Source organism: Siphateles boraxobius, unplaced genomic scaffold (assembly GCF_051911475.1).
Source record: "Siphateles boraxobius isolate OS27281-9 unplaced genomic scaffold, OSU_SipBor_1 6, whole genome shotgun sequence".
In the NCBI taxonomy this organism is placed as follows: Eukaryota; Metazoa; Chordata; class Actinopteri; order Cypriniformes; family Leuciscidae; genus Siphateles; species Siphateles boraxobius.
The window spans coordinates 13,656,539-13,800,717 of NW_027509186.1; the positions used below are offsets into that span (position 1 = coordinate 13,656,539).

Here is a 144,179-nt window from a genome sequence, read left to right on the forward strand (position 1 = left end):
AGTAATAATACTTAACCCTTTCACACGTAAATTTAAAATATTCTAACTGACCCCCCAGCGTGAGTTTTTCAAGGTGACCGTTATTTAGAACTTGTCACTTTAATGTTTCCATGGTGACGCGTCATTGCTTGTCACGTGGCACAGCGCAACTACAACACAGCGCTTAATGAATGATGATCTGCTTTTACATCATTTTTCCTTTTTTATTAAAAATATACACAACTGTATTAGCTATAGCATGAAACACTGATATTCCGATTGTCAAATATGTGCAAGTGGATGTGTTTTGTTGTTTAAACACCTTTATAACGATCGCGTTAGTTGAGCTGTATGCGCGATGGGCGGCGCCATGTTAGTTTGTTTCACAGTTCAGAGAATAGGATCTGTTGGATTTACAACACGTCAATTCCTCCACTTCTCACGAAATACATGAAAGTAAGTGGCCGGTGAACTGGGAGAAGAATAGGGTAAAATGTAAAGCTACTTACACAATGTTTATATGAATAAAAGTGTAATAAAAGTATAATGAAAAGGATTATTATTGCCGCTTCCATAGACATCAGTGTGTTTTTTACAAACTCAAAATCATTGTTTTGCTAGTAATTATGTGTATTTAAGTGTCTGAAACCTAAAATAAACATTATGTGTTTGAAAACCCTCAATAGCTGTGATATATGACAGCACTGAGTGCGTCTGTCTCTGGCTCAGCGCCAGTCAACGCGCGAAAGCACGTTTGAATTTAGCAGTTCAAACGTGATGCACGTGATGCACTGTGATGCACTGACCGTTCTAATCACACCGGTGTGATCGTACGCTCCAGGGACCAGCCAAGACTGATCACACCGGTGTGATCGTACGTGTGAAAGGGTTAACTACATGTACTTACTAAAGGGTTAGGGAAGTTTTAGATTTTGGTAGAGGGTTAGTTGCATGTAATTAAGCATAATTTACTCTTTTACATGTAACATATGTAACAAGGACACTGTAAGATAAAGTGTTACCACCTTTTTTCATAAGTTTATCTTGAAATGTTCCACTTGTGTTAATATCTAAAATAAATAAAAATACATTTCCAGAGTAGAAAAAACACACTCATATTCAACATGCAATTTATAAAAAGTCTTAATATCTTTTGCAATATTGCATCTTGAGTAAATGTATTAGTTTTTCAGTAAAAACATCTGAAGATCCTTAAAATAAGTTCAAAATTACTAATTAGTATGGTAAACTACTACTTCCCACTGCTATTTCTTGTTTGTTTACTTGATATTTTCTCTGTTTATCTCCTGTAGTTTTGATCATATCGAGTTTTCAAATCCCTCCCTAATACAAACCAAATCGCTTTCACACAAGCACAAACACACACATTTGAATTTTAAACAGCAGAGGTTACGCATGCAGCCAGACACATGCGGCTTGACAGATTAGAAAAATGTAAGAAGAGAACAGAAACGAGGGTGGATAAACAGACTGAAAGACCAAGACAGAGGTGTTGACTGAGGAAATCGGCTGTATGAGTTGAGAGGGGAGATAGTAAGCAATCCAGCAGTCCATCATCAGCCCAAGAGAATGATTTATCTGCAGGGCAAGTGTGTGTGTGTGTGTGTGTGTGTGTGTGTGTGTGTGTGTGTGTGTGTGTGTGTGTGTGTGTGTGTGTGTGTGTGTGTGTGTGTGTGTGTGTGTGTGTGTGTGTAATTAGTCAGATGTTCAGTCACGTCCGTCCACAGCACACTGCCTCGGCACCCTGTCAATCACTAACTGCAGGTACACGTGCACTTCATACAAGTGTGCAAGGGTGCGGAAGGCAATTCGTACGCATTTTACAAGATGGTTAATTTGAACGAATTCATAAGATTTTTGCTAAAACATACATATTTTACGAGTTGGCCAATTTGTATGAATTTGTACGAATTGCCTACCTCTGACCCCGCCCCTAAACCTACCTGGCACTGTGGTTTGGACAAATCGTACAAATTCGTACAAATTGGTCATGAGATAGCGTTGGAAACACACATGAGCTCACCTTCGGTTGTCATTTGCAGTGTCAGACAGTGTTCAGTACCAACCTGATCTCACGGCAATTCGTACGAATTTTACGAGTTGCCCAATTCGTATGAATTGAGACTGACAAAAGTACAATTGACTGTGGCGAGCAGGATGAGGTCGAGGCCATGGGAAAACGGCGCGAGGCCGGTGCCGTAATTTCTGATGAGCGACACCTGCACGATGCAATGGTCTCGTATCTCTCACGGAGGAGCGGAAGCACAAAAGGCAAGCTTTTTAAAAATCTGATGTAGTCACTGACAGGCACGTAGGACATATGGCAAGGTGACACAGCGTCTCGTTCCCTCTTCAGGGAACCAAGGTTACAGTCGAAACCGAGGCGTTCCCTTTCAAGGGAACTCGTGATGCGTCGATTGACACTAAGGGAACATTATACCATTGACACTATACCAATGCCACCATAGTGACAAGTCTCTGTCCAGTGTGAAATCGCGAGGAGCAGCATTAGGACCCTGGTGTAGAGTCCAAGTTCAAAGAGTAGAACCTTACAAATGTGTGCGGTGAGGACCAACCTGCCGCATCACAAACATCTTGTAGAGCAACTCATCTTATAAGGGCCTTGGAGGTCGCCATACACATAATAGAATGGGAACGGACAGCCATAGGTGAAGGCTGTCTGACCGATTCAAAAGCAAGTGAGAGAGCCTCAACCACCCACTTGCTCATTCTTTGCTTAGATGCAGAGGACCCTTTGTTAGGGGGCCCAAAACATACGAACAACTGTTCAGATTTACGCCACAGGGCAGCTCTCTGGACATAGGCATCTAGCGCCCTGACTGGGCATAGCAGATCATTTATTTCCTGGTCCAAGTACTGGAAGGGAGGAGGACAAAAGGCCTGCAGCATTATAGATTTGGCCACATTAGTGGGGACCTTTGGAACTTAACCTGGTCTAGGTTGAAGTAACACTTTAACTATGCCAGGTGCAAATTCCAAGCTCGAGGGTGCAACCGGCAGTGCTTGCAAATCTCCTATCCTTTTAAGAGAAGTGATAGTGAGGAGGAACAAAGCTTTTAGGGTCAGGAACTTAGCCGGAACCTCCTCCAATGGCTCGAAGGGAGCCAGAGAAAGGCCTTGAAGAACAATGGCCAGATCCCACGTCGGCACCCTGGTACGGAGCTGCAGGCCTCAGCCTTGCAGTATTACGGAGGAAACAAGATACCAACGGATCTTTACCCAAAGACATTCCACCCAAAGGAATGTGGTAAGCACCTACTGCCGTCACATAAACCTTTAAAGTGGACGGGGATAGACCTGCCGTGAACCGCTCTTGCAGGAACTCCAGCACTTTACCAACCGGGCAGTTGGGTCCAACTGACGTCACTACACCATGAAGTGAAAACTCTCCACTTCAAGGCATAAAGTTTCCTCGTGGAGGGAGCTCTGGAATGTAGAATGGTCTCTACAACCTCAGTTGAGAGACCTGCCCCTATGAGTTGGGCCCCCTAAGAGGCCAAGCCCACAGGTTTCACAGTTCTGGACAGGGGTGAACAATCGAGCCCCCTGCTTGGGACAGAAGGTCCCATCTGACGGGTAACTCCAGTGGAGGCCCGTCAAGCAGAGACACTAGATTGGGGAACCATACTCGGCCCGGCCACCGCGGGGCTATAAGAGGTAGGCGAACCTGGTCCCTGTGAACTCTTTCCAGAACTCCCGGGAGCAGAGCGATCAGGGGAAATGCATACAAATGTAGCCTCGGCCACGTTTGTACCATAGCATCCAGTCCGAGAGGAGCTGATTACGTGAGGGAGAACCAAAGTGGACAGTGGACCTCTCTCTCCAGATGAAAAAAGATCCACTTGTGCCTGGCCAAACACCCTCCATATCTGCTCCACCACCTCGGGGTGGAGCCTCCATTCCCTGGGTCTCAGCCCCTGTCTCGATAGGATGTCTGCTCCTATGTTCTGGGCCCCAGGGATGTAAGCCACTCGGAGTGACAGTAGCTTCCCCTGGGACCACAGGAGGATTTGGTGCACCAGTTTGCAGAGTAGACATGAGCAAAAACCCCCTTGGTGATTCATATAGGCGACCACCGATGTGTTGTCTGTGCAGACAAGCACATGATGGCCCCTGAGGTCTGCGAGGAAATTCTTTAGAGCAAGAAATAATGCAATTACCCCACCCTCATCCTTGTCTCCTAACAATTCAGCATGGTAGGCCTGCAGTCGCATTGTGTGAAGGCATGCTGCAGCCTGAACAGCGGCTGAATAAGCTTTACCCACTAGTGATGATGTGGTTCTGACTGGCTTAGTGGGTAATGCCGGGGTCTTTAGGAAAGATGCTGCCTCGGGGGAGAGAAAGCTCGCAAGTGTCTCTTCCACTTTTGGCATCTCTCCATGACTGTGCTCTTTATAGTTAGATATAGAGGAATAAACTGATGTTTGTGCACTCTACACTCTATATGAAAAAGTGACTACACTTTTTTGGCCTTCCTAGGGCAGACAAACTTTAGAAACAATGGTTAACATCCAGTTCAAGTCATGCATGCAAAAGTGGTTTTAGTTGATCTGCTTGTTCTTCAATATTTTGATACTCTGACTCGGGCTTGAACTGATAAGACACCACTGTTAGTGTTTACACAAGAGAAACTGAAACTCACCGTTATTGTAAGGGGCATGACATTCTAAAACACGCTCAAAGCAACTGACCAATCAGAATACACTGGTCCAGCTGAACAATCAGATCACATTGTGCTTTTCAGAAGGAGGGGCTTCATAGAGACAGGAACTAAACAGAGTGTTACTGACAGACTAGGAAGAGAGGTGCTGCAACAATGTCAAATTTGTGAAAAATAATGTGTTTTTTGAACATTCAACCATGAAAACCTACTCTAGAAAAGCCCAAAAACAAACTCTAAACTTTGGGCATAATCTGGCCTCTTTAAATCTTGTTTTCTTAAAAACTTATCAAAATTAAGCTTAACCTTATTTTTAAAAGATAAAAAAGAAAAAATATATTGTTGTTTTAAGCATAAAGTCACTTTGATTTTTTTAAAGATATTTTTCTTATTTTTCAAGATTAAGCAAGATTTAAGATTTTTTATTTAAGAATGTTTAGATATTTTACACAAAAAAAGACAGGAATACTGAGTAAATTTTTTTGTTTGTTTTGTTTTTTGCAGTGTCCAGAAAGTGTGTCTGGAAATCCTTGATGACTGTAGGATAGAGCTGTATTTAAAAACTATCAGAAACAAAAATAAATCTATTCAAGGAACACACTACACTATGATAATCGCTATGATATAATAAGCGATTAGTGAAACAGAACTTTTTATTCAAATTGCAAATAAATTGACATTCTCTTCAGGCACAGATCCCGTAGAGCACTAAATTACTGCAGAAGACTTTCAGAGCAGTTGGCTAATAGGAAATGAATCGTCTAATGTCTGGTGCAAATGTTTTAAAAGCAAAACAATCTGTTCTTAATATCTTGTGTTGGACAACTGTCTCATTTTAGCACAATTTTTTTACATAGAATCCAGATAAGGGCTATATATTTTGCTAGGCAAGGTCAAACATTTACAGCGCATACATACACACACACACACACAACTGTCATTTTCATTCTAAATTCATCTAGTGAGGGAGAGTGCATTCTGTCCAACAACACTTTAGTCTCAGCCTCAGACGGCAGTGCATTCACAGACTGCCTGATGCATACAGTATTGCACACAAAATGGGCACTTTCTCAGCCTTGCAAGCTCTAATCTGGTTGGCTGGCAAAACAGGATTTTACCAGACATGTTTACAAGCTACCAGGCTGGTACTCTAAGAACTAAATCACCAGCTTCGCCAAAGTTAGAAAGTTTAAAGACATAACAAATAGGCACTTTTTGAGTGATAATCAATAAAATTAGGTAAACATAGTTAATCTCGTAACATATTAATGAATAAAGTGAGTGAGTAAATTTACAGAAACATAAAATCTTTCAGTTTATAAGATATCTTATCTTCCAAATCTGAATAATTAAAATATCATACAGAAGTAAAATTTCAATGAACAATGTACACGTTTTCAGCTGTCATACAAGGTATAAATAGTTTTAAGATGCTCAAACAGTCAAAAATGAGGAGAGCTGAATGCATTTAGGGTTTTATTTGAAACAACATAATATTAATAATTACTTTTATTTATATTATACTTTTCACAAACACAAAGCTCTACAACACAGAGTAATAATAACAAAAACTATAATGCAATTAAAAAACAAGATAACAAAGAATACAAACAAGCATAAGAAAAAAAAACACTAAAATACCTCAATGTACGATTAGGAAACAAGAGCCCCAGATGCAAACACAGAGCACAACACTGTTTTTTGTGCACAAACTAATCATTCTGCGTAATTCAAGTAATTGTAAAACAAGTTATCAAACTTGACAACAAAGTTAACAAATACAACAGTGCAAATAATACTAGCAAACAGTAAAAAAAAAAATGCAATTATCCTTATTAAGGGGCATTCGGCAACTATTTCAACTTAATAAAACCGTTTAGAAATCATTTGGATGGTTTAATAACCTGTTCTGGTGAGAATGGTGACTTTCCCCTCTCCCCCCAGCGTTCCCAGGTGGAAAACTAACCTTGCAACATGGGGACTAACGTCCCGGTAAGTTGGAAATAGGAAGTCTTGTGAGAAGCGAGAACGAGCGAGAAACACAAACTGCTTTACAGCAATTCGACATAAACACACACGCTGCCCTCAATGTGTATGATATACAGTATTACCTCGGTAGACATAGCTCCACATGATAAAGTTGGCCGGCTCCGATAATAACAAATGCACATGAGCAGCGGTAGAAAGGGGGAGGACTGTGCCGCAAGTGAGTTTTTTTACGACATTGTTGTGAAATATACACCTCACAGCTGTAGGGGGAGCTCGCAGACAAAACATGCGACAACAAAAGTGAAAATCAGCGAAGAAATAGCTAGAGTTGCCGAATGCCCCTTTAATTGTTTATACCCCAGTGCATGATGCAACTTTAAGTAGATTTTAGGCCTACTTAATTCTACACTGTTAAAAAATACTCAAATTTGTGAATAAGTTGTAAAGGTTTCTACTTTAGAAACAATAACTGAGAATTCAGTATAAATTTAACAATCCTAAATAATATATACTTAAAGGGGTGGTAAAACACGATTTCACTTTTCTAACTTTTGATAGTGTGTAATCTTACTGTTTGAGCATAAACAACAACTGCAAAGTTACAGCGCTCAAAGTTCAAAGCAAACGGAGAAATTTGCTTTTAAAGAAATAAATTTCTAAGGACTACAGCAAACAGCCGGTTTTGGACTACACAACATTCCTCCAGGGTTGCTGACGTCATTAGACCCAATAAACCCCTCCTCCGAGAATACGAAATAAGGGGGGCGGGGCCATCTTATATTGCGTTGGAGAAGAGTTGTTGTGGTATAGGAGTGTTGTTGCCGCCGCAATGTCGTCGAAACGCTGTTATTTTCATCAGTGCCCGGATTGCAGGTCCACTTTGTTCAGCCTTCCTAGGGTTGCGGAAGATAGGGATCAATGGTTAATTATTACCCAAATCTCGTTCTCTATGCTGCACATTTTACGGAGGAAAGCTTCCACAATCTGGGTGAGTTCAATGCAGGATTCGCACATCGGCTTGTGCTGAAAGATGGAGCAGTTCCAACTTTAAGAACAGAAGCTGTTGTTTACGGGCCACAATCTGTAAGTATGATTTATTTTTCGTTGATGTGTTTTCCTGTAATAGTTTGTATTGTTAATTGTACGTTGTAGTAAGGAAGTAAACAAATGACAAATCTGTTTGGCTCTGCAGTTCTCTATAATAATTAGTACAATTAAATAACAGCGTATCTAAAAGGTAATGAGAGAACAAAAAACAAACCTTTCTGAAACGTCGTTTACCCCGTTCCTTTACCCCGTTCTTGAACAGGTTCTGCTCGATCATCTTCACTAACATTCTCTGGGTCTGATTCGGGCTCAAATTGGTATGGTTTTATTGACGCCATCGTTTATAATACACCAAAGCACAAACTGGCTACCGGTAAAGGTAGGGGGCTTGACGTTATATATATAGGCTATATATATATATACTAAAAAAAGTATATATGCTTGATTTAGAATTGTCAATTTTACCGAGGTCAACAACTGATAATTTGGTGCAATGACAAGTTAATTTATCCACGAGTTATCCATTAGGACATTGTATATTCCATTTGCCAGTGAAATAATCCATACATATTACTTTCAGATAAACAGAAAGACTGCACACATTTTCCAATGACATCGTCACAGAGTTTTCTGTATAGGTCACGAAGATGCTCCATTACTTCAATGAGTTTCCAGGTCGGTCTATTATTCTGCTCAGTGATTAGAAGCGACTTAAGAAATGAAAACCAAAAATTAATGATTTGTTGTGCAGAATGTATTAGAAAAGTGGGGGGAAATCCCATTCAGTTGTTATAGAGTGAAAAAGGTTATTTCTAAATGCTGGTAATCAGTTAATTGTGTTACTAATGTGTTCCCAAAAAATTCAAACAATTCTTCACAGTTAACTTTTTAAAGCCAATAACTTTGCAGCAGACTTTACAATCTTTTATTTGGAGTGAGTGAGTGAGTGAGTGAGTGAGTGAGTGAGTGAGTGTGTGTGTGTGTGTGTGTGTGTGTGTGTGTGTGTGTGTGTGTGTGTGTGTGTGTGTGTGTGTGTGTGTGTGTGTGTGTGTGTGTGTGTGTGTGTGTGTGTGTGTGTGTGTGTGTGTGTGTGTTGTGTCTCTTCTCTCTCATCTATGCTCAGGTATCTGACCTCATCAGTCAGCACTGAGATGACAAAACCTGCCCCATAAACCTATCTGTTGTATGTGTGATAGAAAGACAGGGAAAGGCTGATTATGTCTTTCTGTACATGTCCTTCAACTCAAACTGATATCCACACACACACACACACACACACACACACACACACACACACACACACACACACACACACACACACACACACACACACAAAGTATACCAGCAAATGTAGGCCTACTACCTCTCATGGTTCAGAATATGTTGCCATCCAAAGTTGCAATTTTAACTTATGTTCAAAATTACAATATTGCATAAAGCATTTGCGAATAAAGCACAGTTTCCATCCCATGTGTTCAAGAGAACAAAATCATCACAATTGATTTAATTTTTTGTACATCAAAATAGACAAAACACAATAAACACTGTCATATTATGAGATGCCTGATGTTTGGGAACATAATTGTGTGAGACAGGTTTGGTAGGTCGTTATGCCCAACCATTTCAGAACCAGGTATTTCAGAACTACAAAACCAATGTTTAAGATATCCCCAAATTCGCATTGAAATAGCTGAATGGAAAAATATCTACAGATAATCACTGTGTGCGTTTGCATTTGTCTATAAACTATAGTGGCACTGGTGATGGAAGAAACACACACATACAGCTTTCAGTCGAGTCAAGAGTTATACAACTCAAATAAATTACCGTGTTGCAATGCATTAGAAAAGCAGGTGTACATGGATGAGTAGAGCTCATGAAAACACTCACAAATACACGACTACATAAGTCATTACTTGCTTATTAAATATTTAACCAAACAGAGGTTTTGTCAGATTTCACTAACTTCCAGGACAATTTTGTATCTCAGGGCATTTACATTTGTAGTTTGATTCTCTGAAATGAAAACGATTTATGCCGGGCGTACACCAAAGGATTTTCACAGTCCCAGACTAAAGACCGTCAGTCTTTAGGAATCTTACTGGAGTCTCGGCGCGCTCCCGTCGTCTCGATCGTTAAATGTGAGGTGATAATCTGCAGTCGGCGACCCGATTTATGCCAGTCTTTCTCTAGTCTTTCATATCAAACATGTTTGATATTATCGCAAGTCTTTAGTCTGAGACTAAAAACTGTGAACCCAAGTCTTTAGATGTGAGCTAATAATCTTATAAAGTCTTTTTCTAAATCTTTTCAAAGTCTTTAGGTGTACAGAAAGCATTAGTCGGGGTTCGCTTAGCATTCACACATATTTTTCAACACCAAACCTGAAGATACAAATGGAAAAAACAGTTTTTATGGCGTAAATTTTGCGACGGAACATCCAAAACAATGCTGTGTGCTGGGCTAAATGTGCTTGCTGTGCATATACACACACATATATACACACACACATATATATATTACACAGGTGCTGATCACATAATTAGAATATCCTCAAAAAGTTGATTTATTTCAGTAATTCCATTCAAAGAGGGAAATTTGGATATTATATTCATTCAATATACACAGACTGATATATTTCAAGTGTTCATTCCTTTTAATTTTGATGATTATAACTGACAACTAATGAAAACCCCAAAATCAGTATCTCAGAAAATTAGAATATTGTGAAAAGTTACAATATTGAAGACACCTGGTGCCACACTCCAATCAGCTAATTAACTCAAAACACATGCAAAGGCCTGTAAATGGTCTCTCAGTCTAGTTCTGTAGACTACACAATCATGGGGAAGACTGCTGACTTGACAGCTGTCCAAAAGACGACCATTGACATCTTGCACAAGGAGGGCAAGACACAAAAGTTCATTGCTAGAGAGGCTGGCTGTTCACCTGCACACAGTGCCAAAGCTACCAGTACCTGGTTTAAGGACCATTGTATCCCCGTTCTTAATTGGCCAGCAAACTCGCCTGACCTTAACCCTATAGAAAATCTATGGGATATTGTGAAGAGGAAGATGCGATACGCCAGAACCAACAATGCAGAAGAGCTGAAGGCCACTATCAGAGCAACCTGGGCTCTCATAACACCTGAGCAGTGCCACAGACTGATCGACTCCATGCCACGCCGCATTGCTGCAGTAATTCAGGCAAAAGGAGCCCCAACTAACTATTGAGTGCTGTACATGCTCATGCTTTTCATGCTCATACTTTTCGGTTGGTATTGGTCTTAAGTAATATTCAAATTTTCGGAGCTACTGAATTTGGGATTTTCATTAGTTGTCAGTTTTAATCATCACAATTGAATGAAATAAACATTTGAAATCAGTCTGTGTCAAGATGAATGAATTAATATCCAAGTTTCACTTTTTGAATGGAATTACTGAAATAAATCAACTTTTTGATGATATTCTAATTATATGACCAGCACCTGTGTATGTATATATATATATATATATATATAGGCTCAGGGCTTGACATTAAAACCCGCCAACCCACCAAATACGGGTGGATTTCAGTAGTGGCTTGTAGCGCAGTCACTCCTACAAGCCACTTTGGCAGGTTGAATTTCATATAATATAATTTTTTTTTAAAAAGGCATCTGAAATAATAAATTAAGTGCAAATTTAGAGTTGTCAAAAATATAGATTTTTCAATACATATCGATACTGAAATATCTGAAACTCTTCCACATGATACACAATACCAGCTGTGCGTTCCCGCTCCATCTCTCCAACAGCGAGTTCACACGAACCCTTTCCTCACTCGTTACAGGGCTGGAATTTTGCTGAGGGATTGCGCATATTGAGCATAAGTTTACTCATTCCCGCAGATTTTGTGTTTAAAGTGCGTGCACATAATGACAAGTATTGGCTATATAAAACAGTATAATGGGTTGGTGTGCCAGGTCTTAAAACGACAGCAGCCTAATATACCTACATTTATATTTATACCTGTTTTTCCCTATGGTACCGATGTCAAAATTGTGGCCAGTGAAAATGCTGAGTGGCTACTAACTTTGGAAAACCACTAGCCACAGTAGCTGGTGAGCAAAAAAGTTAATGTCAAGCTAATAGTCTATGCAATATAGATCATTATATATATAATGATATTTTTACCAGCTGAAAACTCACAAAGAGCTTATAAAACGTGTAAAGGTGTCAAAACAGCGGCAGGAATAACTCTGTCACACACACAAACAAAGATCTGCTGCAAGGAAACGGCGGTTCTGACGCCTGTACCGAACTGTGAAACATCGCAACTATGACGAGAAAAAAACAGGTGTGCTTGTCTGTCCTTTTTAGGGTTGCATCTTGTGAAATCACATCCTGTTTTTGGTTGGTTTAGATGTCTTTGGTCTGTGTTACGTTCATATTTAAGTCCGCACCAGATTTCGTTTGGAAGCAGATCTAGACCTGGAAAGGCTGGTCTCGGTCTGGTTGGTGTGCGCCAAGTTTCGGATGGCAGCATTCATACTTATTCAAATGAACCGCACTAACAGAGTAATCGCACCGGAGTTCATTTTAATTGAACTAAATCTGTAAAGTGTGAACACACCCTAAAGTATCACCACACACTTGCTGCTGCTTCATTAGTAGGCTACCGTACAAGCAGATGCTTTATCAAGAATCACACCTGTAATCAATAACCTCTCATTTCCAGCTTTCTCTCTTTGCCCCATTCACTCACTGTCTGCATGTGTATGCTGGGCCTGCTGGCCGACTGCCACATTTGGTAACGTATTGGAAGACTGAACTGATGTTCTGTTTGTCCTCGGAATGATCCAGGCAGCGGTCCAACTTGTGCGCGTTCACATACATTAAAGGAAATGTGACTCACTTTCAAATAGGCAAGCCCTATATAGCGCCAACACTTTTTATATCAGTAACTGAGCTGTGCTGCTTTACTAAGCGGTTTGTGTGCACATGCATGTTTGTTTTTGAATGCATGCATGAACACGTAGTAGGCTATGTGCCGTGTGTCAGAGATGTGTAGCCTATGTGTGTGTTCCTGGTGGCCAAATCCTCCAGATGGGTCCAGATGGCAGTTTGAGTCTGTGAAGGTGTGGAACAGACTCTGTGTGAGCATTTTGTAATGCCTGAATGCAACACCATCCCCTGAGAGGTGTGGGTGTGTGCGCGTGTGCACGTGTGTGTGTGTGTGTGTGTGCGCGTGTGCACGTGTGTGTGTGTGTGTGTGTGTGTGTGTGTGTGTGTGTGTGTGTGTGTGTGTGTGTGTGTGTGAGGGAAAAGTTGCATTTGTTGGGCTGAACATACCAATAAATAAAAAATGAACTGTTTCCAGTCCACCTGTCTCACATTGCACACATCCTGGTGCAATACACTTCCTAGGCAGTATATATAGTTTACAAAGACTTTTATATTTTTTATATGTACAAATATAAACATTCAAAACAGTAGTAGGTCGATGCATGTTGTCCAGTTATCATATCAAAAAAGCATTATATTTTGCATATCATACAGTTAATTATACACAACTGTTTGAAAGAAAGTAATACTTTTATTCAATATGTTTTCAACATTGATAATAATCAGAAATGTTTCTTGAGCATCAAATCAGCACATTAGAATGATTTCTGATGGATCATGTGACACTGAAGACTGGAATAATTATGAAAAAATCAGTTTCGATAACAGGAATAAACTACATTTTAAAATATATTCACATAGAAAAGAGTTTTTGTATTTTAATAGTTGTACATTTTGTAATAAATGATTGCTGTCTTGGTGACCAGAAGAAACTTACTAAAAAACATAAAAAAAGATCTTAATGACCCCAAAACTTCAGTATTGTATTTATCAAAAATAATAATGGTAATAACTAAAATAAAAAAATAAAAAAATAGTGTAAAACCATAGTATACTGAGAGTCTAGACTTAATTGTTGGGTTTGTCTCATTTTCTTAGTTTGAAAATATCAGCATGTTATCAGTGTGTGGGTGTGTGTGGACGCATGTCTAAGCATGTTTGCGTGGGTTGTGATATTGTATTTATGGGCGATGAGATATATGTTGCTTTGTAAGTGTGTGAAGTTGATTATTCTCGTTCACGTTGAGCCTGTGATGCACTACCATCTTGGCTTTGATAAATTAATAATCCTTTTGAAGTGCTAATCCCAAACACACAGCATGATTCATGCGATCCATACAACAAGTGTCTCTCTCAAAGACTTACACACTCACTCAGCATGTAGCTCTATGAATATGGAGATGCACTGATGGAAACAGAAAGATTGATGTGCGTGCACATGCATGAAGAGTAGGCATTAGCCTATCTGTGGTGAAAGATTATTCAGCTACAAAGATATAATCAGTCAGCAAAAACACCTGTATATGCATTTATTCATGTTAATTGTTAAAATAATGAGAAATGTAAATAAAAGGTACAGATATAGGTGTAAGGCATTATAAATGCATGGATAACATAATATAAATGGAGTGTACAGGAATAAACTGTGGCTTCATCCACAGCTCCACCTAGTGTTGAGAACATGACCTACTTCCAGATTTCCATATAATAATGCTGAAAATTCAGCTTTGCGTCACAGGAATAAATTGCATAGTCAAATATACTGATATAGAAAATGGTTATTTTAAATTGCAATAATGTTTCACAATATTGCTGTTTTTAGTATTTTTTAAATTAAATAAATGCAGCCTTGGCGAGTATTTTTTTACTTTTTAGTTTTTTCAAAAACATTTAAAAACCCCAAACTTTTGAATGGTTTGACATATGACTGAAACATTTGCAAGCACACGCAAACATGTCCCCTTCAAGAGGAATGTGAACATCAGTATTCAGAAGGAATAGCAAGAACAGCTGCAGTGCTGGTTGCTTTTATTTTCCCGAAACTCTAGAGGAAGACAAACTGCCTGCCTGACTAACACCTTCCTGCTCTATCAGCAGTCACACATGACAGTTCACCGAAGAGACTCTGTGTGCGCGCGCGTGTGTGTGTGTGTGTGTGCTGCCTGCAGAGATACTGGCCTCCTAAGCAAGTCCCAGTCGTATGACAGCATCATGATGTGTGAAAACAGTGCACACAGTCATCATGTCATCAGAGCACATCGGCTCCGGACTTTAATTGAAAAGGACCATTCCGTTATTGATCAACCCTAATCAATTAAGCAATTATCACGACCTCACAGTGCTTTAATTGTGGCATTCAAGCAATTATTGTGAAGATAACACAAGTCAGGATCAATTCATACGGTGACATTTAGCACAGGCTAACAGTCACCAACACAACACAGAAACACAAATCACATATACCTGCAAACCAGAATGTCACTAAACTATGGAAGCTAAAAAAATTAATAAATAAAGGTAATTGCACCATTTTACCTCACGATTCTGGGAAAAAAAAGTCAGTTTTGTGAGACAAAAAGTCACAATTATCTTTTTAATGTTTATTGTTTTAATTTCCCTTATAAACTCACACAGCTCTTGAAAACGTTCCTGTTCTAAAGTCAAATAAGCCTAGAATTCCTGGAGAAAGCTTAGCTTTACCGTTCATTCCAATAAAATGTTTTAAATATATTTACAAAAAATACATTTTCAGTTACTTCTATTTTTCTATATTGTTTTTTTTTTTAGATAGTTTTAATTTACTGTACCATTCTTTTGGGTTAGTAAGATATATCTTAGAAATTGCAGCAAGGATGCATAACATGTTTAAAAGTGACAGTAAATGAATGTGTTACAAAAGATTTTTCTTCAAATAAATGCTGTTCTTTTGAACTTTCTATTTATCAAAGAATCCTGGGGGGGGAGGGGGGTATCTTAAATTATATGAAAAAATGTATTATTGTTTTGATCAAATAAATGCAGTCTTGATAAGCATAAGGGACTTCTTTTAAAAACATTTTAAAAAATCTTACTGGCCTCAAACTTTTCAACAGTATATTGTCAAAATTATATTTTAAACATTATTTTAAGGCTGGAAATGGACCATCTTGCCCTTTAAAGTAGGCCTACATTTTGGCATTTGAAGGTTTAAAAAAAATATTATTTTTCCATTTGAAACAAATATTTCCCTTAAGCCATGCAGTTTACATTACATATTTGGCATATTTAAAAAAAAAAAATATCTTGGGCAGAATTAAATATTTAAAAAATCTACTGTAATACAATGTAACATTTGCAATTTATAGCAGTACCATCAATTTTATTCCAACACCAGACAACACAGCTACTTGTGAACGGCTGTCCATGGAGAAAGATGTTTTTGTATCCAGATGGTGCAGTTACGACATCTACTAGCAGGTGCAAACTGGGCCATGCTAACCAGTCAAACTCTGACCCCTCCGGTTCCCCCCTGTGAACGGCCCTGCCGGCTGATCCTCAAATGCTGGTGAGGCTCTTAAAATAATCATATGGCAGAGCCAGAGTGCTAACAAAGGGCCACAGTCTTGAGAACTCACAAAACTACATTAACCTGGCCTTCACCTGCCTCGGGGTCTCATTACTTACAGTAGAGTCTTGTTCTAGGTCTCGGTTCTTTTGTCTAAGACAAGACCGCAGTCTTTTTACAGCACACATTAAAAGGGTCATGATCTTGTTCTTCTGCTGGTCTGAATCTGACAGCAATTTGCAGAGACATAGTGAACTGAAATGATCTCTCTGAGATCAATAGATTCAATATATCATATTTATATTTGCAAATATAGAGGAAAGAGCAGATCAGATTTGTATCCATTCATCAAGTCATTTATGTGGTCAAATATAAATCGATAGAATGTGCAAGATGCTGCAAATGAAGTTGTTTACAGTGTATGAAAATAAAATCTCTTAATACCTGTATCAGTCGACAGAGGGCCTCTCATCAGACTCTCTAAAGATGCATTGCTTCAGTCACAGCGCATCTTGTCTACATTTTCCAGTAATTAAAGACCAGTTAAAGGAGAACTCTGACGCAAAATGAACATGGGGTGTAATAACACATTGATACTGAGTCGACTGTTCTCTGGGATTTGTTTTCATGATAATCGAGTGTAAAGAGTTTTATCTCTAAAAACTGTTTAGCTTATAACGCTAGTATATGGGGGCATATAATACGTAAAAAGAAATCACTAGTTAATACCACTAACAAGGCTCAAAATAGCCCCACACTAACACCGTAGCTTAATGAGGGTCTCTACATACAAACCGAAGCACTGAGAACTTTGTAATTGTACATACAGTTTAATAATAATATACTTTATAAAGACAGTGCCATCGCGTATACAGGCAGGAGCCATCTTTGGGAAACAGCCTCGACCAGTCGAACCACTAACAGATTCCAAGTCACAGTTCAGCTCGTAGCACGGCGTTCGTGGTTCGACTGGTCGAAACTGTTTTCCAAAGATGGCTCTGCGATGGTACTGTCTTTATAAAGTATATTATTATTAAACTGTCTGTACACTTACAAAGTTCTCAGTGCTTCGGTTTGTATGTAGAGACCCTCATTAAGCTACCGTGTTAGTGTGGGGCTATTTTCAGCCTTGTTAGTGGTATTAACTAGCGATCTCTTTTTACTTATTATATGTCCCATATACTTGCGTTATAAGCTAAACAGTTTTTAGAGATAAAACTCTTTACACTCGATTATCATGGAAACAAATCCCAGAGAACAGTCGACTCAGTACCAATGTGTTATTACACCGCAGGTTCATTTTGCGCCGGAGTTCTCCTTTAAATACTACTTTTGTTCTGTGGTACAGTACCAGAGGTGGAAGTAACGAATTACAACTACTCACGTTACTGTAATCAAGTAGTTTTTTCATGTACTTGTACTTTTATGAGTATATTTTTAAGTCTGTAATTTTCCTTGTACTTAAGTACAAATTATGTGAAGTAATGTACTTCGCTACTTTAAAAATCACATTCGTTACTAAGTACTTGTACAATTTGAATTAAATTAATATTCAAATCTTTGACCAGCATTTGGGTATCCAATAGAAATAAGTGATCTCGGGCGGGCCAATAAAAACCCATGTATTTGGACCGGGAAAAAAGCCCGGTTTCTGGAGAGCTATTCGTCCTCGCACGTCCTTCACTGTAAAGGTGTATAGTGTTATCAAAGAACTTTGGCGTTATAGACATGGAGATTCGAGACGCTGAATTCATTGAAAATTCCGAAGAAATACCGGATGACGAGTGCCCATGGCCGCACCTGGAAGAGTTGTTCACATACAGAGGAAGGAAAGGAGACAGCGTGCAAATGCAATGCAAACTTTGTTTGCCATCTGCAGTGATTTCGGCTTACAAGACTTCAGCCTCTAATCTCAAAAAACACATTACGGTAAGAAGACGTATAACTATATTTATGTGATAGTTGTTTTCGTTTTTAATGTTGGGTAGACCTCACGGATAATTTGACTAAAAACATCACTTGAAACATGAGCTTCAGCGTTACCCAGGTGACTAGCACGTAGACCGTAAAAAATGATTTAGCATTGTAAAGTGGCGCTCAAAGTTAAATTGTATGTCATTGTCAACAGCAACACATTGTTTTATTCATATTGAATCCGTGTTTTAAGCTTATAATGAAGGGTTTAATAATTACTCTTTCATAAATACAGTCTCTTGCCGCGACCCACTGCTTCAGCGTTACCTAGGTGACGAGCACATAGACCGTAAAAAAAAAAGATTTAGCATTGTAAAGTGGCGCTCAAAGTAAAATTTTATGTCATTGTCAACAAATTGTTTTTTCATATTGAAACTGTATTTTAAGCTTATAATAAACTCTCTAATAATGACTCTTTTATAAAAACAGTCTCTTGCCACGACCCACTGGCGTAACAGTGTAACTGCACTGATTGACAGCCTGTCTAGATTGCGCATGTGTCAGTGCTAAATGCTGATCACTTTTGAAATATTAGTAGGGTGCTTTTGGAAAGCTTTCTTGTTAAGTCAGTTTTTTTGTAAAAAACAAAACAAAAACTGTTTATAAATAAAATAACCCAACAAGCTTATTTATGTTGCATTATAATTCATTAATAATAGACCTTTTTTCTAACTTGATTCCCATAAAAAATTATATGAATAAATTAAATAATATTAAATATATATAATTTCCTTTGTATACTTCCTGTTATATTTTCAGAGGAAACATCCATCAAAGATTGATCAGTACGATGACATTGTGACAGCAGCAGCACGTAGTCAACGTAAGACCACAGCCACACCAAACAAGCTCTCATCAAGTAAGCAATCCAAGTTACCAGATGTGATGTTAGCAGCTGCAAGCAAACGTGTCCCTCAAACAACTGTTGACAAGCTTATCATCAATTTTATATGTGAAAGTGTACAGCCATTTACAGTGGTAGAACAGCCAGCTTTCAAAGAATTAATTACCACACTGCAACCTCAAGCCAAAGTCATCTCCAGATCCACCGTCCGTACCAGAATCTGTGATGCTGCTGATGACATGAAGAAGATTTTGATTGCAGAATTGGGTAAAGCCAAATTTGTTGCAACCACCACAGATTGTTGGTCAGCTCATCAGAAAAGTTACCTTGGTGTAACTTGCCACTGGATTGATGAGGAGACCTTAGAAAGAAGATCTGCAGCACTAGCATGCAAAAGATTAAGGGGGTCTCACACATTTGACGTGATTGCTGGTGCTCTTGATGATGTCCATTGTCAATATAAGATTAGAGACAAAGTTGTAAGGACCACAACCGATAGTGGATCCAACTTCCTCAAAGCTTTCCATGTGTTTGGAATGCAGAAAGATGCAGAGTTAGATGACGATGAAGAAGACATGGATGCTCTTGACGTAAGTGACCATATTGAGTATCATGATGCAAGTACAATCCTTGATGAAGACTCTGGTATGGAATATCAACTACCCCCTCATCAACGATGTGCATGTCACTTGCTAAATCTTGTGGCAACAACTGATGCTTCCCTTGCAGAGGCCATGAATGACACCTACAAGAGGCTTTTCCGTGCAACATTTGCAAAATGCCAGGCCATTTGGAACAAAACTGGGCGATCTCATTTGGCTAGTGAAGTGGTAGAGGACAAGTGTGGGCTACAGATCATTCGCCCCAATGCAACACGGTGGAATTCCACCTGTCTTGCCACTGAAAGAATTATACGCATCATTGATGAGAAAGGTGAAGATTCCATTAGGGGTGTATGTGACGAGCTCAAGGTGAAAATGTGAGTAATATTAGTTACCATGTATGCGGTCTTTCCCTATAATCATGATGTGGCTTAGTTGTTTGCCATAAACATGTATTATCTTCCAGGTTGAGTCCTGCAGAAGTTGCATTCCTCCGGGAGTATAGCATCACCATGAAGCCACTGATGAAAGCGTCAAAAATCCTCCAGTCAGAGTCCAGTGTTTACATGGGATGGCTGCTGCCAGTAATTCACCAGCTTCTATCCAAACTCAACAGGCTAGAGACATCAAGCAAGACCTGCACAACACTCATCAGAGCCCTGCAAAATGGCCTGCATAAGCGTTTTGGACAGATGATGGAGGATCCAGAATTGGCTGCTGCTGCAGTCCTCTTACCCAAGTTCAAGACCTCCTGGACTGACAGAGCAGATGTTATAGAAGCTGGTAATTTCAAATTTATATTATCTCATTTGTGTCTATAACTGCACGCCTGTATAAGCATGTAAAAGGTTGTTATTAAAGTATCATTTGTTTTGATTTAGATAATTTAAGTGTGGGTTTACAAAAATACTCCCATAAATTGAAGTAGTTGTTTTCAAATTACAGCCTTGACATACTTGAAACAACATCTTGAAACTTCAGAGAATGAGGGTGAACTTCAAAGAGAGTCATCTGATGACGACGATTTCTTCTCCAGACCACTCTCCAAAATGACAAAAAGTCCATTTGAGCTTGATGGTGACCTTGCATGTGCCTCGGACAACATGGAGCTGCTTCACTCCTTCCCAGCCATCAAGAAGCTGTCTCTGAAGTTAAACACAGCTCTGCCTGCCTCTGCTGCATGTGAACGGCTTTTTAGCTGTGCTGGTCTACTTTTTACATCCAAACGAAGCCGGATAGACTCTGTGAACTTTGAAAATCAGCTTCTGCTGAAACTGAACAAAAGGTTCAGAAAGTGAAATATCCTAGAGTTTAAGGCCTTTGCCCAGTTGTTGGTTTGCAGTGAAAAGTTTATGCTGTTTATACATGTTTAAAAATCATTAATTCCTGTACTATGTGTTTATTCGTATAAAACACAAATTGCCTGTGTTTGATACATTCATATTTCTGATTTGATTCAATGGATTTGATGTTTATTCAATAAATATCACAGGCTAAAAAGTAATTAGTACTTGAGTAGTTTTTGAGAGGGGTACTTTGTACTTTTACTTAAGTACATTTTTTAACACCAGTACTTTTACTTGTAATTGAGTATTATTTTAGCAACTACTTGTACTTGTACTTGAGTACAAATTTTCAGTACTCTTTCCACCTCTGTACAGTACATAATTCACTTCGGTTTAAATTTACTCTTCTTTGTGTTATGTACTAAGCATGTTGTTCTTGGATTATATGGGTTATATTAATAGCTTGGCTTAAGGAAATCTGGACTGTTTTTGACAACCACAGTGGCCTATTACTGGGGTTTTTAAACTTTTAGACACCATGGACCACAAATATGATCATCCTCATATAAGGGACCCTCATCCTAAAATATAAAAGGCATCTATTCTTTGTAAACACCCAATTTATACACTGACATTTTTTTTTTAAATATATAATTGAATCTATTTAAACTATTTAATAGATTAATAACAACTAATATTTTGTTTTATTCTAATCACATTTTTTATAATGTATTAAGTAGGTTTATAAACGGTCATTTTTAAATATTGTGTTCACTTGTGTCTTGTATTGTGTACATATATATTCATATACTATGCGTCTAACTACTATCTATGCATACTCTCATACTAGTTCCCTATCAGTCAGTCACGATTCTCGTTATGTCAGAACTGAACTGACAAATTAGGATCTCGTCTGAGAGCCCAATCACCTTTGAGTGATAACAAAACAAGCCAATGCACATTGGCGAGTGAGAATTGCATCGCACATTGAATTGAAGACTCACATTAAGCTTTCGCTTCGCAGCCAAGCGGACATTGATTCACTCTGCTCTTCATTCATCGCTCCTGTGTATCAGAACAAGAGGGTTCCTGTACCTGTTCTTGTGTAGGTGTGGTGGTGCGTTCCAGCGGAGTTCGTGGTTGCTGAGTGTGCACAGTCTGGTTCAGCGGCTATTCCCCTGGAAGGCGTTCGTTGATGAGTCATGTTCCCACTGCAGGAAGATGACCATTGCGATGTTGAGATTGAGACAATGGGCCCTATTTTAACAATCTAAGTGCATGGTCTAAAGAGCACAGAGCTTTAGTTTAACGACGGGAAAAATGGTTGGTGCGCCTGGCATATGATCTAAAAGGGTTGTCCCTATTCTCTTAATAAGTAATGGGTGTGTTTTGGGCTTTACATGCAATAAACCAATCTGAGTTTCATCTCCCATTCCCTTTAAAACCCAGTTGTGCTCACACCATGGCGCCAGAGAGGAAACAGATCAGCTCGTGCACGAGGTTAAAGCGCGCAAGCAGATCATCTACGAGACAAGCCAGATTGCACCATATCTTCATATACACAATAATAATCTTTTACATTGTAATACTTTTATTGGATGCACATATGCACATTGTGGATGCACATATAACTAACGCGCTCTTTAAATAACAATAAAAATATTGCGCCATTGACTTTAGACCAGATTTCAGTTGGTCAATGGCGCAGTCTATTTCAGTTGCCTCAAAATAGCAACACGCCAACAATGCGCCTGAACACACCTCGTTTTCAGACCAGGGCACAGATGGGCGCATGCATTGGCTATTGAAACAACGTGGCGCAGGACATGAAAATGATAACTGCGTCAGGCTGAAACTAGCAAAAAACACTTGCGTCACGCCTCACGTGTCTTCACAGCCAGATTGGTTTGCAGTGATAGAACTGAAAGACGCGTACTTCCATGTCTCGATCCTACCTCGAAACAGACCGGGCATATGGCATAGTTACGCAACTTAGATTGTTTCATATGTGACCGTTTCTGAGTCCCACGATGGGCATGGCACCAAGGCACACATCGAGTGGAAATCACTCCGTTCTGTCGCCGTACTTACAGCCCATGGTCGGACCTTGTTTTAGGCAGGAGTTTCCTTAGTACAAGAATCCGGGCTCCTGGACAGGACCTCACGTGCAGTTGCATATCAATTGCCGAATCAAAAAAAAAAGAGTTGCTAGCAGTACATCTTACCCTGCGAACATGTGCTGGTCCGGATGGACAACACATCGACCGCTTCGTATATAAACCGCCAAGGTGGTCTACGTTCCCATCGTATGTCACAACTCGCCCGACATCTCCTCCTGTGGGGTCAGAAGCGACTCAGGTGTCTTCGTGCCATTTACATCCCGGGAAAGCTCAATCATGCAGCCCCGGACAGTCTAGCAGATTTGGGAATGCTTCGGGGTCGCTCAGGTTGACCAGATGCCCTATCAATGTTGTGCTTTCTTTCCTGCAAGATGGGTTGGTGCGAAGGCTGCCTCCCTCCACTCAGAAAGTGTATGTTGCCGCTATTGCCGCACACAAAGATGCAGTAGACGCAAGTCTCTGGGAAAACCCAACTTGATCATCAGGTTCCTGAGAGGCGCCAGGAGGTTGAATCCCTCCTGTTGAAGGCCTCGCCCCTTCTTGGGACCTCTCCTTGGTCTTGACAGCCCAACAGAGAGCACCCTTTGAGCCCTTGACGTTCTATAGTATGTAGTATATATACTGTGTACAGTATGCAAAATGTCTGCTAATTAAATTACTAAAATGCACACCATACAATAAAGCACAATGTGCTGGATAATATACAGTGCAATGTGTTCAACCTTTCATGTGCAATACTCTGAAAGAAACATAAAATCACATTTTTCTTAATATTATTTGATCGAAGACATTTCTACTCACAATTTTAAGAAAAATGATGCACTACATGTAAACATCAGTAAATATCAAATAAAGAATGGCGTTCATAACTGCTTTGTGAACTGCATGAATCTGTCACATGCCTGTCCTGTCTTGTGTTGCACATGGGTGTTTTGTTATTGTGGGCCATGTGCTCTTGTCCTTGTCTGATCCCTCCCCCTCGTTACCTGATTATTGTTTGAGTTCTTCCACCTGTCCCCTCTTGATTTGTTCCCTTCTTAAGTCTCCTCTTGTTTGCAGTCTTTGTCGGATTGTTGTCTAATGTTTCCTGTTCCCTGTTATCCTCCTGTAAGTTTCATGTTCTGTTTTTGTTTTATATGTATTAGTTATGTTTTCCCCCTCGTGGGTTTTGTTTTGTGTTTATGTTTTCTTTTGTAAATAAATATAATTTCTCCTGCACTTGAGTCCTCACACTTTTTTCCTTACCTGTTCCGTGACAGAATCAATACAGCATCACCAATTGTGAGGAGGATGTATTTCCTTTCTTAATATATATTTTTAAATCCTGTCAGGCTCATATTTGATTTGAAAGCTACAGCTTAGGCGAATAATAAGCTGTAAATGATAATAAGCTTCAGAAATATAACACACAGGTCAAATTGACAAATGGAATTTATGGTGCTTTTTCTGCTCACTATAATAATGTACATGTTTGATGTATTATTTATGTATTTGTTTATTAATTATTATATTTATTTAATAGATTAAAATAATTAGAAAATGTGTTTTTAATAACTTTTTTATTTATTGTTTATTTATGTTTTTCTCTCCAGTTTTTCTCTAGACTTTTCCACAGACCCGTCACCCCTTTACCGTTTGAAAACCCCTATAGTGATTTTATGTGATGGCAGAATTTTAAGTTTTGGGTGAACTATGGCACTGGGTTATAACTTTGCACGGATTCCATCATCACTAATGCTTAACTATTATGATTATGCTTTCGGAAAAATGTTGCTGTGAATAGAAACTTGTGGATTGTTTCGTGGCTGGATTGTCAGTTAGAATAATGTGAACGCATATGCTTTTCAGGTCTCATGATTCACGCTGAAACTCTGACACTAATGACTGTATTACTGCGGATCGTGTGGGTGTTTCATAACAGCTGCTGCTTTCAGTCCATGTCTGTTGCTGTTGGAGGGTGAAACTTTTAATTATGACAAATAAAAGAAAATAAATCTCAGTACGTTTTCAAATACGTCTCTTAAACCCCTTCCTACTTTAAATTATTTTCTTCTTCTTCTCAATATTTCATTTCTTTCTCCAAGCACACCAGATTCCATCACGACAAATCTCCAATGCAAAAAAAGTCAAAAATTACATCAGGCAAGATTCCTACAAATGCAACACCTCAAAGGATCAAGATTTCCAACACCTGTCTGTCAAATTAGAAAGCAATTTACGTTCCACAACATCCTGCAGCATTATGATCATTACATCAGCTTCACGCTTTTTTTTTAAATATGCATATCAGTTCTGTCCTTCTCTAGCAAATGTGGAATGATCAAAAGCAGAAACATGAAAGAATTTCACATTTTATAAAGTAACTGAAAGTTTAAACATGAGGCTTGTAAAAAATGCTGTCTGAAATAGGCCTAGACATAATACATTATAAATATAAAAACAAACAAAACAACTTTTTATTATTATTTTTACCACAGTTTCCAACATATACATTTTCTACTATCATTAACATTACAATACAATAATTTAGGTAATTTGGTGTTGTCCATGATCACTGTCATCATAAAAAATGGAGGTAGCAAAATGACAACATTTTTTGAAAGATTACGTTTTTGGAGGATTGTCAATTACCTCATTCATTTTAAATGACTTGGCAGGATCCGTGATTTTGTTTTATATTACTTATTTTTACACATGGTCACATAACGTTTTACACTATTTTCCTAATCAAACTAAAATATTAAGAAGCCGAATCAATAAATTATTGTTAAAGCAGGTAAAAACGACATAGTAAATTCTGTTTAGACCTTAATTTGCCTGAATGTCCGGTGTTCATCATGGTAAGTTTTGTGGTAACTAGCCTACTTTTTGCACAGTAAATTTCACTTTGTGCTGAGCAGCCATGTAACATGGTACTCACCAACACTAGTCCGACTGATTCATCTCCCCTGGACCTGCAGATGCAAACCTGAAAAGATAACCACAGCTGTTGTGTTGTTCGGAGAGAAGCAGTGTCTTCAGCTCCAGTTCATCGCGGTAAAGTAGCCTACCTTCAAATGTCTCCACAAGAGGGCGACAATCGCCACGAAAAACAAATACAAAATAAAAGTAGTTTCACCATCATTTTGATGCAGTTATTGAACAGATGGAATACAGTTTTTTATCATGTATACAGTAAAATAATAATAATAACAATAAGTTAGTGAAGGCCTATATAAAATGTATTAGATATATTATAATTATTAGCTACTATTATTATTGTTGTTGTTGTAAATTTGTAGCTGTGTGTTTTTATTATATAAAGATATTTGCAAGTTGTGTCTAAAGTGCATGGATTAATTGATGATTAAATATTTAAATATTTCTTTACCTTTTTATCATGTATATAATAACAATATTTGTAGATAACATTATTATTTGTAAATTTGTATTTGTTTTAAATTTAATTCGATTTGTAAGCTGTGTGGACAGTCTGGACAGTGTGATTCCCAATCACATGGACTAATTAATGATTCATATTAACTATTGTTCATTATTAATGTATTTAATATTAAAATATTTCATAGTAATGCACTTCTACGCATGCACATAATAATACAGATAAGACACTCATAAGCAAGAAGTGTGAAGCATGACAAGTGAACTTAAATTTGGTGATTTTGTTACTTCTGGAAACAGCTGCCTGCACGATCTCTGGTTTTTATGTAGCAGATTTTTGAGATTGTTTTTACTTGTTCTGTTGAGACATTTGGCCACATGCTGACATGTGTTTCATTACAGGTGAAACTCAGATCTACTGTATACTAAAATCCAGGGTCATTATTGAAAAGTCTTTCATGTCTATCCAAATACAACCTTTGGACAATGTTGATGAAAAACATCTTAGTGACAGTTTATCTTCAAACACAACAGTTATTTTGCTCTTTGGCGTATAGTCAAGTGACAAATCCACTGTTACACAAGGCTGCAGGTGTGATTCTTACTTACGCCACAAAACCCATTCCTCTATAAAATATGTGACCACAGGGCAAAAAGCTGAGTTTATACTTGTTTTGTATTAGATGAAACCATATAGGCTAGATAATATACAAAGACAACCATCATCAGTGAATCATCTTTTATTAATAAATAACAAATAGTTGCAAATATAGCTTTCAGATATTTGAAATAAGTTGCTGTACATTTAAAGTATATTGCTCCCAAACATTAAAGCAGGCTTTGAGATTAAAGCTCTGAGACTTTGGTTCGAATGATCTTTCATGAAGGCATCAGTCTGCTTTCTTCATTCAAATTGGCCTCAATGATGTATTAGGTTTTTAGGCTGGTCTTGTAGATGGCTATTCCTACATCATAATACAGAACATTTACATTAGGGTTCCACTTGTGAGGAACAGATGCTCCGTTAAATACAGTATTTGGACATTTACAACACACTTAGAGTCATTGTGTTACAAAATAAAATGCTTAACCAAAACATAGTCTATTTTAAAGAAATAAAGCCAACGTTCACTTTTTGAGCAAAACAACGACATTTGTTAAATTGATAGTTCCCCCCAAAAAAATGCTGTCATCATTTACTAGCCCTCAAGTTCTTCCAAACCTGTATGAGTTTGATGGCACCTGTTGATTTCCATAGTATTTTTTTCCTATGGAAGTCAATGGCTACCGTCAACCGTCTGGTTACTGACATTCTTCCAAATATCTTCTGTTCTACATAACAAAGACATTCATGCAGGTTCGGAACAATTTGAGGGTGAGTAATTTATGACTTTTATGAAGAATTGTTTGGTGAACTATCCCTTTAAGGCCCGTTCACACCAAGAACGATAACTAGCGCCCAATATCGTCCTGTTTATTCTAAATGCGTGCTGCAGTTTTGTCGTTTTCCGCTTGAAATGGTTGAGCTCTTAGAGCAGGATGGATTTTGATTAGCTGTCAATGTTTTATCCTTCATCTTCTGGGGTGAAAAAAAGTCTTTTTGAAAAATGATTCCAACGACATCGTTTCTCTGTGCCATTATCGTTAAATGTGTTTTGGACTCTGCTTTTTATTTAAATTTTTTGAACGATATCTTTGTCGTCATCTTTATAGTTATTGTTCAAGGTGTATATGGGCCTATAGACTTTTAATGAAAAAAAACAATACATTGAGACAAAATAAAAACAAATATTTGGACTTTTAGACTTGGATCATGTATAGTTAATGTGATGAATTACATGTGGTCACATAATACAGAATCTATGGTTCAACAAAGAACATTTAACATCCATGGAACCTTTCCATTGCTATTAAAAAAGTTCTTCACACTAAGAAAAAAAAATAACAACCCATTTTATGTAAACTGACTTCATAAAAATTACATTAACACCAATTAATTCTGAAAAAAGTTCTAATTTCTTTGCAGACTTGATAGTTTAACTAATACAATAAAGTTTATACATTTTGCTTATTTGTGGGCTTTTTGTCTTCATTTATAGGACAATAAAATGCAGACTGGAAAGTGAGAGACAGGGAATATAGGATCAGGACATGACAGGTCAGACTCAAACCTGAGCCAACATCATGTGCACAATATGCCACAGCACTGACAAACTCGTGCATTTTTAAGTTTGTGTTCTCAGTGTCGAAATACTTTGAGACAGTTCAGAAAGTCACTGGAAATAGCACCAAAAAAAGAGAGATTATTTCTATGTATTTTGCATTAGGCTCTGATTAATGCGTCTGAAATTGTCAGAGACGCATTTCCATATTTAACAACAAATCAATTTGAAAAGCCACATGGTACAAAAATAAATAACTGGATTTAGAAAGATTTATGCATATATTCTAAGTTATTTACAACATTGCTGTCACAGTTCAATTTCCAATTAGTGCTGTAAAAAACAAAAACCTAGTTCAACTGGATTTATACTTTTGCAAAATGCCAAACACGTACTTTATCCATCTTATATAATCTTCTGACTCACTGAAAACCTTCATATTTAGCCAGTGAGGTACAGAAAGTTTTGAATCTTCCAAAACACATAAAACAGCTGAAAAGGCTTGATAAACCAGTCTAAAATGGAAAGTAATTGATGGAAAGTTGATTCTTATCAGAACAGAAAGTGCAATCAAGTGAAACAAGACTTACTTTGTCATCTAAGACAGTGAACCACACTTGATTATTATTGTCTCGCAGCATATAACCATATCCTGTAATATTTCAAGAACCAAAATGATCAAGTATCAGGTATGGTTTTGCTGGAGGACAGAGCATAAATACATTGATGGATGTAATTCATATGCAGAAACAATATTTTAATAAATACATCGATATTTCATATTTTTAATTTATTGAAAAAGACATTGTCATGGGGACAATCAGTCATTAATGATACTAACGCAGACCTTGCTTGATTTCAATACGGACCTCACTGAAAGTAATGATAACTTGAAATGTAGTATGTGATTCAGATGTTGATTCAAAGTCAATAAACAAAAATTTTTCAAACTTGTCTTTTTGATCAATTTGTCAAAAGAACTGGATCTTTTGCTTAAAGCCCTGGACTAAACTGATCTGTTTGTAAAGTGTGGCCACATTACTGTTACCATGACCGTCCGTAGGGTTGAGTAACCAGTGCGATTGCACCGGGCCCCATGCTTTAGGGCCCCCTTGTGAACGCCAACGAACCCCGCTTCCTCGCACTGGGCTTCCTCTATCTCACACTAGGCCGCGCCCTATGTTTGGGACAGCACTGACCGTTACTCTGAGACATTTCGCGTTATTTAAATCCAGTCATTTCAACTAGAATCTGTGATCAGGACTGGAATCTGTGATCAGGAGTGAAATCTGTGATCAGGAGTGGAATCTGTGATCAGGAGTGGAATCTGTGATCAGGAGTGAAATCTGTGATCAGGACTGGAATCAGTGAGGCCGAAAAACAGAATTCTTCCACGTTGACAGACAGAAAGCTGCTCGGTTTAAAAGAGACCTCTGTGTGAGCTGTGCTCCATAGACAATAGACTTTTTTTGCCTGCAAAATCTCCGTTAATATCTTAATTTCTGACTGCTCCTTTGAGTTAACTAATTCTGTTCTTAATTCTCATCAAGTAATTCATCTCAACAAAGCAGATTATTGTGGTTCCTTATGTATATTTGAGTTCATCACAGGTTTTTGAGCGGTATGTTTATCGGAGTCTCCTTTTATTTCTTTATTCTTATGTTTGGTTCCATTGTGTGCTTCAAAACTGTCTTGTCTCAACCTATGAACAACAGTGCCATTGACCAAAACCTGTAAGCTATGTTCATCCGCAATGGCTGAATTTGTATTGTTATGTATGGAATTGTTGGTCACTGCTATGTGCACATTTGTCACAATATTGCGTTTAACAGCTCTGTGCGTTGCAATATTTCTGGAGGCCTCAATCTTTTTTAAGGCAACGGCACGCGCGTCCGCCAGCTGAGGGAACTGTTTGGTGTACAAGGCTGATGTGTACTGCAGTTCAGGTGTAATCAACCTCTGACAAAGCCGAAAAGTGTCATTATTTAACCCCAGGCGGAGGTTATAACCTTGAATAACTGCTGCACCATATTGAAACGGCTTTAATGATGAATCTTTGATGTCCGCAGGATCAACAGCCCCTCCTCCCTGTAAACACATTTGCTCAAGCTTCATCCTCTTTCCCCTCAGAAGCTCTACTTCCCGTTGGAGCTTCGTCCGTCCGATTGTGGAGTCTATGCGTTTCCAGAAAGTGGCATTAAAGTGCTGGTACACTCGCCAGTCTAGTGAATTCCACTGTTTTACCCGCTCTGCGGTCTCTGCACTTAAGGGTCGACGAGAGTGTTCACTGCGACTGTTGAGGCGGAAAGACGAAATATCATCCAGTGACCAGCAGAGGGCGTGTTTTAGAAGCACCAGGGATTCATCAAAATACTCCGAGATGAGGATCAGCGGAAAGTCGCGTTCCACGGCAGAGATGACCTCGGCGCTACGCTTGTCCAGATCGTTGTCGTTCTCGGGCGCTGTATTATCCAGACCGAAGTCAAAGGTCAATATGTTACGTGCATAGTGGTTATTAGGCACAGATGTGTTGTAGCTCCGCCCACCCTGGATCAGGAACTCCTCAAGGCTTTTGACAACACGGAATGCCGGGATCGCTTTGTAGTAAACAAACAGGGATTCCATCATCGCCACCGGATTCCGAAGAATGGAGAAGTAGAATGTGTCCTTGGGCATCAACTTCCTCACCTGAATGTCAGAAAGATATAAAGACAATATGAGCTTATGTCAATCTAATCTTTTTTTAGATTTCCAACACTGTTTATGACTAACTTACAAATAAAAAATGTACAATTTAAAGAAATATTGACCTCTTGCTCTTTGTCAAAGACAGATAAACACATCCAGCATAACTGAAGTTCCATCACAGAATGCAATCTCCATGCAATCAGTGCAAATGTCCTCTTAAGTCATTCGGATCTGCACCTGCTTACATCAATCTAGCACTGGGTGATTTGTCTTCCTCTTGAAAATTAAAATGATTTATGTGCTTGCCAAGTTGTCTACGCACACTCAGGATTGCATTCACAACACAGAGAGTCTTGACAAAATCGCAAACAATTATTCACCTCAAATGTGCTTAATGGTAAATCCTTAACACTCTGGTGATATAAAATTATTTATTTAATTATTATTTTTTACTTCATCTGAGTGGTACGCAACTTCGTAAAGGTTTTGGCAGTTGCTGTGTGAACACAAAAATCATGGACATGACTTGAAAAGGTTAAATGGTCCTGAAAAAACAGTCACTCTTGTATTGTTCACAGTCAAAAATGACCGCATTGGAAAAGAATGGGAGATTAATTTAATTTATTGGAAACGTTTCGTACCGCGCCCAAACAAATTCTTACTGAAAGCTATATCAACATCACCCTCAATTTTGGAACACAGCTTGTAAAGATTTATGGCTTTGATTTTCTCAGTTTTAGAATAAACGTGTTTTGTGAAATATGAATGTCATATAAAAATTGAAAATGGTATTTTTGTGCATTTTTCATAATAAATGTAAAATTGAATAACTTTTTTCAAGTTCACTTCTTTAAAAGAATAATCTGCAATAATAACAAGCAATAATCGTCCAAGTGTCATCTTTAAAAAGAGACCAAACTTAAGTCTGTGCTCCAAAGCATTTAGGATTTATGACAGTTTAAGTTGGACATTTCATTTTCAGGTCCATGCTCAAAAAGCGAATAAATGGATTATAACTACAGCATAAATATCATTTTTGACCGAAATGTGAACAGTAACAGATGGCTAACCAATTAAATATAAGGCCAAATCAATATAACATTATAAATACAGAATAATAAATAAAAAAGGCATTAATTTTTATTTGGAGTCTGCTCCATCTGCTCTCTTGCATCTGTCGCTTAAAATCTCACATAATGCTATTTATTTAATCAAAAACACTGTCCATATGCACTGCATGTTTTTTGCCTTGTGCTGCACAATCCAGACTCTAATAAAAAGTAATGATTACATTCTCCTTATTTATTATTCCATGTTTATATTATATTATGAAATATTTATTTTATTTATTTTTTTACAATCCACAGCATTTCAGTGCTTCTATTCAAACCCTTCGTTCTTTTATTAATCTAATTCTGCAACAACTTTAGGGTGCATGCTTTGGTACATCTCTCTCTTGGAAGTAATGTGCTCTCAGACTGACCTCTTGTGAGCTGAATCTCATATGATTGCACAGGATGTGGAACTCTTTCACGCTGCGAGTCCTGACACCCTCCACAAAGTGTGCTGCAAAGAATGTTGGGTAAAATAACTGGCTGTGCATGTTCAGCGGCAAGGCAAACGTCAAGTTATGGCTGTCCCCGTAACGATAGAGAATGTTCAATATGGTGCTGCTGGCAGTCTTGTGCGTCTTGAGGAAGACAATGTGGTTTTTGGGTTGACACGTGACAGCTTCTGATTTTAATGTATATTTATCAGTATCGTTATCAGAGCGTGGTGGTTTTTGAATTTCAGGGTCATTTTCGTCGATAACTGGCTGGTGCTGAAATTGTTTAGCCACTTCTTGGTCCAGCAAGAATTTGTTCGGCTCTATTGGTGGAACTGCTTTGGTAATGCTGGTAAGCTTTTTTCTTTCAATCTCCAAGACTTGGTCCCTTTCCCCTTCTAAATTAGGGTTTACGCTCTCGCCTCTTCTCTGTGTGAAAGAATGCTGGTCGACTGGTTCCTCAACGATGGCTGCTGAGACAGACCAAAGGTTTCCTAGATTGTCTATGCGTTTCAGGGGTCTATGGATCTCTGGAGGCATCCTGACCAGCTGTTCACTCACAAGTTTCAAAACCTTGGAACTCCTAAACGAGAGAGAAAGAGACATTTTAGATATTGATCCTAATGGAACCTACACAATTCAGCAATATTTCATGTCCTTTACATTATCTTTAAAGGAAATATCATCCATGAAAGCTGTTAAATCTGAGCTAAAAAGTCTACCCCTATGTTTATAATTTGATATACATAAGGCTACATATATGTATCTATCTTGCATATATCTACATAAATGCATATTTTTCTATATATTTTGACCTTCCATTCACATTGACACACCGTTTTTGTCCTACTTAATGGAGCTTTTTGAAATTGTTAAATACAGTATGAAAATTATATTTTCGCATTATAGTTTGGACAGTGACAATTTGAAACCGAAAACATATTAGAAAACGTAGACGCATGTTTAATCATGTAACGCATATTGAAGCCATAGATATCTATGGTTATAACAGCATTGTGTGCCTGCTATCCATTTTCATTGTTATTTAGTACAATCTTCATATTACATTCCTGAAAAATGTCAGAAAATTGCTGTGTTCTGCAGCAAAACATGAGGGTAATTGCATATTAGGATTAATACAACAATTGCGATTATGAACTCGAGTGATATGCCGTGTTGCGTTGTTGCGTCGGAATATAGTGAAATTGTGTTTGAGTTGAAGCAACTTGAAAATCAAATTCACGAGGTGTTAAAGAGGCAGTTCAATCTGCTAGAAAGAAAGAAACTGCCTGAGTAGATGTTTGAGTCTATTAATACCGTTTTTAAATTTTTCCTCTTTATATAATGACTCTACTAGCCCCAGAACCCATTTTGATTATTGGAGACTCAATGGTGAGACAGCTGAATGTTTTTATGGCTTCTTAATTATTTATCTTCTTCAATATTGGACTAATTCGCTAGAGAGAAAGAAACTGCCTGAGGCTTGTCGGAGAAATGCCGGTGGATTCAGTAGATCCTAAAGATGGTGTGTTCAATCAACGGATACATTTGAATACAGCGTCACCACAGCGAACCAATGTTAGAACAAAGAAAGATAGAAGGAATTCTCCATCACCGGCACAACCGGTTTCTTCCAGCGGTAATCGTCCTAGAGTAGATGTTTGAGTTTATCAATGCCTCTTTTAAATTCTTCCTCTTCAAATAATGATTCTACCAGGGACATTATGATTATGTGAGACTCAATAGTGAATGTGAATGTTTCTATGTCTTCTTATTTATGTTCTTCTATATTAGACTCAATTGCTCCAGTCAAATTAGGGACAAGGTCAGTAGGAAATCAAGTACCTTGGATGAATGATGATATTCGTAATCTAAGGAGATAGTGCAGTAAGTCATAACGTGCATGGAAATCATTTTAAGCATTTACGAGTATTTTAGTACATTTTAACTACTAACTGCCATAAAGCAGGGTTTCTATTCAAAACCATCAATAATTTGCTTAACCCGCTGCCTAGTGCTGCTTATTGTCCGATAGACTTACTCGTTTTTGAATAAAATTATATTCTCAGTGAGCTTTTATTATATTTTACGCATGTGCACTAAGGTGATTAAAGCGGTTTTCTATGTTTCAGTGTGGACGAGGAGAGTGTTTGGGGAAAAAAAAGCAGTTTGTCTCCGGATTCATATAGACGCATGAATTTTAAAACTTTCTTAACCTGGTCTGTCGGACCACTCCCAGCATCTGCAGCGCCACACAGAGGACAGTCAGGACCATCAGAGTGAACCACATAAAACGCAGGCGACTGCAACACGCGACTCTCACACACCTGTAAACCACAGTGCAGAAAGAACCACAGGTTAATAAACAACAACAAAATACAACAAAGCAAAACAAAGTGAATGCAAGTTCAATACATGCATATACAGCTTAGCTCAACAGTCGACATTGTGGTCAGTGACGCAAACATTGTAAAGGCATCGCAGTAATATTAATATAATATAACAATTGTGCTTTTGGATATGCCCTTTATCTCAAGAGATAGTGACAAAGGAGTGTATAAGTGTTTAGTGTACCATTACACTTTGGGTAAAGAGCATGTAAATGGTAAGTTAATAAAGAGTCAGCGTCGGTTTACAGTAAAACAATTATACTATACACTCTTTGTCAGGTTTAAATTATAATTCTGTTCTATGGACTTTTAGTTTGCATTACCCTGTTTTCCTGTGTTTCTGTTACTGTTTCTTTTATTACTATATTCCCGTTCATCATCGTTTTTGATTAGTTATACACCCGCTTCATTTTAGTTCATTAACTGGTGTGTGTATATATATATATACATTAGAGGTTAGCGTTACAGGTTAGCGTTACATTAGATATATGATCACCCTCTTGTTCATGCATATGCTTTTAAACCATTCAAGCGCGGCAAGACAAAAAAGACCGCGCTGTCTGCGAATGCCCTGACGCACTTTCGCGCTTGAACGAACAATAACACTATGCATTTTATGACAAAATGTCCGTTTTGTCGAGTACCCTATGACATAAGAGCAGTATTAAATTAGTTATATAAAGTCTTAAATGAACAAAGAGTTGTGAGAAAATGAGACGCGTGTGAGATCCACGTCTCTGTCAGCAGCGTCAGATCTTAAAGGGACAGCAGCCACTAATTCTGTCTGTCAGTAAAGTTAATCAAGGAACAAAGGCAAAAGAAAATTACTCACTGCTATTGACTAAAGAACTTGTGTAGCTTTAATAAGGATTAATCTATATTCAATTTATAATTAATTCAGTGCAGATTGTTTGATAACTTTATTCAATGTCCTACCTGTTAGACAGGAAGGGCACAGGTAAATAAGACATTAATTATGGCTTTATGTGAGGATTGTTTGAAGTTCACTTAAATGAAAATTTTGAAGCCTAATAGAATGAAAAAAAAACTTTCAATACACTAATGTTGAATGGCTATAATTACAGTTTAAAACTGGGGGGAGAAATCAATTTAATTGAGACATCAGTAGCTGTATTAAAAATGAATAAGTGTATGTTAAAAAAACAAGTGTTTTAATTGCGATTAATAACAGAAAAATGGGTGATTAATCTAGTTAATTTTTTTAATCGATCGACAGCACTAATATATACAGGTCCTTCTCAAAAAATTAGCATATTGTGATAAAGTTCATTATTTTCCATAATGTAATGATAAAAATTAAACTTTCATATATTTTAGAATCATTGCACACCAACTGAAATATTTCAGGTCTTTTATTGTTTTAATACTGATGATTTTGGCATACAGCTCATGAAAACCCAAAATTCCTATCTCAAAAAATTAGCATATTTCATCCGACCAATAAAATGTGTTTTCTTAAGCTCATCCAGAGTGTTGGGTCTTGCGTCTCTCAACTTTCTCTTCACAATATCCAACAGATTCTCTATGGGGTTCAAGTCAGGAGAGTTGGTAGGCCAATTGAGCACAGTAATACCATGGTCATTAAACCATTTTCCAGTGGTTTTGGCACTGTGAGCAGGTGCCAGGTCGTGCTGAAAAATTATATCAGATGGAAGCATTAAGTGCTCCAAAATCTCCTGATAGCTAGCTGCATTGACCCTGCCCTTGATAAAACAGTGGACCAACACCAGCAGCTGACATGGCACCCAAGACCATCACTGACTGTGGGTACTTGACACTGGACTTCAGGCATCTTGGCATTTCCTTCTCCCCAGTCTTCCTCCAGACTCTGGCACCTTGATTTCCGAATGACATGCAAAATTTGCTTTCATCCGAAAAAAGTACTTTGGACCACTGAGCAACAGTCCAGTGCTGCTTCTCTGTAGCCCAGGTCAGGCGCTTCTTCCGTTGTTTCTGGCTCAAAAGTGGCTTGACCTGGGGAATGCGGCACCTGTAGCCCATTTCCTGCACACGCCTGTGCACGGTGGCTCTGGATGTTTCTACTCCAGACTCAGTCCACTGCTTCCGCAGGTCCCCCAAGGTCTGGAATCGGTCCTTCTCCACAATCTTCCTCAGGGTCCGGTCACCTCTTCTCGTTGTGCAGCGTTTTTTGCCACACTTTTTCCTTCCCACAGACTTCCCACAGAGGTGCCTTGATACAGCACTCTGGAAACAGCCTATTTGTTCAGAAATTTCTTTCTGTGTCTTACCCTCTTGCTTGAGGGTGTCAATGATGGCCTTCTGGACAGCAGTCAGGTCGGGAGTCTTACCCATGATTGCGGTTTTGAGTAATGAAACAGGCTGGGAGTTTTTAAAAGCCTCAGGAATCTTTTGCAGGTGTTTAGAGTTAATTAGTTGATTCAGATGATTAGGTTAATAGCTCGTTTAGAGACCCTTTTCATGATTTGCTAATTTTTTGAGATAGGAATTTTGGGTTTTCATGAGCTGTATGCCAAAATCATCAGGATTAAAACAATAAAAGACTTGAAATATTTCAGTTGGTGTGCAATGAATCTAAAATATATGAAAGTTTAATTTTTATCATTACATTATGGAAAATAATGAACTTTATCACAATATGCTAATTTTTTGAGAAGGACCTGTATATATGAGAGAGAGAGAGAGAGAGAGCGAGAGAGAGAGAGAGAGACTGATATGAGCAATGTCGCTTGTTTGATATGAGCAATGTCACTTGTTATTCCACTACATTGTGTACGCGCTGTGGGTATCTGGCTAACAGTGACCATAACACTGGAGGAGGTCCAGGAAGATGGCCACTCCTCACCATCATTGCCGTTCCAGCCCTACCTGCCCTTAATCCTCCAGTGGACCTCACAAAACCATAGCTAGAACACACACTCGCCACAGATCTTGAACCCCCCGCAGACACAGAGCAAGCCTATTCCCGCAACAGACCCCCTGCCAGAGACCACGTCCATTCTGGAGCCCAAGCCTGGCACCAAGTCTGACCAGGGGCCTCATTTATAAAACTTTGCGTAGGTTTTGCGTCAGAAGTGGCGTACGGATGAAACATAGGACGTGCGTACGCACAGAAATATTCGGATTTATAAAACCGTGCGCACGCACATCCTACGCATTTTTTCCTTAATAAATCCCAATCAATTCTAAATGTAGCGCAGCTTTTGCGGCTTCATGTCACGCCCATAGTTGCCCATAAATAGTCCGTGAAACGCCCACAAGTTAATATTCATTGATTGTGAAATTATGGCAAACATAGAGAGGAAATCAAAAAAACGTAACTTCACTCAATGTGAGGTAGAAGTTATCGTTGGCGAGGTGGAAAAGAGGGCAACAAAGAGGGGAAAAATGTTGTTTGGAGGGCACAGTGTGGGCATTACTAATGCCAAAAAGGCACTTGAGTGGCAAAAGGTTGCAGACGCTGTAAATGCTGTAGCCTCACAACCTCGGACTGTGGCCGAAATAAAAAAGAAATGGTCAGACATCAAAGTCGAGGCAAAAAAGCGTCTAGCGCTCCATCGCCAGAGTGTGTCTGCCACGGGTGGGGGAAAGGGGACACCGGAGCTGACCCCTCTTGATGAGAGACTGTCGGCAATTATTGGGGAATCCCTATTAAGTGGAGTGGTGACTGAGGCGGAGGGGGACACTGACGCGCCAGATGCACCGGATGACACAGGTAAGTGAAATAAGTCAAATGAATGCAGTCAAGTCACATGTATGTAGGCTACACGATTACAATTTATTCATATAGAACAATCTTTATTTCAGTCGCTGGGTGTTCTAGCTGGGCCAGTGCCAGTGGTTCAGAGGCTGCAGCTGAGCAGCCGTCTGTGCCCAGCGTCTCCACGGCACGCGGCTCTCAACCCTCCAGCAGCAGGCGTGTCCTCACCGATGCTGTCCTTGAAATGCAGAGGGAAGTCATTAACTCAGTCAGAGAGGTGGCAAAGGAGTTGGGTGAAATCAAGACTGTCCTAACTGAAATAAACAGCACAATGAGGGAATTCTTGAATAAATAATATATTTTTTCCACACCTTTTGTTGTTCTTTACAAGCGACGCATCACTTCCAAACGCTGGCGCACAGCAGCAGCATTTGGCTCAAACGCCTGGGGATGGGGGTCAGGGTCGGGGCCACCACAGCAATCGGCGTCAGGGGGTAGAGGCACGTTTTTAAGCTGTGCCACATTGTGTAGCACAGCACATGCCAGCACGATTTTGGACACCTTTTCAGGAGTGTACAATAACCTCCCTCCAGTGCAGTCGAGGCAGCGCCATCTGCCCTTAAACAGGCCGATGGTGCGCTCCACTATAGCGCGAGCTCGGCTGTGGCACATGTTGTAGTGCCATTCCTCTGCATTATGTGGATTGAGGAAAGGTGTAAGCAGCGACTGTTTGAGGGGATATCCACTGTCCCCTGCAAGGATAGTGAAAGGGTTAAAACTTTGAAGTACAGTAAAATGTCTAGTAATCAAACGTAGCCTACCTAGAAGCCAGCCATCACGCACAGCACCAGCCTCGAGTCTGTGCCCAACACTGCTGTGTCTTAAAATGAATGAGTCATGGGTTGACCCAGGCCACCGAGCTACTACGTTAGTGAGCAACATGTCTGCATCACAAATAATTTGGACATTGATCGAATGGAAATGCTTTCGATTAATGAAAGCATTTTCATTCACATTCGTTGCCCTTCTGGCAACATGAGTGCAGTCAATAGCACCGATAACGTTTGGGAAACCGTACATAGCTGCAAATTGAGCTTTCTTGTTTGCCTGTTTACCCGCCGTGTATGGAAACTTTATGCACTCATGGGACAAAGCTATTATGCCTTTTAAAACGTCTGGCATTATCCGGCTAAGGGTCGGCTGAGATATGCCTGACCTGTAAGCCAATTCCCTCTGAAAAGTGCCAGTCGCCAGGAATCCTAGTGTTGTTAGGACTTGAAGTGGGACTGGCACGGCATGGTTCCTCCGAGTGCTCCTCTGTAACGCGGGGGCCAAAAGACCGCAGAGGTCCAACAGGACAGCTCGAGGAAGTCGGAACCGCCTCATGAGCCACTCGTCCTCATTTGCCAGCAAATCTTCTTGCTGTCTGAAGATGCGTTCACTCCGAATCCTTCCATTTGCCACATCTTCTAAGAGCGCAAGATCAGCCATTGTGCGTCATTACGCATTGTGATGGGGCATTTTATTTCCATCCATTTAATTGCATCTGACAAGCTACAGATGTTGGTTATAATCTACTTGGAAATGGGAATTAGTTCAGCGCAAATGTAATTTCTTGCAGCTTTCTGAATGGTTGAGACATAGGCTACGTCATACGTTATTTTATCAAAAATAAAACAAACTAAAGGCATATGCATGAATACCATGATTCCGTAGCTGATGAAGACATTTTTAGTATGAAAACAACTTTCCCCAGAGGACAAATAATACAACTATTTATCTATCTGTCTATAAATCTATCTAGGCTATATATCTCCCTAATTATATATCTATCTGACTGACTATCTAATTGCATCTATATCTGCTCCGCCAAACGGACACATTGGCGAGAATATCAGTTTTGTACATTATTTCGTTCTGTTTACCATCTTATTTATGAGGATGAATTGTATAACATGCCAATATTATTGCAGAACATATTTGACTTTTCTTTTTGGAAATATTAATTTGCATTTCTGTTTCAGATCGATCAAACGGGTGTTCGTGTAGGCTGTTGATTGTAAGACTTGCTTTGTGAAGTCTTCGTGTTATTTATGAGAGGCAGTATTGCCATTTATTTTACACAACGGTCAACAGTTTCACACAGTTTCACGTGTTTCTTCCATCTGCCGACGGTGTCGCCATTTCTCATTTCACCCGTTTTTGTGCGTACGCCTGGGTCAGAGCTTGCGTGAAGGACCGCACATTTTCCCGTCAAGTTTGCTTTTTATAAATACCAATTATTGCGTAGAGAGCGGCGTACGCCTTCTTTTGTGCGTGCGCAACGTTTATAAATGAGGCCCCAGGTGTGGGAGTTGTCCCCATTTCAGTGGGAATTTTAGTGAAGCTGGAAAGTGCGGAATCATGTCCAACCCATTCTCCAACTTAAAGGTCTTGTAACGACTGAGACAAATCAGACACAATTATTTGTTATATTTTACAAATAATATTTAAAACTCACTCTGGGATCTATGGTCTTATCCCCCCAACAAGGGCAAGAAAGGTCTTGGTTACCACGACTACGATCAGATAAGTTGGTTTTATTGCTGTTAAAAATGTGGTCACGTGGAAAAAGCAGAGGCCATAGGAAAGACCCACAGCCCTTAAAACAGACTTTCCTGCATTAATTTATGGACGAACTGATCTGTAAATGAACATGCACCCCAGGACACTGTGTGAATGATTTACTGTCTTGTGTAGTGCCTTTTGATACTATTATGTCTTTGACCGTTCGTTCTATCATAAAAGACAAAAGCATCAATGTAACCCCATCTGTATCGTGTCTCCTATCTAATTAATCCTCATTTAATGACTTAAGTGTACATCACCTTCAAATAGAATGCAGTGTGTGTTTGTTATATCCATCTGAGTATAAATTAACACAAACAGCAAGGCAAGTCTAACCACACTTGAGACAGAGCCATAAATCCTCGCAACAGAGGAATTTCTCGCTTGGAAATCCCCCCTTTCTTATTGGTCGAGCCAACCCTGAGAGGTGAGACCTTCCTCAGACTTTAAATAGCCTCTACACAAGCTCTTCCCTCTCTTGGCCTTCTCGGTACATTCGCATAGCTGTCCTGCGGGGCCGCACCAGGCCCCAGAGCAGCAGGCCTTGACCCACAACCTGCCATGTGCTCATTCAGGAGAGAGAGGACTCCCTCAACCAGAACAGAATCAAAGGACAACATCAGGAGTGTGGCACAATTTCTTCATTTAATGCAGAAGAAGTCAATCGCAACTTCAACCATCAACTCTTTCAACTTCCTCCCTTCTCCTGTTTGCCCTGCGTGTTCTCTCCACCCCAAGGCTGGCAGGCAAACATCGGCACTCCATCCATGGGAACAGAGTCAAACCAATCACGCAAGTTTATCACCAATTCTTCAATCAACGCCAAAGAAATTGATTGAGACTCATGGAACCATCAAAATCCTTCTTCAGGAACTTTACGAAATGTTTCACTGCTAAGGTCATGCAAGTATAGCCTACATTTAATGAGGTGCTCTGAAAATTATAAGCTGATGGTTCTTTTCACAGTTAAAATGGATCTTTTCCATAGTTCCATTTCCTGCTTCCGGTTTCATTCCGTGACTCACCATTCAGTTTGTGATTTAGTTAATAAAACTTGTGCACAATACATATTTGGTTCTGATTCTCTGCTTGCAACAAAGTTTATTTTACGATTTTGATTTTGACTACAGGCTCTTAATACTTCTGTACAGTAAGAAAGACATTTCCCTCCCCCAGAAATTAACATTTCTTAGAATTAATAAACAATTAACACGGGGTGACCAGGTGGATTGATTGTCATATTAATTTTACTACATTAAGTTAATTATATTAGCTGATCCAAATATTCATAATCATTTATAACAAGTTATGATTGATTATTAATATTTCTTTAGAGCTAATTTGCTACAGTCTGTTCTTCCCCGCTTGGATTTTTTGTTTTATTCCCTTTATTTTCCAAATGGCTCTGCTCTGGGTTGCTCTCTGCCTTGTCTCCTCCATGGCTCTCCTTCTTCTGCCGACTCCACCATGGACTCTTCCTCCAATTTCACCCATGGATTTTTACTCCCATTCCTCCTTGGACTCTTCTCCCATTTCCCCATGGACACTTTGTCTGGTATTGTCTTTGTTTACCGAAGCTGTTGAGTGTTTTAGCCCCACAATTTACTCCATGTGTTTCCTGCTTTGGATTATCTTCGCTTTGTTTATAAATAAAAGTATAGCTGCAAGTAGATCATCCTTTCCTTATCCTCTTTGCTGTCTGCACTGTGGCACTTCTTCCCCCACAGATATCACTGCAATATTAAAAACTTCTTGTTCTTTTGAACTGTCTATTCTCCAATGAAACCTGAAAAAAGTAGGCTATCAAATTGCACAAAAATATTAAATTGGTTTCAACACTGATAATATGGTTTTGAGAATTATATCAGCATATTCAAATGATTTATGAATGATCATGTGACAATGAAGACTGGAGTAATGAAGCAGAAAATTCAACTTTGCATCTCAGAAATAAATTACATTTTTACATATATTCAAATACAAGTCAGCTATTTTGATCTGTAAAATTATATACACTCCATAACATGTTTGTCATGCATTTGCCATGGTTTCACCTCAAGGGACTTCTCTTTTTCTCTCCCTTCCTGCCCCCTTCTGTGTTTTTATTAGGCCACAACATAAATTGCTTGGTTTGAGTCATGTTACAGATCAGCAAATGAATTACAGACAATCATTTGCAAGGTTAAAATTAGACTGCTGCTGTCATTGACTGCATTTTCAACACACACACAAAGAGAGAGAGAAAGAATGTTTTGCCTCTAACCAAGGAAACCACACTAAGCTGAAACAGCAGTCCTTAAGTTTTAAACTCCAGCTAAACTTTTCAAGATCCGAGTCAATTCACAAAAGGCAGTACAAATTATATTCAGGCAACAGACTGCTTTTCTGTGGTAACATACAAACTTTGACAGCTTAATTTATACATTCTAAAATATGACAAACTACTACTTCTTTGCCCAATTTTTTTTTTCCCTCAACACAAAGCACAAGAGATCCAGATCAAGGTTCATGCATTAGCTTGGAAATATAATGTTTTATGTCCAAATTGAGATCCTGTTTGAAAGTGGATTTAAATGATAAAACAATAAAGGTTTTAAAGCTACAAATATTTTCTTTTATAAGATTTATAAGAACCATCTTGACTTGCATTAAATGGAGTTTGCAATTAAAGTCTGCAAGGAACATGCACATTGAATTTATCAAAAGATAAAACATCTTTAGATGTTCAAAAGAAGTAAACATCTTTAAACAATGTGGCATGCTTGAACTCTAATTAAAACAGCCTGTTTATCTATCCAAAGATTATATGAACTCGTGAACAAGTGCATAGTTAAAACTTTTTATAAGCAATGGCTGGAATATAAAGACTTATAGTATTTTTAGGTTTTAAACAATATACACAAGCATGTTTATAGTACTGAATATAATCAACATGTTTTGACCTAAAGAACACAGTCATTGTTTGTGTCTTCCTCCATAACAATGATTTGGTGATGGGTGTGGTCACAGACAGAAACAGGAAAACATGCAAACATAAGGAAAAAATTCAAACTCTTTAACAAAACCGCTCGTGTTACCTCAGGCAATACAGCAACATCTGGAATTGGCTAGAGAATTTAGCCTCTTCTCATCACATATGCACAAAAGACACATGCACACTAGTTTTCCATAATAATTATTCAAGATATGGTGAATGATAATAAAAAAAAACATCTTCCCTAAGAGAAGTTAGCAATACATGCATCCATTGACCACAAACAGTTTTAATAACTTCTTAACATGATTGAAGCCTGTTGCTTCAACAGACACATGAAGAATTGTTTTAGCTTAAAATTAAGTATTGAATATCATAAACTAAATAATCTAAAAAAAAAAAAAAACTTAAAAAAAAACAGGTATTCACTTTTTTATTGTTTACTAAGTGATTTGGCAATTCACTTAAAGTAACGAGATTGAACCTCCAGGCAGCTTTTGTATTGAGTACACTGGGATAATACCTGTTTCAAGTGCCTCGATTTTTATTTTATGATGAGCATGCCTATTGGGTTTTGTAGGCTCAGAGAACTATGGCCTCCACTTTGAAAGGTTTCTTCTAAATGTTCTCCAGAGGGAATCTGAGAAACTAAATGAGTCTCTCAAGTATCTTTTTTTTTTTTGTTTTTGTTTTTTTTGTTTTTTGAAGTGCATAATTCACTTGCTGTTGTAAACCTAACCAACAGTAACATGATCTATCTAATGTAAAGTAGGATCTAATGAAGTTGAACTGTTTTCTCTCAAGCAGACATAGGCTAAATTGATATACTGTAAATCTATAACAGAACTGAAGTCTGGTTTTGATATGGAGGAACTGCAATAGCCTATCACACTTTTTTTTTAAACACTGTATTCACAAACATAGCCTACATTTATAGCTGATTAAATACATTAGATCGACTTGAAAACAGAATATTCAACATGTTTAGAGAGTTTTTAATACATATGGCATTAAACAATATTAAAATTATCTGACATTAGGCTACTATTTGAATGAGACCGAATGGAACCCGACTTGGTTCGTTGTCTCCTAATAAAACTAAGTGGTGAGGAATTTCAGGAGGGACGCGCGCATCACACTTAATTCATCACGCTCGTGCATGCGAGATGGAGAGAAGCGACCGTTATTAATCCAACGGAGCTCGCGCATCCGGCGGGAACATGCAGTCTCGCTATCACACACACACACACGACACCGTCGTTTAAATGTCACTCAAACTCACTATTTACCACGACGAAGACAGTAACTAGTAGTCTTTCTAAGGAAAAACTTAGCCTACAATGAAGCACCTATATTGTGAAATCTTAAAGAGTTCACTTACGTGGTCCATGGTGAGGCGGTCCGCCAGTAAAATGCTCTCCGCTCTCGGCTCGCGATTCTCTGAGGAGGGAGCATGTCCCTCGCCTGTACCGGAGTCGACGACCCCGATAACCACCCCCAGCGGACCTCGGACCCCCGGAGTCGTCAAACGCTCCGCCGAACTCGTGAAACACAGCTATCCGTCCCTCAGGTCCACCAGTTGGACTCCTCCCGCTAACGACGGGTTGGGTCTGATGGAAAGAGAGAGAGAAAAGGGAGCTAGTGACAGATAAAGAGAGCTTCAAGTGGCGAAATGTACAGCTATGACAGAAAAGGTAGGTTTTAACATGTCCTTACAATGAAGAATGCAGAAACCACGACCTGAAGTTTGAGGAACAGTCCCAAAAGCTTTCACAGTCTTGTTCTTATATTTGAGACACAAGCAAAATGATGTAGCTAATGAAAACGGACATAATCCATGCTTGTCTTACTGTGATCCTATAATGCTGAGTTCCTTACAGACTGAGCACACCTGTCTTTCCTCCCTCTCTCTCTCTCTCTTTTTTTCTTTCTGATTGCCTCGATGTCATTGGAGGAGAGCAAGAAGTATAATCCGTTCTATGTGCCCTTGTTGTTCTTCCCTGATGAGGGAACTTGATGCCGAGACTCTGGGCACTTTGTGACTGCTTGGAGCACAAAGATATCTTTGTGTCAAGATAATAATACCAGGGGAGCAGCAGGTAAAACAAAGAAGACAAGAGTGGCATACAAGAAAGAGAAGGATGATTGGAAAGTGTGGAGGTTCTCAGAATATCTTTGCCCTTTTTTTAGAGTGACTTGCAATTATTTTAAAGTCAGATTTCTTTCTTGTTTTGTGTGTTTGCTTCCAGCAGATGCTTAGCAGGAAAATATTTTAAAATAATATATATATAGAGGACTAAAATATGAAGGCCAAGCTAAAATGGTAATGGTAAAAAAAATTTTTTGTAATAATGACAGTTAAGGAACAAAATAGGAATCTGTTATGAATTGTATCAACACCCTGGTGAAAATGACTTTGGGTAAACATAAGGCCTATAGATGTGAAAAATGTTTTAAATAAAAACAGTGGGAGCAATAAACTATTATTTAGATGAAGTATTGTCACCAGAGATGAAACAGGATCATTGCAACAACTTTATTCAAAAACTCAAACAAAAAAAAACTCAAAACAGATTCTCAGGAATATGACCAGAACAACCAACTTTACACACCGTAGAACTTACAAAGAACTGAAAGAAACACAGGGCTTAAATAGACAGCAACTGGGGAGCTAATTAACAAGGCACACCTGACCAGAACAATCAATTAGAAACCATAGTCACAAATAGAGAGAGACAAACCAATTAACGGACTGAAAACCAACCTAAAAATGACATGAGCAGAACAGATCAAAAACAAACTCTAAAGTGAACAAACAAACACAAACCGTAACAAATCAAATTTGATATGCCATTCAGAGACTTAGGGGAACATGCTTTATTGATTTCACTTTACTTTATAAGTATATTTTTACCTTATAAAAACAGTTCAACAATCCTGCAATGTATTGTCTAGTTAATATAAAAAATATATATATTCTTTATATTATTTAGAAATTTTACTTCCAAAAACCATGACAGTTTTCTCTGCAAGTAGCAACAGCTGAATAATACTTCTGTCCATAAATAACATTGTGCTGCATCGCTCAGCACTCCCTGCTGTCATTGTATTCACATGCATTTGAAAAAACGAAGCTTTCTATTTAGTTTCATTTCAGCCCACAGACGGATCAATAACGATGACGTCATCAGTAAAAGCCTACAGGCTGACAGTTTTCCACCAATCGATCGGGCGGGCTCAGAGATGCCTGCCAAATCGCCTGGGAAAGCTCTGCTGCCACAGCAACGGCTCCAACGGGATTCATGACAGACAGAAAACCATACGACGCCCACGCAGAATTCCTTAGCACTGTTCATCTGTGCAAAAAAAAAAGCACTGGCACAAACACATACCGTTCACTGTCACCATACAGCGTTTTTTCTGATATCTGTGAACTAAACTTCAGGACTTTTAGAACAAAAAACATCCACCTTTGTTTTTTATATTTGTCTTGCCATATTAGTTCTGATACTGAATCGTATTTCAGTGTGTGTGTGTGAAGCAGTGTGCTGCTAGTATACCAGTATACACATTGCAGTGATTTGCAGTGCAGTAAATGCAATATTAAACCAGTGTGAAAACAGAATCATGAATATGAAGGACAATCACAGCAGTTTAAGATGTGGAGAACGGCAGCAATTATGACACTACATGTTAGATTACCATTAGTAAAGTATTGGATACAAAATTGTGCCTTGAGCATCTCTCTATAAATAGCTGAGAATGAGACAGAGGGCATTCAATAATTCAATTATTCTACCACATTAAAAAATGAGAGAGCGAGACAGAGGGCCATGCCTACAAAAAATATGCTGCTCTGTTCTTCAGTTTATACCCAGATACACACAAAACCCACAAAAATGTTGTGCCCGTTGCAGCCGGTTGATTAAGATCATAACAAAGCAAACTCGGATATAATGAAATAGTGCAAAGTCACAAATATTAAATAAATATATCAAATAAGAAGACAACATAGCATAACAAGACAATGCACACTGTAAACAGAATTGATGAAAATAAGAGTGCACTAATAAGCCAACGCTATCTCACGACCAATTCGTATGAGTGAGTACGAATTGGGCAACTCGAAAAATATGTACGATTTAGCAAAAATCGTACAAGTGAGGTCGTATGAATTTGTACGAATTAGCCATCTCGTAAAATACGTACCTGGTTGAATAAGCAGGTGGAATTATCAACATGGTTTTGTTTGTTATTTGCATTGTAAGTAAATGGTGTTGAAGTGTGAAAATGTGGCTTGCCTTTTACATGAGTGTATAAAATTTACAGTTTAACATATTAAACTCTTAAACTAAAGCAAGCAGGACTCTTTATCCAGTGTGTGTGTGTGTGTGTGTTTTAACACAATGATGTGGAGTACAGCTGGGCCCGAGTGTTTGCTGATCCAACAGTGACGCTCAAATAAGAGCCAGACATTTCCCACTCCCTCCTTCCCTTTTTCTCTAATTGACTTACACTTTCACCTCTTTAAGTAAGATGTTTATTGCTGTAATAAACAGTATATCCAAGAATTACCCTGAAAGGTAAATTATTCTATTTGTGAATGTGGAATGTGAAGTTTCACTAGACGCAGATTTGCTACCGTGGAACTAATGACAGCAGACACCAGTCTGTGTGCGCATGCCGTGAACATGTGAATATCCTGGTGGATTTCAAAAGACCGTCTTTCACTGTCGTATGTGATTTAACATCATAACTACTTGCCAGAAGTTCATAATGATATCCAGCAGACTGAGCTCAGCCAAATACTCCCCCATGTCCTGTTAAATCACCACACACTCTCCCACTACAGCCATTAAAGTCAAACGTCACCTATAACATTCAGTGAACCAAAACACACTCACTCACACACACACACACACACACACACACAGGCAGAAGTAGAAGCAGGCTCTCAGTGGTTCAATGGAAGCATGTGCATGTGTGTCCTGTGGTTGAAGTAGTAAATAATACAACAAGCTCTTTAAAGTTTTATACAGGAAAAAAAAAAAAGAAGTCTCAGAAACCAGATCTGGATTCCTCAATCACTCTCTTTTGCACTAAAACATGCATGGCCACTGACACAATACAAAATAACATGAATAATAGAAAGAGAGGCAAAAGAGGGACAAGAAAATTTTAACTCTTGATTTTCTTATAAAAACAGGGAAAGAATGAGATAAACAGAAATAAACAACACTTGAGATGCATTAAAAGACGAAACAAGGTTTTCAGGCAACATGCGTAAACTTCCCGTATCCCAAACTGCATTAGCATCATCACTATACTGGACTCTGTTATAGTTAAACATACCTTGGGAATAGTTGGAATAAGCATACTTTTATTCATGTTAGGAGGCACTTTTATGTGCATGCCAAAAATGGGTAAAGCAATTCAGATGATTAAGACACATGAAGTGAAAATAGCCTCTCAAAATCTGAGAGATCAGTTCTGTAACAGCAGTCTGATGAGGAACATTTTTTCGGCCCAACTAAAACAAAAAGAGCATAGTTGGCACGTTAACACCATTCCCACTTCAACCCCTTTGGAAACTATTCTATGACTTCCTTTTTGAGTCTTACTCATTTTCTCTTCACAGCCAAAAATAAATCTCAATAGGGACTACATTACCCATAAGCCCAAGTGTTGGATTACATCAGTATGCTCTCCATCAGTACCAGATGCTCTCTGTTGACAAACCGCCACTGCTCCAGCTCAGGAATGTCTAGCTCTCCGTTTTTTGGTTCACATTCCTAAACAAACTCAAACAGTTTTTCTTTCTTTCTCTATACAGCTAACAGCTCCCTTTCTTTCCCCTCCTCTCTTATCTCTCTATCTCTCTCTGCACAAACATGTGCACATACTGTACATGCTCACATGCTCAAAATCTCTCACTAGTAACCACAAGCAACTGAATACAACAGACCTATTCAAGGCCTATAATGAGGCAGACATAAAACAATACACATGTTCAAATTTAGTGATGATAGAGCACAGCATTAGTGGAAAGAAATAGTGACGAATGAAGCAGAGTGCAGAAATCTACCAAATATGGAATAATACATTTCTCTAATAATAACAGACTTTTACCAAGTGTAATACATAGAAGTTTAATCAATTGAATTATATAATTTACATAATGCTGAAAAATTAAGCCCAAAGCATGGATAAATAACAAATAAGATATTTTTAATATATCAGATGTTTCTGTAATATGATTTTTTTGTATATATATATATATATATATATATATATATATATATATATTCATTCATACTTCTTATTTTGATAAGATAAATATTTATTATTACCATATATATTATAATAAATTTGTTTTACAAAAATAGAACAAAGATCAAATAAAATGTATTTATTTTTTATTGTTGACACACACAAGCACTGTCCCACACTACTTTACACACTACCAGTCAAAAGATTTTTAAAAGAAGTGTCTTCTGCTCACCAAGGCTACATTTATTTGATTCAAAATACAAAAAAAGTAGTATTGTTTTATATGTGAATATATAGTAAAGTGTAATTTATTCCTGTGATCAAAGCTGAATTTTCAGCATCATTACTCCAGTCTTCAGTGTCACATGATCCTTCAGAAATCATGATGATTTGATGCAGCATTTCTCATTATTATCATTGTTGAAAACAGTTATTTACATTTTTATTTCAGGATTCTTTGATGAATAGAAATTTCAAAAGAACAGCATTTATCTGAAATCGAAAGCTTTTGTAACATTAAACACTACCATTCAATATATTTGGGGTCAGAATTTTTATTACATTTTTTTGGGGAAAGAAATGAAATAAATAAATACTTTTCTTCATCAAGGATGAATTAAAGTGATTCAAAGTGACAGTAAATACATTTATAATGTTACAAAATATTCTATTTCAAATCAATGCTGTTCTTTTGAACTTTCTATTCATCAAAGAATCCTGAAACAATTGTACACAACTGTTTTCAACATTGATAAAAATAATGAATGTTTTTTGAGCATCAAATCCTCATATTAGAATGATTTCTGAAGGATGTGACACTGAAGACTGGAGTAATGATGCTGAAAATTCAGCTTTGATCACATTACATTTTAAAAATATATTAAAATAGACAGTTATTTTAAATTGTCATAATATTTAACAATATTACTGTTTTTTTGTTTGTTTGTTTGTTTTGTTTTTGGTGAGCAGAAGAGACTTCTTATAAAACATTAAAAATCTTATTGATTCAAAATTACTGGTAGTGTATATTGTAAGAATATGACTACTGATGAATAAACTGTAGGTTAGGGTTAGGCTAATAAAGGTTAGGCTATTAAATAGCAGTCCTAAACTAGTTTTTGTTCATACAATAAAGTTGGTATGAGCTATCACATTCATTTAAAAATATAAATATGGTGTATAAGAAAAATAAAAATGTTATGAATATGATTATTCTTTTATGATTAATCCTTTCAAACATATTATTCTTGTATTAATCCATTTATGAATAAACTTTTTGTCTATTGTATCTTTTGATACCATAAACCCGTATTCATATATCCTATTGGTTCACCTCCGGTTTGAAAAATGCCTACATGTCTAAATTCTGCTGGCACTTCTCTAAAAGATGAGACATGTCCCCTGCAAAGTCCGTTATCCGGTTTAATATTGACTGTTGCATGAGTTTAGGATGAAGACCAGACGTGGTGAACATATGAGCTGTTTAGCTACGCGTTTTTTTACATGATTAACATACAGCATGTTTCCTGATCTGATCTGAATAAATATTGGTGATGATGCACATCACCATTATGGTTATTATCAACAAAATGAAACAAAGTTAAAATAAAGTGGCATTTTTGGGTTACGGAAACAACAGTTAACTACTCAATACTAGGAACTGTCAGTGAAACATGGAAACTGCTCCCGATGAATACAATGAAGCAATGCGTATCATACCTGCAAGCAAATCCTTCCAAAAAAAAACACACGACATACCAGTTACGTGATTTATTGGTAATTTAATTGTATTCCATGCCTTACTAATTGACAACCTAACTTTGTTTTGTGCTTTATATATAGTGAAGAATAGGGGCCTATACAGTATAACGGCTGACAGGACAGGAAAGTTGGTTTTCTGAGGTGAGAGACTTTTAGAAGCTACGTAACGCTAGAACAATGACACTGACATATAGCCTGACAACATCTCATCTGCCCGCAGATACTGAATCGGGACAACACGTTTTTCTCAGGCACTCTTTACTTAAACTGTGTCTGACAGCTTTCACGCTCGTCTTTCACAACAAAAGTCTCGCATCAGGAAAACATTTATAATTCCAAGCCAGTCAGAACTGTCTTGCGACACACCAGTTGAGAAACCCTGCCCTAGACTCTATACATGTCAAAGATCTCAATACAAGCTCAAACAATTCTCGTACAATTCTTCCAGACAAAATATTTCAGCCATACTATAGCCACATTCATTTCAGTCTCATTTGTTTATATTTTTATTCAGCCTAAGGAATCTTAGAAGAAGAAAAAGAAACTCAGACAAAGATGATATCTAATTGAAACATATTTAATGCATACATCAGATATGAAAGAGCAACCCCTGAGGAATATTTCTTGTGGGAAGCAATGGGTCTACTAATTGTTGGGTCAAAACCACGAGTTAGTGACGCAACCGTTTTCTCTGTAACTAACAGAAAGAGGCAGTGTTCTGTGTTCTTCTGTCATGTGGTAGATGACAGAATGACTAGTCAGACCTAGTCAAGCAGAAAACAGTTGAACTATCCTTAAAAACTCTTTCGCTCACACACACACACGCAGTGGGGATGTGAAAGGAAACAGGCATCAGACTCACTTTTTATTTGCAATGAAGTCAGAGACTTCACACCGCGTGTGCGTGCGTGCGTGCGTGTGTGCGTGCGTGTGTGTGTGTGTGTGTGTGTGTGTGTGTGTGTGTGTGTGTGTGTGTGTGTGTGTGTGTGTGTGTGTGTGTGTGTGTGTGTGTGTGTGTGTGTGTGTGTGTGTGTGTGTGTTATGTATTTGGTCTGTTATGCTTTCTTGGTGATTCACTCCTTTTATTGAATGCTCAAACAATGCCAGCACTGTCTGGGCCTCAGCAAACACACACACACACACACACACAAAGTCGCAATGATTTCCGAGGAGTGAATTGCTTGAAGGAAAATGTGTCCTTTTCCACATCTTCTTGATTTCTGTGTACATGCAGAACATTTGGTGCAGCTCTGCACACTTAGAATTAGTCATTTCAGACCAATAAACCTCATAACCCCAACAGAGGAATAAATACCCAACCCCTCCTTTTTTCTCTCACCTTCTCTATCTCCCTCTTTCCATCATGCGAGTCAAGTCATCATTAGAAAAAGTGTCAGCGGTCACTAAGGAGGTTCCCGTTCCGTCCCTCTTGGGAATCTCATAACGTCTGGATGCCTATTTAAAGAACCCACTTTAGAGATCAGACTTCTGCGGAGGCAGACGAAGCCCATTCAACTCAAACAATGCCAGAGACTCTACATCATAAACATGCGAGTCATTCTGCTCCTCGAAACAAAACCTGTATGCAAATGTTCACTTTTTAAAGATTCTAGTGAGCAGTCGCATCTGAATTTGTCTTGTGAACAGGAAACAGACTGCCACACTTGACATTTATTACTGTTTCTAATAAAATGAACTCAAAAACAACTGACCACCCTGAACAATTCTGCATTCAGGTACAATTTGGTAAAAAATGTTGCACATGACTGTTGACACAACCAGAGACATTTTCAGACAGGGTGAAGCGACTCCTCTGTTCAATGTGGATAGGAAAGCGAACACCAAAACTTCTAGAGGGAAAAGACAGAAAAAACAGCATTCAGTGAGATATTACAGAAAAGTATTTATTTGAGGTTTGCTAAGGCGAATATCACTTTGAAGCTGTCTGTCCACTGTCTCTGACAAGCGAATATGATTGTCACATTTTTCCCACTAGTTGCTGTCGCACTGAACTTTCAATCTTGTCATGAAGCAAACGTTACCTTCTGCTTATTCAATCTGTTAAAATCAATGAATGATGAACGTATGAATATATCCACACAAAACAAATGGCTGGCAATACATCTGAAAGAAAAACATAGTATGTTTTTAGGGCTAATCAATGTAACACATTTTTTAACAATTCTAAAATAATTGTAATTTTGCATATAATTATTACCACCCAATTCACAGAAATAATGTAATGTATAATACAAAACTATAGGTAGGCCTAATTCTCACTTTTTGCTCATAGTTTTTATTTGATTAGAATACATCACATCTGGTCTGGTGCAAAACTTTAAATATTTCAATGCAACCGGGTCTCAAATTGGGTTAGAAAATCCCATATATGCAAATGATCAAGCAGCTACTGTGTTTCTCTACTGCAAATTAATGACATATGGTCTTTCATTTATTTGAGATAGTAAAAATGTGGTTTTAGTACTGCTTATATTTAGGGTTTATTGTTTGTGAGCAGCTTGTTGAGGCAAGGTCTGCTATCTTTAGCTGAGGCGGTCAACAAAACAAACTAAAATTGCCATAGATTTACATTGAAGGACAGACCTGAGACTTAGAAATCATGCGGTCAGTTGCATAAGCTGCTTAGACTAACTTACAAGTTAGTCATCTAGTCAATTATTTAAAAAATGATAATAACTTTTTTTTTTTGCTAGTTACATAAAAAAATAGATTGAACATAGAAGTACATAGAAATTCAAGAGAGTTAGTTGACATTAGGTTGCAAAGTTACTTAGGTAGCAGAATGTCTAGAATGGATTATCAAAATAAAGTGTAACCTAGTAAGCTAAGAAGTAGTCTATGTTTCTAACTACATATCAACAAACTCTCATTAGAGGATAAGTATGTTTGGGCAGGGTGGGTTCAGGATAAGTTGACATGTACTTGCAGAGTTACTTATAGTTTGTAGAAACTATACTGCTTACTGCCTGTGTTGGTTAGACCACTCTGAAGACTGAATATAAGAGGCTCTTTTGACCTCAATAAGTAACCATCTAGAACACCCTATCAATCATCCAGAGCACCTTAGCAACCTCGTAGCAAAGCACTTAAAATATCAACCCCATAGCAACACCCATAGCATTGAGTTTTACAAGCAGTGCTCACATTTTTTCTCAGACTATCTTGTTTACATTAAGTTATCTACTGGTTGATGTCTCTGATCTCTCTTTCCATTCTCTCTTTGGCTCATCGACATTTTTCAGCTATTTATTTTTCCATTCATTGTTTTTCTCACATTCTCTTATTCTCTTTCCCTTCGTCTCAGTCTGTCTCGCTCTCGGTCGGACAGTGTTCCTTCTGTGTTGTGACCTGGTTTCACAGTAACAGTAGAACGACGCTAAAACAAAACCTGCCTCTGTGTGTGTGTGTGTGTGTGTGTGTGTGTGTGTGTGTGTGTGTGTGTGTGTGTGTGTGTGTGTGTGTGTGTGTGTGTGTGTGTGTGTGTGTGTGTGTGTGTGTGTGTGTGTGTGTTTCGTTATTTGGACAAGTCAACTGACTACTTTTGCATTTTCACTGGCTTTAGGAATTTGTAATTGTTCTTGTCAAGCATGTCCACACACTAAATCTAAACAGGCAAATGCTACTCAAACATTGTTTTATTAACATCCTCATGTTAGTCCAATAATCGTCTGCAATGTTATCACATCACTGAAATGTATTGTCATGCTATTGCACGTACAGTATAGTGCAAACAAAACAAATATTGTTTAACATTGGACCCTGTGCCTGGCCAAAGGGAAGAAAAATCCCAAATGAGATCTCAACTGTTCCTCCAAGACACCAATGCAATTAAATGAAGAGCAAATGGAGACCGGAGAAAAGACATCTCAAAGTGTGCTCAGATTCACCAAAATATTAAAGTTTTCAATCAAAAGAGATTCCAAAAAAACATAACCTTCAATATTAACACAAACACTTCTCATGAAATCTTCCGAGGCAAAATGATCTGAGCTGGTATCCACATTTATTTCCATATTCATTCTGCTTGTCAACAATTGTCTTATTTGTAGCTTTTATTTTTCCTGAGGAATTTTAGCAGAAACATCTGAGATAAAGTTAGAACATAAAACCACCAAAATCTCCATTTGAACTTTGAAAGAGCCACTGAGCAATAATTTGTCCTCTGGATTTATTTAACATTCACACACATACAGAGGTGTTTATTGAGGAATGTGATGAGGAAATGAGTTTGATAAGCCTCATATCTAACCTGTACAGTGGACTAAGTTTCACAACCCTAATCAGACTGTTAACATTACAGAATTCACAAAAGAAGATTAAACACAGGAAAGATGCGATAAGTTTCTGTTCTTTCTTTTGATGTGTTCAAATTCATTTATTGTGGCCAGAAATGAAATCATGCACATTTACTGTGCAGTAGGCCTATTCATCAGACCAGTGTCAACATGAATTATTGATTATAATTTATATAAATCTTCTAATAGCTTTAGATTTCAACATATACGACCATTTACTCATGTCAAATCATTTTAGGCTTTTTATCTGCATGAAAATTAGTATTTTTGTGTATATCTGCTGTATGTGCAGGATGTAATTGATTAGGACTACCTATAATCTGCAGTTGTCAGAGAGTGAGCAAAAAACCCTCTCATTTTCTCATCCCTTTGATCTTTCTTCATTCTAAAAGTCTTAGGTATGTGTGTGTATTCACACATTCTCTTCTAAAATGGTGCAACATGTGCTTTAGAGCGTCTGTGAAATATTTGCTGTGTGGGGGCAATAATTGACAGTGAAGAGAGAGTTTTATTAACCACTGTTCGTGCAGTACAGATTGAATATTGGTTAAATTTGGTTTGTGGCTACTGTGCGCCATCTGCTGGTATAAAATGTAAACAAAACAAATAATAACACTATTATGCTTGAATTCAATGTGTAACGTATTGCACAACGACCAAAACAAATTAAATATGTAATACTGAATAATGACTGATATATGTCTGCTTGCTCTTATTATTATGATCATCATCACCTCAAATTCAATAGATCAAATTACGTTATGTGACATTTTTTCTCAATTAAGCACATTTCCCTGTGCTTCCATTACCATATTGTGTCTGGATGTTTTATCTTTTTATTCTCAATGACCACGATTATTCTCAATGATAATAATCTCTTCCAGTTATAGCACAAATTAAACATGAATGAAAATCAGAACTGCAAAAAGAAATCAATACACACCATTTTTCAAGTTCAAGTCCACTGACTTTAATCTACTAACTGGTTTGGTTAGTTTGTCAGACAAAAATGGCGGGTATCTGCATTATGATTGGTCAGATCGCCTGTCAATCAAATTCTGCCGAAAGGTCTCAACACTGAGCTCTTAAATTAATATTTTAAACCTTACAAAATGATTGCAATGTATAGTCAAAGTCATACGTTTACCTATAGAATTTGCAAGTTAATGCTCAAGAATGCAACACGATGCATTAAGAGCCAGGGCTAAACTTTTGAGCAAGATGATGGTGATGTTCAAATTTTTCTTATTTTGTTTTACATGCTAATATATTTTTTAGCCTCTGAAGGGAAGGACTAAATTAAAATAATTTTTCAACAAAATAAGAACAATTTACATCCAGTTTCATCCTTATTGGACTTCTTGAGCATCACTAAATGTTTGCAGGGTTTGTGATAGTTGTGTTTGAGTCCCTCAGTTGTCACCACTGCGAAAAGATGGATCTCACAATCATAGTCACTGCTAGTAAGGAGTCAAATATGCAGAAGATGCTGGAAAAGCAAAGAATGTGCAGGAGCTGGAGGATTTTTCCTCATGAACAACCATTACAAAAAACAAAAAACAGTTGTGGATCATTCAGGTAATGACACACAATAGTAATTTGTCTTGTATTCTGTCTTGTGGACTAGGCTATTAAACATCTGTTATGTGAAACGGCTTTTTCAGTGCAGTACTAAATAGAATTTTTTTTTTTTTATGATCCTTCTTATTAATAAATAAATAAAAATTACATTTTGGAGATTCTGAAAGGTGTATGTAAACTTATGACTAAAGTGTAAATGTAACAAAAATCATAAAATTATTAGACGCCAAAATGTCGCTATGGTTATCACTTTCACATGTTGCTATGGTTACTATGTCAATCATCGCAGTTTCAAGACTCACAGGACTAAAATTTAGCGGATTCACTCCCACATTTAAATGCATTTATCACTATTTATAATTTACAGCGTGAACGTAACCACTGGTCCTCTAGAAGCACGAAAAACAAAACTATTATTTAGATTGTCAATAGCGCTCCCTCTAAGCCATCACTTACCGCGTTCTGCACTCTCGCTAAAACTCTCGTCATAAACACTGAAACATTCATTAACTAACACATCAATTATGGTAAACAGAAGCTCAAGCATGTTCGCTTGATGTGCGACAACCAATGAGTTTGAGCTTCCTCAAGAACCAACGAGGTTCATTCTCGTGTTAAACAGAACATTTGAGCTTCTTCAAGAACCAATGAGGTTTATTCTCGTGTTACGCAGCACGTTTGATATACGGCAAGATCCAATGAGGTTCATTCTCGTGTTACACAGCAAGCTTGAGCTTCTGCATGAACCAATTAGGTTAATTCTCGTGTTACGCAGCACGTTTGAGCTTCCTCAAGAACCAATGAGGTTCATTCTTGTGTGTTACGCAGCACGTTTGATCTTACTCAAGAACCAATGAGGTTCATTCTCGTGTTACATAGCACGTTTGAGCTTCTGCATGAACCAATGAGGTTCATTATCGTGTTACGCAGCACGTTTGAGCTTCTGCATGAACCAATGAGGTTCATTATCGTGTTACGCAGCACGTTTGAGCTTCTGCATGAACCAATGAGGTTCATTCTCATGTTACGCAGAACGTTTGAGATACGGCAAGATCCATTGAGGTTCATTCTCGTGTTACACAGCAAGCTTGAGCTTCTGCATGAACCAATGAGGTTCATTATCGTGTTACGCAGCACATTTGAGCTTCTGCATGAACCAGTGAGGTTCATTCTCGTGTTATGCAGAACATTTGAGCTTCCTCAAGAACCAATGAGGTTCATTATCGTGTTACGCAGCACGTTTGATCTTCCTCAAGAACCAAAGAGGTTTATTCTCGTGTTATGCAGAACATTTGAGCTTCCTCAAGAACCAATGAGGTTCATTATCATGTTACGCTGCACGTTTCAGCTTCTGCATGAACCAATGAGGTTCATTCTCGTGTTACGCAGCACTTTTGAGCTTCCTCAAGAACCAATGAGGTTCATTATCGTGTTACGCAGCACGTTTGATCTTCCTCAAGAACCAAAGAGGTTTATTCTCGTGTTATGCAGAACATTTGAGCTTCCTCAAGAACCAATGAGGTTCATTATCATGTTACGCTGCACGTTTCAGCTTCTGCATGAACCAATGAGGTTCATTCTCGTGTTACGCAGCACTTTTGAGCTTCCTCAAGAACCAATGAGGTTCATTATCGTGTTACACAGCACGTTTGAGCTTCTGCATGAACCAATGAGGTTCATTATCGTGTTACGCAGCACGTTTGACCTTCTGCATGAACCAATGAGGTTCATTATCGTGTTACACAGCACGTTTGACCTTCTGCATGAACCAATGAGGTTCATTATCGTGTTACACAGCACGTTTGAGCTTCTGCATGAACCAATGAGGTTCATTATCGTGTTACGCAGCACGTTTGACCTTCTGCATGAACCAATGAGGTTCATTATCGTGTTACACAGCACGTTTGAGCTTCTGCATGAACCAATGAGGTTCATTATCGTGTTACACAGCACGTTTGAGCTTCTGCATGAACCAATGAGGTTCATTATCGTGTTACACAGCACGTTTGACCTTCTGCATGAACCAATGAGGTTCATTATCGTGTTACGCAGCACGTTTGACCTTCTGCATGAACCAATGAGGTTCATTCTCGTGTTACGCAGCACTTTTGAGCTTCCTCAAGAACCAATGAGGTTCATTATCGTGTTACACAGCACGTTTGAGCTTCTGCATGAACCAATGAGGTTCATTATCGTGTTACACAGCACGTTTGAGCTTCTGCATGAACCAATGAGGTTCATCATCATGTTACGCAGCACGTTGTGCTTCCTCAAGAACCAATGCTCTTGCCCCAAGGGCTAATCTTTTTACTTCAAAATAAAAACTATAACTTTTACTCCACAAATCTAAAAACATTAATGTTGTTTTAAACAGTCTTGAAAACGAGGTTTACTTGCATTGCCAGGTTATTGATTTGCACATGGTAAATCAGGTTCTTTGTGTGCATCGTATTGGTGTGCATGTAAACGTGCTCAGTGATCACGATTATTCTCAATAAAATCATAATTGAGAATAATCGTGAGAATAGTCAGTGGTCATTACTGTGATAAAATAAGTCAAATTTTTAAAAGATGAATGTAGAATAAGCTTAATTGTCATGAAAATGTTAAAATGAAAAAAAGCCAACATACTGATATTGTACTTTTATTATTATTATTATTATTATTATTATTATTATTATTATTATTATTAATTCCTTAACAGAGAACAAAATGTCAAACTTGTAATTCCTCCTTGAGCTCTAAACTATAACTACCAAATGTGACTCCTCTGTTCTGACTTAGCTGAAGATCAAATATCCCAAAATCTTTCACACATCCATTTACATCTTCTGACTACATGAATGAGCAGTAACTTTCATAAATTAGCGCTGTTGATGAAAAAACCTCCAGGTCATGTAAGTTCTTTAGTGCCTTGCATGCGCTGCACGTCTGAGTTCTGCCCACAGGTCTCTAAGATGTTGAGGCCCAGCTTTGCCTCAGGACAATTGAGAGACTGCACAACTTTCACAAAGGCTGCGAACGGTCCTTGATGCTCGAGGAGCAAATGTGGTATGTGAACTCTTGAACAAGATAAAGTATGCAATGATTTTGTTATATAATATATAGGTTAATATCTTTTACTCACCCATATGTCTTTTGTATGGCCGATGCTTTCATGGAAGACGATCTTTTGAAGTTTTCCTGTGATGTTCTAAGAAAAAAGAAAGTAAGGCAAGTTTGAAACGACATGAGTAAATGGCACCAATTTTGGGGGAAAAAGGTCAATTTTTTTATAAATAAATGTTCGGGAAAATTGAGAAAGAATGACAATCCAACAAATAAATGAACACACAAGTTACTCATATATAAATATGTAATGCTATGTTCACCTGCAAGGCATTAGTAAATTAACAACATTGGTTGCTCTTTAGCTAACTACAGAATCTAGCTTGCTGTTAGCTGTTATCTATTATTTAGATTTCTTATCACTGAAATGAACTGAGACCATCAGCTGTGTGATGCAACCATTCTGTATTCAAATGCCATGTCACAGAAAATGATGAGCCTGCCTGAGGAAGCTTTTCATAAATCACCATAAAAGCATTTTTATTTGTTGATATTTCAATGCATTATTTTATGTGGATCTCTCATTCCGTTAAACTGGTCCTGTTATCATTCGAAACATAACCAAGAACTTAATTAAATGTGATCACAAAAACTATTATCAGCAATGCAGTGACCCTTTCCTGTAAATGAGAGATATTATGTAAGCATTAACAAAAGCACTCAGGCGGAAACACTCACACTGACCAAAAAAAACAGGACAAAATCTGTTTTTGCGCTTCAACCGAAAGAATAAGTTTAGCAGTCAAAGCAGCTTCAGAAAGATGGGTGAGAAAGAAAAGCTACTGGTCTGTTCCTTTCATCACACACACACACACACACACACACACACACACACACACACACACACACAGAGAGAGAGAGAGAGAGAGAGAGAGAGAGAGAGAGAGAGAGAGAGAGAGAGAGGTGACTGTAGGTGTTCTCCTCCTCTCTAAAGCTCTCCTAATTGGCCACATGCTGAGTAATGTGACCAATGAGTTTCAGGGCCGGCTCTCTTCATTGAATGTTTGTGTTTGTTGGAGTTCCTCAATGCATCTGACTCTTTGGTGTGTCCTACAGAAATATCTGGATTGGTTTTACACCCTGGCAGAGGATCTACGGTTCCTCACAATCTAGATCCCGCTTGAACATCTCAGAAGATTTCACACTTTGTCTGAAAACTCTGAGTACTTAATAAACCACAAAGAGAGAAATTGGGTGAGTAAAACAGGATATTTTATGCTCTGTTAGAGAGATTATTAGATAAGATTTATAGCAAGAAAGGAAAAATAGAAGATATTGGGTGACCATGATCAATCACAGTCTCAGAAGACAAACTCTCTATTGAAAGCAAATCAGCATCCGGATCAGCACAGGGCAGTGTTTGTGTTTGCATGTGTTAGGGAATCATTGTTTATTCATCAAGGATGCATTTCAGGTCATCTATGTTTTTTGTCTTAAAGGAATAGTTCACCCAAAACAAAAATTGTTATCATTTACTAGACATCAAATCATTACAATATGACTTTTCTTCTTCCATGGAGCAAAAAAGATGATTTTTTTTTAAAAATTTATGAGCAATGAGGAGTGGGTCTGACAAGATCCAAAATGACAAAAATAGCACCATAAAGACTGGATGCACTGTATAAAGACTGAAATGTATGTCTTCCTTTCTTTCAAATGTCTTAAATGTACAACAAAAAATATCGTTGATGTGATTTGACACCAAATAGCATAGCTCTTTAGTGATTTTTTATTTTTATTTCACTATATTCCTCACACAAAGCTATCATATGAGTCATGTGGCCTATTTTAGTAGAATTTATAATAATTTTACGGTGATTTTTGTCCGTGCTTTTGTGTCTTTTTCACATAGAAAATTAAAAGAAAATTAATTTGTTTTGTATTTCCAAGGTAGATTTTTAGGGTAAATGTCTATTCTCTTCTCCCTCTTTCCTGACTCTCATCACACAGACACACACACACACACACACACTCACCGAATACTTGAAATAATCATTTACCCATGAGCACACCAGACTCATTTGCACTCTGACACATTGAACTGTGTGCAGTGGAGAGTCACTCAGTTTTAATCAGACCAAATCTCTGGTTAAACTCGTAACTAAAGTCACAAAAACAAAACACATTTTTTCCATTCTAATTTATCTTGAAGTTCACATAAGTAAACCATGCACGACATGTGCTAAAGTTCATCAGTTCCAGTGCTTACAGTAACTGACAGCAAAGCAACCATATCAAACTTACACACACATTCTTGTACATCTATCTTTGTGAGTACATTCATTGACACAATGCAATCTCTAGCTCCCCTCCCTAACCCTACCCATCACAACTAAGGCTACGTTCAGACCGTCAGTCCAAATCAGTGTTTTCCGATTGAAATCCGATCAGATTTAGCAAGTGTGAACGGCAAAAAATCACTGAAGTGAGATTTTTACAAATCTGTTTTCGAGCGACAGACATTGATTTGGGAAACTTGCTGAAAGTCGCTGCAGAAACAAGGTTGTGTTGTTGCAAAGTGCCGGACGAGCAGAAAATTACAATATAGTGTAATAATAACCGGCGGAGACGACAGCACGGACTAAAGCCGGTTGTGCCGCTGCCTCAGACGACATAGTAGTCCAGTGCAGTGGCTACACATTGTCATGTTGTAAATAAGGAAACATCTGTTTTGCAAACCCCTCCATTTTGTGGTTGTTGTTGTGTTTGGCGTATACCTACCAATTGCCATAGAAACCAATACAGATTTGACAGAAAATACAGCTGCGATACACAGTTTGGACAATCAATAATTTTAGATCATATTCCAATCGGATACACAAAAAACTCGGATTTGGAGTGACAGTGTGAACATAGCCTAAATGCCTAACCCGAACCCTTACCTGAAACCTGATTATTACCTTATCCCTAAAATCAAGTCTTGACCCTTAAACACTTTACTAAATTCTCACTCTACTCTCTGTGTCTTCACTTCAATGGTCTTAATCTCAAACTGGTTCTCACAAAGATAGTTGTACCGAACACACACACACACACACACACACACACACACACACACACACACACACACACACACACACACACAAGCAAAGGTCCAGGTTAATCTTATATCCTGGAATCAGCTACTCATTGTTTTGCTATTGTTTCTCATGTGTCGAAGTAAGCATTCACAAGGTGAGGTGTCATTGAGGTATAGCTTAATAATTGCAGAGCCCGGTGAGATGTCAATCAAAGATATGACTGATGAAAGGGGGGAATCAAAGAAAATAAAGAACTACTAGAAAACCAATCCTGAAATACAAAGAAAATGATGTACTTAGTTAGATTTCAATCAAACTAGATATATTTAATTTTTAAAAATCAAATTCGTAAATGTTTAACCTAGACATCACAGCAACAGAAGTATCCTGTGATAAATATATGTCAAAAAAGCCCTGTTTGCTAATATGTATCATGATCCTGTGTAAAATCACATGTTATCGTGTATTTTGGTATAAAATAAAAAATACGAAAGAACATTTATATGCATGCTTATAAAAAGCAATATTTCACACTGACTCAGTCCAGTCTGTAAATTTGACCAGCGTCACACTGTCAACTGAAAGCCCATCATTCATAAACTAATGAAATCTAGTGAAGACAAGCATTAGCATACGTATTTGCATTAAAATAAATGATTATGATTAATAAAACAATATGGTTGAGTGGCAATGAGTCATTTTACATCAGTAAAGTGTTTGTGTAAGTGAATGGAATTAATACATATGAAGTTAATTAATTAACACATATAATCTGTGGAACACAATACATAAAGAGAGATTTGTTTTATCGCCCCGTGGCCAGGCGCGATCACATGAATAACATGCGCCGCAAACACGCACTAAGCTACAAGATGTACCTCACAGTCTACCATGATTCAACATGTGATGAATTTTCTCATGAAGTTTAGGTCATGACGTACAGGAAATATTCATGGCCTTGTCTAATCAAAAGTGTACTTCATGGAGAAGGACCCGAGGTTACAATGAATGAACTGATCCAGAATGAACTAGTGTCACCAGTATGTTCAGTTTAATTCAGTACAAGGACTTTTAGTTAGAATTTCATCAGTTCATGCCTTTGTTTGATTTCCGCCATTCTTTAGTTACCATGGTGACGTCATTATTGGTTTATTTGTTCAAGCTGTGTTCTATTAATCACCTTATTTAGTTCACTATGTAGTTGTAGCCATCTTCACTATTTGTCTGGTCATGATCACTTTTAGTTGGTGTTTGCTAATGCCTGTTCACCTGTTTTTGAGTATACCTGAAACTTTATTGAGAACTTGTTCTGTCTGCAAACACCCTGTGACAACTAGAACATTTAATTTAAGTGTGAAAAGTAGTAATAAGCATTTTGTCAATATAATATAATAAAGTTTAGAATTAAATGCACCCCTATTTCTCATAGACATTAACTGCGATGGAGCAAAATATGTATGTGTATGTATATATATATATAGTATATAAATGGTAATAAATAAAATATAAATAATGTTTATATACAGTATATATATATATATACAATTTTACCTCTTAATTTCTAGTTACTTAACTTCTAAAAAAATTTTTTAAATGTTTTGAAAGAAATGTTTATTTTTACCAAAGCTGCATTAATTTGATATTGTGAAAAATTATTACAGTTTATAGTTTTTTATATATTTTAAAATGTAATTTATTCCTGTGATGCAAAGCTTAATTTTCAGCATCATTACTCCAGTCTTCATTGTCACATGATCATTCAGAAATCATTCTAATATACTGATTTGCTCAAGAAACATTTATGATTATTATCAATGTTAAAAACAGTAGTGCTGCTCAATTTAATTTAATTGTTAGGGGAAACCATGATACGTTTTTTCATGATTCTTTAATGAAAAGAAAGCAAAACAACAATTATTTTGTATTATTATAAATGTCTTTACTTTCCATTCCATGCATCCTTGCAGATAAGATATATATATATATATATATATATATATATATATATATATATATATATATATATATATATATATATATATATATATATATATATATATATATATATATATATTATTGCAAAAGGCTCTCTACATTGAAAGTGTCATGTCATCTAAAATCACCAGAAACACCACTAATTTCCACCAAGTTTCGAAATCCCAATTGAGCCCCAGGGAGGGACCATGGTCAGGTCAGGCTATAAGATTTATTCTAGCAAGTCAATATGCTAGAATTTGAAAAGATTTAAATCAAACCAAGGTAATTTTCCTCATTTAAGAAAACATCCCGCGGTGGAACATTCCCTCTCCTCACCGGAGAACCCGGAGGGCAAGTTAACATTTGCTTACATTTCGTGTGCCTGCATACCATTTACAGACAGAGACTGAAACCCTATTCTTCGTCAGGTTCTCCAGCACACAATCTAATATAATTAATGAATGTGACATGATGATAAAACATTGTGCTACTGAAGTTCTTTTTTTTCTTTATTATAATTATTTCAGTGCTTTGTTTTTTAGTGTCAGACTAATTACTTGCAGTCGTCTGGTAAAGAGAGAGAGAGAGACAGCGAAAAAAAAGAGTGGATTAAACACACATTCCTGCTGTCCCTTCCACACACACACCCCACTGAGAAACATCACCAATTAAATCACCTGGCAGTTGAAATGGCAGATTTTTTTATTGAAATGTTAAATGAATAGTTCACCCGAAAATCTGTCATTATCATGCCTCATGTAGTTCCAAACCCATAAGGAGACTCTTTTTTTTTTCATTGAGCCAGCTGTCAAGGCCAAAAAAAGTGTAAAATAATAATAATAATAATAATTAAAGCTGCAAGCAGCATTTATCGGGGTTCAAGCATTTAAGGCCTTTAAGCACAAAATAATTTAAAGACATTAAGTTTTATTTAGCAAGCATGTAAACACTTAGAAAACCAAAAGTAACTTATAAAAGATCATATAAGAGATTCAGTCAAGAATCATTTTGTACAAACGTAAATAATGTATGTTGGATTGATGTTTATAAGGAACTTCATCCTGATAATGCATTGTCAGCATTTGAAAGATGATTGTATCCTTTGGTGGACAAACATGCACCTATTAAAAAGTGCAGTGAAGAATGTTACAGGACACCATGGATTGTTAATGAGTTGAAATTAATTATGTTTGAGAGAGATGTGGCAAAGGGTACAGCAAACAGAACTGGGAAAAAACAGGATTGGGGGGCGTCTATTGCAAATTAAGAAATCAAGTAACTAAAATTAATAGGGAAAAGAAAATAAAGTTTTACAAAATTAAAATAAATTAATGTAAAAATGATTGTAAAACATTGTGGAGTACACAATGAAATAATGGAAAGGAAATCAACTCAAATTACTTTAATTGATACAGGTGACTAATTTTTAACCTTTTAAACCATATGAAATTGAAAATAATTTGTATGATTTTTTCATAAAGTTGATAAATTAAGAGAAAAAATGTAGTTTGTTCAGTTTGTCACATCTTTAATATCATGAGATTTTCCCTTTAGCTTGGTAAAATGCAAAGGTTAAATGCAGAAAAATGCAGCACTGGGTTTTAATGGTCAATAAGTTTGCTACCAGTTAGCAAAGTATAGAAAAGTATAGTTTATGAACAAATTAAATTATTCTTTAAGGAGAATAATTTGGTTTCTAATTTTCAGCATTTATATTAAGAGAGCACAGATTGATCAAAATAACTTAGGAGCAGTATTGTTAGATTTTGATTTACTGAATCATATATTATTGATGGATAAACTGAAAAGTTACAAGTTTACTTCTCATACTATGTGTGCGAATACACTGCAGACTTACTCTCGCTCTTATCCAGGGTAAATTATCAACACTTTCATCCCTTACATCTGTTTTATTTAACTAAATACAGTCAGTTAACAGACAGTCATGTATGCAGATGATAAAACATTATACAGCATTTACCTGCCACATCAATTAAGCAGTGGTCTACTGCTTTGGATTTGGAATTGCGTAACTTCTGACACAAAATAAGACAAATACTGAAACTTGAGTCTTATATCTTTTTAATGATGTTTGCCTGATTATTTTTGTGATTCGTTTAACATTTATGACCTAAAAAAACTGTCAAATGGAAAATGTTTTTTTAGTTTAGCAACTTACATCTTATCTCGCACTTGACCGACCGTAAACTGAAGCGCGCCGAGTCGCTCCTTTACTGTCTATGAGTCGCTCTGCAAAAATTCGCGCTGCGAACATAAAGCCCGCTACTTTGATTTGATTGGTCATCTCAAATATTCTGACATTGACGAGCAGTGACAGACCAATGAGGCTCAGATGAACACTAGGAGTGTAAATATTAATCGATTTGTATCGATGCATCGATCATACAGCCAACGATTAGATGCATCGATGCGTCCGCAAGAGTATCGATTAATGTGTTTGTTTTGCCGCCTGTCTATTTTCAGCATCCGCTCATATGCATACAAACGATTGTTGCTATGCACTGGGCTAACGTTAGTTAGTCACCGAACTGAACTGCCAGTGTGAAAACACCCTCAGTCACTTAGGCCGTGTGTCCACCAAAGCGTTTTTTCACGCAGCTGGCGTAAAATTCCAATTGTTTTCAATGGGAGCGCCGCGTTTTTTAAACGCCATGAGCGTAACGAGGCGCTGAGCGAGTATTTAACGCTCAGGCGCTGAGCGCCCGGCGTTTTTTACTGGTCGCCGAGAGTTGAAAAATGTTCAACTTTGGGTAAAACGCTGCGCTCATCACTGTCACTTTTTACAGAGCCGTCCAATCACAGTGGAGGAGGGGCGGGACAAATACCACACCGACCAACTGTCACAACATTCTTTCTGTACAACGACGTCAACCAGCAGAGCTAACCGAACAAAATGGATGAAAATTTAATTTTTAGTATGAAACAAAATTATCTGCGAAATCAGTTAAAAGTAATGTAGTAAAGGTTCAGTGTTGGTGTGATGGAAGAAGACAGGGGTCGGCGTGACTGGGACTCGTACACTTTTATTTAGTTAAGAAGAAATGCGCTGTGCGCGCTCTAACATAAATCAGGTTCACGTTCAAAATATCACTCTTTCCACTATATCCAATATCACTCTTTCCAACATCAAACATCACTCTTCAGCGTCCAGCTCACGTCTCGTGCACGAGTCCCCAGTCCTTCTCTCTCCCGCTCTCTTGCAGCAGCCAGCTTTTATGCGATCTCCCCACGCCAATTACTGCAATCAGAGACAGGTGTTCGTCATTTTGCACTTGACCTACTTACTCACCGCTCGGCTCCGTCGTTGCTCTCGCGCTACAGACTTCGCTGAACCACGCCCCCCTCGCCACATACCCCCACCGCCCGACTCAGGCCGGGGAGCCGTCCGGCCTGCAGCCTCCCCCCTCTCCCCCCTCCTCCTGGAGAGGAAGTCAGCCACAACCATCTGTGCACCCGGCCTGTGGATCACCTTGAACTTAAAAGGCTGTAAGGCCAGATACCAACGGGTGATCCGCGCGTTGGTATCCTTCATGCGGTGGAGCCACTGCAGGGGAGCGTGGTCCGAACAGAGGGTGAACTCTCGACCCAGGAGGTAGTAGCGGAGGGTGAGAACGGCCCACTTGATGGCTAAAGCTTCCTTTTCAATGGTGCTGTACATAGTCTCTCTCTTCGAGAGCTTCCGACTAATGTACAGCACCGGCCGTTCTTCGCCCTCTATCTCCTGGGACAAGACTGCGCCCAGCCCCCTGTCCGACGCGTCAGTCTGTAGGGAAAAAGGGAGAGAAAAGTTAGGAGCCTGTAGGAGCGGTCCGCCACATAGAGCAGCCTTTATCTGGGTAAAGGCCTGCTGACACCGCTCCGTCCACTGGACAGTATCTGGTGCTTCCTTTTTAGTCAGATCAGTCAGCGGGCTAGCCAGGTCCGAATAATTAGGCACAAACCTCCTGTAATATCCAGCTAGCCCCAGGAACTGTCTAACCTCCTTTTTGGTCTTAGGTCTTGGACAGGTCGCAACTGCTGCGGTTTTATCAATTTGGGGACGCACCTGTCCATGACCCAAGTGGAAGCCCAGATACCTAACTTCCACGCGCCCAATTGCACACTTCTTTGGGTTGGCGGTGAGCCCCGCCCCTCGCAGCGTCCTGAGGACAGCTCGCAAATGCTGCATATGCCGCTGCCAGTCGTTACTATAGATGATAATGTCATCCAAGTAAGCAGCAGCATATGCAGTATGCGGCCGGAGAATTCTGTCCATCAGGCGCTGGAAGGTCGCGGGAGCCCCGAACAAGCCGAAAGGAAGAGTAACAAATTGGTGTAATCCAAACGGCGTCGTGAAAGCAGTTTTTTCTTTAGATATTGGAGATAAGGGGATCTGCCAATACCCTTTTGTCAAATCCAGTGTCGAATAAAAACGAGCGGTACCGAGCCGATCAAGCAATTCGTCAACCCGCGGCATTGGATACGCATCGAATTTCGACACAGCATTCACCTTGCGATAATCCACACAGAACCGGACGGAGCCGTCGGTTTTAGGCACTAAAACTATCGGGCTTGCCCAGTCACTGTTGGATTCTTCTATTACCCCCATGTCCAGCATAGCTTCTAATTCATCCTGAACTACTTTCTTTTTATGTTCAGGTAAACGATACGGCCGGCTGCGTACTATTACGCCCGGTTCGGTCTCAACGTGGTGCTGAATGAGATTTGTCCGACCAGGTAGGGGCGAAAACACATCAGCAAACTCTGCTTGTAAATTACGTATGTCAGTGATCTGGGACGGTGAGAGGTGGTCTCCGCCAAATGCCAGAGCGAGAGATTGGGATTTTGAGCTCGCTTCTGGACCGAGATCCTCCTCCCCACTTACCACCGTCGCCAGCATCACTGACTCCGCCTCATTCCATTTTTTAAGGAGGTTAAGGTGGTAAATTTGATGTGCCCCGTCCCTATCTGATCGGACAACCTCATAGTCGAGGTCCCCGACTCGCCGTGTGACCACAAACGGCCCTTGCCACTTCGCGAGTAATTTAGAGCTGGATGTGGGAAGCAATACAAGGACTTTATCTCCCGGTGCAAATTTGCGTAGTCTAGTCCCCCTGTTGTACAGCCGACTTTGCTTGTCCTGAGCCTGTAACAAATTCTCCATAGAGAGCCGCCCCAAAGTGTGGAGTTTTGTTCTCAGGTCCAAGACATACTGAATTTCGTTTTTGCTATTCGAAGGTCCGTCCTCCCAAGCTTCTCTAAGCACGTCCAGCACCCCGCGGGGCTGACGCCCATAGAGAAGCTCGAAGGGGGAAAACCCCGTGGAGGCTTGGGGGACCTCGCGTACAGCGAACAAGAGGGGTTCTAGCCACTTATCCCAATTTTTGGCGTCTTCCCGTACGAACTTACGAATCATGGATTTTAACGTGCGGTTAAAACGTTCCACCAAGCCGTCTGTTTGTGGGTGATAGACGCTGGTGCGAATCGATTTAATGCCCAATAATTCGTACAGTTCGCGAATAGTGCGTGACATAAACGCCGTGCCTTGATCGGTGAGAATCTCTTTCGGGATTCCTACCCGGGAGATTAATTGAAACAGTGCGCTCGCCACGCTTTTAGCGGAAATATTGCGAAGCGGCACTGCTTCTGGGTATCGCGTTGCATAATCCACCAGGACTAATGCAAAGCGATGCCCCCGTGCAGATCGTTCTAATGGCCCGATGAGGTCCATTCCAATTCTTTCGAAGGGGACCTCCATTAAGGGAAGAGGGCACAAAGGTGCTTTTGGGTTGGCCGGTGGATTCACCAACTGACATTCACGACAAGACGCGCACCACTTGCGCACGTTCTCGTGAATGCCCGGCCAGAAAAATCGGGTCATTAAACGATTTAGTGTAGCTGCCTGCCCTAAATGACCAGCCATCGGATTACAGTGAGCCGCCTGGAAAAGCATTTCCCGACGGCTCTTTGGAACTAATAACTGAGTTGTATCTTGCTTTGACTGGGTGTCTTGGGTCACCCGATACAACTTATCTTTTATGATAGCAAAATAAGGATATGAGGGCGGTCGGTCGGGGTGGAGGGGCTGCCCGTCGATCGTACGGACCTGGTCAAACGCATTTTTAAGCGTCTCATCTCGGGACTGTTCCAGAGGAAAGTCATCACGCTCTGAAAGAATCCTTCTTTCAACCGCGTTCCGAACCTCTGGGACAGATACCGAGGGCCCCGGCACAGCCTCTCCAACCTGAGCGACCGCTCCCCTCTCCTGCTTCCTTTTTGTCCCAGAAGCACCCGCACACAAATAACCCAATAGTGTTTTAAACCCCGGCCAATTGGTCCCCAAAATTAACGGGTGCCGGAGGTGTTGGCTAACGGCCACCTCCACACTATGCTTTTGGCCCCGAAATTGGATAATGACTGGCATTAAAGGGTAATCCATCACCTCCCCGTGCACACACCGAACCCTAACCGTGCGGCTCTTATCCAATGCCTCTGGTTGTATCAGATTTTGATGGATGGAGGTTTGGTTACAGCCTGAATCCACCAAAGCCTGATAGGTACCCCCCTTAATACTCACAGGTATTTGGTACAACCCAGCTTGATCGGGGGCAGCCTGCGGTGTGTCAGGGACCCTGACCAGTGTCCCCACCTCCATTACGGGGCACCGATCGATAAAATGTCCAGGGTCCCCGCAACGCCAACAGGCCGGCCCAGTCCTTCCCGCCGCCCCAATGGCGGGAAGTGGGTCAAGCGATTGGCGTGGGGAGAGCGGGGGTGCAGGAGGCGCAGTGGCAGAGGCTGTTCCCCTGGACGGCGTTCTGGGTGCGGGAACAGGCTCAGCCGTAGGTCCGGTCCTCCAGCGGGGCGCTGGCCTGGGCAGGAATCCTCCACGGGACCTGGGTAGAGGGACAGGGCGAGAAGAGAGAGAGAGAGAGAGAGAAGCTGCTGGGAGGGGTTCGCCGACCCCTGGGCACGCCACCATCTGGTCCTCCGCCAACTGGATGGCCTGGTTCAGCGACGTCGGGCGGTGGCACTGGACCCACTGCGCGGTCTTCCGGGGGAGCCGCGCGACGAATTGCTCCAGTACCACGTGGTCTATAATTCCCTCGACGTCGCGTCCGTCGGCCATCAACCACTTGCGGCACGCGTCCCGGAGCTGCTGCGCAAAGGCGAAGGGTCGGCCGGATTCCCCGAGCTCCAGTGACCGGAACCGCTGTCTGCTCTGCTCCGGGGTCCGGCCAACCCGCTGCAGAATGGCGCGCTTGAGGTCTTCATAGACCAGGAGGTTCTGGACTGGCAGCTGTTGTGCGGCGATCTGGGCTTCTCCGGCCAGCAGCGGGATCAGCCGCATCGGCCAGTCCGTGGACGGCCAGCCCCAGGCCTCGGCCGACCTCTCGAACAGCTCGAGGAAGGCTTCGGGATCGTCTCCTGGACCCATTTTGTGGAGGTGCATGGGCTGGGCCGAGGCTGGAGCTGGCGATGATGGTGTGGCCCGAACCTCCTGGTCCATCCAGCTCCGGAACTGCTCACGGTCCTCCTGCTGGGCCCGGAGGAGTGTCTCGAACCGACGCTCCTGGTGCTCCTCCATGGCCAGCAGGGCCCGATGTTGTTGCTGGTGGAGTCCCGCGAGCGCGTGGATGATGTCCGCAAGTGGGGACGGGGGCTGTGTGGCGGCGGCCTCTTCTTCCATCCCGGGTTTCGGCACCAGTGTAGTAAAGGTTCAGTGTTGGTGTGATGGAAGAAGACAGGGGTCGGCGTGACTGGGACTCGTACACTTTTATTTAGTTAAGAAGAAATGCGCTGTGCGCGCTCTAACATAAATCAGGTTCACGTTCAAAATATCACTCTTTCCACTATATCCAATATCACTCTTTCCAACATCAAACATCACTCTTCAGCGTCCAGCTCACGTCTCGTGCACGAGTCCCCAGTCCTTCTCTCTCCCGCTCTCTTGCAGCAGCCAGCTTTTATGCGATCTCCCCACGCCAATTACTGCAATCAGAGACAGGTGTTCGTCATTTTGCACTTGACCTACTTACTCACCGCTCGGCTCCGTCGTTGCTCTCGCGCTACAGACTTCGCTGAACCACGCCCCCCTCGCCACAAGTAAACTGTGCTGCGGATATTCTGTATCATAGCAACGAATCGTCTCAACTGAAAAAACACAGCTAGGCGTTTTCAGCAGAGCGTCCAGCGTTTTCAGCCGGCTAAAAACGCTTTGGTGGACACACAGCCTTAGTCGGTGAATTCCTAGCTAGGAATTACTAGTGTAAACAAACAGGCACTAACGTGTACAAAAGGCTACTTCAACAGCTTACTTGAAAAGTCTAGGGTGCTTTCACACCAACTCGGAACGGAACGGGCACGGTTCGCATGAAAAATCGGTAATAATGTGAACGCTGTCTGTCATGCAGACTAGGGATGTACCGATATCAAAATCACACGGTACGATACAATTTCGATATTGACCTCACGGTACGATATTTATTGCGATATTGTGGAAAACCTCACGGTATTGTTAAATAGCTCACGATAGTGTTTGTGATGATAATTGCGAAAAAATACTGACATTTATTTTGCTATTTATTGTTGTATTTATGGATCATGAAAACAAAACGTCTCGGTTACGTATGTAACCCTAGTTCCCTGATAGGGAACGAGACGCTGCGTCAAACGCTGCGGGAACGCCCCTGCGTTGTGCGTCATGAAGCACGTATGGAATCAGCCCAATGGAGAGATGAAACGTCATAGGCGGGTGACGTCATCGACCAGGAAACTATAAAGCACCCCAAAAACACAAGCGCATTAGCTTCTGATAGGCTTGAAGGAAGCGCTAACGGGAGTGCCGGGAGTATGGCGGAGCGACGCAGCGTCTCGTTCCCTATCAGGGAACTAGGGTTACATACGTAACCGAGACGTTCCCTTTCAAGGGAACTTCGAGCTGCGTCAAACGCTGCGGGAACGCGAATACCCACGTCGCCATAGGACCAAATGACCGTCATGTGAGACTAGCGCACAGAGGACGAGAGCACCTGTGCCCCAGGGGTAGAGCTTAAGTCTAGGTCATAGAACTTAATAAAAGTATGCGGTGAAGACCATCCAGCCGCATCACAAACATCACTCAGGGAAACCCCCGACAAAAGAGCTTTAGAAGCAGCCATACTCCTGGTAGAGTGAGCTCGGACAACCAAAGGTGAAGGCTGGCCAGCCGACTCATAAGCAAGTGAGATAGCCTCAACCACCCACTTGCTCATTCTCTGTTTAGACGCCGGACACCCCTTCCTGGGTGGCCCGAAACATACAAAAAGTTGTTCTGATTTCCTCCACAGGGCAGCTCTGTGGACATAAGCGTCTAATGCCCTAACAGGGCAGAGTGAATTAAGTTTCTCCTGGTCCGATGACATAAATGGAGGAGGACAGAAAGCCTGCAGAACCGTAGGTCTAACAATATTAGTAGGAACCTTAGGAACGTAACCTGGTCTAGGATGCAGAAAAGCTTTAACCATGCCAGGTGCAAATTCCAGGCACGAGGGTGAAACCGACAGAGCCTGCAAATCTCCGATTCTTTTTAGTGAAGAGATAGCAAGCAAAAAGATAGTCTTAAAAGTGAGAAACTTCTCGGGAACTTCTTCGATAGGTTCAAAAGGAGCTAGGGAAAGACCTTCTAATACAATGGCCAGATCCCAAGTCGGCACCCTCGTACGAACTGCTGGCCTCAGCCTCAAAGTGCCACGGAGGAAACGAGTTATAAGCGGGTGTCTCCCAAGAGAAACTCCACTGAAAGGGACGTGGTAAGCAGCTAGTGCCGCCACATACACCTTTAGTGTGGAGGGGGATAACCCTGTGGAGAAGCGCTCCTGCAGGAATTCCAGCACTGCACCCACTGGGCAGTTAACTGGGTCCTGCAGGTGTTCTCCACACCAAGAAGTGAAAAGTTTCCACTTCAAGGCATAAAGCTTCCTCGTGGCTGGAGCTCTGGAGTTAAGAATGGTCTCAACAACCTCGGTTGAGAGACCGGAGTCTATGAGCTGGGCCCCCTCAGAGGCCAAGCCCACAGTTTCCACAATTCTGGGCGGGGGTGAAGTATCGTGCCCCCCGCCTGGGAGAGTAGATCCCTCCTGACCGGGAGCTCCAAAGGAGAACCGTCCAGGAGAGAAATCAGGTCCGCAAACCATACTCGGGCCGGCCAGAACGGGGCTACTAGTAGTAGACTGACCCCGTCCCGGCGGACCCTCTCCAGAACTCCTGGTAACAGAGCAATCGGGGGAAAGGCGTACAGACGTGACCTCGGCCACGGCTGCACCATAGCATCCAACCCCAGGGGGGCTGGAAGAGTGATGGAGAACCACCGATGACAATGAGTGGTCTCCTTGGAAGCGAATAGGTCCACCTTGGCGCGACCGAAACTCAACCAGAGGAGCTCCACCACCTCGGGGTGGAGTCTCCATTCCCCTGGCCTCGGCCCCTGCCTCGACAGGGAGTCTGCTACCACATTCAAATACCCAGGGAGATACATTGCTCTCAGAGATAGTAGCTTCCCTTGGGACCACAGGAGGATCTGACGGGCCAACTTGTAAAGCCGGCGAGACCGCAGGCCCCCCTGATGATTTATATAAGAGACCACCGACGTGTTGTCTGATTGAACTAACACATGATGGCCTCTCAGGTCTGTTAGGAAGTGTTTCAGAGCCTGAAACACAGCCAACATCTCTAGACAATTTATGTGCCACGAAAGATGATGATCCTGCCACAGACCTTGGGCTGGGCGACCACTCATGACCGCCCCCCACCCTGTGAGGGAAGCATCCGTCGTTAGCGTTATGCGACGACAAAGAGCCCCCAGCACAGGACCTTTGGATAGGAACCAAGTTTCTCTCCACATGACCAGAGCACGAAGGCAGCGCCGCGTGACTTTGAACGTGCGGAGCGGATTTCCCCTCGGGGAGAATCCCTTGGTCCTGAGCCACCACTGTAGCGGTCTCATGTACAACAGGCCGCAAGGTATAACGTTGGACGCTGCTGCCATCAGACCCAACAGTCTCTGAAACTGCTTGACAGTGAGTAGCTGGCCTAGCTTCACTTGTTTCACAGCTGAGAGAATCGAAGCGATGCGGGTCGGAGAGAGTCGCGCCCGCATCGATACCGAATCCCAAACGACACCCAGAAAAGTGGTCTTCTGGGAAGGAGATAATACACTTTTCTTTGCGTTCAGCCTCAACCCCAACTTTCTGATATGAGCGAGGACGACATCTCGATGCCGAACCGCCATCTGCTCGGTCTGAGCTAAAATCAACCAATCGTCGATGTAATTGAGAATACGAATGCCCTGAAGCCTCAGAGGCACTAGTGCTGCATCCATGCATTTCGTGAAAGTGCGGGGAGATAAAGCTAGGCCAAACGGAAGAACCCTGTACTGGTACGCCTCGCCCCCGAAGGCGAACCTCAGGAACTTCCTGTGTTGTGGAAGGATGGACACATGGAAGTATGCGTCCTTCAGATCTATCGTGACAAACCAGTCCTCGGACCTGATTTGAGACACGATCTGCTTGATAGTGAGCATCTTGAATTTTAGCTTCCCTACCGAGCGATTCAATATGCGCAGGTCTAAAATTGGACGCAACCCCCCATCCTTCTTTGGAACGATGAAATATCGGCTGTAATAACCTGACTCCAAACTGGGAGGAGGAACCCGTTCTATAGCCTCTTTTTGAAGGAGCGTTTTCACCTCTTGTTCCAATACCAGAGCCTGCTCGGGGCCCACCACTGTGTGCAGAACCCCTCTGAATTTTGGTGGACGACACCTGAACTGGATAGCATAACCCTTTTCTACTGTCTGCAGGACCCAATGAGATATTTTTGGAAGGCTTTTCCACTCTGCCAGAAATTCTACTAAGGGTACCAGCCTCTCGAGACTGGCCTCTGGTGTAACTTGAGCAGCAGACGCAGCACCCTGTAACGGCGCACCGGCAGGGAACAACTGGTCTGACCGCTCTGAGACCCTCCTCAGAGGGAGCGAGCGTCCCTCGGGAAAGCACTCGCTGGGATCGTCTGTGCCCCGGCATAAAGGCGGGGTTGGCAGAACGAGCCCCTGAGGGCACCGAGGAGGAATGGGCACCGTAAAAAGAGGTGAACACCTTTCCGCCTCGGTGGGGACCACCCTCAGCATCCTGAACGGCTTGGCGTCAGGACTTCTTCTTAGCCGAAGCCTTCTTAGCCAATATAACTGTCCTCAGATCAGTTCTACTGGGAGAAGGCTTCGGCTGAGAGTGTCGCGGCTGAGCCCACTGTCCAGCAGGGGGAGCACGAGACGCGACACTCTGCCTCTGCTGCGCTCTATGTGATGAGCTCGAAGACGGCCGGGGCTGCTCCCGCCCAGCAGCCCCAGGGACATGAACTTTAAGGGGAAGAAACTTTTTAAAAGCTGCAGTTTGTTTCTTTTCTTCTTGGAATTTATCGATAACTGAATTCACAGCATCACCAAACAACCCCATGGGAGAAAGAGGAGCATCTAAAAGAAAAGCTTTTTCTCTCTCTTTAATATTAGTCTGATTTAACCACAAATGTCTTTCTGCGGCCACCAGAGCTGCCATAGAACGACCCATTAATTTGGCCGATTCTCTGGTGGCACGCAGGGATAAATCAGCAGCCTGACGCAGTTCGCGAACTACGTCAGTACTGACCTCCTCACTCTCACTCATGTCCCTTAGCAGATCAGCCTGGTATGCCTGCAAGATTGACATAGTATGCAGACATGACGCAGCCTGACCTGCTGCCGAATATGCTTTACCCACCAAAGCCGAAGTGTTTCTTAAAGGCTTGGTGGGTAATGCCGGTGCCTTAAAAGATGATGCTGCTTCGGGGGAGAGATGGCTCGCAAGCGTCTCTTCCACACGAGGCAAAGCACCATAACCATGAGCCTTGGCTCCCATAATATTAGCGTATGTTGAAGTCTGGGGATTAAACACTCTATATGACACCGGTTTTCTCCATGATTTCGACACCTCGGTGTGGAGATCATGGAAAAACGGCAGGCACCGGCGTGGAGGCTGCACACGTGACGGCAAAAATCTCTCATCCAACTTTGATATAGAAACAGACTCCTGTCTAGTCACTGGCCATTCAATATTAAGTTTTTCAACAGCTCTTGTTAACACCTCCATAAGCTCATCACTCTCAGGAGTGTGGGGTGGCGAATCCTCCACATCTCCCTCAACACTAACAACATCAAGTTCCTCAGAACTGGATAGCTGCAGCATTGGTGCCTCAGCCCGAGCGGAAGAAACCGCAGCGCGTGCTTCCGAACCCGGGACTGAGGCACTGGATCTCACAGGTGAAGGGAGAGATAAGGCAGAGCCCGTCTCAAACCCCGCTGTGAGATCCATCTGCGATCCCCACGATAAGCGCCGCCGCTCTGCCTCGGCAGAAGCGGGACCCGAACCGCGGGGAGCGCGCACCGAACCGCTCTCCTCAAAGAGCGATCGGCGGGAGCGGAGCGTCCTTAACGGCAAACGCTCGCAATGCTCACAGTCTGCTCCCTCGAGAGCAAACTGGGCATGCTGAACTCCCAAACAAACAACACAAAGATCATGTGTATCCCCGCTCGTTAAATAACGCGAGCAGGGAGGAACACACTTTCTAAACTGCTGTTCGTCCGCCATAATCTCTCAATATATATATATATAGGGATAAATTGTTTGTGTGGTGCAGGGTATGTAAGACAGACAATATCACACAGGGACAGATTCACATGTAGCGCGACTGAAAGCACAGAAGCTAATGCGCTTGTGTTTTTGGGGTGCTTTATAGTTTCCTGGTCGATGACGTCACCCGCCTATGACGTTTCATCTCTCCATTGGGCTGATTCCATACGTGCTTCATGACGCACAACGCAGGGGCGTTCCCGCAGCGTTTGACGCAGCTCGAAGTTCCCTTGAAAGGGAACGCTGATCACATAGTGCTTTTAAAGTGCAAGTTGTAGTCAGTAACATCTATATTCTGTATAGTAATATTTGGTTGCATAACTGATTCTTCTGTGCAATGTTCAAGTTAAGAAGCAACTAGAACAATTGTAAACAATAGGGAATTCCCTTTAAGTGCAAACAAAGATCAAGTTAAGTAAGGTTTATGTGCAAGGCAAATAAAAGCAGCCTTTTAAAACTGGTATTTAGGAACAACTTAAACTTAAATAAAATAGTCAGTCAAAAAGCCTTTTAAAAAAACACTGACCTATCATTTAGCTTATGTTCACGTTTTACATCAGAAAGATCAAAATATCTACATTGCAAGGGAGAAGAAAAAAAACATTAATAAAATCCTTAAACAGTCTGGCAAAAAGCCTTCTGAAAAACACTGAACTATCCTTTAGCTAATGTTCAAGTTTTTCTTAAGAAAGATCAAAAGATCTACATTGCAAGGGAGAAGAAGAGACCTCTGGCATTTACAATATCCCCTGCTGTTGAAAATAGCCCTTTCACTGGGCACCGAGGTAGCGGGTTTACACATGTAGGTCTTTGCTAATGAAGACAGAATAGGATACCGCCCTGCATTGTCTCTCCACCACTTAAAGGGACACTTCACCCATTTGCATTAAGCTTTGTATTGTTAGAAACCCAGTCATATATTATAATGATCTTGGATTTTTCCTTTATTTTTCCCTGAGATGGGAGAAATAAGGATTTAAGTGTTTCACTTCCTGCTTATTATGACGTAAAAATCGTCATTTTGCGTCATAATAAGCAGGAAGTCACATTTCATTGAAAAGTGTAGAGACTACAAACACTAGTTCATTATTTATTCAGGGGGAGGGGCCCACTCACGCTACATACCTATTACAGATCAGTGGGTGGGACTTCACTTGCCGAAACTAGCAATATCCACCATCTTGTTTGGAAGCTAAGCTAACAAGCGCTGTGGAGCCAGATGGGAAGTTACGACAATGATGGAAGGAAATAAACATGATATGCAAGAAAAGATGATTTTGAAAGTCTTCTGCTCAAATCCGATGTTCGTGGCTATCTTTACGAGCCGCAATACAGCGAAGTGTCGGATTGCCGACACGAGCGGGTAGATCGACAGGACCAGTCCGCCTCAACTCGAGCCAGTGCGGGCTCCTCGTCCGTAACAGGCAGGTCTTCTGCATCTGCTTCCTTCATCAACCAAATCCGAAGACCTGCCTGTTGCGGACGAGGAGCCCGGACTGGCTTGAGTTGAGGCGGACTGGTCCTGTCGTTCTACCCGCTCGCGTCAGATAGCCAACACGAGCGGGTAGAACGACAGGACCAGTCCGCCTTAACTCGAGCCACTGCGGGGTCTCGCGTTCTACCCGCTCGTGTCGGCAATCCGACTGAAATATCCAGCTCCAGATTGCCAGTACTGCGGGCACCAGTAAGTTGAGGAAGCTCAGGAGGAACTATTGTTGTTACTATTGTATTGTTGAACTTTTATTGTTAACATAATTATTTTTGTTGATATTATTGAAATAAATGGTTCACATTTACGTTGTTTTCCTTAATGTTCTATTCCACGTGTATTTTAGATAAATTTTGACAACCAACATTCCATCAGTGGAACTAATGTTACTAACCTACTGTTACCTTACATGATAATAGATAACAAAAATGGTCATGCCTACATATTTTTATTCTTATTTTGCAAATCCAAATTGCATTACAATGTTCGGACTGAACATTCAACATAAATAGAAACAAGGAGTAATTCAATAATGATTTCGGCAACAAACTAGATTTTTTTTCTGTGAAATGGATTTCAAACTCTGGCGGCACCTAGCCTTGTAGACGGTAGAGTGCTTTCTCTGAATCTGATAGGCGGATACCTCCTCAGCGTTGTTCTAGATTAGTGGGAGTGGCTTGCGGAGCTGTGCAATGTGGTGCATTGTGGAAGTTGTGGTTTTCAGTACAAATGCGCCCTAAAGTTACTTTCTGTCTTTACTCGGTCAAGAAGGCACCAAATTCGAAAATTTCATTATATTTCGACTACATATATGACCTACTTTCAATAAAGATGAATGTTCCCATGGGTGAAATGCTCCTTTAAGAGGGCAAGCAGACAGAGAAACTAATGCTTCTTTGCAGTAAGAGTCAATTTCTGCCTGAATTCCACCTGTGACTTGATTATTGCTAAAAGAAAAGCCAAGGAGGTCCTCAAGGGCATGCTTCTTTAGAGGAGGCACAAAGCTCGCGCTGCTGTCGTCCAGATCTGCTGGATGTGGGCTCCTGGGCAGCACATCTTGGTCCTGGTTCATAAATGATAAAAAGATTTTTTTCTCTCCACTGCCTAGATGTTGCAAGGTCCGAAAGCGTGGATCCAAAGCACTGCTCTCCTGCATGAACTTTTCATCCTCTCCTTGGTATCTGTCAGTAAGATCCTTCAGAATGGCTACCTTCATCTGAACAATGGCATTTGAGTCGTGATTATCTGTGGCCATGCTGTCTTGAATCATTTGTTTTAGTGGTGAAATTAGAGATATTGTTGGTTGCGACTCATCAGAGAGAACAGTTGTGGCCTTTTTTATTGGTAAAAGAATCTTCACAAGATCCTCTGCATTTGCAATGTCAGATGTGTCCAAAGTGTCAATTTCTCGTGACTTGTGTCTCAGTTCATCACTCAAGTAGGGCTGCAGCAACAGCTTGTTGTTGTTCAAGGTAGCGATCCACCATGTCCAGAGAGCTATTCCATCTTGTCACTACAGGGAGATTGAGTAGTTTTTGTTTGGTGGTCAGAACGGCTGACGAAACGATCCCGAGCTCTATATGGCTGTTTCTAAAGCACACGCAGCGTCATCACGTATCTGTGTTTAATAGCTAAGCTCAGACTCGATTCTGAAATTCTCTGAATCAATCCAGAATCGTTGGAGAGAGAATCTCACTAGTAATAGTAGTATTACAATAACCTAGTCTATCCACCAGAATCTAGATGAATTAGCGAGGTGACATTGCTAATCGAGAATTGATATGCTGATTTGGCTAACAGCTACATCCATATTTTTATATTTAACAGCTTGCTCCCAAAACACAGCAACATACTTACTGTTTTAATCTTAACAGCAGAACTTTAGTTAACTGCTAAATGAATACGTTCAATGTAAATGTAGCTAGCTAGTTAACTCTGGCAACTGAAAATCTATTGACCATGTCCTAAAAATATCAGTTAGCCGTTAGCGCTAACGGAGTTGACTACAAAGCAAAGCAAAAAGACCACCACTTATATGATTTATGAGGTGTTTGCCCTGTCGATCGTGAGACCGATTACAGCAGTTCACAATACAGCAATACTGAACCATTTTTCTAAAAATAACCTAAATTAAACTTAATATTATCTAATGACCAACGTAATTACATCTACTTCCGTACCGTGATTCCCACAATGCATCGCGACGTGACGAAACAATCCCGAGCTCTACATGGCTGTTTCTAAAGCACACGCAGCGTCATCACGCATCGGTGTTTAAAAGCTAAGCTCAGACTCGATTCTGAAATTCTCTGAATCAATCCAGAATCGTTGGAGAGAGAATATATAATATAATATATCATTAAATATTAATTATATATATTATAACATATCACATAAATTAGCCTAAACAAACTGTTCTTTCCTGTATGCCAGGCCTATGCGTAGCGTGCCAAGTTGATGTCACATCCAAAGAGTATAGAAGAACAAGAGGCGAAACTCTGATGCGTTTGTGGTAACAGCCACTAGGTGGCGCGCGGCTGCCATTTTGGTATGAAAATTCCAACTGGAGTCACTGGACAACAGCACAGATAACAGTTAATCCAATCATTAAAGGTGCAGTGTGTGATTTTTAGCGACATCTAGCGGTTCGGCTGCGAGTTGCACTGAGGGCTCAGCCCACTGCTCACCCCTCCCTTTCGAAGAAGCTACGGTGCCTGAAACTGGACAAACATATCGTAGTCTGAGACAGCAGAGAATAGCCAGAGTAAGCCAAGAGTGTGTAACATTGTCACTGTTTCTGTACCACAGCCCATTATAAACCACATCATGGATAATAGGGGTGGGAATCTCTAGGCACCTCACGATTCGATTCGATTACGATTCAGAGGCCTGCGATTCGATTCAAAAGCGATTATCGATTATCTGAATCTTTTGTGTGTGTGTGTGTGTGTGTGTGTGTGTGTGTGTGTGTGTGTGTGTGTGTGTGTGTGTGTGTGTGTGTGTGTGTGTGTGTGTGTGTGAATATAAATACTTTGCTTTAAAAGTACAAAGTAATGACCCATAAAGAATTAACGTACAATATATTTTATTAACATTGCAAAGAACCAACAGGAAAATAAATGTGTGCCTGAACTAGCAGCATACTTGTAGTAAATTAATAATATAACAACAACAGGTGTTCTGACGATTCATGCTACCCATCGAGATGTGCTACTTACTGGTGCATGTGCAGACTCATTTTTCTTCTGCTTACCACGCCCATAAATCTATGCATCCTTGCTGTGGAGACTTGTAGGAAACTTTGACAGGTCAAAGATGAATATTTGATGATAATTTTTACTTTTCACACCGTTTTAAAAATAAAAACAGTACATTATACTGTACTCTTAACTTCGAATTTTATTATAATTTTATTTCATATAATAATATCATTTTTACTTGTTATATCAAATGTGATAATTGCTAGTTCATTTAAAATATCCAAATATGCTCCCCATACACTTACCCTGATTAAAATGAAATAACGATGTTATAATATTGTGAGATTTACACCATTATGGAAACAATAGAGAATGAATCAACATTATCTATGATCGATTTGCGTTTGGGTAGCATTTTTCGACAAGGCAGCAGAAATCGTCTGAACACCGGTACAGACCAGAGCCATAGAGAGACACGGCTCTGGTACAGCCGAGTGTTTTTCCTCCTCTGGGTGGAAACGTGTCATATGGCTTCTCATATTTGTCGTGTTGCCGAAATATTTTAGTTTTATTCTACAAAGCTTACAACTAGTGTGGCTCTTGTCCAGCTCCTTTCCCCCTTCAACTTCATAGAAGCCAAAATATTTCCACACGTCAGCTTTTAACGAGGAGGGTGTTTGGATTTCGCACTCAGCCATCGCGTCCATAGATATCATATAGAGACTAGATGCCCTATTGGCCGCTGTGGCGCAAGAAATGCGGCCGCCATATTAAGCAGGTCATACTCCTATTTGCGTTGCATAGCAGCAGTTGATTTCAGAGCACTGTGCAGCATATTCCTGCTCAAATCGGCGGACCATCACTCGGGGATTACTTTACACAAGTAAGATTTAACATTTAACATTACCGTACTATTAGTTGTATTTTGTGAACAAAATATTCAATGTGTCCTGTATCGTAGCTACGTGTATGACATTTGCAGCAAAAAAACCCGCGTGAAAATCAGGTCAGTATTCAGTGAGATATGATTAATTAAATGCGCTGGCAGCTCATTGCACCTGCCAAACAGATTACACTGAGCGGAGCGGGTGACCGGTTTAAGATGGCGGCACCACGGCTCGTCCGCGCCAATAGGCAGTAGTGGTCGATAGGGCGTCTATCTATATGATGTCTATGATCGCGTCTCTGTTATGTGCGCACGCCACAGACAGACGGTCCGGGCACTGCACTTCCGCGCTTCAGAGTTCCGTCTTTTGCGTTCCGTCAATATTACGTCATTATAAATAGGCTACATATCTAAAAAAAAAATTTTTTTTTTTTGAAAATCGATTTTTGACATTTGTGAATCGATTCAGAATCGTCCACGTCCGCATCGCGATGCATCTAAGAATCGATTTTTTCCCCCACCCCTAATGGATAAAGTTTACAAAGCCATAGTCAGGTGAGGATCAAGGGTCTTAATATATAATATAATAATAGTAATCAGCTGATTGTCTCACAAACGTAACCAGCACATTTCCCCCCGCATAGCAAACCCATAATACAGCGAGGGAGAAGAACCACATGAAACTATATGCAACTATATATTGTTTCTAACAGGAAAGTAAAAGTTTAGCTGGCTAATATGAGCTGTTACTGTGGCTGAGCTGGTTAAAGCGTAAAGCCTTGTTTAAACACGACGCGTCCGCATGAGCCCAAAGGTGTGCGCGGCAAAAATGGCATGATTGTACAGCGCGCGCGTCTCCGCATCCCCTAGACACCATTTACTACACACAATAGGCTTTTTTTCTCTGATTTTGAAAACTCTTCGCGATCGACTTCAAATGCTTCCAAGATCGACGGGTTGGTGATTCCTGTAACTGTTTTACGGTCAATGACAAGAGTACTAATCAGCTGTCTCACGAACGTAACCAGCACATTTATCCCCACATAGCAAAGCCATAACACAGCGAGGGAGAAGAACGTCCTGGTTGCGTATGCAACCCACCGTTCCCTGAAGGAGGGAACGGAGGACGTAGTCGACGCGACTGAAATGGGATCACGCTAGGGAGCCTATCATCTTCGAGTACTATTGAACGAGCCAATGTAATTGGCGTGCGTGATTCGCATCACACACTCCGCCCCCGCGGCGCGGGTATAAATACGGAAGTGGATGCACGCACTAGTTGCTTTTCGCTGAGGAGCCGAGAGTATCCCGGGGTCAGCGGTGGTCCAGCGGTAGTGGCAAGGGGACTACGTCCTCCGTTCCCTCCTTCAGGGAACGGTGGGTTGCATACGCAACCAGGACGTTCCCTTTCAGTCGATAACGTCGGACGTAGTCGACGCGACTGAAATGGGATCAACCATTGAACACGCCACTAACGCTGCCACCTTCCAGTGCCTAAACCAAAGCCTCCTGATGCCCCCGCAAACTTAAGGCGGGGAAGGACAGGGCTTAGGCCAGGGAAGTCACTGCTGTTCCTACAGGACCACTGGGAAAGCGTTCCCCGTACGTTGGAAGGAAGGGACGCTGCGGAAGCCACATCCAACCCGAGGGAGGAAATGTGGAGAATACACATATGAACTGGGCGGAAACCGGGCAGTCTAACATATGGAATGTCACTGGGGTGGCTCCAGCCTAAGACGGGGGGAGACACACCGGACAGTGACGGCAGAGAGACTCTGCCGAGGGAAGACACGGGCTCACCGCAGGGAGCCGTATCGTGGAAGAATACACATATGGGGTCACCGAAGGGACCGCAACATATGGACCCAGCCTAACACAGGTTCCACACTGCTTACGAGTGGTAGGCCTAACACCAGACGTTCCGCACGTCCGACGTCGGAGGGGTGTGGAGGAACTCAACAGGGTTCAATTTTAAGGGAACTCAACTGGAGTAGAAAGGCGCACGTATCCAGTCCATAGGAGGGGAATGGCGCAGCAAGCCGACACTTGAACCGGGCTCACGGTGAAACTGGCTTCATGAGAAGGGAGCCCACGGGAAGCAGCGGTTCAACCAGGTGTCGTCCAGCCCCCAACTCTAGAATCTGTTTAGCAAAGTATATCGTCAACGCCCAGGCGGAGCCCTTTACACTCATCATAGAGGAGCTCAACACCTAAGTGGACATGTTGCATCTCGGATCTTTGCCGAAATGAAGGCAAGCACTAAGTGCAACTTTGCATGGAAACAGCCTTCCCTCTCCGCTGAATTCCAACGGATATTTGAAGAGCTGGTCTGAGGTCTATGACTTGCATTCTGTACACGTCCAAGCAAACGGACAGAGAAGCCAGGGCTGGATCTGCCTCCTCCAGGGCAGCGCTTGCAGGCTCACCACCTGCTCCTATTACGGGAGAGGTAGGAACCTTGGGCACAATCCGAGCCGGGATCTCAGCTTGTGAGAGTTAGCCGGCCCAGACTCCAGGCACAATACGTTGACCGAAAGCGAGCAAGTCCCTACCCTCTAGTAGAGACCACGCGAGCAGGAGAACTGATATAACAGAATTTTTAACTCACTACCTGCAGTGGCTCAGGGGCGGTCTCTGCAGTGCAGTCGCACCAGGGACAAGGCCCAAGAGGATAAAGAGGGACACAAGGATTTACAAGACCTTGCTCCTCAGGAACCTGACGATCAGAACGTGCTTCTGCATACTTCTGCAACACGATGAGCGTCGTTTAAACACCGAGGCAACATCATTTTGAGGGTGATTTAGGAAAACAGCCTACTGCAACCCATTTTGCAGGAAAGAGAGCACTGAAGTGATCGAAAGCTTTCAGGATCTCCTCAGGGGAGAAGACGCACTCAACGACTAGGTTCCACTTCTAAAGGCGTAAGCACGCTACCCAATTCTAGGGGGTGCTCGCAGAAGTGATGGTAACTAACACATGTTCTTGTGATAGCCACCTGAACCTCCGCGTTCGGATGTAAGACCGCCCGGAATCTCCGGGGGAAGAACGCGTGTGCCATCGTGCCCCGTCCCCGAATCCAGGGGAAGTCAGGAAGGCTGTTGAAGGGAACCAGGTCTAGTTGGGCCAATGAGGGGCAACTATGAAGACCTGTTCCTCTCCTGACATGGCACGTAGGTGCAAGTGACGGGCGCAAAAGACAGGAGCATTGCTCAACACAACATGTGAAGATCACTGGGCTTCAGGAGCATTTTCTGCTCAGCACTTGGGTGTGACAAGTTCACTGAGCTTCAGGAGCATTCCTGCTCAACACCTGAGTGTGATAAACTCACCGAGCTTCAGGAGCATTTCTGCTCAACACTTGAGTACGAAGAACCTCACTGAGCGACAGGAGCATTTCTGCTCAGCACTTGAGTGTGACAAGTTCACTGAGCTTCAGGAGCATTACTGCTCAACACCTGAGTGTGATAAACTCACTGAGCTTCAGGAGCATTTCTGCTCAACACTTGAGTGCGAGGAACTTCACTGAGCACCAGGAGCATTTCTGCTCAGCACTGCGTGTGATGAATTCACTGAGCTACCTGTGATGGACTCACTGAGCTACAGGAGCATTGCTGCTCAACACCAGAGTGCGATGAACTTCACTGAGTTTCAGGAGCAAATCTGCTCAACATGAAGAGTGATGATTTCACTGACTTGCAGGCGCAAGGCGACCATGAGTCGCAGTCACTTTTAGAAGGCTCACTGGGGTTAAACGCATTTCTGCGGGCCCCTGGGGCCGCTGAGTCCCAGTGTTTGTCCAAGGGTAGTCCGCACGGTTTACCCAAACACTGGCGGAAAAATAAAACCGGGGGGGCAACTGAGCGGCCCCGGAATGGTCATGACCCAGTCGGACCCAGGGGATGGAGTCTCCACTTGCCCTGGCTATAACTGTCGTGAGGCTCGATGGCGGCACGATTGAGTAAGCAGGAGGAGTGGAATAAGGCGCCCTCAGAAGCGTCTGACTCCAAGGAGGAGGTGACGGGTGAGTTTGTGACATGCAAGGGAAGCTTGCGCAACGGTCGCAATGTCTAACAACTCGAGGCACGAATGCCCGTGTAGTCGGGGGTCGCCCAGGCCCCCGTTAAAACACGCCCTTTGTACATGGCCGCTCTGTTGAAGAGGGTTTGGCAGCAGACCGGGATGAACTATAGTCACACAGGGTGAGCTGCTCTGCCACGGTCACCTCGGGACTCGATCGTGAAGCTAGCGCTGAAGCGGTCACATATGGAGGGAGCCAAAGGCTGCGACTACCATATACCCCAGGAGCCTCTGAAAGTTCTTTCAGTGGGACCCTTTCTCACTTCAACACCAGCTGAACACATTCTCATTGGAGAGACATGTTGGACCGAGTACCTCTCCAAAACTAGAAAAGAGATACTCAGCCCGTGGGCGAGATTACTCTCTTCCAGTTGACCTGAAGACCCAACGGGCTCTGGAGCACTCGAGGGGAAGGACACTGTACTGATACTCCACCCTTAGACGCAACACACAGGATGGCCTGCGGTGCGGGAGGTAGAGATCTGAAGCACATGTCTTTCAGGTCAAAGCTGCAGACCAATCTTGGGCCAAGATGGTCACGACCCACCACCTAGTAGCACGAAGAACGAGTTTACAACTGGCCTTCGTACCGGCTGGAGGAGCGGCTATATCAAATCCTTCGCCAGCAGGACAAGATAAGCACGCACAAGTCAGGAGCACTGCTCAACACTCGGTGTGATGAATATCACTGAATTTTCAGGAGCACGTCTGCTCAACACCTAATGTGATGACTATCACTGACTTGAGCGGGGTAGCCGAGCCTGAGGTGGGGCAGCAAAGTAGAGAGAGTGGTGTTAGTGTGCTGTGCAACACTTACCTGTCTCCACAAGCGGCAGGGGGCGCGTGAGAAGGCGGATGACCGGGTCCTCGAACGCACCAAGCTGCCTGCTGGCGACCAAGGGGGAGCTGAGGGGTGTAAGGCTATACAGGGTCACACCCGCCAGACTGGCCCTCTTGGGACCCAGGAACAGATGAAATTGCTCTCTCTTTGAAGTGTGGGTACCGCTTGCTCCGCTTTTTTTTTTTTTTTTTTTAGGGAGCCAGCGGCGGAACAGACACACACACAAACAAAGGCTCCACCCGGCCCTCACCCGGGGGGAGGGAGTGATCGTGCCACTCCAAGAGCATCTCATCCATTCCTGGGCGGCCCGCTCCGGAATGCTTTCGCTGTCGCTTGCCACCTGGCTTGGCAGCGCCTGGAGCGGGCTGGGCGTCTCTACTGCGGCCGGCTCCCTGCTGAGGCCTGGGTGGAGGCTGCTGCGGAGGGCCAGCAGGAGCGGCGGCCGGAGAACGCCCACGGCGACGAGCAGGCGGAGGAGCTGCCACCGGCGGCGGGTGGAGGCAGCAGCTGGCCACCGGGGCAGGATGTGCCGGATGACCTCCGTCTGCGCTTGAGCGGCAGAGAACTGTTTGATGCAGTTCTCCACCGCGTCGCCGACCAGCCCAACCTGGGAAATTGGGGAGACCAGGAACCGAACCTTGTCCGCATCCGCCATACCAACCAGGCTGAGCCAACGAAGGCGCTACTGGACCACCAAGGTGGACATCGCCAGACCGATCACGCACGCTACGACACCCGTACCCCGGAGGGTGAGGTCGGATGCAGTGCGGTGCTCACCTATGAGCGCCCGGTCTGGATTACCCTCGTGCATGCCATGGGTGCCCTAGCCTGCAGCAACGCCATGGCACGCAAGAGGAAGGGGCTTGCCCACAGGCTTTGTAAGCTCTGCCCGTCGGAACGGACGAAACTCACAGGCCTTAGGGGGGAGACGAGGATCCCCCCAAAAGGCAGCGGCCGCCGGACACAGGTGCACCTGTGTCGACAGACCGCTCCAATGGAGGGACACCTCGCAACCCTTCACCGTTCCTCCATCAAGGGTAATGAGGGGGAAAAGCTATTCAGGCAGTTTCTGGCAGAGAAAGATGCTGTTCACCACCTGATAAGCTCTCCATGCATTTCGGGAAAGAAAGGCACTGGGGCGGCGAGCTGAGAACCAGCGCGGCCCGCCCCAAGATACCAAACTCCAGATTCCAACCGAGACTGAACGGGACACGGTGGAGGTTCCACTCGAGCCCGGCAGCCTCGGCGGCCCGTTTCAGCATAGCTGATAATTCTGGATCCGGCTCGGGCAACATTGAACTCCCGGAGGGAGACAATGCAGCCGAGTCATCATCTCCAGAAGTCAGCTCACCCTCTGATGCTGCAATCGGCGTCCTGTCCTCCAGGGGAGCCCCGAGTGAAACCGCTGGCCCACCCATTACAGATGGACCAGCAGAAAACACCGGAGGCTCCAGTGGTTGCAGTGGAAGGGAGGAGTGAGGAGCCCACAGGGAATGGTTACCGGGCGGGACATCCAACACTATCCTCCGGTCACCCATCCCACACAGCACCCGAGGGTGGGGCATGGTAATGGGGACTCGCTCTCCGCGAACGAAGGCGAGTCTCGCCCCCAACACTGCGACAGTCATGTTCCCACAGTGAAAACATGAGCTGTCCACAAAAGCTGTCTCAGCGTGCTGTAAGCCAAACACGTGACACAACAGTTGTGACCATCAGAGAGAGACAGGGAACGACCGCACCCAGAAACGCACGGGCGGAATGACATCTTGAAAAAGACGCAAACGCACCCGTGTTGCTCTTTCAGAAAATAGGACCGTCACCAGTGCCGGAGCACACAGGGAAATGACCGCGGCAACACTGAACAGAGAACTGAAACAGTGAAGCACTCACTTTTCCGCCCTCTAACCAGCCATCAACACACACAAACATTTAGAAATTTGTTGCTGTTAAAACAGCAGTTGAGAGCTCAAAGCTCGCGATCACCGCTGCACTCGCGCTGTAGAACACCAGCACTGGGAGAGTCTTCCTGAAGAACACCGACACACTCGCTCGTTGTAGACAACAGCACTCTCAGAGACATCAAACGATCGGCTCCGAAGCGAAAGGCAACTAGTGCGTGCATCCACTTCCGTATTTATACCCGCGCCGCGGGGGCGGAGTGTGTGATGCGAATCACGCACGCCAATTACATTGGCTCGTTCAATAGTACTCGAAGATGATAGGCTCCCTAGCGTGATCCCATTTCAGTCGCGTCGACTACGTCCGACGTTATCGACTGAAAGGGAACTAAGTTACATGAAACAATCCAACTACATATTTTACACCACTGACAAGGGAAAAGTCACTACTCACGGTGTTTATGGCTAGCTACTAGCTTTCTGCTGCTTCTCTTTCAAGGTAGTGACGAAACGCGCTCTGTAACGCTGTTTGTTCGCGTTCGGCTACGGTAGAAACATGACGTCACAATATGAAGGGGATTCCCGGGGTTATGTAGATTTAAATGTCTCATTCTAAGGTAATAAAAACATTACGGTTTATTAAGTAAGTTCTTTATACACCACTGAAAACATAGTTATGGATGTCATATTGCATTTCTGTTAATAGATACTCAAATATTTTGCACATTGCACCTTTAAATACACATTTGAGCTAGTTTTTTCTTATTTTATTGAGCATTTCCATTTTATGCAACTTTACACATTTATTACTATTATTAGTTACCAACTCCACTAGGCCTGAAATATATTTTGAACTTTTTATCCATACAAAAATGTAATATATGGCCATATATGTTATATTTTAAATAGCATGACATATATCTATACATATATTTGACTTATCTGAGAACACAATATAGCCTATCCCTCTAACATATATGAACATTTATGTGTCCAAACATGTGAAGAAAATATTTGAGTTAATCTATACTGTATATATGATACCATATATCTGGTTATATTACAGAGTAGAGTATATCTCGCATATGGAAAACATTAAGTATAAATATGTGACATACATATTTGTTTCCCACATATTTAATAAATGTATGTAAACATACATGCATGTGATACTGATGCATTGAAATAAGTACATATATGCATCTTAGTCTACATATATTTAACATGTATGTGCATATACGGGAAAATATATGGCACTTACATGAAAACGGACATTTTTGCTATATTGTTTCATATATGTCTATGTGTTTTATATGAATTTTGCATATATTCTCATATAGGCAGCAGACATACATGGGCACTGACGTTAGGATATATATGTAATTTAATTAATATTGACATATTATATTACATTTCTGTATGGGTAATCCCCTGGATCATGCTACAAACATGATGATCTTATAGAACATGATGAACAGTGGCTGTGTTTTTTTGTTTACATAGTCTTGCTTTAACAGTCATTAATATAAGATATTATATTTATAAAAAGGAAATAGTTCTCTTTGTAGTTTGTTATAAGATCATTATATAGATCAGTGGTCTGAGCTCGTCACCGTCATCACCAAAAAAAATGTCACCATCATTTAAAAAAAAAAAAAACCTTTAGCCTTTACATTTGTTCACATTGTATCTAATAACATGGATTCATTGATTGTAATCACATGGATTGTGTAATGACATTGTGTCTTACATGGATTCAAGGTTTTCTAAACAAAACTTATCAAAAGATGGAGCAAATCCGACCTATCGCGAGTTGGGGAGCGCAATGTTCCATGACGCATAATAATGTTCCATTCATAGGCTATTGACTGTAACACCTTTTTTACACTCTGCGGTGCGTAACAGCTGCGATGCGCGGCTACCGGAGCTGATTGTGCCCAATCTAGTCAATGCTTTTGTTTACATCAACGACGACGCGGCGTGTTTCAGAAGCGTCTCTCCACGCCGCTTCCCTAAAGATAGGAGCCTGGTCTACTAAACTCATAAATCATTTCTGTAATTTACATATCTATATCTTTCATATGTCTTTTTATATTAATTTCATATACTAAAAATCAATCACCAAAACGAGATTGCATGAGATATTAATTTAAAGAAGATTATTCAATCCAGATTTTCACTCTGGGATCCTTCGATTTACACTCCACTTTTCTCTCTCTGATGACAACGCTCCAGAATGACGCTTCCAAAGTTTCCAAGTGCACTCAATTTTTAAGGAATATTTAATAGCACTATAAATTGTTGATTTTGATATTTGGAATGAATGTTAGGTTCATTGATTTAACTTTGTATTGTTTTTGATTAAATGTGGTATTTGTATTTAATTGTGGGGAACAATTAGAAGAGAAGCCTCTGCCTATGTAGTGGGGATTTAATGGGGATCTAAATAAACAAATAAACTTACAGCCAATACAGGAAATTTACTTAGGAAAAATAGTTTTTTTAAGTTTTTTTTGACAGTTAAGCACCTTGTCTTGCCTGATCTCCACCGCTTTTATTAGTAGTCCTTAGTAGTCCTCAAAGAGTGCCAATATATATGTGTCAAATTTGTTGTAAATATCTCATTTCGTTTTGAAGTTTAGACACCTATATTTATGAGAGCATAAAAATGATCCATGAGTGACATTGATTGGATTTTTTTCCCTATCATAATTTTGACATTTGGGCATTATTGTTTAGCTATTTACCCATGTTTTCAAATTGCCTGTGTTTTTTTGTTTTGTTTTGTTTTGTTTTGTTTTTTGTCTTATGAACATGTGTCCTAAGTTTCGCGAAAATATCTCTTTCCGTTCACAGGTTATAACCGTTTAAGTAAAAGTGGCTCTGGTGCCATCAAACATTTTGGTTCCCCTTAGCAACCGATAATTGAAATTTTGAATTTGTTTGATGATTATTGACTGTCAGACTCCAGAGAATATTTCTGCAATGGTTTGGTTCCGATCAGGCCAAAAACCTAGGAGTAGTTAGGAAAAGTAGGTTTTTCAAAAAACTGCAATTTACTCGAAATTTCACTTTTCAGCACTACGTGCTTGAACCCCTAATAAATACACCATAAAAGTAGCTATGGTGTTGACCTTTTACAACTTATGCACTATGTATACATTTATTAGCTAAAATAATAAGCTAAAATTCATTAGCTTTAAACGAACAGAATAGTGTTAAATATGATTTATTTATAGTTATTATTAATATTTTGCTTTTATTTTTATATGTTCAGTTCTTATTTTAATTTTAAAACATTTACTTAGTTTAAAACAGTTTTAAATTTTAGGTAAATGTGCTTTTGTTCATTTATATATATATATATATATATATATATATATATATATATATATATATATATAATAAGATACATAATATAAAATTATATTACATTTATAATTATTTTATAAGATTTAATTCATTTTTATTTCAGTTTAAATAATTTTAGTACTTCAACTTCAACTTGTTTTAGTTAGACTTAGTTGCCCGGGGCAACATTTCTAATTTTCATTACATTTTTCAAGTTTAAGTTTTTCCATCTAGGTAGAAATTTAGGTAGATATTCACCAATAATCTCCATTTCATACATTCATACATTTAGTTGAGAACCAACTTTTTTGTTAATTGCATCAAATCTGGCACAATTTTTAATCTGCAAATACAATTTTAGAGCTTTAATAGAAAAAAAATGATTATCAGTGGAAAAACACCTTAAAATGAAGTCTGTTCCTCGCAAAAACATTTGGAGCCCAACAGCCGACCTGGTTTACTGTAAATGCTTTAAAATGTCTCCTTTTTGTTTCACAGAACTAAATAACAGGTAAGTATACAAGTTTAGAATTAATTTTCACAGACAGAATTAGAATTTTTTGGAGGTTGAACTATTCCCTGAAGAACATCAGATTTTCATATGTAAATGTGTAGAAATGTGCAGCTGATATCGGGTGCTCTTTGCTCATCTTTGCAGTTGCCAGCCGCTTGCCAACTCTCCGTCACCATGACAAGCACCACCATTGACCAAAAGGCCGTCTCCTGCCCCCTGATGGCCAAACCTCATTGCCAGCGCCTGGTCAACAAGGACGGGCGGAGCCTGATGCAAGGCAGTGCCCCAGGCTACAGGGAGACGTGGTCCGGGGCCCTGCGGGACATGTGGGGGACGTGGCTGGCGCTGCGGTGGCGATGGGTGGTGCTGGCGTTCTGCAGCTCCTTCCTGCTTCACTGGCTGCTATTCGCAGTGTTGTGGTACCTGCTCGCCCGTATCAACGGGGATCTGGATGTGCCCAACCACGACTCCCCACCGCCCGGACACGTGCTGTGCGTCAAACACGTGACGGGCTTCTCCGCCGCCTTCTCTTTTGCCCTCGAGACGCAGCTGACCATCGGGTATGGCACCATGTACCCCAACGCTGACTGTCCAACCGCCATAGCGCTGCTCGCCCTGCAGATGCTGCTGGGACTCATGCTGGAGGCCTTCATCACCGGTACACACCACAGTCTTCTACTTTACTGTAGAAATATGCACCAAGTCTATTTAGGAGATATACCTTTCCTTTGGAAATGAAGATTTCAAATGAGTCAAGTTTAGGTTAGGTTAAAAGGATGTTCGAGGTTCAGTACAAGTTAAACTCAATCGAAAAGCATTTGGGATAATGTAATAATATAAAAATTAAGAACGCATAAAAAATAGACTTTAAGGTAAGATATGTAAGATGGTGATTTTAAAAAGCACATATTACAAACTTAAAAAAGGACTTTTGCTGGCTGATTTACCATTACACAGAAAGATTGGTAAATGTGTGTGTGTGTGTGTGTGTGTGTGTGTGTGTGTGTGTGTGTGTGTGTGTGTGTGTGTGTGTGTGTGTGTGTGTGTGTGTGTGTGTGTGTGTGTGTGTGTGTGTGTGTGTGTGTGTGTGTGTGTGTGTGTGTGTGTGCATATTTACCAAACTTCAGAAACTCCCAAAGACTTACCTAAAGACTTTAGGTGAATGTACAGTAAGTCGTGAGAATCACATGAGTTCACATGCTTTAAGGAAAAAGATAAATGCAAATAAAAGAGTCATTGATGAATATATTTATATATATAAAAAAAATCATCATGAGTACTTTGCCTCTGAACAGTGGAGTAATTAATGTAAATGCATCACAATTCTGGCTTTGTATTGAGCAGATGATCCTGGTACTAAAGCCCTCAGAGGAAATGTAGAATGACCTGTAGATGTCCTGGTATTGAACTAAAATATAAATGGTACTTGTGTTCTAAGTCCAGCTTTTTAGGGTCATATTATAGATATGAAATACCTAGATTGCAGTTCATTAGCAAAAGTACATCAACATATCCGCCACATTGGAAACGTTAAAACCATCCATAATCACAAGCAAGTGAATTAACAGATGCAACAAGCAACATGTTTACATTATCATTCTTAATTTTTGTCGATGCTTTGACAACTGGTTGATTAGTTATTACCTCTGCTGAACATCTCAGATGATTATGACTGTAACTGTGGTTTGAGAAAGGAAACGGGACACTGCGTCTTGGATGGACGCTATAGGGAACAAATACCCACTCTGCCATGTCGCAGGGATGCCTTCCTCACTAGGTGAAAATATTTCAGTTGGCATAGCATACAGTGGTGGTCAAAATGAACGGCACCCCTGGTAAATATGATTTATTTACTTTGATTGATTTATTTGCTTTTTTTCCAAAACACGCTGGCCATAATTTTTGACTCCCTGTTATTAAATACTTTTTGCAACCTCCTTTTGCCAAGATAAGCTATGAGTTTTCTTCTATAATGCCTGATGAGTTTGGAGAACAATTGACAAGAGATTAGAGACCATTCCTACATACAGAATCTCTCCAGATCCTTCAGATTCACAAGTATAGTTGGTGCTTCTTCTCTTCAGTTCACAAAACTCATTTTCTATAGGGTTCATGTCAGGGAACTGGGACGGTCATGGCAGAAGCTTCATTTTGTGCTCAGTTACCCATTTTTGTATTCATTTTGATGTTTGTTTTGGACTGTTGTCCTGATGGAAGATCCAACCACGGCCCATTATAAGATTTCTAGTAGAGGCAGTCAGGTTTTTTATCTGTTGGTATTTGCTAGAATCCATAATACCATGTATCTGAAACAAGATGTCCAGGACCTCCAGCAAAAAAATAGGCCCACACCATATTAGATCCAGCGGTATATTTAACCATAGGCATGGGGTACTTTTTATCCGTTTGCACCAAACACATCTGATGGGTTTTCTGCCAAAAAGCCCTTCTTTGTTTCATCTGACCATAGAATCTGATCCCAAACAACATGTGGTGATGTAGGGATTGTTTGATATATTTATTTTAGGCTTTTTTTAGGCAAGACTCAACTAATCTCTGCAATTCTTCACCTGTGATCCTTGGAGAGTCTTTGGCCACTCAATCTTACCTTCTCACCGTGCATTAAGGCAATATAGACACACATCCTCTTCCTGGCGGAATCGAAACATCTTTAGTTGATTGGAATTTCTTAATTATTGCCCTGATGGTCAAAATGGGGATTTTCCATTATTTAGCTATTTTCTTACAGCCACGTTCTATTTTGTGATGCTCAACAATCTTTTGATGTTCATCAGAACTATATTCTTAGGTTTTACTCATTGTGATGGATGATTTCATGTTCATAGTCACCCTGGTGTGCTAAAAAAAAAAAGGTAAATATTAATGGGAATATACTTCAGAGATATTTTACTCGTAAAAAATTCTAGGGGTGCCAATAATTGATTTCATAATGTGAATCCCCCCCCCCCCCCTTTTTCTCATCTGAGACAGCTGTTAGGAAATGCCCTGCCACAGGGAGTGTTTTTTTTTTTCGTTTTCTTTTTTCCCCAATATTCCACTATCAACCAGTACCTCTACTTCTGAGGAAAATGCAACTTAATTTTCATATAGTAGGCTGTGGCACAAGAATGCCAAAATACGTTATTGCAACAGATTCTTGTAATAAACTTATCCCTCAGGCAAAACCTCTACTCCCTAACCTTTATAACTGAGATAAAGGAGGGCAAGGGACCCTATTTAAATACCCAGAGTAGATGGGGTGGGACACCTCACTAGGGCTGAAAGGGCAGCTTACCTAAGGGAGTCACACTGACTGGATTTTTTTTTTTTTACCTTCTCTGATAGTGACTCTTCTCCAAAGGGGAGCCTTGGGTAGAGAGAGGCTCAACTCCGAGAGCCACAGTGGAGCTTAGCCTTACTTTAAGACCCTTGAAATCTGGGGATGCTAATCAGACTCTGCTCTATGTAAAATATTTTCTTGCTTCTTTTTACATTATTGTTTTTTGTTTGTTAAACACTATAGTAAGAGACAGGTAACGAGGAGGCTCCTTAGGCAAACTTTCTTAACTCATTAGCTCAAAAAGGCTAGCTAGAGATACAACGCCTGCTAGATACAGCTCTTATTCTTTCTTAAAGCGCTGGACCACAGTGAGTGACAGATAACAAGGAAGGACGGCCCCTAGATGAACTTCCTCTACTCATTAGTGTTGTCAACTCACATGAGAGATAAACAGGTCAGTCAGGCATTTAATAACCCACTTTTCAGGGAAGCAAACCCCTACTTAGAAACCCATTGCAGTAGTTGGGGAGGGGGAGCAAACTAAATAGCAGGAATACAAATGGCCATGATCATAGTTTCCTTTTGTATTAACCTGAAGAGAAAAATCAAAAAGGGGAGCGAACCCAACTTTGTTTAGAAAGAAATAATTTGTTCAGTATACTCAACCCAAGGGGAAAACCTTAATTGTGCCACCATAGGGGAGTACTGAGCCTTTATCGTGAGAGGGGACGATGAACAGAGTATATATACTGTATCAACATGCTTCATCTTCTCTACCCTATCAGAATGTGTAAGCGGCCACCAGGGGGAGCTGTAATTCATGAAGTGGTAAGCCGTTAATAAGATTAGTATTAGACAAGAGCCACAACCGCCCGGATTGTATTCAGCTTCTCTGTACCCAGGTTCCAACACCTGTAATATTTCCTTACTTAGGGTGTACTCACACTAGCCAGTTTGAACCGTACCCGAGTGCGTTTGACTACCAAAGCGCGGTTCGTTTGACTAGTGTGAGTGCTCCGAACCGTGCCCGGGCGCGGCTCGATTAGCCGGCCCTGGCCCGCTTGGAAGAGGTGGGCCAGAGCACGGATCAGTTGGACTCGGGCGCAGTTCGCATGCAGTGTGAGCGCTAACCGTGCTGGAGCACGGAACAAGACGCGTGATGTACGGGAACCGTAGTCCGTAATCAAAGCTGCAAAGTCCTTGCTGCACTTCAGCTGGTACCTTGCAAACCTCCTCATACGAGCAGCACGATTACGTGAACATTTTCGCGCCACTAAGGCGACACATCTGTTTAACAACAGGCTGTGAGAGGGCTGTGGACCACCGTGGACCAAACGACACAAAATTATCCACAAAGAAAACATAGCGATGGACTCCATTGTGTTCAGAGAGCGCCGCTCTTCTTGTTTATCCCGAAACCGTCGCACCATAATGACGTAAGCGTGCTCCGGCACGAATGCTGAAACCCTATGTGAGTGCAGGCCAGAGAGGGAGTGGGGAGGGGGGACAATCGTACTCGGGCCCGGTTCATGGCAACCGTGCCTAGTGTGAGTACACCCTAAAACACCCAATTTATCTGGAGAAGGAAAGAGAGTGCTTACCTCTCAATAGCCATGTTTCCACTGTCGGGCAAAAAGTGGGTAGTGCGTGCCAGGACCACTCGTGTTTCCACTGTCACTATCGGGGCTCGATCAAGCCTCGTCCAGGCTTCCTCTGGGCCAACGCCCAGGGTTTTTTGACCCGCCTAATACCTTGGTCCAAAGCGGGCCAAACGGGGCTTGAGGAGTGGCCATGAACAAAGGCAGAGTCTACCTGAGTCAGGAGATCATTTCCCATTTCGTTATATCAGGCTACCAGCTAACTTCTAGATAGAAGAAGGAGGAAAGATGTTATCATCTGCATTCGTGTCTTTACCAAAGTGCTTCTCATTAATCACTTCCCTGAGATCTAGTCTTTTTTTACTCACGTCTCTCCTCCTGTGCACTCTCCCTCAGGCCATGCCTCCAGTCCTCAGGTGTGGGATGTATTTCCTGAATGCTGCCGAATGCACCCTCGCCCCTCTTAACTTTCCAAAAACTATCTCAATGGATATGTCAAAAAGGTCAGTGGGCGAGACTGGGGCATCGAGGAGAAAATTATTTCCTTTCTCCCTGATGTCTGCCAAGTTCAGCCACAGATGACTCGACCAATAGCAGCGGCTGTTTGTTTAGTGGCCCAGAGAGCTAGATCCATGGTGCGGCAGCAACTGCTTCAGGGGACAGTCGTTGGCCTTGATCCAGATCTTTTAGCAGATCTGCCTGGTAGGCCTGCAACACCGCAATGGAGAGATAGCTCGCAAAAGTATATAAATCCGGATAGGGCTGTGCAATTAATTGGATTTCCATTTCGATTTTGGCTCCCAACGATCACCAAAATAGTACAATCGAGTAAAAACGATTATTTTGCCATGTTCTGTTGTGCAAGAACACTCTTATTTTGTCTTGAGTTCTGAATGACACGCGCACATCCGCCCCTCCCCAAGCCATAAACTCTCTCAGCTTGAATGTTTAAACTGATACGACTTAAAAAGAAGTGAAAATTATCAACTTTAGTTATGATGCAATGCTGGCCCGATTGTGCAAGTGACAATTCCGTCATGTCCCGACCCCTAAACGCGAGAATGTAGTTTCAACGCTTGCCTTGTCCAACCCATTTTGAGAGACGGAGAGAGAGAAGACGCGGCACCGCTGAACACTCTCGTGGAGAAAGTTTTAAAATTTTTGATTTGATTTTATAATCTGTGTGGATTCATTTAGGCTATTCATTTAGGAATTTCCCGCATTATAATTGGTGGACCTGCGCGAATTATTAAAATACTCATTGAAGTATTATCTGTTATATTATTTATTTTAATAGTTAAAGTACAATAAATGTTCAAATTTCGATTTTTTAAGAATTGTTGAAAGGTGTCTTTTTAATAAATGCAACACATTTCCCAAAGTCATGTGAAATAATCGTGTTACATGATCGTGATTACAATACTGACCAAAATAATCGTGATTATGATTTTTTTCATAATCGAGCAGCCCTAAATCCAGACTGAATATTGCTTCTTCCATGACTTCGACTGATTGATTGATTGCCCGGGTCCTGACATCCAGCCATTCCTCGCGAGCGGGGCTGGCAGATTGAAAAGACTCAGTACACACTTTCCTTGTCTTCTTAAAACATATCCGCTTCCTCTTGGCTGGATGGTACCAACAACATGCTATCTGCTGGATCGGATGACATGAGAGGAAGCACATCCTGATCCGAATGATTGCTCGAGCCCACGATCGAGGCGTGAGAAAGAGCCAACCATTTCTCGAACTCCTCAGCCAACTCGACATGTGATCTCCACGACCGAAGCCTCTGGTTTGCCTTTGCTTGTCCCACATCCATCGAGAATAGGAACAAACATGGACAGAACATTCTCATTGTGAATTTCTCACAATGGGCACATTTAGAACTCTCAAGCACTGAACGTGCATGATCCTCTCCCAAGCAATAACCTCACAGGTTGAATGTCCTCAGGTTACAAAAACCTGGGACACGGAGGCACACTTCCTAAAACGTTCCTCTTGATGGCAGTTCCTTGACTGGTGGCCCAGGGGTGAAGAAAACATTCTGCCATCTTGCCACAATTGCACTCAGCTCTGAATACAGGTTTTGTTAGCAAGCCAATCAGCTGAGCTGCAAATGCCATGTGATTCATGTGACTCAACTATCCTGTGATTTGTCATCAAAGACAGCAGACAGGCAGGGAAGTCTACAGTATATACACTTTCTTCAAACATATACTATAGTTAAATTAAGCATTGTCTTTCTTTCAAAAAAATTTATTGACCGTCAATGGATAAAGATGCCTTTGCCCCCTTGTCAAAATATGACCAGGACTGAGCAACATTCAGAATTTAAGAATTATGAGTGTAAATTTGAAATGAACTGCCTTACAGGAAATAGAATTGGAATCACAATTCAGAGAAATCCAACAGATAATTGCATTGGGGAAAAAAATTGAGTGTTGTTCTCATCCTCAACCATAAATGTATTAGAAATAAGTATATAAGACAGATACAAATTTCTATAGGTGACATTTCTAACAGCTCTATCTGTAAGGACTTTTTAAACACCTATAAACTATCAGTCAAGACTTCATTCAAGCAACATTCAAACTTTGTCTTGACGAATTTACCTTTTCCAAAATGTTATAAATATTATTATTAATTAACTTTATTTAATAAATTATTTTTGCAGTTTTATTTTACTTTTTTTAGCTTTCAATTCAAAACTTTTTTTCTGTCACTTCACAGGTGAATTTGTGTTATTATTATTATTATTAATTTAATCAATTATTTATGTAGCTTTTTTAATTTCTGTTCCTTTACATTTCCTTAAATTCAAATTCTTTCTTTGCTCCATCAGGTGCATTTGTGGCGAAGTTCTCCCGCACTCAGAAGCACTGTGGCGGTATCCTGTTCAGCCCTCAGGCCGTGGTGTGTGAGGTCAGAGGTCGGCGCTGTTTGATGTTCCGCGTGTGTAACCTGCTTCCAAGGCCGCTGGTGGACGTGTACGTGAGCGCCGTTCTCTACGAAGAACGTGACGATCACGAACTCCACCAAACCGCAATGGAATTCAGCGTTGATAACCTGGGGTCACGACCTTGCCCTCTTTTTCTGTCACCCTTGACCTTTTTTCACCCCCTAACTCCCTCCAGCCCCCTAAACAACGCCCCAACCAACCAATCACACTTTGAGTTAGTGGTGTTCCTCACCGCCTCTCAGGAGAGCACGGGTTCTGGATACCACAAGAGGACGTCCTACCTGCCCGACGAGATCCAGTACGGCAGTTGCTTCACCAGGGTGACGTCTCTGCACGGAAGAGGCCGGAACAAAACCGAAAGCATGCGCTATTTTGACACGCAGCCCTGTCCGCTCACACTCCCCAACACACACACCACACACACGCTGGAGAAAGAGCACGTGGTGGTCCAGATTAACGGGGAAGGCAGTGACCGGGTGGAGTAGCAGTGGTTGTGTTTTTATGCAAGGGTGTATGATTACATAGGAATTCTCTGTTTATAAAAAGTGCATTTTATTTCATAACACAACCTCCAATGTATGACTTTTTTTTTTATCCTAAAAGACAACCTCAGTTAGTTATGATCTGTTATGTCACTCCGTCCCAATAGGAAACCATTTTTGCTGCTATGGACCTAATGATACACACTTGCATCCTTCAGTACTTCTGAACACACAATGACAGATGTTTAAGACATCGTCTTCATCTGGAAATAAGAGGAATCTCCAGTGATTTATTATGAGAATGTTTCACCCTGAATCCACTGGCACCACAAAACCATCATGTTTGAGCCTTTATTTATTTGGCACCTGGATATTGTCATTGCGTTATCTGTCTATGAGTTATGAGTCAGAGGGGCCGTTTTCAATTTATAAATTATTAAAGCCGTACATGGACGGGTTTTCTCCTTGTCCATAAAGTATTTTTTATCAAAATACATGAATGTTGAGATATTCACCCAAAAATGAAAAATTATTTACTTTGTCTTGTTTCATGTTCATTAACACCCCCATTAAGTGCCTAATACAAAACAAATTTTTTTTTTTTTTTTTTTTTTTTTTTTTTTTACTTTCACCAAAGTCATGAAATGGAAATTTGGATTGAGAGATCAAACACTGTACTGAACATTAACAATGATGTAAATAATAAAGTATATACATAAATAGACTATTTACTAGACTATTTTTGGGAAATAAAAATCTTTAATATTATCAGTTCAATGCAATCCATGCAATAAAACAAAATACATTAGATCAATTGTATTGGTGGCACTGGCACAACACTGTATGATTTTTTACTGTAGGAAATTATATAGCACATGTACTCAGAAAAGGCTGATGACTATTTTATGTATATTATAAAGCTTGATTGTTAAACTCTGGAAGGCTGGAAAAGAATTGTGTAGAAGTTTAGTTTTCTGCATACGGGCCACTAATAAAGCTACACTGAGTGGCAACTGATCTGTAAAAGAAATGCCTTTATTTTGATATGCGGAGCACAAAAACTGGATTAAAATATCTGTGAAATTATTGTGGTTGCGGTTTTTTTTATCCTGACAGAATATTTCATGCCTTTTATTCCTTCATACAGAGTCCTTCATTTAAGTGCTGCCACCTACTGGCATACACTAAAAACTTCAGACATACACTAGACACTTCAGACAGAATAAATGTCAGGGTTATATCACAGTTATTCCATTTTGGACATTTGGAATAAAACAGACACAATTTTTTTTTTTTTTTTTTTTTTTGTGAAAAATACAGGCTTTAATAGGCTTTATGTAATTGGCAAAAACAATTGAGTTACAGGTAGATATTATGAACATCTGATAAAATACAATTTACCAAAACTTAACAACAAACATATATTTAGGTGACAAATATGTAGAAAAAAAGCTAACAAAAAAAAAGAAAAAGGAACAAAATGCATGATTCAAATCTATAAAAAATAAACATATTTCTTGACCCTTTGTTTCCTTTGTTTCTTTTTTTTCTCCGTTGGTCATAATCAATATTTAGTCCACGACACCAACTATTTAAAATTATGATTAGCACTTTACAATAAACTTCTTGTTTCTAAAAATATATAGTTGCTTAGATGATTAAAATAGTCTATTAGAGTTTATTCTGTTTATGTCCTACATTACAAGACTCCTGAAATTTCACTCGCTTCAGCCGTCACAGTGAAACTCATTCCTCATGCATATTTCAGGATAGCCGTAAGCCACTAATAACGCTAATGATACTTGTTCAGTGTTACGCTGTGGTTTTGATTACACATATGTGTGAGGTACAAGAAGCCGTGTGTGTGCATGCGTGCTTGTGCGCAAGTCAAGTGTGCTCTCTAAAAGGCATAGATCTTTGTTTATGTTTATGATCTTAGGAGTTTTATGAACAGAATGTGGACTGCAGCTCTTTAAACGCGGCACGCCGTTCTTTTCTTTCAAGCTCCATCCTCTTCTTCTCTTCTTGTTCCTCTCGTATCTCCGCCTCGAACTTACTGCGCACAGACAGAGCCTGAACCTACCACAAACACACAGATAATACACATTTCAATTATGCGTCTCATATGTTTACAACTTAAAGACTAATGCATTGCTATTGCTGTAGTCGTGCTAAAACACTTTTAAATCAGTAAAATGCCAATTGTGTAGTGCAGGTTTATTCGTTGTTATCTTGTTAGGTGTGTGTGTCCCAAATCTGAAGCTGAAAAATGCAAACCTTTAAAAAAATGTCATTATCTGACATAAAGCTTAAATAAATAAATAAAAACATGTAAACAGAAGAAATATTTAAATTTAAAAAAAAACTTTCAAAAAAATTTGCCTTAGGAATGAACTGAAATTAATAAGTATAAAATTAATAAAATCACTGAAACTAAAAATGAAATTAATATCAATTAAACCTAAGTAGAAATATATGTATATTTAAAAAACTGTTGAAAATGAAAAAAGTACACGAGAAAATTACTAAAACAAACTAAAAGAAAAAAGAAAACTGAAAATATAGAAAAATAAAAGCTAATTTAAAAATATTTATAAATACTATAATAGTCTACAAAACATTCTAAAATAATAATAATAACTATGAGAAATAATATATAATATAAAGTATACATAATATTAAAATACAACAATAAAAAAGTACAATGAAATGTAATGTTAAATGGAACTAATCATTTAAATCTGAACAAGACTTCACAAATTTATACATATATTAATACATTATATTTACATTATATTTAATAAGATAAATAATAATTTTTTAAAAAGTTAACACTATTTAAAATAGAATTTGTTTAGCTACAAATTTTAGAAAATGCGAAAAGGTCTGCACTCTAAAAATACTTAATTTAATTGGTTCAAGCAGGAGATAAGAATAGTGTAAATGTTTCGGCTATTTGCCTTTGTCAGTGTAAATTTAGGACATAGGGATTCAATTGTCAAAAATATTCACAAATCCATGATCTATATAATGTAACACTCTCTAACTGAGTGTGTGTTCTTTATAGATTCCAGCCAGCATGTACTTACACTATATGAACACAAGGGGGAGACTGAGTCTAAAAATAATCTTCTGAAGAACAAGGGAGTAGTGCTTTCCTATCCATCAAACTGTCTTTCACATGAAAAGATATAAAACCCCACAAACCTTGGCCTCAAAGAAGTCCCTCGCTCCAAGAACGCCCTCAGTCGAGACGTCGATCTCCGAGAGTCGAGCCAGAGCCATCAGCCCGCTCTCTTCCTGCAGCTCACCTGCCGCGGCCCGCCGGAAGATCAGCAGGAACTGGCAGAGATCGAGAGATTTGGATTATAAGGAAGTTTCAATAGCTTTAAAGGTTATCAGCATTTCATGGGAGGGTGCATTTCTATTCAATGCTAAAAATAAACACAAAAGCATATGACTTCAGTTGGCATGTCAGCATGTTTTTATTTACCCCAAAATTAAAGGCACTGCAGATATTTCCCTTCAAATGATAAGCAATAAGCCCTTTTTATTTAATCGATCTTTAGATCATATCCACAAAGAACTGATTTCATTAAGGAGAAGGGGGAGGTCAAAAGAATGACCTTATATCAGGTTCACCCCTTTCTCTGCACAATCTGTTTGTGTGTGTGTGTGTGTGTGTGTGTGTGTGTGTGTGTGTGTGTGTGTGTGTGTGTGTGTGTGTGTGTGTGTGTGTGTGTGTGTGTGTGTGTGTGTGTGTGTGTGTGTGTGTGTGTGTGTGTGTAATCTTATCCATTTGGAATGTTTGTCCAATCACAAGAGTCAGAGCAACATCTGACACACTTAACGTATTTAAGACACAGCTGCACTATCACCTGTTTGAGTGTGTTTGAGTGTGTGTGTGTGTGTGTGTGTGTGTGTGTGTGTGTGTGTGTGTGTGTGTGTGTGTGTGTGTGTGTGTGTGTGTGTGTGTGTGTGTGTGTGTGTGTGTGTTAGAGAGGGTTGGGTTTTTGGGGGGGTTGGGGGGTTATTGCATAGATTGCATTGCACTGATAATAAAAATAAAAATCTAGTAAATAATCTATTTATTCATGTATATACTTTATTGTTTACATCATTGTTTGATCTTTTAGATGCCACAGACCCCAAATATCATTATCCTCATGTGAGGGACCCCCGTTTTAAAATATAAAGGGCATCTATCTTTTATTTACAACCAACTTATACATTATAGATATAGAAAGGGACCAGAGAAAGTATGCTATATATATATATATATATATATATATATATATATATATACACATTATGTATTAATAGAAATGTGATTATACTAAAAATAGCTAGTTGTTCATCTATTCTAAATTGGATTAAAATAAATAAATAAATATTATGTATGTATATATATATATATATATATATATATATATATATATATGTTTTCTACTCACTATTGTAATGTACAGTTGAGTATATTATTTACACATTGTAGTTATTAATTTATTTATTTTTATTATAATCACATTTTTATTCATTTTATTACTCATTCATCACATTTATTTTAATCTAAGTTATTTATGTGCTTATTTGTTTTAATCTTATTTATTTGTATACAGTTTTTCTCTTGACCCCCTGTCACTCCCTTGCGGCCCCCAGTTTGAAAACTTACAATACTCAGAAGGTCTATTTGTGATTTATAGGTATTATTTGTCGATTCCATATAAAATACATTTTAAGTCATTATATATGTATGGAAGTCAGTTTTGCATTAGTAAGTATTACTTAAATCCTTAAAAAGTTGTATATTAGAATATCATAGAGACCATTGTGTGTGTGTTCTGAGTATTTGCTAGGCCGTCTATAGTCGTGTTTACACCTGGAATAATAATTGGCTTTGGTGGATCGGATCACAAATGGAGGACGCTATATAATACAGGTGTAAACATCTAAAACACCATGCGCTTGTCCACTTTCGACCATTTCCAGAGGTAGTCGAAAACGCATTCGACCAGATTGCTTTTGTTGTGTAAACACTCATGTGGTCCAATGTGTTTGAACAGCTACAAAAAAAAAAAAACCTACTCCCCGCCTACTGACCTAACATGTAAACATTATGCGAAGTGCACTAGCCAGACGGGATTTAAACTTTGCCGGCTGAAGACTCAAGTTTAGTTAGAAGAGGAAAAATGTACCAAGCACAATGTTCTCTCACCATTCCTGATTTCGAACACACACTCACAGCGTCTAGTGCGTCTCTCAGAGCACAAGCAAAAGCTGCTGCTCTCCGTATGTTTTTTAGTCTCCTCTGGTCGCGTTTATGTAAATTGTGTGAGCTTGATTCGTCCATTAGATTGAAAGATCTGAAAAAGCCCATACATTTACCCAGCCATAGACCCTCCCCTCGAAGAAATCAGGACAGAAGTGGTTGAAAGTGGACAAAAGAGACATATTTAAACACCAGGTATAAACTTGAATGTATCTTAATACCAGCTGTAAACAGGGCCTATGATATTCTGATTGCGACATGTGTGTGGCGCCTTTTCCATGTAAGTCTAGAGGATCATTTTGGTCCATTTTATCACCCGCCAGGTGAAAATTGACTAAGGTGATTAAATCTTATTGACATTTAAAGACGCCACATCAGAGCTGCATTCAAGGATAGAGATTTTATCTCTTACAGACCTCTCAAAAAATGTGCTCTGATCGTATCATTTAAGTAGAAGAGTCTAAAGTGGTTTCTATGGAGGGTAATCTCTGAAAAGATTGAATCACAAGATTACATCAGTAATCAGGGATGATGATAGACTTAACAAAGCTGTAACAAAGCATGAAAAAGACACACACACGCATACCTCTCTGTAGCTGAGTTTGCCGTCATAATCTTCATCGACCTCCTTGATCATGTTCTTCAACCCCAGATGAGTCTGTGGAGCTCCAAGTTTCTCCATCATCAGCTTCAGCTCCATCAGATCGATGAAGCCGTCTTTACCGGAGTCAAATCTACACACAAACACACACACAAACAGCTTTGAAGGAGTAGTTCACCTGAAATTAAAGTTCTGTCATAAATGACACACATTTTGTACCGTTTTTCCATTTATGACGACGATATATCTCTCCATTATCGGGAAATAACATTGAGCATTATCAGTGAAACTACAATTTTGATCATAATTTAAACCTGCTATATGGCTTCATAAGACCTGTGATATAGGGCAAAGGTCATGTGGACTGTTTTCTATGGTATTGTTGTTGTTGTTTTGGAGAAAAGTTTAGAACAACTTTACCAGTAAAATTATTTATGTGACTGTTCAAAAGTTTGGGATCAGAAACTTTTTTTTTAAGACTGAATCATTTTTATAAGCAAGAATGCATTAAATTAATCAAAAATAACAGTTAAGATTTTTATACTGTTACAAAAGATTTCTATTTCAGATAAATATGATTATTTTCTATTCAACAAAGAATCCTAAAAAAACACACATTTATCACAGTTTCCACAAAAATACAAAGCAGCACAACTGTTTTAAACACTATAATAATCAGAAATGTTTCTTGAGAATCAAATCGTCATATTAGAATGATTTCTGAAGGATCACGTGACACTGAAGACTGGAGTAATGATACTGAAAATTCAGCTTTGATCACAGGAATAAATTACATTTTAAAATATACTAGAACCCAGTTATTTTAAATCATAATACAATTGCACAATATTACAGTTTTGTTCTGTATTTGTGATAAAATAATTGCAGCCTTGGTGAGTAGAAGAGACTTCCTTCAAAAAACCTGAAAAAACTTTTGAACTTTAATCAATGCTAAATGCATTCTAGCATCATACGGATCATATCAAGCTTCTACTGACACACAGAAGAGCCCGTTGACATGAAGACATCCAGCCGTCCGCAGCAGAACAGCGGGTGGAGAGTGATGGAAGAAACAGCAGGAAAAGAGGATCTAACGGAGGAGAGTATTTATAGAGTCTCACCCAGCTGTTGCCACACCAACCAGCAGGATCGCATGAGTGTGCGAGAGAGAGAGAGAGAGAGAGAGAGAGAGAGAGAGAGAGAGAGAGAGAGAGAGAGAGAGAGAGAGAGAGAGAGAGAGAACATTGAGTGTTTTTTCTTGAACACTGTGTGAAAGTGCAGAGGCTGAGATTGAAGGAGTGTGCACGTGTTTCTATTTTAGTTTGAGTGATGCTTTAAGAAAGAACAGGCTCAGGGAGGCAGAAAAGTACAGGTGAGCATCGTCTCATCTCTCCTTCTCTCTCTCTCTCTCTCCGCAGAGGAAAGAAAATCATGAATGAGATGCCATTTTATTCTCCGAGACAGCAAAATGGAGAAAGTTTAATGCGTCACAGAATTTCCACCAGAGAAAACAAAATAAATCACAATAACCTTGCATGATTGTTAAACGTGATCTCAATAACATCTCAAACTCTGACTTAACGAAAGCAAAGTCAAATGTCATTATGAAACTAATTTCTTTGAAAATCTATTGTTGTACTTTACAATAAGGTTCCATTTGTTCACATTAACTGCATTAGTTTACATGAAGGAAAAAACTTCTGTCGTGACAACTCTCGGAGTGTTTGTCATGATAATGGATATGACACTGTTGATATGTTTGGTCTTGGTGGATTAGATCTGCTACACTCCTCCTGCTGATGCAGAGCAAGTACGGGACTTCGGTAGCATTCTTTTCATTTTACCTAATGTTAATTTCAATATTTACAAATACATTGCAATCTTAAAAATAAAGGTTCTACATTGGCATCCATAGAAACTTCCCAATGCACAAATTGTTCTTTATAAAAAGGTGTTTTAAAGTAAAAAGTTACATCTTTATTTAATGGACTTGAGCTAACACCCCAGATAGGAGGGAATGTTCTCTAACGTTCTGGCAAGGTTTTCACAAAGAAATGAACAAACGTTCTGTCAGTAACATTAAAATAATGTTTGTTCCAAGTTATATGGTCTTAAATACTGTTCTGAAAACGTTCGCACAATGACATTATGTATACATTGTTCATGGAACTTCTGAGACATTTTAGTTTATCGAACGTTTTTAAAAGTTACGAGTTTCAGAACGTTCAAAGAATATTCAGAAGCAACGTTCCCATAATGTCTGCAAAGTGATAAAATGTTCCCTTATCGTTCGTACAACCCCAAAAAATACATTTTTCAAACATTTGAAAAAACTTGACGTTTTGAACGTTAAGAAATGAAGTTTTCACAACTTTAGCAGAACGTTAGCAAAACGTTCTTAGAACATATGTTTGTTAACTGGGACAATAAATAACTCATGTTATTAAATAATATATAATAAATAATAGTATTTATAATATTAAAAAATACTGTAACAAATGTTGTTAGTTAATGTTATGCATTAAATAATGATAACTAAAGGAACCATATTGAAGGGATGAAAGGATATTCATTTTAGATTTCTATACTATTACTATATAATTCTCATATTCATATTTTAATTTCTCCTAAGGTACTTTAAAGAGAAAGCTCTGAGACGATGTGAGTGTTTATCAGGCTGTTTCACATGGTTCCTCTGAATGGTCAAATCTCGTCTCCTTCACACATTGTTTCTGAAAGGTCATTAACAGCTCGACCTTCGTCATTAAAGGGCTGCATAAAAGCCTTTCAACTGAACCATTTCACGCAATATCCTCACTTTCTTTCTTTGCTGGATTGTTGCTTTAACAGCCACACGGAGACATGCTCACACTCGCCTGTCCTGATTAAAAGACAACTGTGAATCTGCTGACCAGAACAACAACTGCTTTCAGCAACTGGCAGAACACACTCCTACACACGCGGCTCGAAAAATGTGTGTGGATGCATGAAAACACAAAGTGACGTAATTGCGGGTGCATGGCATGTGTTTGTGTGTGGACGTTTTCTTTGTCCTCTCTGGTTTCCTGCTATGGTATTTATAGATGCCAAAGCTCGGGGCAGAGATTCATTTCTAAAGCCTGGCATCCAGTAACGGGACTCAGGCTGATCCGGGATCTGTTGCTGACTGCAGATGTGCTTACAACTGCCATTATGAACTACTTGAAGCAGGTCAGGGTTAACAAGATGACCTGCTGTGTGAGAGGGAGAGAGGGAGAGAGAGAGACAGAGAGGGAGAGACAGAGAGGGAGAGACAGAGAGGGAGAGAGAGAGACAGAGAGAGAGACAGAGAGGGAGAGAGAGGGAGAGAGGGAGAGAGAGAGAGAGAGAGAGAGAGAGAGAGAGACAGAGAGGGAGAGAGAGAGACAGAGAGGGAGAGAGAGGGAGAGAGAGAGACAGAGAGGGAGAGAGAGAGAGAGAGAGAAAGAGAGAAAGAGAGAAAGAGAGAGAGAGAGAGAGAGAGAGAGAGAGAGAGAGAGAGAGAGAGAGAGAGAGAGAGAGAGAGAGAGAGAGAGAGAGAGAGAGAGAGAGAATAACAAAGAGAAAGAGGAGGATGAGATTGGCATGTTGGTCCTGCCGCCTGCATGCCGGACACATTCCAGGTCAACACCCCTCCCTGTGCTGAAGTGGGACGGATGGAGAGAATAAAAATATGCACACGAAATTATACATCACATAGACTACTGTTAAAATGTTTGGGGATGGTCAGATTTTTTGTATGTTTTTGAAAGTCTCTTATGCTCACCGAGACTGCATTTATTTGATCAAAAATACAGTAAAATTGTATATCTGTACTATTTAAATTAACCGTTTTCTATTTGAATATACTGTATTTTAAAATGTATTCCTGTGATCAAAGCTGAATTTTCAGCATTCAGTGTCACATGGAAATCATTCTAATATGAAGATTTGATGATCAAGTTTCTCAAAATATTTCTGATTATCAATATTGGAAACATTTGTGTTGAAACTGTGATCCGTTTTCTTTCAGGATTTGCTGATAAAGATAAAGTTCAAAAGAACAGGAATTTATTGGAAACATTATTAATGTTTTTGTAACATTATAAATGTCTTTATTGTCACTTTTGATCAGTTGAGTTTAATTTGTCCTCGCTGTATAAAATTATTTATATTTTTAAAACCTAATATATACATATATATTGTATTATTGTCTATGGTACATAATCACCCATTTTTATGGAAGCTTGTTTAAGCCATGAAATTAAAAAACATTGAATTAAGAAAATTGTGACTTTTTATCTCACAGTTCTAACTTTTTTCTTACAATAGCGAGATATAAACTCGCAATTGCTTGTTATAAAGTCAGGATTGCAAGATATAAACAGCCAGTTCTGAGAAAAAGGTCAGAATCGTGAGAGGTAAACTTGCAATTGCGGGGAACAAAAAGTCAGAATTACAAGACAAACTTGCAATTGCATATTATAAATTCAGAATTGCAAGCTAAAAAGTGGCAATTACTTTTTTTATTTTTCATTCAGTGGCGTAAACAAGCTTCCTTATATTACAGAGCAGTCAAAGTTTGATTTGTAGATTATCTATCTATCTATCTATCTATCTATCTATCTATCTATCATTCTATCTATCTATCTATCTATCTATCTATCTATCTATCTATCTATCATTCTATCATTCTATCTATCTATCTATCTATTTAAATACATTAAGATAATTCATTTATCGTTGTTGTCACTTGGTTTGGTCAAGGATACTAATGGCATCTGGGATAAAAGATTGTTTAAAAGTACTTTTACCTGAAGCGCCTCCCAGAAGCTCAAACTGGCCAGAAAGAGAGTGAGTACTATAGTACAGTACTGTAGTATATCTACAGTCATTTCCCCAGCTTTCTTCCTCATTCTGTCAGTGTATATTTGGGTCAGGTGTTTTGGGGGTTTTCCTACTGTTTAAGTAGCATCAACACTATCCTGTTAAGCTTGTTCTTAAGTTTGCAGTTTAAATGGCCAAGCCAAGCAGAGAGATGATAGGTTAAAACACTTTCAATGTGTGTGATGTACACTAGCTCAATAATCTGATCACTGACGCCCAGGCAGATCAGCCTTCTGAGGAGATTAAGTCGTGAGCATTTCTTAAGAATATAGTCTGTTATCTGTAAAACTCAGATGTTTGTCAAGAACTGTGCCTAGATACTTAAAAGTTCCCACAGTTTCAACTGCTTGGCCATTAAGTAAAACCGGCTCTGTTGTTAGGTCTCGTTTTTTGCAAAAAAAGTAGCTTGTTTGTCTTTGCCACATTGATTTCTAGTTTGCCATCTTTGCACCCTGCTTCAAGGGCCTTTACATGTGCTAACAGGCCTCACTATCATCTGTCTGTCTGTCTATCTATCTATCTATCTATCTATCTATCTGTCTGTCTGTCTGTCTGTCTGTCTGTCTATCTATCTATCTATCTATCTGTGCTAATTCATAAGTAGCTGTGAGTTGTGTTTATGAATATTAACTCTGCTGTATCTTGCTTTTGACCCATTTTCCTCTTATACATGACATCTTTTTTCATCTGAAACTGGGCTGAACTGATGAAGTGGGCCAGCGTACGCACTTCTATGACTTAAACTGACACACCTTGCAGTCCTGGCGTAACCTACTCCTACGGGACATCCACCCTTTATAATCATTGTTGTATACACTACACACTTTGGGTTGGTTTCCTTTAACACAATATAATCATCTCGACTGAACCTCACAGTTAATGACGCTTCTATTGCAAATTTCTAGAACTACTTTATATAATAAATCATCTCTCTGATCTTAAAGTGGCCTTAAGGCTAAATTAAGATTGGGATTCTCTAAAAAAAATCTATTAACATCCTTATGTGTGCTTATTTGTGGCAAAACCGTGATCTGGCAGCAGAGGTCAACATGCAGAAACAAATCTTTTGAGCTGAAACACATCCCAGGATTCTCCTCACATCAAACACTGGTAGTTTACTATTTGTTATTGTTTGGTTTTATCGCACAACCAGAGATCCGGTTCTGAATTTGATGTGATTAAACAAAAACAAAAAAAATATCTAATAATAGGATGAAAATTAATAAAGGGATTTTTTTATTTTTTTTTACTTTATCCATTTCATAACTCTGCATGAAACCAAAGAGACCCTCTCTCCAGACTCCTCCAGATCCCCGTAAACACACGCACAAACAGACAAAGATGGCATTGTTGCTCATGGAGTGGGTTCCATGGGACGCAGGGTTTGTGAGTGGACCCTTGTACTGAAATAATGAGGGAAACCAGGACAATGGCTGTTCAGAGAGAGAGACGCCGCAGAAAAACAATATTTTGGCACTGTACGAGGATGCTCAGAGAGAGAATTATTGTTAATTTATTGTGAGCTTCAGAATGTTTATTTCTTGCTATCTTACACTTACTATTCTTTCTTTAAAATAATATTCTATTATTTTACTTTTTGTGTGTGTGTTTTTGCAATACAAATTCACCTAAAGCTGCAAAGGAGAATTCTTTTAACTCGTGTCTAATATTAATTTCATAATTATTAATTTTTGTTCATTTTTCCCCCATATTGTTTCTGATTTTGATCACAATCAAATGGCTTAAATGTCATTAAACGATTGTTGGTCTTCAGATTCACTTATTTTTAACACAGCAATGTGGACCCTGCATAGATTTTTATTTTATTTTACTATATGCCAATACTATCCGTTTAATTTACACTATAGTTTGTTTATGTTATTTCATTTTATACCATTTATAAAATAACTAATAAGCTAAAGACAATTATATACACACAATAAAAAACAAGAATCAATCAGGGATTTAATTTGAGTGATGCATCAACATTCCTTCTGCTCCAAGAACACAATGATCCCAAATATCTCTCTCTCTCTCTCTCTCTCTCTCTCTCACACACACACACACACAAATATCACTCTTGTTATAATGATGTTCAATACACCCATAACTTGATTAACCCGAAGAAATCTTAATTTAGATAAATATATTTAATAACGGTTGAGCTTTGATGAAGTGACTAATGAACTGACCTCTTGAACATTTTCTCCATGTCTTTGATCTGTTTGCGGGAGAACTCTTTAAACTCGGTGTAGGGATTGAAGACCTTCATCTGCTTGGGCTTCGTCGTGCCGTCATGGATGTCCAGCCTGCGGTTGAGTTTCTCCGTCAGTTCCGAGGTGGCGTCGCCGTTCACGGCAGCGGGTCTCTCCGTCTCCTCGTCCGCTCCTGTGTGCACCGGTGACTCGGGTTTGGTGTCCAGCCTGCGCTGCAGCTTCTGTGCGACCTCCTCGGATGACATTGCGGACTGTGAATGTGATGCTCTTCCTCGCACGATCAGCTGTTTCTGAAAACTAGTCTCGAGGTGGGAGAGAGGCGGGGCTGCGGAGAGTCTCTTTAAACGTGAGCTTTCAAGTCCAATGGGATTCTTCAGACTAGTTGTAAAAAGCTATTAGAATCTGATAATAGAGCTCTGAAGGCATTCGATGTTGCCTGTTTACACAATGGATTTGTGTAGCTATTGAGGTTCTAATATAGAATATATATAAGATTAAGAAAAAGCTTTGCGTTGGCCGGGAATCGAACCCGGGTCAACTGCTTGGAAGGCAGCTATGCTCACCACTATACCACCAACGCTTACGGAACACGAGCGCTTGCTAGTTTGAACCAGCCGTGTGTATTCAATCCTGACTTTTTGTTTTTGTAGACATGGAACTGAATCTTTCACTCATATTTATTTTGGATAAAAATGACTGTGTTCAAATTAAGTGAATGTGAAGACCACCAATCGTTTAATGCCATTTCAGAGGATCGCACATCAGCATCGACCTTGCGTTTTTCTGAAGCTTTATTGCGACCCCAAGTGGTCACAGGTTTCATTACCGTCTATCCACAGCTAAACTGAAGTGTGTAATTTCTGTTAAAATACAGTCATCTAATAACAATTCAAAAAACATGTCCTTATTGCCCTGGGCCCACCCCACCAGGTCTTATAGAACCAGTGGTTGCAACAAAGAATGTGTCAGTCTACGACATAGATTCAGTGAAGAAAGGTTTGTACATTAAATTAAAAATGAAAACATTTGCAAATGTGTGATAATGCCACAGTAAAGTATGTTTTTTTTTGTTCTCTCTTCTAATAAAGGTGTTACAGTGTGTGTTAAATACTGCCTGGCCTGCAAGACACCAGTCAGGTTTCAAGAATACACTTCAGGTTTTCATAATTTCAACAATTTTGACAACTCGTCTATGTGCAATGATGACATCTGCCCTAAAGGTAAGAAAAAGTTATTTGTAATCCATATGAACAGCATGTCAAATTGATTTTAATGTATGTATTTTAAGGTATATTTTTTTAATTAGCACACTTTTAAGACAAACACGGCCATTGGGCGATTTCTGTCAATGATGGAGGACCTTCTTCAAGTTACAATTTACCACAACACCCCGAGGAAAGCAATTTTTTCATATCTGGGCAATGAAAAGATATAGCTAGGACTTTTCCTGTATTCGCTGTGGCCATGAACCACCTATCCTAATTGCTGATGGTATTTGGAAGGTGGCATTTGATTTACCTGGTCTACTTCTATACAAAGACATTTACCCCAAAATGTTCATCAAACTACAGAAGACTGGAGGTATGGCAACCATGTACAGTTTTTCAATTGAGTTTGTTAGAAGAAATCTTTTAGCTTTTGTCTATTCTTTTTTTCAGGTGGTGTTCTCCATGTTGGCTGCCCACATGCAATTGTTTACGTTTGTTCACCTCTTTGGTGGCAAGAGTCAGCGAGGGACCACGTTGACGCTCTTCTGAATTTAAAGGAGAACTCCGGGCAATTTTTAAGTTAATCTTGATCGTTAGACCTTTGTGAGTACTGACTATAGAAAAAAAAACGAACCGGATTGGTGCTTGCTACGCGGAGCTGCGACCGCAAATGCCCAGAGCTCCCACCCAGCTAAAACGGCAGTTATGGGGGCATCGACATAAAGAGCGTTTTTGAGCCTCTTAACAGACACAAAATGCAATTAAAATGTCTGTCCAACATGAACAGGGACCCTACATGTGAACAAGATGCGTTTAGCAACTTAGCCATTGTTTCAACTCACCTAAATAGTCTTTTAGACGGCAAGCTGTAGTCTCGCGCTGCAGTCCCTTGCTGTAGCCGGAAAAGGTAAACAATGTCCAGGTGGGAGGAGCGTTGATCATGTGCGACGAGTCTTCGTACATGGAATGGCATTTTTCCTCAAACGGCCCCGCTGTGTTGAGTGTGTGTAGTCATCCTTGTCAAAGTGTTCACTGCAAATGCGGTAATCTTTAGCGCGTAGTACTTCTACGGGAGTTTGCACATCAAGTTGAAATACAACTAGCCACAAACTGCAGAATCTCGAGGTCATGGAAAGGAAGACGATGAAAATATAAGCTCTTATATTTTCGCATTCTGTTGTCACAATTCGGAAAGGCACAAACACGAACCATTTCTTCTTCACTTGTAAGCAACTCTGATCATAACTCGTCGCACATGATCAACGCTCCTCCCACCTGGACATTGTTTACCTTTTCCGGCTACAGCACGGGACTGCAGCGCGAGACTACAGCTTGCCGTCTAAAAGACTATTTAGGTGAGTTGAAATAATGGCTAAGTTGCTAAACGCATCTTGTTCACATGTAGGGTCCCTGTTCATGTTGGACAGACATTTTAATTGCATTTTGTGTCTGTTAAGAGGTTCAAAAACGCTCTTTATGTCGATGCCCCCATAGCTGCCGTTTTAGCTGGGTGGGAGCTCTGGGCATTCGCGGTCGCAGCTCTGCGTAGCAAGCACCAATCCGGTTCGTTTTTTTTTCTATAGTCAGTACTCACAAAGGTCTAACGATCAAGATTAACTTACATTTCAGATGTAGCTGGACGTGTTGCACGACATGCTAACAATAGAACTCGACAGGCATTTTTCAGGCCTTTTGATGGCAGACTGTGTGAGGCCACAGCTGAAAATGTGGCCAAGGCCTCAGCTAAGGAGCTTGTTGTCCATTTACCCTGGGTTAAAACCATGACTGAAGGTGGACGTGTCCAGAGTCAAGGTAATGAAGCCAGTGAAGCACTTGACAATCCTCACCCTATCACAGGAACGTCAGATAGACTCTCATTGTATGACCGCTTTCATCAACGTAACCAAAAACAGGAAAAAGAGAAACTGAGAAGCCTTGATCTTGTCCCAGAGCTCCTTGGTCTCATTAACTCTTCAATGGCAGAGCAACTCAACCGGGAACTTGCCAACTCTCGATACTTTCTTTGTCAGCTGAAAGATGTTCATTTTATGTTTGCACTTCGCTTGGTGTTCCATTTGCATAACTGTAAAGTGAATAAATCATTCATGGACAAAATGCTGAGACAGACACAAGGGGCAGCTGAAGTTGGCCTGGATGGCAGACTGAGTCTCTTCACTACATGTGAGATTGATAGAAATCGTATCTTAGTTTGTGCATTTAACCTTATAACTATCTTGCATAAACGTTGATCTAATCACTGTGAATTGTTACAGATAGAGGCACTGACTCAAGATTTCAAATTCCTGAACGGATCAAGGAAAAGAAGAAAGAATTAATCTCGGGTGAAGGACTACACTTTAACACATCACTTTTCCCCATCTTAAAGGAAAATAAGGTATCGCAAATATTTAGATTTGGTTTAGCACAAATTGATTTTCAATAACAAAATCATGCCATGTTGGAAATGTCATCATAATAATTGTGTTATCATTCTACATGCCATTATTTACCTGTAGGACAAGCTTTCTGAATTGTACCGCACTGTACAAAATCATACTTCAGTCCTTGTGCAAGTTGACAACTGTACAGCAACAGTTAAAGACCTACAGTCACTATATCCAGCATAATCCATTTTACCTGAATCAGAAGACATCCTACCCAACCAACCATGGCTGACTGATGAAGTATGTACTGTGTTTTTTGGTTTACGAGGACACTTCCTGTGTCCTGTGACTTTCTTTTTTTTATTCTAAAAATGCAGGAAGTTTTCTGTGATGATAGGTTTAGGGGTACGGTTAATGTAGGGGAAAAGAATATACATTTTGTAAAGTATAAAAACAATTAGTATGAAACATTAACATGTATTTATGTGTAATAGGCTGTCAATACTAGAGTAGCACAGCTTGCATCTACAACACCCAATGTAAGTACATATACTATTTTTCTAAGAGATTTAATAAAAAATACTTATCGAATTAATTATATACTGTATGTATAATATATATATATATTAAAATATATATATTCTTTAAATGTAATAATTATTTATATTTATATTTTCTGCAAGTTTGTGATGCTCCCGACATTTACATTTATTTGCTGGTGGAGAGACTGGATCACTCAAACAAAAATATCCCCTTGAAATGTATCATGCTTGAAGGTATACTGTTCATGTACACGCAATCACACACACACATATATATATATATATATAATATGTGTGTGTGTAGATTGTTATGGACTGTTTTGTAATAGCAATTATTACACAGAATAGTTTTTTTTATTTAGAAAAGAACCTTAAACGAAGTGACACTGTGGTTTTTCCTCGATGTGTCAGTAAGAGTGAGAACCCTGAGTTTGGGAACCACTTCATTTTGTGGGTTAGTTGAAATAATTAGATTCTAAAAATGTATTTTAATCATCATTCTTTTTTTAATTCTATTTTTATGTACATCTTTTCCTTTTAATATCTTCAAACTCAAAGGTTTTCTGTGGTCAAAGTCATGAGATCCGGGTGTTTGATTCCATGGAGCTTTACAAAGATATACCAAAGAGTCATATGGAAATACTTTTTGGTAATGTATTTCTACCCTTTTTTTAAATATCTGTGCTGCAGCATTTTAGGTACATTTAACGTTTACATTTATGCATTTGGCAGACATTTTTTATCCAGAGCGACTTACATTGCATTTCAAGGTTCACATTTACATTCTTATCAGTTCTTACTTTCCCTGGGAATCAAACCCAACGCTCTACTGTTTAAACTACAGGAAAGCTATACATATAAAGCACATTGACCATTCAGTCAAACTGCATTAAAGATGTATTTTTGTCTACTGTGAAGTAACCATGTGTAATCTCTTAGTCATAAATGACTATATGGTATATTTCCAGTGCTTTAAGTGGCCCAAAAGAGGTGCCGGTACTCTATTATTATTATTATTATTATTTTTTGCTGACTCCCCTCCTCCCCTGATGTAACAACAACTATATTGAAGGGGTTATATATATATATATATATATATATATATATATATATATATATATATATATATATATATATATATACAGTCAACAGACGACCTTATAAACAATAATTTAATTGTGGATTTGCTTGAGCTAGAAAGAGCTACTGAACATAAATAAAATGTGCAAAAGGGTATTGAAAATATTTTGAACAAAATGTAGGCTACATAAAATAAATTATAAAACATAATAACATAATAACCATAGAACAGTAGAACATAAACATGAGTCTTACTATGGTTCATTCATTTCTTTATCCGTTTCACACACCCTCTCCGGACCACGTTGAGTTGACACCATGATTGACACATGGACACTTATAATCGGATTGACGGCTCGATCGGACTAAAAAACCCTCATGTAAACACCTTAATCGATCCGATTGAGCTCGATCCGAATGACATTTCGATCGGATTGAAAGGGGTCGTTTATCCCTTATGTAGCCTAATCCGATCGAGAGAACATGTAAACACTTGAGAGATCTGCCTGCAGACACGGAGGCTGCATTTTCAGGACCCCACTTCTAGGACCGCATTTCTAGGACCCTAGGTTTTTAGTGACAACGCCACCTATCGAATTAGAGGACCAGCGAAGATGAATGACATTCAGAGTGTGAGTATCAAATGCGAATCAATTTTTATTTGTTTAACTTTAAAAACAATTTTGATGCATTTCATTGGAAAGTTAACGTTGCCAACGTGCTGGTGATTTGCTAAACAGTCTTGAATGCATAGCCATCATATATTAGCCTCTAATGCTGGAAAATGAATTGTTAGCACGTTCATTTAACGGAACTGTTGCATGATAAGCCTGTGTTGACTTATTTACAGCACAATAAACTGTAGCATGTTTGTTCTGAAAGCTTGTTTATTACTCATTGTTTTTCCATTTTAATTCAGTTAAAATAATCTTAATGTTTTCACTGTCACCTGCTCACAGTCAGCCTGTTTAACGTTACCCACAATACAGGTCCTTCTCAAACAATTAGCATATTGTGATAAAGTTCATTATTTTCCATAATGTAATGATACAAATTAAACTTTCATATATTTTAGATTCATTGCACACCAACTAAAATATTTCAGGTCTTTTATTGTTTTAATACTGATGATTTTGGCATACAGCTCATGAAAACCCAAAATTCCTATCTCAAAAAATTAGCATATCATGAAAAGGTTCTCTAAACGAGCTATTAACCCAATCATCTGAATCAACTAATTAACTCTAAACACCTGCAAAAGATTCCTGAGGCTTTTAACAACTCCCAGCCTGTTTCATTACTCAAAACCGCAATCATGGGTAAGACTGCCGACCTGACTGCTGTCAAGAAGGCCATCATTGACACCCTCAAGCAAGAGGGTAAATAAATAAATTGGTTAAGCACTAGGCTTAGGCCAAATTTATGTCTATTTATTTATATGAAATTAACTTAAAAATGTTTTTCAAGAAACGACATGAGTGTTTCTAGAACCTTTGTTCCGAGAACATCAAAATCATTTTTTTTTTCAAATCTTTGAACAGTATGCAATAATTGTATTATGAAAATTAATTGGTATGGAGATTGATATCATTATTTTTATCATTATCATTACTCTGTGGTAATAAGATCTTTTAAATATGAAATTTAAAATTAGAGAGTAGAACATGGTCAACTAAATGTTCCTTATTTAAATCACTTCTCTTTCTCTCTCTTAGGAGTCAGTGATGATGTTGTCCATGTGTTTGTCCATCCATTGAAGTTCTGTCTATGTGGTTCAGGTCATGATCAAATTTGTTTATTTGTGTGTTCAAGTTCAGTGGTTATATATTATTTTGTAAAATATTTTGTGTGTTCAATTTCAGTTTTTATATATTATTTTGTAAAATATTTTGTGTGTTCAATTTCAGTTATATATTATTTTGTAAAATATTTTGTGTGTTCAAGTTCAGGTGTTTTATATTATTTTGTAAAATACAAAATCTTAAATCTACCCCCAGTCATCCTTGTCTTCCCTCTGTACTTGAAAATGTGGTCCATAGTGACTGAAAAGACTATAAAATGATTCCTTGTTTATTTTACTTGAGTTATTATATGCTACTTAGACCCAATCATTTCTCAACATTCCTAGGAACCTGGTTTAATTGCAATAAAGAAAGTAGTATTTGGGTGTAATAAAACTTGAAAGAAAAAATAACACTCTAATGTAGTTAAAACTGGGTGGAAATATTGCATTGGTGGCACTTTTTTCGGTCCTCCAAAACTAGGGTCCTGGAAATGCGTTCCTGGGACTGCGGTTCTCCGACTCGGTAGGTGGCGCTGTCACAAAAAACTAGGGTCCTAGAAATGCGGTCCTAGAAGTGGGGTCCTGAAAATGCAGCCTCCGAGACTGCAGACAGATAATATTGACACTTGATTGAAAACCGAAACTGAAAGGACTGCACATGTGCAATGACGTTAAATAAACATAATGAGTAGCGTATAACGCGCGGAACGAGCTGTTTTTCCTGTTGAATAAAGTGTCATATTAATAAGCTTCCCGTCATTCTAAAATTCTCATTTTACTCGCGCGTATGTGAAGTGAAGCTGGACAACGTCCCACTAGTCCTTGTTGTGGATTCTCATCCACAGACGCCTGGTTTTGGCCGCGGGAGCAGGGGCGTGTCTAGAAGGGGGGCACGGGGTGGCACTGGCCCCCCCTGGAATATGATTGGCCCCCCCTGGTGCCCCCCCAACATCATTGGGCTAGATTTACTGTCAACCTGACAATGCCCAACGCTATTGGATCAGAGCCCTGTCAATCACTGCTTGATTTGCGATTCGCAAAGCGGAATCACAGGTCTGCGTTTTTCAAACAGTAGGAGAGAGAGACACCTCGACACGTCACTGTTTATGGTATACACACTCAATTACAGTATATAATTTGAAATATCGCACCATATGTTAGTCTGATTACTTTCATTTGTGACTGATCAAGCCAGTAACGTTAGATTAGCTAACGTAACTTCGGCAGATGACTTGTCAGTGTTATTCCGCGGCAGCGCGTCTATATAAATATAAAATAGATACATGGGTCATTCCTGGTATATATGCGGTGACTTTCCTGTCCCAATGATTTATTTACTCATATTTTCTCTAGTCACATATAATTAGTCACATATTTATAATAAATAAACCGCCAGGTGAAAATTGACTAAGGTGATTAAATCTTATTGACATTTAAATGACGCCACATCAGAGCTGCATTCAAGGATAGAGATTTTATCTCTTACAGACCTCTCAAAAGATGTGCTGTGATCGTATCATTTAAGTAGAAGAGTCTAAAGTGGTTTCTATGGAGGGTAATCTCTGAAAAGATTGAATCACAAGATTACATCAGTAATCAGGGATGATGATAGACTCACCAAAGCTGTAACAAAGCATGAAAAAGACACACACACGCATACCTCTCTGTAGCTGAGTTTGCCGTCATAATCTTCATCGACCTAATGTAGTCTCTGCTCTCGGTGGGACGAATTAGGAAGCGTGCATTGTGAAGGGCGCTCTGAAAAGTGACAGCGCAGCCAAAGGATTAAAACAGATGTGAAAATGAGCGTACCGGTACGCTAAAAGCCCGTTCTGAGCGCACGGAGAGGTGGCGGTACGCTCAAGAGCTATATTTGGAAGTGGCGGTACTGAGTACCGGCGCGTACCGGCCCACTTAAAGCACTGTATATTTCAGATTAATATAAATGCAGGGTAATCTGAATGAACTTTCAATACAAATGATCAGTCTGGATGCACTTTCATATTACATTCAGATCAGCAGTGTGTAATAATGTTCTTGTCTGTGACTCTGTCTATCCCTTCAGTAACACATGGAAACTTGCTGATTGGATTATCTCTTATCCACCACAGTGGCTGCAGAGCAAGGGTGATGCAAACAACTGTGGAGTGTTTGTATGCACTGTAAGACATAAAGACTATTATAAATATGTATTTTTATATTTGTAGTTTCAACATTTTTAGCTATAGCTTTAAAGAACATTGTTTTTATTTCATCAGAAAAAGACTGGTAAAATGTTATGGTCTGACTAATTTAGAAAATACACAACTAATGTTTCATCTTTCATTTTTGTTCACCTTGAACAGATGGCAGAGATGGAGCTGAAGGGCTTCAGGTTGAGAAAAGAGACCATTGGTCTGTCACAAACACAATATCTACGAGAATATCATGCAACAGACTTAGTTAAAGATGTTGTTGTAGAGGTTGGTTGTCTTATTATTGTTTTAACTCGAAAAATGTTTCAGACTAATAATTTACAGGAACAGAACATTGTTATTATTTTTCATTATAGGAATCAATGAAAAAACCAGAAAAACCGATGGAGTGTATGGCAGGTGACCTGCATGTGTGCTGTTTTCAGAAAGTGGGCAAAGGGTAGGCCTTGTTTGTTTTGACTTTTTACTGTATATTTTTAGGTGAATACACTTATTATACCATGTGTATCTTATTCACAGGCCATTGTATCCCAGTGTTGTCAAGACCTTGTGGGTACAGTGTGACAGGTGTTTGGGCTGGCTACACACAGATTGTGCTGGAGTGAAAGAAGCAGATGTCAAAAAAGGCACTTTCAAATGTGGATGTGATTTGACACAACCATACACTTTTGATGAGTAAGTTTAAATAGAAAGCTTTAACTGTCATTAAGAAACATGGAGTTGGATCATGGTCTAGCCCATAATGACATTTTATTTTTATTTTCACTGAAAAGTTTGATGATGCTAGAAATAAATAGGAACAAAAGATACTCAACATTAATATTATGGTACTTCAATTCATGTTTCATAATCAGTATAAAGCTAGATAAACTTTGATTTAGCTAACCACTTATTAACAACCTTTTGTGGTGCCACTGGTTCATTGTCATATTCTGAATAATCAGCAACTATTCTATAGGCTGTTTTTTGTTCTATGCTATGTCATAACCTGATGTTGATGACATCTACATTATTGTTTCTTTGTAGCACTCGGAAGGCTCTGAGACTTGGAATTGAAAACATAATCTCAGATCAAGACATAAAAGTGAGTACTATAAAATCACAATTAACATTTCTTGACATATATATATATATATATATATATATATATATATATATATACACCATTTTAACATAATTCTGTTCCAATAGGCTTTACATGAAGCTTTTCACAATGGAGACATCAAATCCTGTCGGTTTTACCTGTGGAAACATCCAGAGACATCACTAAAATTCAAGCAGCACTTAAAGCCAAAGCAGTGCCATTTCAGGGAAAGTGATGTGAGGAATCTTATTGTTTTAAGCGTTTCACATTTTACTTGCAGTATATGTTATTGTTATATTACAACAAGTTCCTTATTATCCTAAATGATTCAATATTATCATATTTAATAGCTGATTAAACTTGCTGACAAAATAAAGAGAGCAGTGGATGCAGATGAGGATCTTGAAAACCTGAACTACATATTTGGTGCATTTTAAAAGCTACCATTGACTAAACATTGGGGATTAGTCTACAATAACAACAAATTCATTTAATATATATTCCTTCTGGATATGCCCACATGTTTTGTTCAAATATTTGACTTGCTGTATCCACATTATAATAGATATCCAGTTTAATATAGGATGTATATTAAAGATGTACACTCCTCTGCATTGTGAAAAGCCAGTGTCAAGGTTCATAATTAATTTAACAATGGTATGTGTCACTTTACAATGGTTTGGGGCATTTTATCTCATACTAGTTTACAATTATTTGAAATACCTGATTGTTAAGTGTCAATTTGTGGTGCACAAACAACATACTCCTGCTTGTAAGTACCACTTTAATAAGAACATTTTACTAAAATAGCTAAATAGTTTCTACTGTATATTCTTGTATAGTTACAAATGACACAGCTGAACTGTCGGTCCTATATGCAAATAGAGATAAATGTGTTATCATAACAACTGTATACAATATGTAGGTAAATAAATTGTCTAAATGATAAAAAAAGAACCATAGTAAATATAAATGCATACAACGGACCACGATATTAAAAATATGGCGAAGCCCAATGTTTGTAAAAATTAAGACCGAGATGTAATGTCTGAAAGCATCGTATTATTAATCAAATGTTCTGCCGTTCATCACACCATACATAACAGATAGCAGCATGTGTCATTAGAGGTGTCACGTCATACAGCAACATGTTCCGAAACAATGTCAGTGGCACATGACGCAGTCGTCTGGTGCATGTGGTTTTCATTGGCATGTGTCAGTGGATAATGTCATGTGCCAATAAACCTTGTGACGTGTCAGTTGGTAGTGGCATGTGCCAATAAGTGACATGTTGATGGATTGCTTCATGTGCCAATGACATTGTAGCGGTACATGTCGCCGTATGTTATGACCTTATCACACTCCAGTAGCGTAGCCGCTGTCAACCGGAGAATTGTGTAGATGTGATGATATGACATCTACAGAAAGAATGCATGTTCAGATTTATAAAAATTGGTTTATTTCTTATTACATAATTCCTTAAATTTATTTGTAAAATATTAAAGCCAGATGAGTATAAGCAAAAACAAAGTAATCAGAGTCTGTCTGATATCAATATAAATAATTAGTAAATAATTTACTTACATAAATTATAGCTCAATAATATTAATATATTATATATTATATAAATTATCCACTAAATATTAATATCGACATCAGACTCTGATTACTCGTTTTTTTTATTTAATTTTTGCTACTGTCTTACTGTACTTGCTACTCAAACAAATGACAAATACACCACCCGTAGATGTTCCTCAACTGTCACCACGTTACTTTGATAAAGAAAAAACTTTAAAACGTTTAATTTATTTACAAAACATCACTAAAATAGGCAATTTATATAGGCGTTTGTTTCACAATTAGGTCAGTATAGCTGCTCAGGTCAGCTCATTTGTCAGTCACTACTGTCACAAGACGGCAAACAGTTCCACGACAGTGTCAGTGTGTCGCGATAATGTCTGTGTCATGTCACTATCCACTGGCACATGCTAATAATGTCAGTGACACATGTCACTATCCACTGGCACATGCTAATAATGTCAGTGACACATGTCACTATCCACTGGCACATGCTAATAATGTCAGTGACACATGTCACTATCCACTGGTACATGCTAATAATGTCAGTGACATGTCACTATCCACTGGTACATGCTAATAATGTCAGTGACATGTCACTATCCACTGGTACATGCTAATAATGTCAGTGACATGTCACTATCCACTGGTACATGCTAATAATGTCAGTGACATGTCACTATCCACTGGCACATGCTAATAATGTCAGTGACACATGTCACTATCCACTGGTACATGCTAATAATGTCAGTGACATGTCACTATCCACTGGTACATGCTAATAATGTCAGTGACATGTCACTATCCACTGGCACATGCTAATAATGTCAGTGACACATGTCACTATCCACTGGCACATGCTAATAATGTCAGTGACACATGTCACTATCCACTGGTACATGCTAATAATGTCAGTGACACATGTCACTATCCACTGGTACATGCTAATAATGTCAGTGACACATGTCACTATCCACTGGTACATGCTAATAATGTCAGTGACATGTCACTATCCACTGGTACATGCTAATAATGTCAGTGACATGTCACTATCCACTGGCACATGCTAATAATGTCAGTGACACATGTCACTATCCACTGGTACATGCTAATAATGTCAGTGACATGTCACTATCCACTGGTACATGCTAATAATGTCAGTGACATGTCACTATCCACTGGCACATGCTAATAATGTCAGTGACACATGTCACTATCCACTGGTACATGCTAATAATGTCAGTGACACATGTCACTATCCACTGGTACATGCTAATAATGTCAGTGACACATGTCACTATCCACTGGTACATGCTAATAATGTCAGTGACACATGTCACTATCCACTGGCACATGCTAATAATGTCAGTGACACATGTCACTATCCACTGGTACATGCTAATAATGTCAGTGACACATGTCACTATCCACTGGTACATGCTAATAATGTCAGTGACATGTCACTATCCACTGGTACATGCTAATAATGTCAGTGACATGTCACTATCCACTGGCACATGCTAATAATGTCAGTGACACATGTCACTATCCACTGGTACATGCTAATAATGTCAGTGACACATGTCACTATCCACTGGCACATGCTAATAATGTCAGTGACATGTCACTATCCACTGGTACATGCTAATAATGTCAGTGACACATGTCACTATCCACTGGTACATGCTAATAATGTCAGTGACATATGTCACTATCCACTGGTACATGCTAATAATGTCAGTGACACATGTCACTATCCACTGGCACATGCTAATAATGTCAGTGACACATGTCACTATCCACTGGTACATGCTAATAATGTCAGTGACACATGTCACTATCCACTGGCACATGCTAATAATGTCAGTGACACATGTCACTATCCACTGGCACATGCTAATAATGTCAGTGACACATGTCACTATCCACTGGCACATGCTAATAATGTCAGTGACATGTCACTATCCACTGGTACATGCTAATAATGTCAGTGACATGTCACTATCCACTGGTACATGCTAATAATGTCAGTGACACATGTCACTATCCACTGGCACATGCTAATAATGTCAGTGACATGTCACTATCCACTGGTACATGCTAATAATGTCAGTGACACATGTCACTATCCACTGGCACATGCTAATAATGTCAGTGACATGTCACTATCCACTGGTACATGCTAATAATGTCAGTGACACATGTCACTATCCACTGGCACATGCTAATAATGTCAGTGACACATGTCACTATCCACTGGTACATGCTAATAATGTCAGTGACATGTCACTATCCACTGGTACATGCTAATAATGTCAGTGACATGTCACTATCCACTGGTACATGCTAATAATGTCAGTGACACATGTCACTATCCACTGGCACATGCCAATAATGTCAGTGACACATGTCACTATCAACTGGTACATGCTAATAATGTTAGTGACATGTCACTATCCACTGGCACATGCTAATAATGTCAGTGACACATGTCACTATCCACTGGTACATGCTAATAATGTCAGTGACACATGTCACTATCCACTGGTACATGCTAATAATGTCAGTGACACATGTCACTATCCACTGGTACATGCTAATAATGTCAGTGACACATGTCACTATCCACTGGCACATGCTAATAATGTCAGTGACACATGTCACTATCCACTGGTACATGCTAATAATGTTAGTGACATGTCACTATCCACTGGCACATGCTAATAATGTCAGTGACACATGTCACTATCCACTGGCACATGCTAATAATGTCAGTGACACATGTCACTATCCACTGGTACATGCTAATAATGTTAGTGACATGTCACTATCCACTGGTACATGCTAATAATGTCAGTGACATGTCACTATCCACTGGCACATGCTAATAGTGTCAGTGACACATGTCACTATCCACTGGCACATGCTTATAATGTCAGTGACACATGTCACTATCCACTGGTACATGCTAATAATGTTAGTGACATGTCACTATCCACTGGCACATGCTAATAATGTCAGTGACACATGTCACTATCCACTGGCACATGCTAATAATGTTAGTGACATGTCACTATCCACTGGCACATGCTAATAATGTCAGTGACACATGTCACTATCCACTGGTACATGCTAATAATGTCAGTGACACATGTCACTATCCACTGGTACATGCTAATAATGTCAGTGACACATGTCACTATCCACTGGTACATGCTAATAATGTCAGTGACACATGTCACTATCCACTGGTACATGCTAATAATGTTAGTGACATGTCACTATCCACTGGCACATGCTAATGATGTCAGTGACACATGTCACTATCCACTGGCACATGCTAATAATGTCAGTGACACATGTCACTATCCACTGGTACATGCTAATAATGTCAGTGACACATGTCACTATCCACTGGTACATGCTAATAATGTCAGTGACATGTCACTATCCACTGGTACATGCTAATAATGTCAGTGACACATGTCACTATCCACTGGCACATGCTAATAATGTCAGTGACACATGTCACTATCCACTGGTACATGCTAATAATGTCAGTGACACATGTCACTATCCACTGGCACATGCTAATAATGTCAGTGACACATGTCACTATCCACTGGCACATGCTAATAATGTCAGTGACACATGTCACTATCCACTGGTACATGCTAATAATGTTAGTGACATGTCACTATCCACTGGTACATGCTAATAATGTCAGTGACATGTCACTATCCACTGGCACATGCTAATAATGTCAGTGACACATGTCACTATCCACTGGTACATGCTAATAATGTCAGTGACACATGTCACTATCCACTGGTACATGCTAATAATGTTAGTGACATGTCACTATACACTGGTACATGCTAATAATGTCAGTGACACATGTCATTATCCACTGGCACATGCTAATAATGTCAGTGACACATGTCACTATCCACTGGTACATGCTAATAATGTTAGTGACATGTCACTATCCACTGGTACATGCTAATAATGTCAGTGACACATGTCACTATCCACTGGTACATGCTAATAATGTCAGTGACACATGTCACTATCCACTGGTACATGCTAATAATGTCAGTGACATGTCACTATCCACTGGTACATGCTAATAATGTCAGTGACACATGTCACTATCCACTGGCACATGCTAATAATGTCAGTGACACATGTCACTATCCACTGGCACATGCTAATAATGTCAGTGACACATGTCACTATCCACTGGCACATGCTAATAATGTCAGTGACACATGTCACTATCCACTGGTACATGCTAATAATGTCAGTGACACATGTCACTATCCACTGGTACATGCTAATAATGTCAGTGACACATGTCACTATCCACTGGCACATGCTAATAATGTCAGTGACACATGTCACTATCCACTGGCACATGCTAATAATGTCAGTGACATGTCACTATCCACTGGCACATGCTAATAATGTCAGTGACACATGTCACTATCCACTGGCACATGCTAATAATGTCAGTGACACATGTCACTATCCACTGGTACATGCTAATAATGTCAGTGACACATGTCATTATCCACTGGCACATGCTAATAATGTCAGTGACACATGTCACTATCCACTGGCACATGCTAATAATGTCAGTGACACATGTCACTATCCACTGGTACATGCTAATAATGTTAGTGACATGTCACTATCCACTGGTACATGCTAATAATGTCAGTGACATGTCACTATCCACTGGCACATGCTAATAATGTCAGTGACATGTCACTATCCACTGGCACATGCTAATAATGTCAGTGACACATGTCACTATCCACTGGCACATGCTAATAATGTCAGTGACTCATGTCACTATCCACTGGTACATGCTAATAATGTTAGTGACATGTCACTATCCACTGGCACATGCTAATAATGTCAGTGACACATGTCATTATCCACTGGCACATGCTAATAATGTCAGTGACACATGTCACTATCCACTGGTACATGCTAATAATGTCAGTGACATGTCACTATCCACTGGCACATGCTAATAATGTCAGTGACACATGTCACTATCCACTGGCACATGCTAATAATGTCAGTGACACATGTCACTATCCACTGGCACATGCCAATAATGTTAGTGACACATGTCACTATCCACTGGTACATGCTAATAATGTCAGTGACACATGTCACTATCCACTGGTACATGCTAATAATGTCAGTGACACATGTCACTATCCACTGGTACATGCTAATAATGTCAGTGACATGTCACTATCCACTGGTACATGCTAATAATGTCAGTGACACATGTCACTATCCACTGGTACATGCTAATAATGTCAGTGACACATGTCACTATCCACTGGCACATGCTAATAATGTCAGTGACACATGTCACTATCCACTGGCACATGCTAATAATGTCAGTGACATGTCACTATCCACTGGTACATGCTAATAATGTCAGTGACACATGTCACTATCCACTGGTACATGCTAATAATGTTAGTGACATGTCACTATCCACTGGTACATGCTAATAATGTCAGTGACACATGTCACTATCCACTGGTACATGCTAATAATGTCAGTGACACATGTCACTATCCACTGGTACATGCTAATAATGTCAGTGACATGTCACTATCCACTGGTACATGCTAATAATGTCAGTGACACATGTCACTATCCACTGGTACATGCTAATAATGTCAGTGACACATGTCACTATCCACTGGCACATGCTAATAATGTCAGTGACACATGTCACTATCCACTGGCACATGCTAATAATGTCAGTGACATGTCACTATCCACTGGTACATGCTAATAATGTCAGTGACACATGTCACTATCCACTGGTACATGCTAATAATGTCAGTGACACATGTCACTATCCACTGGTACATGCCAATAATGTCAGTGACACATGTCACTATAAACTGGTACATGCTAATAATGTCAGTGACACATGTCACTATCCACTGGTACATGCTAATAATGTTATTGACACATGTCACTATCCACTGGTACATGCTAATAATGTCAGTGACACATGTCACTATCCACTGGCACATGCCAATAATGTCAGTGACACATGTCACTATCAACTGGTACATGCTAATAATGTCAGTGACACATGTCACTATCCACTGGTACATGCTAATAATGTTAGTGACACATGTCACTATCCACTGGTACATGCTAATAATGTCAGTGACACATGTCACTATCCACTGGCACATGCTAATAATGTCAGTGACACATGTCACTATCCACTGGCACATGCTAATAATGTCAGTGACACATGTCACTATCCACTGGTACATGCTAATAATGTCAGTGACACATGTCACTATCCACTGGTACATGCTAATAATGTCAGTGACACATGTCACTATCCACTGGTACATGCTAATAATGTCAGTGACACATGTCACTATCCACTGGCACATGCCAATAATGTCAGTGACACATGTCACTATCAACTGGTACATGCTAATAATGTCAGTGACACATGTCACTATCCACTGGCACATGCTAATAATGTCAGTGACACATGTCACTATCCACTGGCACATGCTAATAATGTCAGTGACATGTCACTATCCACTGGTACATGCTAATAATGTCAGTGACACATGTCACTATCCACTGGTACATGCTAATAATGTCAGTGACACATGTCACTATCCACTGGTACATGCTAATAATGTTAGTGACATGTCACTATCCACTGGTACATGCTAATAATGTCAGTGACATGTCACTATCCACTGGCACATGCTAATAGTGTCAGTGACACATGTCACTATCCACTGGCACATGCTTATAATGTCAGTGACACATGTCACTATCCACTGGTACATGCTAATAATGTTAGTGACATGTCACTATCCACTGGCACATGCTAATAATGTCAGTGACACATGTCACTATCCACTGGCACATGCTAATAATGTTAGTGACATGTCACTATCCACTGGCACATGCTAATAATGTCAGTGACACATGTCACTATCCACTGGTACATGCTAATAATGTCAGTGACACATGTCACTATCCACTGGTACATGCTAATAATGTCAGTGACACATGTCACTATCCACTGGTACATGCTAATAATGTCAGTGACACATGTCACTATCCACTGGTACATGCTAATAATGTTAGTGACATGTCACTATCCACTGGCACATGCTAATGATGTCAGTGACACATGTCACTATCCACTGGCACATGCTAATAATGTCAGTGACACATGTCACTATCCACTGGTACATGCTAATAATGTCAGTGACACATGTCACTATCCACTGGTACATGCTAATAATGTCAGTGACATGTCACTATCCACTGGTACATGCTAATAATGTCAGTGACACATGTCACTATCCACTGGCACATGCTAATAATGTCAGTGACACATGTCACTATCCACTGGTACATGCTAATAATGTCAGTGACACATGTCACTATCCACTGGCACATGCTAATAATGTCAGTGACACATGTCACTATCCACTGGCACATGCTAATAATGTCAGTGACACATGTCACTATCCACTGGTACATGCTAATAATGTTAGTGACATGTCACTATCCACTGGTACATGCTAATAATGTCAGTGACATGTCACTATCCACTGGCACATGCTAATAATGTCAGTGACACATGTCACTATCCACTGGTACATGCTAATAATGTCAGTGACACATGTCACTATCCACTGGTACATGCTAATAATGTTAGTGACATGTCACTATACACTGGTACATGCTAATAATGTCAGTGACACATGTCATTATCCACTGGCACATGCTAATAATGTCAGTGACACATGTCACTATCCACTGGTACATGCTAATAATGTTAGTGACATGTCACTATCCACTGGTACATGCTAATAATGTCAGTGACACATGTCACTATCCACTGGTACATGCTAATAATGTCAGTGACACATGTCACTATCCACTGGTACATGCTAATAATGTCAGTGACATGTCACTATCCACTGGTACATGCTAATAATGTCAGTGACACATGTCACTATCCACTGGTACATGCTAATAATGTCAGTGACACATGTCACTATCCACTGGCACATGCTAATAATGTCAGTGACACATGTCACTATCCACTGGCACATGCTAATAATGTCAGTGACATGTCACTATCCACTGGCACATGCTAATAATGTCAGTGACACATGTCACTATCCACTGGCACATGCTAATAATGTCAGTGACACATGTCACTATCCACTGGTACATGCTAATAATGTCAGTGACACATGTCATTATCCACTGGCACATGCTAATAATGTCAGTGACACATGTCACTATCCACTGGCACATGCTAATAATGTCAGTGACACATGTCACTATCCACTGGTACATGCTAATAATGTTAGTGACATGTCACTATCCACTGGTACATGCTAATAATGTCAGTGACATGTCACTATCCACTGGCACGTGCTAATAATGTCAGTGACATGTCACTATCCACTGGCACATGCTAATAATGTCAGTGACACATGTCACTATCCACTGGCACATGCTAATAATGTCAGTGACTCATGTCACTATCCACTGGTACATGCTAATAATGTTAGTGACATGTCACTATCCACTGGCACATGCTAATAATGTCAGTGACACATGTCATTATCCACTGGCACATGCTAATAATGTCAGTGACACATGTCACTATCCACTGGTACATGCTAATAATGTCAGTGACATGTCACTATCCACTGGCACATGCTAATAATGTCAGTGACACATGTCACTATCCACTGGCACATGCTAATAATGTCAGTGACACATGTCACTATCCACTGGCACATGCCAATAATGTTAGTGACACATGTCACTATCCACTGGTACATGCTAATAATGTCAGTGACACATGTCACTATCCACTGGTACATGCTAATAATGTCAGTGACACATGTCACTATCCACTGGTACATGCTAATAATGTCAGTGACATGTCACTATCCACTGGTACATGCTAATAATGTCAGTGACACATGTCACTATCCACTGGTACATGCTAATAATGTCAGTGACACATGTCACTATCCACTGGCACATGCTAATAATGTCAGTGACACATGTCACTATCCACTGGCACATGCTAATAATGTCAGTGACATGTCACTATCCACTGGTACATGCTAATAATGTCAGTGACACATGTCACTATCCACTGGTACATGCTAATAATGTTAGTGACATGTCACTATCCACTGGTACATGCTAATAATGTCAGTGACACATGTCACTATCCACTGGTACATGCTAATAATGTCAGTGACACATGTCACTATCCACTGGTACATGCTAATAATGTCAGTGACATGTCACTATCCACTGGTACATGCTAATAATGTCAGTGACACATGTCACTATCCACTGGTACATGCTAATAATGTCAGTGACACATGTCACTATCCACTGGCACATGCTAATAATGTCAGTGACACATGTCACTATCCACTGGCACATGCTAATAATGTCAGTGACATGTCACTATCCACTGGTACATGCTAATAATGTCAGTGACACATGTCACTATCCACTGGTACATGCTAATAATGTCAGTGACACATGTCACTATCCACTGGTACATGCCAATAATGTCAGTGACACATGTCACTATAAACTGGTACATGCTAATAATGTCAGTGACACATGTCACTATCCACTGGTACATGCTAATAATGTTATTGACACATGTCACTATCCACTGGTACATGCTAATAATGTCAGTGACACATGTCACTATCCACTGGCACATGCCAATAATGTCAGTGACACATGTCACTATCAACTGGTACATGCTAATAATGTCAGTGACACATGTCACTATCCACTGGTACATGCTAATAATGTCAGTGACACATGTCACTATCCACTGGTACATGCTAATAATGTCAGTGACACATGTCACTATCCACTGGCACATGCTAATAATGTCAGTGACACATGTCACTATCCACTGGCACATGCTAATAATGTCAGTGACACATGTCACTATCCACTGGTACATGCTAATAATGTCAGTGACACATGTCACTATCCACTGGTACATGCTAATAATGTCAGTGACACATGTCACTATCCACTGGTACATGCTAATAATGTCAGTGACACATGTCACTATCCACTGGCACATGCCAATAATGTCAGTGACACATGTCACTATCAACTGGTACATGCTAATAATGTCAGTGACACATGTCACTATCCACTGGTACATGCTAATAATGTTAGTGACACATGTCACTATCCACTGGTACATGCTAATAATGTCAGTGACACATGTCACTATCCACTGGCACATGCTAATAATGTCAGTGACACATGTCACTATCCACTGGCACATGCTAATAATGTCAGTGACACATGTCACTATCCACTGGTACATGCTAATAATGTCAGTGACACATGTCACTATCCACTGGCACATGCTAATAATGTCAGTGACACATGTCACTATCCACTGGCACATGCTAATAATGTCAGTGACACATGTCACTATCCACTGGTACATGCTAATAATGTCAGTGACACATGTCACTATCCACTGGCACATGCTAATAATGTCAGTGACACATGTCACTATCCACTGGCACATGCTAATAATGTCAGTGACACATGTCACTATCCACTGGTACATGCTAATAATGTCAGTGACACATGTCACTATCCACTGGCACATGCTAATAATGGCAGTGACACATGTCACTATCCACTGGCACATGCTAATAATGGCAGTGACACATGTCACTATCCACTGGTACATGCTAATAATGTCAGTGACACATGTCACTATCCACTGGCACATGCTAATAATGTCAGTGACACATGTCAGTATCCACTGGTACATGCTAATAATGTCAGTGACACATGTCACTATCCACTGGCACATGCTAATAATGGCAGTGACACATGTCACTATCCACTGGCACATGCTAATAATGTCAGTGACACATGTCAGTATCCACTGGCACATGCTAATAATGTCAGTGACACATGTCACTATCCACTGGTACATGCCAATAATGTCAGTGACATGTCACTATCCACTGGTACATGCTAATAATGTCAGTGACACATGTCACTATCCACTGGTACATGCTAATAATGTCAGTGACACATGTCACTATCCACTGGCACATGCTAATAATGTCAGTGACATGTCACTATCCACTGGTACATGCTAATAATGTCAGTGACATGTCACTATCCACTGGCACATGCTAATAATGTCTGTGACACATGTCACTATCCACTGGTACATGCTAATAATGTCAGTGACACATGTCACTATCCACTGGTACATGCTAATAATGTCAGTGACATGTCACTATCCACTGGTACATGCCAATAATGTCAGTGACACATGTCACTATCCACTGGTACATGCCAATAATGTCAGTGACACATGTCACTATCCACTGGTACATGCCAATGGAGACCGGATGTGCCAATACGCATAGTGACATGTGCCATTGGCATATGCGCGTCAGATGCCCATGTCACTTAATGTTAAAACTGCTACTGGGTCTATGGTTGTAATCTATGGTTCGTTGTTATGGGAAGAAGGAGGCGGAAACCGGCGATCATTCACACATTTTAATGACAAAATAAAACAAATACAAAAACGGAAGTAAAGACGGCAGTCCCTCACGGTCGACTGCCGCCACACATAATAAAACAAAACATCAAATAAAATTCAGGCCTGTCCTCTCTCGGTCTTCACCGTTGCGTACACTGTTGTCATTCATTATCACTCGCGCCGTTCTCTCACGTCCCTCGGCCTCGTCCTGCTCGCCACACTGGTATATCAGACTTTTGCCGAATCCAGTCGGTAAGACAGCGATAACATATGTTTTAGACATGAAGGCTTCGAGTGTTGTTCTTTGCTCGGGTTTTAAAGGTCGATTTTAAATCGCTTAAAACAGACGCGACAGCTGATTCGAACGAGTGATGTTCCACGGTGGCATCCATCTTTGTAATGTACAAAATCTGCTTCACCGTCACTGCGCTGTCGTCATCGTGTAAAGCCCGTCCCAACGGTTCTAATTGGTGCCGCGATTTCGACGGATTGGAAATGGGATTGAATGGGCTCTTTGCCAGACCTACTTGCAGAGCAAATCTAAATTTGGTGGAAGTTGTCTGGGTTTTCCCAGGCTATTCATACGTGTCACCTGATCCACAAATGCACTTACTTGCTGCTTGCGCAAATTCTGACCTACATTAATACAAAATCGAGGTTTTGTATTAACAACTATGTCTCTATTTGTACAAAATGCTGCACATTCATTTGATTCTGGATTTTGCACACACAAGTTATTGTTTTAGTTTAAATTTAGCGACGCACACATTTGTGAATTTGTCAAATAGATAGGTAGTTGTGCACACATTAATAATTAGCACCAGGCCTATTCACTTGTAGTTGTTTGTGTGTGGGTTGTGAAATGCTTAAAAACAGCGAAAAGAAAGTCTCAAAATACAAATTTTAAAGAAAAGAAGTCAATGAATGCACGCGTGTCACCTTATCCACACATGCACATCTTATTTGTTGCATGCAAATTATGATACAAAAAATTCTCTATTTGTACACATTGCTAAACATTCATTCAATTTAGAATTTTGCACATGCAGTTGAAAGGCATTTGGTTGTGTATAGTAAAACATACCTGCAACATTTGTCAAATTCATGGATAATTGTGCTTGCACCTATTAATCATTTTTTGATCCTAAGTTCATCCCATACTGCTGATGTTGAACCAGTAACTTACTTCGTATCCTGCATGTTCTTATCTTCCTCTGCGTATGTCTGCACTTATTGACCTGGTAGAAAAGTTAAAATGACAATATTGACTGCCAGAAACGTCTAATTAACACTGAATTTAATCTGCTAGTCAACTCCAGAACTTAAAAGTCAAAGTAAAGAACTTAAATAAAATGTCTTTCTATCAAATGAGTCTATGATAAACTCCGCTTTTCCTGTCTGGCTCGTTGGTCTAGGGGTATGATTCTCGCTTAGGGTGCGAGAGGTCCCGGGTTCAAATCCCGGACGAGCCCTTCCTTTTTCACAATTTACAAAATGACGAATTGTTTAAAGTGATGTTCTACAACTTAATTTAATGTATTTGTATTCATTTAATATAGATTATAATTCAGATCAAATCTACCGAGCACAGTCGCAATACTTAATCGTGGATCAATGCGTTTACTGAACTGAACGGCACTGCTGTCGATTGCACGTGACGGATTGTACCACACCAAAATGTTGATATGTTGTCAGTGAGAAAACATAAGGAAACATTAACAAAATATATGACCCCGACGTGATTTGAACACGCAACCTTCTGATCTGGAGTCAGACGCGCTACCGTTGCGCCACGAGGTCTTAGGAAAGTCTTTAGTTATAAACAGAATTGAAGTTAAATCAAATAAAATCTCAAATTTAATATTATACAAATACAGACAAGACGTTAACGTGTGAAACCAACAATTTACATACTGATATAAACTGCAGATTAGTACGACCAATTCGGCAAGCATTTATACAAGATCAATAAATTGTCATTGTTTTCGGATAACTTGTTCTTATGTATAAATATGAAATACCATTATTAAAAACGATGTTTTTACATCGTTACTGGCTATTCCATGTAACGTTGAAATATTTCAGACACGACTGATTATAGTATATGGCTCGTTGGTCTAGGGGTATGATTCTCGCTTTGGGTGCGAGAGGTCCCGGGTTCAAATCCCGGACGAGCCCTTATTTTGTTATCTTTCTGTTGAAACTATGCTGAGAATTACTGAGGAAAAATATGTTTAAACGAACCACAGTACATACGACACAAACATCAGCCAAGACCAGAGCTGCATGCGCGATGCATGATCAGTGAATTTGCAGACAAGCATATGGTCAGCTTCTTTATTGTACATTCGCTTAGTTCGCTTAGTGGACCGTGGGAATTCATTAAAAAGAGTTAGGGTTACGGTTAGCTAGTAGCTAATGTTTACGGTCTATAACAAGTATTTTAACATTCAATTATTTACAAAATGTTCACAAACATTAGCAAAATCCTGACTTAAAACGGGAGTTGGCCAGTACGGGGATCGAACCCGCGACCTTGGCGTTATTAGCACCACGCTCTAACCAACTGAGCTAACCGGCCATGTACGTCATCGAGCCTATTAGATCGATCTCTCTATATAATACCCACCCGTCTTACTATTATGAATAAAAAAATAGTTTAAAACGCTGTGCAGGTTAGATATTATGTATGTAACTGGTAACAAATAAAACAACAAAAAGGACACGCTAAAGCTTTCTTTTCAAAACGATGGATCCATTAATTCAGCAGCCAAGACCAGAAACCACTTTTACTAATTAAGAACTATTTTCAATCTTTAAAATGAGCCAATACTAACGTTTTTCCATCAGGCGGAGTTAGATAAGTCTCTCTGAAACGTGATATACAGGTGAAACTCGAAAAATTAGTATATCGTGCAACAGTTCATGTATTTCAGTAATTCAAATTAAAAGGTGAAACTAATATATTTAGTATATATAACTATATACAT

The 144,179-nt window shown here is 40.0% G+C and overlaps 4 protein-coding genes, 1 long non-coding RNA gene and 5 other non-coding genes across 12 annotated transcripts in view; 5 read left to right on the plus strand and 5 right to left on the minus strand.

The window, feature by feature from the left end:
- Nucleotides 1–27,076: 27,076 nt before the first annotated feature.
- Nucleotides 27,077–94,806, minus strand: gal3st2 (galactose-3-O-sulfotransferase 2). 3 transcript variants are annotated; one of them, XM_077207802.1, is made up of 7 exons: nucleotides 94,666–94,806; nucleotides 61,474–61,539; nucleotides 54,162–54,299; nucleotides 45,800–46,028; nucleotides 34,964–35,074; nucleotides 32,685–33,330; nucleotides 27,077–31,201 (listed from the first exon to the last, which is right to left on the minus strand). In XM_077207802.1, exons 4-7 carry the CDS (start codon nucleotides 45,871–45,873, stop codon nucleotides 30,086–30,088), a joined length of 1,947 nt encoding a protein of 648 aa, XP_077063917.1. In that variant the 5' UTR covers nucleotides 45,874–46,028; nucleotides 54,162–54,299; nucleotides 61,474–61,539; nucleotides 94,666–94,806; the 3' UTR covers nucleotides 27,077–30,085. The 3 variants fall into 3 exon arrangements, with proteins under 3 accessions (XP_077063917.1, XP_077063916.1, XP_077063915.1); XM_077207801.1 differs by lacking the exon at nucleotides 54,162–54,299; XM_077207800.1 differs by lacking the exons at nucleotides 54,162–54,299; nucleotides 61,474–61,539; nucleotides 94,666–94,806 and adding an exon at nucleotides 46,135–46,388.
- On the plus strand, nucleotides 62,196–105,334 carry kcnj13 (potassium inwardly rectifying channel subfamily J member 13). The gene is made up of 4 exons (XM_077207808.1): nucleotides 62,196–62,219; nucleotides 62,511–62,648; nucleotides 96,553–97,066; nucleotides 104,132–105,334. Exons 3-4 carry the CDS (start codon nucleotides 96,583–96,585, stop codon nucleotides 104,731–104,733), a joined length of 1,086 nt encoding a protein of 361 aa, XP_077063923.1. The 5' UTR covers nucleotides 62,196–62,219; nucleotides 62,511–62,648; nucleotides 96,553–96,582; the 3' UTR covers nucleotides 104,734–105,334.
- Nucleotides 105,335–105,746: 412 nt separating this feature from the next.
- efhd1 (EF-hand domain family, member D1) lies at nucleotides 105,747–118,347 on the minus strand. Its single transcript, XM_077207812.1, has 4 exons — nucleotides 117,677–118,347; nucleotides 110,586–110,733; nucleotides 107,938–108,072; nucleotides 105,747–106,809 (listed from the first exon to the last, which is right to left on the minus strand). Exons 1-4 carry the CDS (start codon nucleotides 117,943–117,945, stop codon nucleotides 106,675–106,677), a joined length of 687 nt encoding a protein of 228 aa, XP_077063927.1. The 5' UTR covers nucleotides 117,946–118,347; the 3' UTR covers nucleotides 105,747–106,674.
- On the minus strand, nucleotides 118,209–118,280 carry trnag-ucc (transfer RNA glycine (anticodon UCC)). Its single transcript has one exon. It is a non-coding gene; the product is annotated as a tRNA-Gly (tRNA).
- A 5,751-nt stretch (nucleotides 118,348–124,098) lies between the features above and the next one.
- Nucleotides 124,099–144,179, plus strand: part of lypc (ly6 domain containing, pigment cell) — a 113,667-nt gene continuing 93,586 nt past the window's right edge. Inside the window, exon 1 of the mRNA XM_077207815.1 lies at nucleotides 124,099–124,293. Coding sequence (XP_077063930.1) covers nucleotides 124,230–124,293 — 64 coding nt within the window. The 5' untranslated portion in view covers nucleotides 124,099–124,229. The remainder of the gene's footprint in view (nucleotides 124,294–144,179) is intronic.
- Nucleotides 127,412–128,599, plus strand: LOC143715919 (uncharacterized). The gene is made up of 3 exons (XR_013195917.1): nucleotides 127,412–127,567; nucleotides 127,919–127,976; nucleotides 128,084–128,599. It is a non-coding gene; the product is annotated as an uncharacterized LOC143715919 (long non-coding RNA).
- On the plus strand, nucleotides 142,590–142,661 carry trnap-agg (transfer RNA proline (anticodon AGG)). Its single transcript has one exon. It is a non-coding gene; the product is annotated as a tRNA-Pro (tRNA).
- Nucleotides 142,918–142,989, minus strand: trnaw-cca (transfer RNA tryptophan (anticodon CCA)). Its single transcript has one exon. It is a non-coding gene; the product is annotated as a tRNA-Trp (tRNA).
- trnap-ugg (transfer RNA proline (anticodon UGG)) lies at nucleotides 143,296–143,367 on the plus strand. The gene has a single exon. It is a non-coding gene; the product is annotated as a tRNA-Pro (tRNA).
- On the minus strand, nucleotides 143,697–143,770 carry trnai-aau (transfer RNA isoleucine (anticodon AAU)). The gene has a single exon. It is a non-coding gene; the product is annotated as a tRNA-Ile (tRNA).

What these genes read in the sequence shown, in the direction of transcription:
- gal3st2 (XM_077207801.1), bottom strand. Translation starts at nt 45,873, where the DNA reads ATGCTCCCTCCTCAGAGAATCGCGAGCCGAGAGCGGAGAGCATTTTAC. An exon ending in ACCGCCTCACCATGGACCAC is followed by an intron (nt 35,075 to 45,799) that starts GTAAGTGAACTC and finishes TGTGGTTTACAG; the next exon opens with GTGTGTGAGAGTCGCGTGTT. An exon ending in TGAGATTCAGCTCACAAGAG is followed by an intron (nt 31,202 to 32,684) that starts GTCAGTCTGAGA and finishes TCTGACATTCAG; the next exon opens with GTGAGGAAGTTGATGCCCAA.
- kcnj13 (XM_077207808.1), top strand. Translation starts at nt 96,583, where the DNA reads ATGACAAGCACCACCATTGACCAAAAGGCCGTCTCCTGCCCCCTGATG. An exon ending in GCTGGAGGCCTTCATCACCG is followed by an intron (nt 97,067 to 104,131) that starts GTACACACCACA and finishes TTGCTCCATCAG; the next exon opens with GTGCATTTGTGGCGAAGTTC.
- efhd1 (XM_077207812.1), bottom strand. Translation starts at nt 117,945, where the DNA reads ATGTCATCCGAGGAGGTCGCACAGAAGCTGCAGCGCAGGCTGGACACC. An exon ending in GCAAACTCAGCTACAGAGAG is followed by an intron (nt 108,073 to 110,585) that starts GTATGCGTGTGT and finishes GATCTCTGCCAG; the next exon opens with TTCCTGCTGATCTTCCGGCG. An exon ending in GGGACTTCTTTGAGGCCAAG is followed by an intron (nt 106,810 to 107,937) that starts GTTTGTGGGGTT and finishes TGTTTGTGGTAG; the next exon opens with GTTCAGGCTCTGTCTGTGCG.